Consider the following 134531-nt stretch of genomic DNA (forward strand, 5'->3'; position numbering starts at 1 on the left):
CAACTCGGGCGCCTCGGTCCTCCGCGGAGGGGGCGCTCGAGGGGCGAGGCCCGGGCGCCCTCCCGCTAGGTCCTGGGGCCGGAGGGTGGGCCGGGGAGGCGGACCTGCCCCCCCACCCCACCCGGGGAAAGACCCTCATCCCTCCCAGCGGCGGCGCAAAGGGTTCAGGCTGGAGCCGGCCTGGAGAGGGACCCAATGGCGTGAGGGAGGAGAGGACGGAGGACAGAGGAACCATCTTCCTCCCTGGAAGAGCAGCCCAGAAAGGCACTGAAGTGTGCACAGCGTCCTAGGCTAGAGGTCAGGGAGACCGGGCTGGCATTCGCAAGCCGGCCTCCGCCGTGGGTGAGTGGGGTGACCTTGGCGGAGGGCCTCCCCCTCCCCGGCCTCTTAGGTACAGTGAGCAAGTAGGGGTCCCCCTAAGGGCAGGGAGAAAGTTGACCCGACAGCCTCCAAGGCCGGAGGGTGGGGGACAGGCCCCCAGGAAGCGCGTGACTGCAAGCAGCCACCCGGTCAAAGCACCCGTGCACCCCACACTGCTTTGCCATCTATCCAATAGCAGAGACTGGAAGGAAACGGGCATTCATTTGTGCATGCATTTCCGGATGCGTTGGGTCCTGTGCAAGTATTAGGCACCGACTGTGTGCAGAAATAGGACACAAGGGGCTGGGAATATGGCCTAGTGGCAAGAGTGCTTGCCTCCTACATATGAAGCTCTGGGTTCAATTCCCCAGCACCACATATATGGAAAACGGCCAGAAGGGGCGCTGTGGCTCAGGTGGTAGAGTGCTAGCCTTGAGCGGGAAGAAGCCAGGGATGGTGCTCAGGCCCTGAGTCCAAGGCCCAGGACTGGCCAAAAAATAAATAAATAAATAAATAAATAAATAAATAAATAAATAAATAAATAAATAAATAAAATGTTTAAAAAAAAGAAATAGGACACAAAACAGAGTTTAAAGGGAAGGTAAGCAAACCGATAAAGTATAGTAAAGGCCATGAGGGGGTGACTGCCCCCCGGGAAACCCGCTCGATAGTCACAGAGCTGGTTCTAGAACATCTTTCTCATTCAAAAGACCACGAGAAAGCCAGGCTCACGAGGAACCACGGCTCACACGGTAGCTGTATGTAGTGTAGCTGGTAGGAGGCCTGTCACCCTTCCACAAAGGAAGGTTGAGATGGGGAGAATTTTGGTTCTAGGCCAGCCCAGGCCAGAAAAGTCTAAGAGACTTCGTCCCAGCAGAAAGAAGCTAGACAGGGCGATATATAATTGCCATCCTAGCTACCGTAGAAAGGTCTGTGTCTGGGCAGTAAGCAAGACCCTAACTCAAAAATTGCACCAAGAAAGAGCTGGAGGCATAACCCGAGTGGTAGAATGCCTGCCTAGCAAGAGCAAAGTGTTGAGTTCAAATCCCAGTGTTGCCAAAACAGTAAGTCCACTGGGCCCTTTGGGATAAGGAGTCACACACCTCCTGGGAAGAGATTTCCAGTGTCCACACGGTGCCTCCATATGCGTGTGTGCACGCATGTGTGCACCAGTGTGTGTGCCAGGGCTTGCACTCAAGCCCCGGGCACTATCCCTCTGCTCGTGCTCTACCACTTGAGCCACAGTTCTGCTTCCAGCTCTTTGTGGCTAGTTGGAGATAGGAGTCAAGAACTTTCATGCCGGGCCTGGCTTTTAAGTGCACTCTTCAGATCTCAGCCTCTTGAGTAGCTAGGACGCAGGCGTGAGCAGCCAGCCATGGGTGCCCAGTCCCACCCATGTGGGTGGGGGGAAGTCTACCTCACAGCCCAGTTCAGCCCCTCGTTCTGTGTTCAGCACACTCCACGGAGTTCAGTCCTCCCTGAGACTCGAGAGCAGAGGTCCTAGAGGTCCTAACACTGACACGTAGTCCTCCTCCCCACCCCCCTGCACTGGGAAGTTTAGAAGAGCGATAGACCAACTCCTTTGGGCCAACCCCAGAGCTCCCCACAGACAGAGACCATCCACCTTCTCCGTTCCCCCACAGTGCCCCACAGTGCCCTTCCCTAGACGGTCCAGGCAAAGGAGGTTCTTTTCTCTGCCGGGTGGGCAGAGGTGGGGAATCGGGACAGGACAAAGGGAAACGGAACACCCGCAGAGGGAGGGAAGGACCCCAGGAGCTTGCTGAGGGCCCAAGTCAGGACCCGACCAACCATGCTTCAGTCTGAGTTAGACTCCCATGGGGGTCACCTTTCCAGAAAACACCACCACAGTCCCCCTCCACATTCCGGGAGTGAGAGGAAAGCTTCCTGGTGCTGGGGCAGTGGGTGACTCAATGCTGACCTCATGTGGCCAAAGGCTAGGATGCCACACACCTGTTTTGGCCCAGGGGCAAACCCTTGTCTGGGGTCTCCTTAAATTCTGCCTGCGTGTGTGCATCAGAAGAGCAGAGCCCGCGCCCTGCGGAGCTCCGTGTCCTTGGCACAGGGTGCAGACACCTCGCCTACGGGGTTTAGACCTTGATTGGGCAAAGGTTTCATTGAAAAGGCTTGCAAAGCCTTGGATTAGGCCAGGAGAGCCCAGCGCTGCACTTTCTGACCTTGGGCAAGTCGACTCAATCTCTGGGGCCCCCACTCCATCCTGAAGATGGGCGTGATGGTGCTAGATTGCGAACCCAGCGGGCCTGAACCTTAGCTTAAACTCTTTCCTTAAAGCTTAGACTTGTGTCCCAGACTGTGAGAATGGAAGCGGAGAGGGCAGGGGAGGTTGAGAACACCTGAAATCCCACTAACCCTCATGAGAAGCCATGTTGGTGGTTTTTTTTTTAAATTTTTATTTGGGGGTTTGTTATAGCATTGGGAATCAGACCCAAGTTCTTGTACTTGCTAGGCAGTTGGAGTGACGATGCCTCAATTTCCTGGGGCTTTCCTCAATTTCCCCCTATATTTCCTCACTCTTCAAACTCAACACCCCTCTCCTCTAAGGGGATGGAGAGCAAAATGTGAGACTGGACTCTTCTTTCTTCCCTTCCCGTTTCCAGCTCAAATAGAATGTTCCCTGCCCCTTTACCCCCACTGAGTAGTTGGCTGTACCGTGTGTCCCTACAACCCCCCACTTCTCAGAACCACCGTGAGGAGCTGTGATTGCCTTGGGGTTTTTTGTGGGTGGTGATAGTGGATTGTGCTATTTTGGTTTTGCCCCCCAAACAAACAGAACAATGCCAAGCACATAGCAGAAGCCCCGTGCACGTCTGTCAGCGAGTGAAGGGTAAGGAATGAAACAAGGTTCCAGGGAAGAAGGGCAGTGGGGAACTGGTCAGCAGTTTTCACACTCACCCCAGCTTCCTTCCTCTGAAGCTGGGGACAACAGGAAGCGGTTCCCTTGGAGACAGCCCTCTCAGGGCATGGCTGGTCCCAGGTGGACGGTATTCTGAGTCTTGGGGAGGAGCAAGGAAGGAGAGAGCCCTGCGCCACTGGCTGAGAGGTCACTTGCTTTCCCACAGTCTCCCTAGGCCTAGGGAAGGCAGGGACAGGGAAGGACGGTGCGTCAGGGCTGGGGCGGAGACTTCAGGAGTGGGTCTGGGGCCTCCCCATCCCAGCCCCACCATGAGGAACTGAATGTCCCCAAGAGCTGGTGGTAGCCAGATACCGTAACCGTAACCACCCCCCAAGTCCCTGCCTCGCCCCGTGAGGAAGTAGAAACCCCATGACCACTGCTGTGGTCTGCCTGAGAAAATCTACTTTCCCAAAACACATCCTCCTGCTCATTTCTACATGATACAGGAAGCTGACATGGGAGGTTCTCTAGGATGGACCTCTGGGAAGAACTGCTTTTAGATAACGGGTGCCCCCTTTCCTTCCTTTACTCTCGGATACTCAGGAGAAGGTAGATGAATTGGGGAGGGTGTGGGAGGCAATGCTACTTCTGCCATCCCTCCACCCACGTGCTTTCCTCAGAAGACGTGTGCAGACAATGAAATATTCTTCTAAAACAAGAAACAGAAGCGCACCACTTTGACAATAAAATTAAAAGTAATAAAGAATAAACCAAAAGAAAAGAAGTAGAAGTGAAGGAAGGAATCAGGTGTCCGTGGCTCACACCTGTCATCCTAGCAACTCAGGAGTCTTGAGATCTGATGATCATAGTTCAAAACCAGCCTGGGCAGGAAAGTCCGTGAGACTCTTTTATCTCCAGCCGATCAGCAAACCAGGAAAGCCAGAAGCGGAGCTGTGGGTTCAGCGGTGGCGCTTCAGCCTTGAGAGACAAAGCCAAGGGACAGCGCCCAGGCCCCGAGTTGGGGGGGAAAAAAGGAAAAAATGAATTGGTGGAATTACAGAATAGAATGACGAAGGAAGGGGGAAAGGATGAATGAGTGAATGAATGAGTTTCTCAATGGAGGCCCCGAGCTCGCAGCCCCGGCCGCCGAGGGGGATTCCGGAGGGGCGTGGCCCGAGCCCGGAAGCGCCCGGGGGCGTGGCGGGGGCGTGTCCAGCGCCGCGGGGGCGTGTCCAGCGCCGCGGGGCGGGGCGAGGGAGGACCCGAGGGGCCGGCCGGGCGGCCCGGAGTAACCGGCGCGGCGATCCCGGCGGGCGCTCGGCACCGCGCCGCGCCTTCCCCAGCCGCTCGCGCCCGCGGGCCCCGCCGCGCCCCGCGCCCCGCGTCCGCCCCTCGCGTCCGCACCGCGGGTGGAGAGGCCGCCGGCTCTGCGAGGCGGGCGCACCGCCCGGAAAGGCGCCCGAAGCCGCCCGCCCCCCGGGCTGGCGCCGCGGGCATGTCGGAGGCGCGGAAGGGGCCGGACGAGGCGGACGAGGGCCAGTGCGACTCGGGCATCGAGTCCCTGCGCTCCCTGCGCTCCCTGCCCGAGCCCGCCCGGGCCCCGGCCCCCGCGCCCCGGGGCGGCCCGCAGCCCCGGACCCCTCCTCCCGGGACCGACGCCGAGCCACGGGAGAAGGGCGACGCGGACGGGGAGCGGGCCGACTCCACCTACGGCTCCGCCTCGCTCCCCGGGCCCCTGCCTCTGCTGGGGGGGCCCGAGGGCCGGGGCCCGGCCCCCGGCGCGCCGCCGCCCCCCGCGGGGACCCTGAGCCCTCAGCAGCTGGAAGCCCTCACCTACATCTCGGAGGACGGAGACACGTGAGTACGGCGGCCGGGCCGGGTGGGCCCGCACACGCCCCGCACACGCCCCCAGCCCCGGGAGGACCACCCCGCAGAGCGCCCTCCCCCCCCCCCCAACTCCAAACCCAACTCTCAGGGACGCCGACCAGCGCCCGGCCAGAGCGCCCGGCCTCTCCCCTCTGCCCTTCTCCCCTCAGCAGAGCTACCGGGACCCCGCGCCTGGGCCCCTGGAATCCCAGCAAGCATCTTGGAAACCTACCAGTGACCCGCCCCTGGGAAGGGAAAATTCCCCTGACCAGTCCAGCTTTGTTTTTCCCGTGCTGGGGGAAGGGGCATCCTTGCTTGCTCAATCTCTGGGAGTCCTCAGACGGTCCCGTCTCAAGGAACAAGAGTCACCAGGTTACAGGTTGTCAGGTAGACGGTGCTGGGAGCTAGATCCCTGGAGTGACTGAGCTGGTGCACCTTTGCCCCCCAAAACAGAGCTCTGTCTGCCCCAGCTTACTTCCTCCTCTGCTGAGAAAGGGGAAGTGAGGGCTGGAGTCACCTCCCCTCCACCCAGAGCCTGCCAAGTCCTTTGGACTGTCCAGTCGTAGCATACCCCCTCATCTTATCCTTCTCCAGGCCCAGAGGGAGTTTGGCAGGTGGCAGCAGAAATAAGACAGTTGTGTGGGGCCGCCCGTTGAGGACTTACCCACAGGAAGAAGAAAACAACCAGAGAAGGGGGAGTGGCTGAGACTGGGGAGTGAGAAGCAAGATGGGGATGGGGGGGGGGAACTAGAGCCCCAGATCAGGGATGCTAAGGGATAGGAGAGGTAGGAGGTGCTTTTTGGCCATGCAGGGGTCCTTCCTGGGTGGGCATTGGCACTGGTGATGATTTAGTGTGGAGAAGAGGAGAAGAGACCCTAGGCCTGTGTACTTTTTACCTAGATCACCTGCCACCAGGCCCAAACTCCAGGGTTTTGGGGATGCCAAGCAAAGATCCCCCTGGCTGACCTTTGATCCAGTAGAGAGGTGTGACACTACTCTGTTTTGTGGGCCTTTGCCTGTACTAGTTCTAGAGACAGGTGGTGTGTGTGTGTGTGTGTGTGTGTGTGTGCGCGCGCGCGCAGGAGTTTCAGGAATCCCTAGTGGGTCCCCCAGGAAGATGGAGGTGGGGCTACTTTTCATCCCTTGGGGGGTGGCTGAGCTGTGGGAGGTGTGGAAGTGGGAAGAGGAAGTGGGAGGAGGGGAGACTGAGGGAGAGAGGGAGGTGGCTGTAGGAATGTGACCCAGAGAGCAGGCCCTGGCCTAGGGGATTTCCAGAGCAGTTCCTCCCTCCCTCTTCACTCTCTCCTGGGCCTTGCCTGCTGCCTGCTGCTGTGGCCAAGGCAGGCCTGCCCACCTCCTGCCTGAGCAGCCCACTCCCCATCCCAGACAGGCCTTTGAGTGACTCTGCCCCTTACTAGTGCCCCAAGGCCTAGACCCTCTAGCTCCCGTGTGATCCCCACCTGATGTGGGGAAACCCCTGACTGGAACTTCCCCTCTCAGCGGCCCCCTTGCCCCTAGATTAAGACATTTGTCCCCCTCCATCAAACACCTCCAAGGGGCGGTGTATATCCAAAGAGGGCCTCAAGTCAGGCCCCATCTGGCCAGTACCATCTGAGGAGTGGCCTCCCGCCTCCCCTGGGATGGGCAGTAGGGTGGGAGGCTGTGCTGTCTCCTTGTCCCTCTTCCAGGACCTTGTTTCCCTCCCTTGGAATGTGTGACACTGAGTTGCTGGGGGAACCCCACATCTGCCTCCTCCCATCCTCCGTGTTGTGGGGAGCTCAGCCCTGGAAACCCCCTCTGCCCTCCTCCAGCGGTTTTCAGTTTGGCTTTGAGCTGCGGCTGGCCTGGCAGGGCCCTGGGGGCCCAAGGGAGCTGGGTGTGGGCAGGCTGGACAGGAAGGCCTCGTCTCCTCAACACCCTGCCAAGGACCTCATCAAGTCCAGCCACGGGAACTTGGTGCTCTAACCCTCAGAATCCTGCCTTTCCTCACCAACCATCACTTCCTGGTCCAGACTCTCACTTCCTCCACCTACCCTGTCGCTAGCTAAAGGTTGATGCATTCCTCCAAACCTCAAGACCCCAGCCCAAGCCTCTGTGGCCCGCCTGGCCCCTCACCCCAAGCCCTCCTCCCCCCCCCCCCCCCAGGCTGCTCCACCTGGCAGTCATCCATGAGGCCCCAGCTGTGCTGCTCTGTTGCCTGGCTGTGCTGCCCCAGGAGGTCCTGGACATCCAGAACAACCTGTATCAGGTAGGTAGCAAGAGCAAGCGGTGCCCAGGTACCTACCTGCTCATGTCCTGGCAGCCAGCCGTCCCCAGCCTCCATGCCAAGCTCCTTAGGGTGCTCTCTCAGGAGACCATCTGGCAGACTTGGGGCCAGAGACTGAGGATGCAGCGATGAGTAACAGCCTCTGCCACAAGGCACACAGAGCCTGGGTGCGGGGTGCGCCCAGCCTGGTGACAGGAGCTGTGATAAAGACTCCGTGCCAGCTGCTATGGGGTCCAGCGTCTTTGTACAGCAAGCAGGGAAGGCATCGAAGTGGCGCCTAAGAGGAAGAAATTGCCAGGGACCCTGCTTGGCGCCTCTGAGTTTCCCGTTCTGGCCCTCACAACCCAACTCCCTGGGTATAAGTTCAGCCTTCCCAGAAGGTGAGCGTGTCCCCCACATGCCCTATCTCCTGGGGCTGAGGGGCCTACACGAAGAGTAGATGAGGGGCTGGGAAGGTGGCTTAGCGGTAGAGTGCTTGCCTTGCCTGCATGAAGCCCTGGGTTCGATTCCTCAGCACCACATAAACAGAAAAAGCCAGAAGTGGCGCTGTGGCTCAAGTGGTAGAATGCTAGCCTTGAGCAGAAAGAAGCCAGGGACAGTGCTCAGGCCCTGAGTCCAAGCCCCAGGACTGGCCAAAAAAAAGAAAAAGAAAAAGAGTAGATGGGGCCAGGCTGAGCGCTGAGGATTTCAGGAGACTCAGATCTGAGGATCAAAGTTCAAAGCTAGCCTGGGCAGTAAGTCCATAAGACTCTGATAAACCACTCAGAAAAGCCAGAAGTGGTCATGGCTCAAATGGTAGAGCACCATTCTTTTTTTTTTTTTTGCCAGTCCTGGGCCTTGAACTCAGGGCCTGAGCACTGTCCCTGGCTTCTTTTTGCTCAAGGCTAGCACTCTGCCACTTGAGCCACAGCACCACTTCTGGCCGTTTTCTGTATATGTGGTGCTGGGGAATCGAACCCAGGGCCTCATGTATACAAGGCAAGCACTCTTGCCACTAGGCCATATTCCCAGCCACAGAGCACCATTCTTGAATGAAAAGAAGCTCAGGGACAGCGGCCAGGGCCCAAGTTCAAGCCCCAGAACCAACATACACACACACACAAAGATGAGCAGGTAGCCATTTCCCTCTCCCTACTTTGAGACTTGGGGTCCATGAACTTGGTGAGGGGTGACCGAGGGAAGGGCTCTGAGAGAAGGTGCCAGTCACTAGACGGCTGTGCTGAGGTAGGAGTGAGCTGCCGCAGCCCTGCCACTCTGTGTGCCCACAGACAGCACTCCATCTGGCTGTTCATCTGGACCAGCCAGGCGCGGTCCAGGCACTGGTGCTGAAGGGAGCCAGCCGCCTGCTGCAAGACAGACATGGGGACACAGCGCTGCACGTGGCCTGTCAGCGCCAGCATCTGGCCTGCGCTCGCTGCCTGCTGCAGGGGCAGCCAGAACCGGGCCGAGAGCCATCCCACCCCCTGGACCTCCAGCTGCAAAACTGGCAAGGTGAGGGCATCCCCAGGCCTCCCCAGCCGGGGGGGGGGGCATCCCATGGACCCCCAGTGCGTCCGACTGGATGGAGTGAACGGATACGTGAGGGATTCGACACACCTGCTGTGTGCTGAGCGGAAGTCTAAACCTCATCCTTCAAGTATTTAATTTAGCCAGATGTCGTGGTTTGCGTGTGTAATACCATCCACTCGGGAGGGAAACAATTTACAAGCCAGCCAGGACAGAAAGTTAGCAAGACTCTACCCAAGAAAACCCAACAAAGCCAAAGAGGGCCAGAGGAGGCGGGGAAGGCGCGGCTCAAGCGGCACAGTCCCTGCCACGCGAGCGAGAGGTCCCGAGTGCAAACACCAGTCCTGAAAGGGTTTTGTTTTGTTTTGTTTTTTTTTAGTTTAATACGAATTCTTGCATTCATCTAGCAGGAAACTACTGAGGGTCTCCTGTGTGACAGATATTAGCTGAGGAGCGGGGCTTACATTTGAGCAAAACCAAGAAAGACCAGACAGATAATCGCTACACAACGTGAATTATTTAGCACGTTAAGAGGAAGTGAGTGCTATGGTAGAGTGGACCAGGATGGGGAGGGCTGGGATATGGGGGTGGGAGAGCTGGGATTTTTAAGCACGGGGCAGGGGGGCGGTCAGTGAAGGCCTCATGGAGTCAGGGACCCTAAAACAGAGACTTGAGAGGAAGCGTGTAAATTTGAATCTAAATCTCTTATTACAAGCAGGGGCCAGCAGGAGGGAAGTCCAGACCAGAAAGGAGATAGCAAGATGGGGCTGGAAGGCAGGTAACAGTCTAGAGTGGGAGGAGGGGTCTGTGTGTTTTGAGGTTGTTGCTAAGCAGCCTGACCCCTGAAGCATGAAAGTTTCAATAACATGACCCTGAAAAGGTGGAAACTTTGGGTTCCTTTCCCCTTCGACTTTTGAGGGGGATTTTGGGGTTACATTTTAATAGTCCTGTGACTAGAGGCATTGAGTGGGCAGAGCTCCCTTGAGGCTGAGAGGAGCCCTGGGTGCTGATCGCTGGCCCCCACCCACCCCACCCCACCCCAGGCCTGGCCTGTCTCCACATCGCCACTCTACAGAAGAGCCAGCCACTCATGGAGCTGCTGCTCCAGAACGGAGCTGACATCGATGCCCAGGTGAGTACACGGAGGGCACTGCCTCGCCACCTGGCCCCGCCTGGCAACCGCGTTACCTGCCAGCATCCCAAGTGGTGGCACTGGCCAGGCGCCCGTGGCTCCCGCCTGTCATCCTAGCTACTGAGGAGCTGCGATCTGAGGATTGCAGTTCAAAGCCAGCCTGGGCAGTGATGTCTGTAAGACTCTTAGCCCCAATAAACTACCCCAAAAGCCAGAAGTGGAGCTGTGGCTCAAAGTGGTAGAGCCCTAGCCTTGTGCAAAAGCAGCTCAGGGACCGCAGCGCGGCCAGGCCCTGCAAATAATAAAAGAAGTGGTGCTCACCTCCTTCTGAGCCCAGCCCCGGCTCGCTGCCTCTGAGAGCCATGGCGGACTTCCATCTTCTTCTCCAGGAGGGCACCAGTGGGAAGACTGCCCTGCACCTGGCTGTGGAGACGCAGGAGCGCAGCCTGGTGCAGTACTTGCTGCAGGCGGGCGCGCGGGTGGACGCCCGCATGCTCAATGGCTGCACACCTCTGCACCTGGCGGCCGGCCGGGGCCTCAGGGCCATCTCCTCCACGCTGTGCGAGGCTGGCGCCGACTCCCTGCTGCTCAACGTGGAAGATGAGACGCCTCAGGACCTGGCGGATGTAAGACCCGCATGCTCTGCTCCACTCCACTCTGTTCTCTGGGGCCCCTCACCCCCACAGCAGATCGGCACTGCCATCAGCCAGCAGGGGCCAGAAGAGGGCTGTTTTGTGTGTGTGAGTTCCTGACTTTGGCTCCCTAAGCTGACCTGTGCTCCGGCCTGAGCCGCTTTCCTTAGTTGGTCAGGGCCGGGAGGCCCACACATGGACTCAGGCAAGGCTTCCTGCAATTACAGGGGATCAGTGAAGCTGATTCCAGCTGTTGGCAGATGTAAGACAACCAAAAGGTGTTGAGGCTTGTGAGAAGCCAGAGCCACCCCGAGTCCCCACTGAGCTTCGGCAAAGGCTTGCAGGATAGGGGTGCGGGCACAGTGTTGCCAGACCCAGGAAACTTTCAAGAGGTGAAACAGATTTTTCTGTACAGTCTTTCCAGTTTGTAAATGTTCAGTGTTCAATTTTTAAATTTTAATAATAATAATTTAAAAAAAACAACCGTGAGCCTGGGACCTAGGGAGAAAACGTATTTTGTTTTGTTTTGTTTTCTAGTCCTGGGGCTTGGACTCAGGGCCTGAGCACTGTCCCTGGCTTCTTTTTGCTCAAGGCTAGCACTCGGCCACTTGAGCCACAGTACCACGTCCAGCTTTTTCTGTTGATGTGGTGCTGAGGAATTGAACCCAGGGCTTCATGCGAAGATGTTTATAAGTACTTTTCCCCAACACCTGCAATAGTAACAAATAGGCCCATGCGTGGATTGCCTCCAATCTCCCTTCTAGCTCGGTTATTCTGTATTATTTTATTTATTGTGCTGATACTGGAGCTTAAATTCGGGGCCTGGGCACTGTCCTTTAGCTTTTCCACTGAAGGCTAGCATCCTACCACTTGAGCCATAGCTCCACGTCCAGCTTTTTGGTCATTAATTGGAAATCAAGAGTCTCATGGACTTTTCTACCTGGGCTGGAAAGTCCAACCATGATCCTCAGACCTCCGCCTCCTATGTCGCGATTACAGGTGTGAAGAAGGAGAGCTTGAGTAAGGCCTTGGAGCTGTGCCAGGCCCAGCTCAGCCACATCTAGGGAATTCATAAGAAGATACATTTCCCCATGTTTGTCAGCTCGGGTGGGTAGCAGATTTCCCCAGCCTCTCCTGTGACTGACCTTGCTTCTCTTCTTTCTCAGCCCCTGACTCTTCTGCCCTTCGATGACTTGAAGATCTCAGGAAAGCCACTGCTGTGTGTTGACTGAACCCAGGGCCCTGAGGGCTGTGCCTCTCCCGGTCTGGATGCTGCAGTTTAGACAGAAGCAATTCTGGTGTCCTAGGGACTGCTGAGGCCCAATCCTGGGGCCAAGGCCAGGACAGTTGGGAGTTGAGAGCAAGGATTGCAAGTGAGCAAAGGCTGTTGTGGAAGAAGAGCTCCCCGCATGGACTGGATTGATATGTTTGGAAGACCCCCTAAAGCCCTAGCTATCCACAGGGAAGCCCAGTAGTCTCTGTTGAAGATGGCAGGGTGGGTCCCCTCTTTCTACCCATGTTGGATCAGACTGAAACTGCCAGGCAGCAGGAAAACATGGATTCCTCTGAATAAGAAGAGACTGCAGGAGGATTAAGGGATGGACCCAAGGGACTTACCTAAAACACTGATGTCTGAAGACTTCTTACACAAAGCCCTGAACTTTGGGAAGAGATAGTTCAGTAACATGACACTAAAATGGTAGACTTTCACAATGTTTTTCTTCTAGAGCTGTTTCTATAGGTAGGCCTTCCCTGAGACCTTGTGGCAGAGATAGGTGCAAGGGAGGAAACTGTCCCCTGAGCAAGGCTGCGTCTTGCTAGCCAGGTAGGGATCTGGGAAATCTCTGGTCTGTCAGGGACCAGCACAGCTTGTGTCCTGGCTGTGGTAATACAGAGGGATGGAGAGGGGGGAGGACTGGGAGGATACACGCCCTGGGGACTGCCATCGGAGGAGCTTGGGGAAGTGGGCAGAGAGGTGCCACTCTCCAGTTCCATTCCGCGCGCCATGCATGAAGGACATGGCGCCCCAGAGGCCTGGTCTAGTAAGACTGACACCCATTAACGCCCTCAGCACCCATGTTAGTCTTCACAAGTGGAGGTGGGAACTGGGAAGGGAGGGTCCGTGAGGTGGGTGGGAGACCAGGACGAATGTGGTGGCCGGGGACACCTCGGAGGGGTGTCCTGTAGGGACGCGTGGCCAGGACGGGGGAGGAGCACTGGGGAGCCAGCCCTTGGTGGCTTGGAGGACCCGCGGGCAGCGGCCGAGCTCTGCGGGTGGAGAGCGGGCGGGGCGGGGACAGCAAGAACGGGGAGCGCAGGCAGGTCCCCCTGCTGGGAAGCGGGAGCACCGAGCCGGGCGTGCCGGGGGGCGCAGGGCCTGGGGAGGCGGGGTGGTTCGCCCCGGTGCCCGCGGGGACCTGGGACCCGGCCGGGCCGGGCTCCCTGCGGGCGGCGGGCGCCTCCGGGCCGCACGGGGGCGCTGCGGGGCGGCGGCCCGGCGGGGCGGAGGGCGGGCGGGCGGGAGGCGGGCCGAGCGCGGCACTTCCGCTGCCCTCGGAGCGCTCGCTGGCAGCGGGAGCCGGCGGCGGAGGGAGCGCGCGGCCCGGGGACTCGCCTTCCCCGGCCCCCTCCGCCCCACGCGGCCCGGCGATGGACGCCAGGTGCGGGCTCGGGCGGCGGCGGCGGCGGCCACGTGGCCCCGGGTCACGTGACCGCCGGGGTCCGGGCGGGGGTCCGGGCGGGGGTCCCGGGCGCCGCGCGGCCCGTCCGCGCCCGACGTGGCGCTGCCCGTGCCCGGAGCCGGCGGGGCGCAGGGGCGGGGGGGGGGGCGCGGCGTGGCCCCGCGTGCGTCCGGGGAGCTCCGGGCGGGCGGGCCCGGGAGCCCGGCTCCGGCGGCGGGGGAGGGGCGCGCGGCCCGGCGGGAGGGAACAGAGGGGCCTGTGTGGCCCGTGGGTGGGTCCGCCCGGGAGGGAGGCCCGCGAACCCCCGACGGGGAGAAGAGAGGCCCTTTGTCCGGCCGGGCTGCGGCGGAGGGGGCGGGGAGGAGGCCGGGCGCCGCTCCCGGGCGGCCCCGACCCGACCCGGCCCGCGTCCCCGCAGGTGGTGGGCCCTGCTGCTGCTGGCCGCGCTCCCCTGCCCGGGCGCCGGCGGGGAGACGCCCGAAGCCCCCCCGGAGGCGTGGACCCAGCTGTGGCTCTTCCGCTTTCTGGTGAACGCGGCCGGCTACGGCAGCATCATGGTGCCCGGCTACCTCCTGGTGCAGTACTTCAGGCGGAAGAACTACCTGGAGACCGGTGTGTGGGGACGGGTCGGCCTTCGGGCCGGGCCGACGTGGGCCGGGAGGGAGGGAGGGTGCGGCGGGGGCGCGGGCCGAGCCCGGGAGCCGGCCGTGGCGTGGGGCCTGATCTTGTGTGCCTTCTTCAGGCAGAGGTCTCTGCTTCCCCCTGGTGAAGGCCTGTGTGTTTGGCAATGAGCCCAAGGCCTCGGATGAGGTTCCCCTGGCTCCCCGGGCTGAGGCCGTGGAGACCACCCCTTCGTGGCAGGCCCTGAAGCTGCTCTTCTGTGCCTCCGGGCTCCAGGTAGGCAGGTGGACTCTGTCTGCTTCTCTTCCTGGGTTGGGTACTCGGCGTTTTCAACCCCGTTCATCCCAAAGGTTTGCCCTCTGCCTCGTCTCTCCTCCAGCACTGGTCTTGAAAGTTAGGGTACACTGTTGCTTCATACTTGGGTGCAGAAGAACACCCATCTTCATCCGCTTTCTGATGATTTCCACTTTGCTGTTACACTTCCCCCTGCGCTGCTCTATCTCATGGGCCTTGTAAACTCACTGACAAAAGCTGGGGGAGCGCATTCAGTCCTACAGGTGAGAGGTGCCAGTGTGTGTGGCATTTCACACGGGTTGTCTCATCCTGTGTTCACCTTGAGGTGTCCACCCCGCCCTGATAAGACAACTTTGAATGGAGCCAGCTCTAAAATGCCGACTACAGAAAGAGCCAGGGTTCCCCACACTTGGCCCCCTACTAGTGAATCCAGCCTTGGGAGGGAGAGGAAGAGCTGCAGAGCAGTGGATCATACGCATTGTCCATGAAATCACTGGGGATCTTCCAGAAGAGGGAAGCAGTTGAGAGCTTTTCCTTCTCTTTGTTTACTGTGCCTGGTCTCCACCCTCCCTTCCCCCAGGTGTCCTACCTGACTTGGGGCGTGTTGCAGGAAAGAGTGATGACCCGCAGCTACGGGGCCACCGCCACGTCACCGGGTGAACGCTTCACAGACTCGCAGTTCCTGGTGCTAATGAACCGCGTGCTGGCGCTGGTGGTGGCTGGCCTCTACTGTGTCCTCTGCAAGCAGCCCCGCCACGGGGCACCCATGTACCGCTACTCCTTTGCCAGCCTGACCAACGTGCTTAGCAGCTGGTGCCAATACGAAGCCCTCAAGTTCATCAGCTTCCCCACCCAGGTGCTGGCCAAAGCCTCCAAGGTGATTCCCGTCATGCTGATGGGGAAGCTGGTGTCGCGGCGCAGCTACGAGCACTGGGAGTACCTGACGGCCGGCCTCATCTCCGTCGGGGTCAGCATGTTCCTGCTGTCCAGCGGGCCAGAGCCCCGCAGCTCCCGCGCCACCACGCTGTCAGGCCTCATTTTACTGGCCGGCTACATCGCTTTCGACAGCTTCACCTCAAACTGGCAGGATGCCCTGTTTGCCTACAAGATGTCCTCAGTGCAGATGATGTTTGGCGTCAATTTCTTCTCCTGCCTCTTCACGGTCGTCTCCCTGCTCCAACAGGGCGCCCTGCTAGAGGGGACCCGCTTCATGGGGCGGCACAGCGAGTTTGCTGCCCACGCCCTTCTGCTCTCCGTCTGCTCTGCGTGTGGCCAGCTCTTCATCTTCTACACCATAGGGCAGTTCGGGGCTGCTGTCTTCACCATCATCATGACCCTCCGCCAGGCCATTGCCATCCTGCTCTCCTGCCTGCTCTATGGGCACACCATCACTGTGGTGGGGGGACTGGGGGTGGCCGTGGTCTTTGCTGCCCTCCTACTCAGAGTGTATGCCCGGGGCCGGCTAAAACAGCGGGGGAAGAAGGCTGTACCGGCCGAGCCTCCTGTGCAAGTCTGAGGGGCACAGTGCCTGAGGAAGCCAAGGACCTCGCCGCCCCAGTGTTCCCTGCCCCTGGGCTCTGGCAGTGTGCATTGCTCTTCACAGCTGGGGTGGGAGCCCAGGAGGCAGCCTTCCTCTTGCCTTAAGACCCCATCTGTTCCCTGGTAGTGCCGCCTGGAGAGGATTTGGGGGCTGGGGAAGTGTGCCATTAGGGGGCCCAAGGTACCCCATCCTAGTTCCCTGGCTGACTGCTATCAGCCACTCGGGCCCCTCCTCCTCCGCGGAAGGGAAGGGGGGGCCAGGACAGTGGAGATGGCACTGGGCAGTCCTTCCCCTGGCATTGCTGGGGGCCTGGGCTCAGCTCCACTTGGAAGTGTTACTTCTTTTAATTAAAAGTGCTGCAATGGAAGTGGTCTGGTGTTTTGGCTGGCCTAGTTCAGGGGCACATGCCTATGCTTGCACTCTCTTGCTGGGATCTAGAGGACCAGAATCCCAAGCAAGCCTGAGCTGGGAGCCGTGGTTTAAAAGCCCAAGCTGGGGGCGTTGCTGTTCTTGTGTGTATGTGTGTCCCACCTGGGCTTGTATTGTAGTAGGGGAGGCAGCGAGATCCACTTTACAAGGGAGAAAATTGTATAAAACTCCATCTTTTATTTTGCATACTTTTAATTTCATAACACAAAAAACCACAATACACAACACCCAACCCTGCTGGCAGAGGGGGAGAGGGGGTCAGGGCTTGAATCCCTTGCTTCCTGCTGTGGACAGGGGACTGGAGGTGGCAGCAGAGGGGGCGAGGTGGGACGGGGCCAGTCGAGGCTGCTTGGGGACACTATACAGGAGGATGCTGGCTTCCTTCCCGGTGGGGAACTCTTATCTAATCCACCTCCTCCATGCGAGAGGCATCTTCATCGCCCTCAAGTGGGGGGATCTCATCGGGAACAGCGGCGCTGGGCTCCTCTGCTGCCACTTCATCCTCATCAATGCCTAAAATTAAAGAGAGATCTTAAGTCTTCTTCAAGGAACAAGGTTAGAAACAGAAGTCTCACAACTGGCGGGTAACAAGGTTCCAGCTTACCCAGGCCTAGCTTGATCATGCGGTAGATGCGGTTGGAGTGGGTCTGGGGGTCTTCAAGGGAGAAGCCAGAAGAAAGCAGTGCGGTTTCAAACAGCAGCACGACCAGGTCCTTGACAGCCTTGTCGTTTTTGTCCGCCTCGGCCTTCTGCCGCAGTGTTTCCACGATGGGGTGGTCAGGGTTGATCTCCAGATGCTTTTTGGCCATCATGTAGCCCATGGTGGAGTTGTCTCGAAGTGCCTGGGCCTTCATGATCCTTTCCATGTTGGCGGTCCAGCCGTATGTGCTGGTCACGATGCAGCAGGGGGAAGACACAAGCCTATTGGAGATTGTCACCTGTGGACAGTAAGGGACAGAATAGCTCAGCAGGGCAGGGTGCCAACACCCGTAGTCAGGAGCTCACTCATGGCTAGACGAGGTCAGTCAAGAGACATGAGAAACAAGCCAGGAGCAAAAGCCCAGCCAGGGATAGCACCCAGGCCACAAGTTCAAAGCCCAGGACTGACACACATTAAAAAAAGCCACTGTCTAGGAAGAGTTGAAGGTCCAGTAGTGGCACAGACAAAAGTTCCTACTCTGATAATGCACACCAAATTCTCAAATGTGACTAAGAAAGCAAGACAAAATGATTTTAACAGTGAACTCCCTGGGGTGCCAGCTGTGTAGCAGGCATGTGACCCGCTAGTGCCAAGTTACATCCTGCCCCCAAATGGCTCACCTTCTCCACCTTTTTGTCCAAGATTTCTTTCATGAGCTTGCAGAGGTTCTCAAACTTGGCCTTGCTCTCCTCCATCTTCTTCTTCTCCTCTTCATCCTCTGGTAGCTCAAGACCCTCCTTGGTCACAGAGACCAGGCTCTTCCCATCAAACTCCTTGAGTTGCTGCACGCAGTACTCGTCAATGGGCTCCGTCATGTACACCACCTCAAAGCCCCGCTTCCGCACCCGCTCCACAAAGGCAGAGTTAGCGACCTGCTCTTTGCTCTCACCTGTAAGTGGAGTTTTAAACATGACTCTCCCAGCTAGCACCAGTTCCCAGGTGCAGGGGTGTGTCCCCCTACCTCCCCTCTCATACACCACGGCTTTCAAGACCCAGGCCCAACACACCAGTGATGTAGTAGATGGACTTCTGCGTCTCCTTCATGCGCGACACATACTCTGACAGAGAAGTCATCTCATCTCCAGACTGAGAAGTATGGTAGCGCAGCAGCTCAGAGAGGCGCCGCCGGTTAGTAGAGTCTTCATGGATGCCAAGCTTTGGAACAGGAACAAGAATAATCAATCCAAGTGATACCTGGTACTCTGAATGGGGAAGCACCCTAACTGCTAAGTGCAGTATAAGTAGTTGAGCTTTATCCTTACCTTTAAGTTCTTTGAGAATGCCTCATAGAATTTCTTGTAGTTCTCTTTGTCTTCTGCCAGTTCAGAAAAGAGCTCAAGGCACTTCTTCACAATATTTTTACGGATGACTTTCAAGATTTTGCTCTGCTGAAGCATTTCTCGGGAGATGTTCAGGGGCAGGTCCTCAGAATCAACCACACCACGGATAAAGTCTGCACACAGAGCAGAAAAAAAAGCTCAGAACACCTGGATCAGACCTGGCCACCCACAAAGCAGAGACCGCTCTTGCTATCCCCACAAACCTTTCTTTGCTTAGGTAGCTGGGTTGTAAAGGACCACTGGAGATCTGATGACAGTCCTCTACCCAAGTAGCCTATAAAGATACTCCCAGATAACACTCAGATACTCACTGAGATATTCAGGTATTAACTCGTCACAGCTGTCCATGATGAACACACGACGAACATAGAGTTTGATGTTGTTCTTCTTCTTCTTGTTCTCAAAGAGGTCAAAGGGGGCCCGGCGAGGGATGAAGAGCAATGCTCTGAACTCCAACTGACCTTCTACAGAGAAGTGCTGGAATAACACATAACTATGAGCCGGCAGTAACCTCAACTAGCCTTTCAGTCACACTAAAGCATTTAAATCAAACTACGATGGTGCTACAGTTAGATACAACCCTTTCAGAATGCTATCTCGCGGGGTACATCTGAACCAAGGGTCAATTTCTCCAATGTGGCAGAATCACTGGTGTAAATCCCGACATTACCAGTTAGGCCAGTTCTGAGCCACTACCTGTCTACAGTTTGTACCTGCTCCTCTCCTGCTGAGCCCACAAGGCAAATGTGATTACAAGTCTTCTCACCTTAACTGCCAGATGATCTTCCCAGTCATTGGTAAGGCTCTTGTAGAATTCTCCATATTCCTCCTGAGTGATGTCATCAGGATTTCTGGTCCAAATGGGCTTGGTCTTGTTCAGTTCTTCCTGATCAATGTATTTCTCCTTAATCTTCTTGGTTTTCTTTTTCTTCTCCTTACCACTGTCATCTTCCTCATCCGAGCCCACATCTTCAATCTTAGGCTTTTCCTCCTCATCTTTTTCTTCTTCTTTCTCGCCTTTCTCTTCCTCTGCCTCATCATCACTGATTTCCTTCTCTCGTTCCTTCTCCAACTGAAATAACAGATTCAACAGTAAAAATCTGGAGAGACTCAAAACACCAGGAAAGCAAATTCAGAGGCCATGAACATACAGGACAGCAGACGGGTACCAGCCCACTTACATAGAGGGTGATGGGATAGCCTATGAACTGGGAATGCTTCTTCACGACTTCCTTGACCCGTCTCTCCTCTAAATACTCTGTCTGATCTTCTTTGAGATGGAGGATCACTTTGGTACCCCGGCCAATGGGCTCACCTATAAAGAGTTGAAATCAACTAGATGTGATGCCAAACACTGACTAGATAAGCTTTACAAATACAATGCTGAGACTGCTACTGAAGACCAGTGGCTTATACCTGTAACCTAAGTTACTCTTCGGGAGACCTTAAGACTGTCATTCACAGCCACCCCAGACAGACAAGTATGCAGGATTCTCAATTACCAGCAAAAAAGGAATGGAAGTGGGCTGGGAATATGGCCTAATGGCAGGAGTGCTTGCCTCATATACATGAAGCCCTGGGTTGGATTCCTCAGTACCACATATACAGGAAACGGCCAGAAGGGGCGCTGTGGCTCAAGTGGTAGAGTGCTAGCCTTGAGCAAAAAGAAGCCAAGGACAGTGCTCAGGCCCTGAGTCCAAGCCCCAGGACTGGCAAAAAAAAGAAAGGAAGTATGCCTCAAGTGGTCAACCACAGCCTAGAGGTAAAAACCTAAGAGCCCAGCATGCCCTGAACCCGGGTCCAAGCCCCACATTGTTGGCACATGAGGGCACATAGAAAGTGCTATTTGTTCACCTAGAGAACTCTGCCCACCAGAGCCACCTCCCCAGGGGCAGCCAACTCACCGTGGTCTGCTCTGACTGTGAAGGATCCCCCAGCAGAAGACTCCCAGGCATACTGCTCATCATCATTGTGCTTCGTGATCACCACGACTTTCTCTGCTACCAGATAGGCGGAGTAAAATCCAACACCAAACTGCCCAATCATGGAGATGTCTGCACCAGCCTACACCAAAGATTCCAAGCCAAACACAAGCTTAGACAAAACAGCAGGCGACAACACTGCTGAGTGATGATGTGCAGATGAGGCAAGGCCTACCTGAAGAGCCTCCATAAATGCCTTGGTACCAGACTTGGCAATGGTTCCCAAGTTATTTATGAGGTCGGCCTTGGTCATGCCAATTCCAGTGTCCACCAAGGTCAGGGTCCGTTCCTGAGGGTTTGGGATGATGTCAATTTTCAGCTCTTTACCGCTGTCCAACTTGGAAGGGTCTGTCAGGCTCTCATAGCGAATCTTGTCCAAGGCCTGCAAATACAAACAATTTGATTCCTCCCAGCTCTTTTATGTTTATTGTCCCTGCCTTTGTCGAATATAATCTTGCTACTGAAGTGTTATACATGAGCTGAAAATGTGGCTTGGTGATAAAAGAGGTGCTTTCCTAGCATGCACAAAGCCCTGGGTTCAATTCCTCAGCACCACATAAACCAAAAAAGCTGGAAGTGGCACTGTGGTTCAAGTGGTAAAAGCTCAGGGGCAGTGCCTAAGCCAAGTTCAAGCCCCAGAACTGGCAAAAAAGGATACAGAGTGATTACCATAGCATGTCATGAGTATTAATTCCTCTTGGACAATGTCAGCCCTTCCTTAACTTTCCCCTAATTTTCACCTCAAGCCCCTGACTACAAATTGCATAGCTCATTTCATAGTACATACAGACTATGACAACTCCACTTACTTACCCTTCCTCTATTTCTACACCCCCCTCCACACAGTAAACCCCCCCCAAAGGAGAGGAATGAATGCCACCAGTCCACCCCCATACTCCCATCTCCTAAAATTCAATAAACTGGGTTATGCCTCTGGATAGCCTCAAGTCTTACTGGCCTTTAAGTATCAACTTACATTAACTATCTCTGCAACCCAGGAAACCTTCAAGGACAAATCTTTTTGACCAGTGATGGCTCTAACAGACCCCAAGTACACTACCCTTGCCTCTTCTGTATTTTAAACACTACCCTTGCCTCTTCTGTATTTTAAAACCATACGGCAAGTACTCACATCAGAAGCATTGGAGATCAACTCCCGAAGGAAAATCTCCTTGTTGGAGTAGAAGGTATTGATGATGAGAGACATAAGCTGGGCAATTTCTGCCTGAAAGGCAAAAGTCTCCACCTCCTCCTCTCCATGGTGCACTTCCTCAGGCATCTACAAGTAAGAGCAACCACCATTACTCTAAAACTCAAGAACACGCTGATCCCATTATCTACTCAAGAACTGAATCTTCTATTCCCTCAAGTTTTTTTTTGGTGACCTCTCCACTTGCTCACTGCCCAGGAACCGGATTCGGAGCAGAAATGTGACGCGTTCCTGCATCAAATGCAAAGCTAGACTCTTTGAACGGTATCTACTGCGGCCAAGGTTTTCAGCATGGCCTGGTTTGCACGTCGATCCCACCCAGGTCACCCCTCCTCCGCACGTGGAGCGGTCCGAGTCAGCATCTACTATGTCTCCTTTAGTCTGGGGGAGGACCAAGTGTTACAATTAGGGCGCTCACTTCTCAATGGCAACCTCCCCCCGTATCTGCCTGGCCTGTTGAACCAAATGTGTGGTTCCTCCGGCCGGGAAAGGGAACCGGGCCGACCCGGTGACACAGCACCTAGGCGACAATCGAGTCGGGACAAAGGGGCGAGAAGCCAGGGCCTCGGCGGAGGACAGCTGAGGACCCAGCCCAGAAAAGATGGTGGCGAGGCTGTCGGCGGGCCACGCGAGGAGGGGGCGCCACTGTGCACCTCCCTACCGCCCTAGCATCCGGGCACTGGGGCGGGGCGCCAGGCTCCAGAAGCTTCCAGAACAATCTCGGCTCTCAGGGAGGGGCGGGGGAGAGAGAGCCCACGGATCTCCCCAGGCCTGCCCTCCCCAGCTCCGCGCCCCCCCCCCCGGCCTCGGCAGGAAGGATCTCGAAGCGGAGCCGGCCGGAAGCGTCCCTCCCCACGCCGCGAGCCCCACGGAAACAAAGCGCGGCGCGGACGCGCGGGGCCGGGGGCCGAGCGCGCTGAGTCACTGCGGCCTGGGCGCCCCCGGAAGTGGGAGGCCAAGATGGCAGCGCCCCACGCCGCCGGGGCCGCCACGTGCGGCCGCCCCCCGCCCCGGGCCCCGGCCGCCGGGCCGCCGCTCCGCCCCGAGGCCCAGGAACGCGGCGCCCCCCGCCCCGAGCCCGCCCCGCGCCCGCCCCGCGCCCGCCGCCGCCGCCCCGGGGAAGCGCGACCGCGCCGGCCCGGCGAGGGCAGCCGAGGGCGGCCCGGCTTGCGCAAGGCCGGGCGGCCAGGACACCGCCCGCGAAGCCGCCGAGGGAGACGCCGGGGACGGGGCGCGCGGCCTTACCGTGCAGGCAACGAGCGGCGGGTGCTGGACGGCGAGGCGAGGCGAGGCGGCCCGGACGGCGTCGGACACTGGCGAGCGAGGAGCGCGGCGCGGGGCTGACTCGAGAGAGCGGCCGGCGCCCCCCGACCGCCCTATATAAGGCGGAGCACACCCCCGGGCCCCGCCCCGGATCCCTCCGCCTTAAAGGAGCGTGCGCGCCGGCGCCCGCGCCGCACCTGCCGCCGCCCGCGCGTGACGTCACCGGGGAGGGCGGGGCGGGGGGGCGGGGGGAGCCCGGCCCGGCCGCCCGGCCTCCGGGATGGACGTCTCCGTTCGCCCCGCAGCCCCGGGCCGCGCGTCGGGACGTGACCGCGTCCAAACCCGGGGGCCGGGGCGCTACGGGGTGTGCCCGCTGGGCTGCCGGGCGCGCGGCCCTATTGTTCCCCCCGACACCGCCGCACCCTGGAGGCCGGCCCTCCGGGGACCCCTCGGGAGCCGAGGCGGCCAGCCCTCCCCCACCCCCCCCCACCGCTGCGCCCGGACCCGGCTCCCCGAGGTCGGCCCCGCGCCCCCCGCAGCCTCCCCCCGACGGGCTCGGGGGTCCCCCCGCTCCGCAGCCCGGACCCGGGGCCGCGGGGGGGCGGGGGACGGGGCGGGGGAGGGGCGCGGCCGGCGCTGGCGGGGACTCTTTGCCGGCGTGCGCGGAGGGAGCTGCCGCGGAGGCACTGCGGCCTTCCAGCAGTTTCCAGGCCGGTCTCGGCGCCCCACCCCGCTCCGCCCCTCCGCCCGCCCGCGAGGCCCCGCCCCGCCCTCTGCGGCCCCGCGGTGCCCGCGCCCGAGCCCGCCCGGCCCCCACCTGCGACGCCCCGGCCGCCCGGCCCCGCGGGCTGAAGGGCGGATGACAAAGGCCCCGCGGCGCCCCGGTCCTCGCCCCCCGCCCGTCCCCACGCGCCCTCCTCCGCGGCGGCCTGGGCGGGGGGTGGGGGGGGGGACCTGGGCGCCGACCCCGGGAGGGCCCCGGGCAGCCGGACGGGGGGGTGGGGGGGGGGACCTGGGCGCCGACCCCGGGAGGGCCCCGGGCAGCCGGACGGGGGGGGGGGGGGGACCTGGGCGCCGACCCCGGGAGGGCCCCGGGCAGCCGGACGGGGGGGGAGGGGGGACCTGGGCGCCGACCCCGGGAGGGCCCCGCGCAGCCGGACGGTGGGGGGGGGAGCGAGACCCCCGCCGCCCGGATCCCCTCCGCCCGGCCCAGCCCAGGCCCCCGACCGTGGGCCGGGCGCTCGCGCGGGCAGCCGGCCTGCTCCTGGGTCTGGTTTATTTTTCCAGTCCCGGGGCTTGAACTCAGGGCCCGCCGGCCGTCCTGGGCTCTTTGTGCTCAAGGCTGGCGCCCCGCCCGCCGCTCGAGCCGCAGCGCCCCTTCCAGCTTTTCCCGGTAGATCATTGGGAACGAGAGTCTCAACGAGAGTCTCAGGCCCGGGCTGGCCTCGAACCACCGTCCTCAGAACTCCTGGGGAGCTGGGATTATAGGCACGTGACGGGCGCCCAGCTGCTGTTGGGCATTTTTGACATAGCCCAGCTAGGTGAAGTCAGGTGGCCCATGCGCTTAGGTCTATTTCCACTTGCTGCTAGGACAGAAGAAAAATCACAACTTGGGCTCACTTGAGTACAGTCTTGGCTCTTTAAAAGTTATTATAAAAGTAGAGGGGTTTCCATTTCATCAGCCAGGTAAATTACATTTTTTTTCCAGACAGCCTCCTGTCTGGCTAATCAAAGATGGAGCCTCACAGCCTTTTCTTGCTGATCCTCTAGGTCTCAGTCTCCTGTCTGATATGAGCTACTGGCACGCAGTGAAATGCAGCTTTTGATTTTGGAGCTGGTTTTAGGAACAGCGTCTGGCAATATAGCCTAGTCTAGCCTTGAACTTGCTTTTCAGTCCAGGCTGGCTGATTCACTATGCAGACCAAACACCAGTATGAAACTCAAAATCCTTGTACCAGCCAGGTGCTGGTGGTTCACACCTGTCATCCTAGCTACTCAGGAGGCTGAGATCTGAGGATCATGGTTCAAAGCCAGCCCAGGCTGGAAAGGCTGTGAGACTCTTGTCTCCATATTAACCACCAGAAAACTGCAAGGCAAGTTATATCTCAGAGTGGTAGAGCACTAGCCTTGAGCACGAAAGCTCAGGGAAAGTACCCAGGCCCTGAGTTCAAACCCCACATATGACAAAATAATAATAATAACAACAACAATAAATACTCCAAGTGTGCTTAAGAAAAAAATATCTAATTGTTGGTTTAAATTATTAGGACTGTAAGTTGTGTTGTTAAAAATACCACACACACAAAATCTCCAGCCCCTGGGGGCGGAGGGTGGGGTGGGAATAACAAAGAAAAAAGTGATTTGAAGGATGTGCCGGACATGGCCCCTGCTGGGAATGGAGAGGCAGACCCCTGTAAAGCCAGCCCTCCAAGGCAGAAACAGGATCACAAGTTCCAGGACAATCTGCGCTACATAGTGAGGCCGGCTAAGAAAACGAAAGCAGGGCCTGAGGGAGGGGGAAAGCTGGGCACACCTCCTTCTGCATGGAGGGGTAGGCAGGCTGGGGGCACCCCCAGGCCTGTGGCGGAGAGGCCGGGGTGAGTGCTGGATCTGAAGGCTGACAGACCCCGGGGGGGGGGGGAGGGGGCGCACACCTGTAATGCCAGCTACCCAGGAGGCTGAGATGTGAGGATTGTCCTTCAAAGTCAAAACCAGGGCCAGCAAATCCAAGAGACTCCCAACTCCAGTTAACAAGCAGAAAGCTGGGGCTCGAGCAGTAGAGTATCAGCCTTCAGTGGAAAAAGTGAGAGTGTGAGGCCCTGAGTTCAAGCCCCAACACACACACACACACACACACACACACACAGAGGAAAGAGAAGGAAGGAATGCAGGCGGGCGAGCTGACAGCTGAGTCATTGGATCTTTGGCAAGAACAAAGCCCCAGGCTGTGTGGAGGAGAGGGCCAGGACTTGTGATCTAAGTCATTCTCGGTTTATAAGGTGGCATCTTTGGTAATCTGCTCTATTAATACGCATGTCAAGTGACTGGCCTTCCTGAGGGTGTCCCATCAGTGATAAGTCCCGCCGGCTTGTCACTGCTCAGTCCCTAATGTCTGTTCTCCTCGGCCCTTCGCCTCCCAGGTCAGGTCTTTCGTCGTGCTCCAGGTCCCTTTGAGTACGCAGGTGGAATTGTTCATCCCAGAGCCGATGCCGGGCCGGCGGGGGTGGGCGACAGAACCCCTAACCCGATCTCCCTCGTGTTGTGCTTCTCCCCGCCCCTGCCCCTGTCCAGCGTAGGAACCGTAGCCCACCTCCACCCAGGTAAGGACCAGTGAGGCCTGTGGCCCGTGCCGTCACCCTCAGCCGCTCAGGAGACTGAGATCTGAAGATGGCAGTCTAAAGCCAGCCTTCGCAAGAAAGTCAGGACAATCTGGAAGCAAAGCTGTGGCTCAAGTGACAGGAGGACCGGCAGGCTGGGGCCCCTGGGGTCCCGGTGTTTGGAGTTGGGTTGAAGCCGGCGGCTCCTGCCCTAAGGGGCTTGGTGACGCCCTGCCTCTTTCTGTCCCTTCCCTGCCTGCGAACGCTTCGTGGCTGGGTGAGTTCAGGTTATCTTTTTCCACCCCGTAGCCTCTGGGCCTGAGTTTTCTGGAGTCCCCTGGGCAGCTGGCACCGCGGATGGAGGGGGAGACGGAGGTGCTGGGGACGGAGTCCCAAACGTCACGGCCCCTGCTTTACAAAGTGGCTCTGCGGGAAGCGGGGGACCCCGGGCTGCGAGGATAAGTGTGCCTAGGGGGTGCAGGGCTAGGGGACCTCACCCCCCACCCCCTCCCAGGTCCTTGCCCCTCCCCCCCCACCTCCCTTCCCGGCTGCGGAATGAGGTGGAAGTGGGGTCTCGCTGGAGATGGCTGGGCTTGGTTGGGGACAAGGACTTCAGTTGGATGAGAGAGGTGGCCTTGCTTGTCCTGGTGACCGGGCGCCGCCTACCCTGCACCCAGGTTCTACAAAGATGTCCTTCATTCCCTCAGCCAGCCCGAGCCCCCGCGGCCCTCCCGTTCCTTCGTGGTGGCACCAGGCTTCGAACCGAGGGCCTCATGTTTGTGAAGCAGGCTCTCTACGACTTGAGCAAGCCCTCAGCCCTTTCACGTGGTTTGCTTTTGCTTTTGAGTCAGGTGTTTTGTCCAGACTGGCCTGGGTGTGACCCTGTTTATACCTCCGGCCCAGGCATGCCCTGTGCCCGGCTTACTGAGATAGTGGGTCGCCTTGAACCCTTTTTGGGGGGTGGGAGCTGGGCTGGCCTCAAGCCTTGACCTTCTCAGTCTTGGCTAGAGGTGTAGGTCTGGGCCTCCACATCCTGCTTTGCCACCCCCCCTTAAAGGAGCCAGGGCTGCACCCCGACTTCCGGCTCAGGAACAGCAGGTGCATCCATCGCCAGCCCTAGAAGGACTGGAAGGCTGTCCCCAGCAAAGCCCGGCAGAGCAGCTGTCCTGGGCAGGGGCTTCCGTGGGGTCCTGATGGCCCCCCTCCTCCGTTTGCGGGGAGCACCGGGCCAGCCCTGGCTGCAGAGAGAGCGGGGGCTGAGCCAGCCAGGCTCAGACACGGGACCCCCGATGGGCAGCAGGGGTTGGGGCACTGCCAGCTCCAGTGCCAACTTGTCCAGGACGGAGATGGGCCTCGAAGGACCGACGTGGCCCCTGCCAAGCTGGCCTCCTGCCCATGGGCTGTCTTTCCGGCGTGTAGACTCGGGTTTCAGGCAGGCCTGGCTGGCCAGCAGTGCTGCTACCTCTTTAACGTGACTCTGCACTTCCCTGCTCACATCCATTTCCAGTCACCGTGGGTGTGTGAGCCTGAGAAGCATTTAGGCCGTCTTTCTTCTTAGAACCGGGGTCCTCTGCCACCCTGTGTGTTACTCCTGACACCACCGAGCTCTGATATTCCCTTCAAATCACACACCCCCCCCCAGCCCATAGAGTCACACCGAGGCTGCATTTGAACGTGCCTGGAAAGCGGCTGAGTCTCCGAGGAGGAGGGGCCTTCAGTTTCTGGGTGTTCAAGGGCTGGACGTGTCACCTTATGATTAAAAAGATGGGCATTTCGGTGGCAGTGGCGGCCAGCAGGGGACAGCAGTGAACAGGCTGTTTTGAGCGGAGCTGTCAGGAGAGTTCAGCGTCGAGTCAACACTGGCCGGGGCACCTGCAGATTTTTTTTATTTTTTATTTTTATTTTTTTTGCCGGTTGCGGGCGCAGGTGCAGGTCCTGAGCTCCTTCCCCATTTGAGCCACGGCGCCGCTTCTCGTTTTCTGGTAGTTAATTGGAGATGAGAGTCCCATGGACCTTCAGACTTTCCCACCTGGGCTGGCTTTGAACTGCAACCCTCAGAGTAGCCGAGGTGACAGGCTTAAGCCACCACCGGCCCCTGGCTTGGCAGAGGGGGGGCCTCCTCCCCTTTCTAGCCAACAGTGCTGCTGACAGGGCGCCCACTTGTGGACAGGACCCATCACTGCAGTTAGACCGGAGATGGCCAGTTGGGGGCACCTACCTGCATTAGAAGACTTTGGGGAAACACATTCCAGTGAATTTCTCCCACATCGACTTAAGTACAGAAGAGAAGACAGTTGGCTGTATCCCAAGTTTGCTTTTTCCCCCTTTGAGTCACTGCCGGGGTGGACAGGAACAGCCCGGGGCACCGTGAGCGTTACCGTCCACCAGGGGGGGCCTGTGTGTGGCCGGGTGGCGTCGCCTATGTTCTGAGGGTTCCTGAGAGGCGTAGCGCAAGGACTGGGTAAAATGTAGATCCTAGCCTTGCCCCATAGCTGGGCAAAGATAAAGAGGCTTGGGAGAAGGCAGGTAACCTTCCAGAAGTTCTGGGCAGAAGAGGAAGAAACGGCATGAAATGAAACGAAGAAATGGCCGGGGGTGGCGGAGCCTCAGGAAACGTTCAGGGAGACAGAACTATATTCTAGGAAGATGGAGTGACATACTCTAAATTGGTTTCCAGATTATTCTGTGGCCGTGTGTGGGATGGACTGGAGACCTGGAAGTTAGTCCTCCAGGTGAAGGCAGGAGGTAGTGACAGGGCCTGGAGAAGACAGAACCGCCCACTGGGGGCTGCGGCCGGAGATGCCAGTGTTTGTGCATAATGGAGGAGCCAGGGAAGATGAGGCAGGAAGAGGAGAAGGAACTCTGGTTTGTACGCATCTTGCCTCGGGCCACACACAGGCTCCAGAGATGGCTCAGGGACCCACAGGGATTCTGATTTGCTAATACCATGGTTTGAACTCAGGGCCTTGAGCTTATTCTGCCTGCTTGGCAAGCTGGAACTCTACCTCTGGAGCCACGCCTCCGGCCCGACCTTCCACCGGTCATTTTGGAGGTGGTGTCGTGTGGACTTTTCCACCCAGCCTAGCTTCACACCATGGTCCTGCCGACCTCGGTGTCTTGGGTAGTCATGATTACGGGCATGAGCCGGTGGCCCCTGGCTATCCGCGGCTTTCGAAGCTGAGAGGAACAGAGGGCTACTCCCACCAGCGCGGATGTGGAGTCTGTTGATGGACCAGCATGGATTCCGTGCCCAGCACCATGGTACACTCAACTCTCCCAAGCACTTGACTTCCTTGGAGAGACTTGAAAAGCTAAGTCAAGCATAGTGGCTCACACCTAGAATCTAGCACTCGGGAGCAGGAGGCAGGATTATCGTGTGTTTGAGGCTAACCCATACGCAGTGAGACTGTGTCTCAAAAGAAGGAACAAATAAATGCCAACAGGACTGAGATCTAACTCCATCAATGAAAGAATTTCCCGTGTGTCTGCTGGTCAGGTCAGGGCCCAGGGAGTGAGCAGCAGGCCGGGGCCGCAGTACCTGCCATCCTGGGAAGAACCTGAGCTCCACACCCAAGGCCTGGTTCCCGGGAGCACTGTGGGCGGAGCTCTGCCTTCACACACACACACACACACACACACACACACACACACACACACACACACACGTCAAGTAGTACCCGCAGGAGGGGGGAGAGGTGTCCTCAGGGTTCCATACCAAACCACCCCTGCGCAGGCCAGAGTCTGGGAAGAGAAAGGGGAGGTCCCGCTCCAGGAGGACGCCCGGGCCCCTTGCCCCGGAAGCCTGGCGGCTGGACTCTGTGTCAGGGACGGGGGCGAACCCGTGGCCCAGCCTCTTCCTGCCCCGGCGTGGGGGCGTCCAGCCAGGAGCTAGGGGAGGAGCTGGCCGGTTCTGCCGAGCTCCTTCTAGGGACTGAGGGGGGGGGGGGCAGATGCTGGTCCTCTGAACAAAGGAACGCGCGGTGAAGAAATGCTTGGCCTTTCTTGGTCTGGTCTGGGCTGTGCTCTGGCGTCCTGGCTCCAGGCCGGTCCTCCCACACCGCTCCAGCAGGGGGCACCGGAGCCCTCTGCAGCCACGGGCCACGCCCTCCCCCCACCCCAGCCCCGGCCGGCCTGGCTGGGCTTGCTCACCTGGCTGCCCACCGCCCACAATGGCTGACCAGGCGACTCTCCATCCCCGCTAGCAAACGCAGGGAGCCGTGAAAGGGAAAAAAAAAAAAAAAAAGTTTTATTTGCTCAGCCTCAGAAGGCACCTGGTTTCTGTGAGTATAAAAAAGGCAGTAAAATGGCAACTGTACAAGGCGCGTGACAGTGAGGACAAGGCACGGGGAGCCGGGGCGGGGGCCGCGGGAGGGGAGGGGAGGGGAGGGCAGGGGCGCGCACCGGCCAGCCCGGCCCCCTCCGCACGGGCAGGGACACGCAGAACCCAGCGCCTCTCTCAGTCTCAGTCTCTCTCTCTGTGCCCAGGAGTCTCTCCAGCCATTAGGCAGAGACCCAGTGTCCCCTCCCAGCCCTGCCCCTCAGGCCACCAATGAGCTCCCTCCCCCGGCCGCGCGGCCCGCCGGCACAGGCCTTCAGAAAGCAGAAGCCGCTGGAGGAGCGAAGCTCCGGGGCAGCCCCGCGCGCCCCCGCGGGGGCAGGACGCGGGCGTGAGGGTGGGCCGGGCGGTCCTTCTGTCCCCCACGGTCACACGATGGCCCGGAACAGGAAGGAGACGATGGCCCCCAGGGCCAGGCCCAGACAGAGGAAGAAGGCCATGACGGTCCCTGCCGTCCCCGCCTCGGAGGGCTTGACCTTCCTACGGGAGAGCGGGCGGGGCTGTGGCTCGCGTCCCCGGCCGGGGTCCCGGGGGCCCAGGGACGAGGGGCTCCCCCCCCCGCCCCCTCTCTGCCAAGGGTCCCCTCGGGGCCCCGCTGGCTCACTTGGGCCCGAAGCACATGCAGAGGCTGGCGAGGTAGCCGTTGGAGAAGGCGAAGGCGGCCATGAAGAGGATGAACCAGGCGTCGTGCCGGAAGACCACGGCCAGGTGGCGGCGGGGCCTGACGTTGCACAGCAGCAGCAGGGGCACGAACACCAGGCGCGCCACCGCCAGGCTGGGCAGCCAGCGGCTGTCCTTCCCGGGCTGCGGGACCGCGGGGGAGGCTCAGCGCGGCCCCGCCGGAGCCTGGACCCAGCCAGGGGAGGGGGGCCGGGGAGGGGGGAGCCTTGCGGGGTGCCGGAACGTTCTGTCTCCTAATCTGGGTGGGTACGCGGCACCTTCCCTTGCGGGATGAAGACTTTCATACCTAGCTCCACGTGAGTGATACCTGCACTTAGAAGACGCTCCCTAAGCGGGGTGCCGAGACGCAGGCCTGCCGTCTGAGCTACGCAGGCGGCTGAGAGCTGAGAGCTCATTTGAAGGCAGCCAGGCCAAAAAAAAAAAAAAAAAAAGCCTGAGATTCTCGGCTCAGACTAACCAGCAAAAACAAAAGCTGGAAGTGGAGGTGTGGTTCAAGCGGTAGAGTGTGAGCCTTGAGTGGAAAAATCCAAGCAAGAGCTCAAGGTCCTGAGTTCGAGTCCCGGTACCAGCACAAAAACCAAACCATGAGTTAGAATAACCACGGCCCTTCACACAGTGCGGTCTGGGGGTTTCCTTTCTGGATCTCCTCCGTACCTCCCCTCCCTCCCTGCGCGGGCCCTGTGCCCTTCTTCCACGTACCCACGTGAAAACAGCTGTGAGACTCCGGCCCAACCAGTCAAAGACATTGAAAGTCAAGAAACAGGACACGGGAGTGAAGTACTTTTCTGGAAGAGGAAGAGGGGAGGGGAGAGATAGAGGCACTACTCCCCATCCCTCTGCCCCCCCCCCAACAAGGGGGACAATGCTTTCAGTGCAGGGAAAGGGGAAGGGGGGCTGGGCAGAAGGAAACCCCTGCCCCCCGTGGCTCACAGACCTGCCCGGGACCCTGTGCCCCCCTCCTGGGAAGCGTGCCTCCTCACCCCAGTCACCGCTGCCCGCGATGCTGGACTGGACCTCGGAGGTCACGGCGGGGAACAAGCCGATGGTGACGGTGAAGACGAAGCAGACGGAGAAGGCCAGGCCTGAGATCTGGAGAGGGGAGGGGATTCACCCACAGAGGCTGGCAGGGTGCGCACACATACGTACGTACGTACACACACACACACACACACACACACACACACCCTGGAGGGGCCCGTCTCAAGTCAGAAGGGGAGACGGGGAGGGGCAGAGAGAGGGCGGACCCCATCTCACGTTCTTGAGGATGGCTTTGACCGAGTGGCTGGTGGGCTGGGCGGTGGGGGCCGGCACCCTGGGCTCCTCTCTGATGGCTCTCGGCTCCTCTCCCGGGGGCTGACGGGCTGCGGAAGGGTCTTCACCGCGGGGAGAGGACGGAGCAACAGGTGGGCCTCATTGGAGGTAGACACCCCTTAACTGGTCCACGCTGTACCCCGACACTCTGCCCAGATCTCCCCGCTACGTCCCTCTAGCCTGAGCCTCCGGTCATAGTGCTCTGGGCCCTAAGCCTCCCCCAGGGCCCGAGGCGCCCAGCACCAGCCGGGACCCCGACCCTGCCTCCTGCTGGCCCCTCCGCCCCCCCGGCTTCCTGGGGCTCCCTAGACCTTTACTGATGAGGTCCAGCTTGGTCTCTTGCTCCCCGGGCCCCTCCAGCTTGAGCTGCTGGTAGTAGCGGTAGAATTCCTGTCGAGTGGGGGACAGAGTGGTGAGAAACCTGTCTCCCCCCCACCCCCGGTTCCGCCCCACAGACGCCCCAAGCTTTCTCCAGTCCCTCACCAGCCGGGGCAGGCCCAGGTAGCAGATGATGGCCAAAACCACGACCACGCAGGCCGTGATGAAGTACCCGAAGGCGCTGTCCGACAGCTCCGACTTGCCTGGGGGGGGCGGCACGGTGAGGAGCGGCGTGGGGGACCCCCACCCCACCCCACCCCCACCCACGGCAGCAGGCCGGTGCCGGCGACTCACTGGCAATGGCGCAGATCATGGCCACTGAGGCGAAGAAGCCGGCCAGGCCCTGGCCGCTCATGATGGGGGTGGTGTAGCTGGCGGGCAGGAGCCCGGCCAGCCCAAACAGGCTGCCCTGGAGGATGGCGCCGAATGCTGGGGGACAGAGCGGGCGTCAGCGGGGGAGGGCGGGCGGGGGGGCAGGGGAAGGCAGGTCCTGTGACTCCTAGAGCTGCCCCTCTCTCTCTGCCCCCCTCCCAACCAGAGGCCCCCCGCCCCCCCCCCGCCCCCACTCACAATTAATGAGCACTATCTTGACCATGGTGATGACGAAGAAGGGGAGAGCGTCCATCTGCACCTTGACCAGGACGGCCGTGGCCAAGAACACCAGCAGGATGGCCACCAGGCTGCCCAGGATCCGCACGGACTGGGGGATCCTACGGGGAAGGTGGGGGGGGGGATTGCAGGTGGAGGGGGGCAGGGAGGCGCAGGCGGGGGGAGGGGAGGGGGCAGAAGGCAGCGGGGCTCACTTCTGGTGCAGGAAGGAGTTGAGGCAGGCGAAGAGCAGCAGCGGCAGCATGGCACACAAGGTCATGACGTTGTTGAAGATGGCACTGAGGGACGTCCTCTCCGTCCTCTCGGGCGAGGGCGGTGCGGGGGTGGCCGGGGCCGGGGTGGCCTTGCTCAGCTGAGCGGCGACCGAGGACGCGTTGCCGGTGTCGGTGACGTTCAGGCGGGTTGTGAAGTACTGCAGGGGACAGGGGAGGGGACGGGGGAGGGAGGGACGCAGACCGGAGGGCTGGGACTTGTGTTTTCTCCTGTGCCCCCCACCGCAGGTCCCGGGGAACAGCCCCCCTCCCAGTTCTTCCCCAGACTCACCCCAGTGGCCGTCATGAAGAAATTCCAGGGGAGCAGCGTCCCCAGGCCCAGCATGAAGAAGATAAGCCAGACAGCTTTGTATCTGGGAGAAGAGGAAACGGGGATCACAGGACACGACGTCCTGTGCTCCCCTCCACCCCTTCTCCCTGCTGCCCTGGGCACACCCGGGCCCCCTGGGGCGGGGAAGAGCCCCTGTGACCGCTGCCGAGGGGCCGGTGGACAAGCAGCCCCCCACCCCCACCCCACCCGGCCGGCCGGGAGCCGTGCGCTTCTCCGGAGAGGGCTCTGAGGTGGAGAAACTCCAGACCCATCTGGACCTGGAGGGGTGTCGGGGGTGCCCGGGGAGTGAGGGGCGCCAGGCAGAGCTGGCTGTGAAGGTCACCCCACCCGGGGCAGGCCACTGGACGTCACGGGGCCGGCACCCTCTGCCTAGGCCTGGCCCGCCACCTCGATGGTCACCAGATGCCTGCCTCGCGCAGCCAGGCCCCGCGGGCGGGGAGCCCACGGGCCTGGCCAGGCCTCAGGAGCCCGGACCGCCGCAGGCCCCACCCAGGAGGCCTGTGGGAAGAACCCACGCGGCAGTCGGTCCTCCGTGCCCTCCTACGCTACCCTTCTTCTGAGGGAGGGGAGGGTGGTGGTTCCGGGGCTTCCTCCAGCCTGGTGCTCTAGCACTTGAGCCCCACCTCCACTTCTTCTTTTCGTTTTTCTTTCTTTTTTTTGGGGGGGGGTAGTTAATTGGAGGTAAGAGTCTCAAGAACGTTCCTGCCCTGGCTGGCTTCAAATCCTGATCCTCAGATCTCAGACTCTTGAGTAGCTAGGCTGCCAGGCGTGTTAACCACCCACGCCCTGCTCCTTCTCTGCTACCTTTAAAGCAAACACACCAGAGGCCTGGCTCGGAGGCCCGGAGGCGGGGCGAGACTCCAAGGCAGGGGTCACACAGGGCAGAGGGACAGAAGGGGCCGGGAAACCAGGGCGGCGCAGCCCGGTGGGTGGAGTGGGGCCAGGGCTGGGAGGGCTTTGGGGAACTGCCGGGGAGGGGGCTGGACTAGGCTACCACACCTGGCGGCCAAGGGGAAGGCCGGCACAGCCCAGGTCTGTCCATACACGTCCTCCCTCCCCTGTCGAGTCGATAAATAGCCTCGCCTCTATTTTACAAGTGGGGGAATGGGGGCACAGAGAGGGAGCTAGGTGTTCAAAACCCAGAAGGGGCTGTCCATCCATAGCCTGAGGCCTAGGAGGAGCCGGTGGGGGGGGGGGACGGGGGTGGGTGGGGGTGGTGAGGGGCCTGGGCAAAGGATGGGCCTGACACCCAGAAGGAAGGGCGGCATGGCTTTGTCATCTTTCTATGCCAGTACAGCGGCTCGAACTCAGGGCCTGGGCACTGTCCCTTGCTTTTCCACCCGAGGCTGGTACTATTCCACCACAGGAGCTGCAGCTCCACTTCCCGATTTTTTGGCAGTTAACTGGAACCGCGTCTCGCAGACTTCCCTGCCTGGACTGGCGTTCTCAAGCCATGCTATTCTGGGGTAGCTGGCGTTACAGGTGTGAGCCGCCAGCGCCCAGCAGCCTTCTGCACCCCTCGAGGTGGGGCGGCGGGCTCCGTGGAGCCTCTTCCTGAGCCCGGCTCCAGAGGCAGGAAGGGCAGAGGAAGGGGGGCAGAGCCCAAGGCAGGGTGGGCCGAGGGCGTTGGAGGCGAAGGTCCCGGGGCCGCCCCCAGGGACGGGACGGCTGGGCCAGATGTGCTGTGGAATGAGGGAGGCGGCCAGGCGGCTCCCCACAGCGGTGGTGGGAGGAACCCGAGGCTGCGGCGAGGCCGGGGAGCAGCCGTGGAAACACTGACGGCTCGATGGGGCCGGGCGGGACCGCGGCCCACGCGGCCCCCTAGCGCGGCCAGGCGGGCTGGGTCTGCGCCCCGTGCAGATCTGACTCAGAGTTACCTGGGTGGAAGCCAGTCCGGAGAAGCAACCTAAACGCCCACCACCAATAGCATGGGCCCCCGGGAGCCCCACCAGGCCCGCTCTGGATGCCGGGCCCAGCGCCCCCCCCCCGCCTCCTCGCCCCCCCCCCCCCCCGTACCTGTCCTGAGGCTGCTGGCTGGTCGTCATGCTGCCGGGGTGCGCGGAGGTGCCCGGCTGGCAGCTCTCTCCCTCTGGCGCTAGCTGGGGGTCAGAGGCGGCGTGAGGCCGCGCCTTGGCAGGCAGCACGGGGCAGCCCCGGGTCCCCACAGCGGGACCCCTCCACGGGGGCCCCAGGCACCCCGGAGCCCGGCAGGCCCGGCCTGGCCCCCTCCCCCGTTGCCTGTTCGGGCTCCACCTGGCTCACAGCCTGACTGCTGCTGCCACCGCTATTTTTATCCAGAAGCCAAGGCAGTTTATAAGCTGAGGAGCAGGAGGGTGGAGGGCAGGGAAAGGCGGAGGAAACAGGATGGCGAGGCAGGAAGAGACAGTCGAGAAGACAGGGAAGAGAAGGGTCAGACAGCGAGGCCACTCGAGGACAGACAGGAAGACAAAGGACAGAAATCGGGAGGGAGGTGCCTGGGGCGGGGGGGGGGGGGTCACAGGACGGAGAGCTCAGATCTGCAGGCCAAGGCCTCCCGGGACCCGCTGCTAGCTAGTCCTTGGACCTTGCCACGGCCCCAGATTCAAGGCCAGGCAGCGGTTTGGAGTGCCAGGCCCTTCTTCAGGAAACCCTCCCTGACACCAGTGCGACTGACTTCTTTCCAGCCACTGCCTAGGGGCGTTCTAGTTCCCAACCAGTTTTCCAGGAACGTATTCCATAATGGGTACAGAGCCACAGCCCCTGGCGTAGCCCAGCCCAGCCCTGCCTCTGACCCCCAATCCTGGCCTCAGGTCCTCCCTTCCCTCCGCAGGTCCTCTCAGGCCCGGGCACTGTCCTCTTACCCTTCCTTAGAGTGGCTTTCAAGGGAATGGCGGAAGAGGGGAGGCTCAGGCGCAAACTGGGTACTCCCAGAGCTCCAGGCACCCCGTCGGGTCCCTCTCTGCACCCCTCTTGTGCAGGGACGGGGAGCACCCCAGCTCCAGCAGATCTAAGGGCTGTGAGCTTCCTCACTGGACAGCAGGAGGGCCAGGCCAGCACGCACCTGGCCCATCCCCATGCTGGCCCAGCTCCCGGCCAGGGCTGCTGTCCAAAGAGGCCAGGCTTCCCCAGTACCCCGTCCCTGAACTCACCGGACGTTCAGAGTCAACAGAAGGAGGGGAGCCGAGAGAGCCTGGCGGGTCCCTAGGAAGGGGTCCTATCTCAGGCCCGGGCAGGAGGCCGGGGCCATGGGGTCCCGCGTGGGGGTCCAGAGTGCAGAAAGGTAGCACAGGGCACATCAGGAGGGGAGGCTCGCAAGCCAAGCACTGAGAAGCAGAAGGAGATAAAGCGGCTTGGTAGCAGGGAGATAAGACAGCCAGGAGGCTCAGCAGGAGAGCAGGGGGCAGGGCAGATGGGCTGCAAGGTGCAGCCCAGTGACAGCAGCTAGTGGCCCTTCCGTGGGCTTTTCCACCGCTCCCCGTAGCCCTCCCTTTGTCTTCCTCGGCCCCCAGCACACACCAGGGATGCAGAGGGGAGGGCTGACCACACACCTCCGGACAGAGCACCCCTTCCAATCAACAGGTCCTCGATAAGCACTTCTGCATGCCAGTGGGCGGTGTCTGCTCTAGGCTCTGGGGGACACAGTGGTTGAACAACAGCTATTGACATTGTCTAGAGGACCTGAGGGCTTTGCTGCGGAGTGGAGAAGACCACTCAGGACTGAGGTTTCTACTAGAGTACAGAGGGGGCCCCACCACACACACACACACACACACACACACACACACACACACACACACACACCACAGCCTGTGCCCCAGCCCCTCCCAAGGCAAAGTTAGACCAGAGGAGAGAAGGGTGGAGCAAAGAGCTGCCTTCCCTTGGGATTAGCACAGCCCTCCGTCTACCTCTGCTCTCAGTCGTGGGCACCTCGGTCCCCGGAACCCTTTAGACAGCCTACAGCTCCTGCCCTCCAGCTAGCATTCCACCCTGTGTGTTCTTGTCCGTGTGTGTGTGGCTTGAACTTGGCCTGGGCACTGTCCCTGAGCTTTTTGGCTCAAGGCTAGTACTACCACTCGAGCCATAGCTCCACTTGCGGCTTTTTGGTGGTTAATTGGAGACCAGAGTCTTATAGACTTTTTTTTGCCTGAGATTCTCAGATGTTGGCCTCCTGAGTAACTAGGATCACAGGCATGAGCAACGGGTGCCCGGCTTTCTTGTCTGTCTTGGACCAGCGGCAAGCCAGAAAGTGGTATCATCTCCGAGCATCTGGTGACCAACCCTTCAGCCAGAGATGAAGCAGCCACCAAACGGGGCCCCTCCCTGCACTCAGGCCCTCCACACTTCTCAAGCACCCCAACTTCTGTATACACCCTGGTGTTACGTCTATCTCCATTCCCCAGGATCCTATCTGTTACCTGTGTATCCCGGCCCTCCCTCCCCACCACCCCAAGGACCCACTTGTCTCCTAAGTACCCAGCTGTTTTCACAGAACAAAAGCTGTTAGCAGAGGCTCAGAGGGGTTGAGTCACTTGCCTAATGCCACAGAGCTATTATGGATTCAAACTCCATACAGAGCTTATTCAAGGTTCCCCGTGTGTGTGTGTGGGGGGGGAGGGTGGCAGGGGAGGGAGGTATGGAGACTGCTAGCCCGGGAGACTCGGAAGGTGGAGGGACCCTCCGCTCCCATTAAAGGGGAAAACGAGGGTGGAGGGTCCGGTCGTTCTCCGTTCGGGACCCTCGCCCACATCCCATCCAGGGCAAGACCGGGGGTCTGGCGGTGTCCGAGAGGAAGGAGGGGAGGGGCGGTGGGGAAGGGGCCCCGGGCGGGGTGCGGGCCGGGTGGAGCCGGGCTCGGGTGGGAAGCCTGGAGTGTGCGTTCGCGCCCCGGCACCCCTGGATTGACTCTCCCGGGAGTTGGCGCGCAGCGCCCCGCGAGGCGGGCCCGGAGAGGAGGGGAGGCTCGGGTGCCCCCATCCCCGCCCGCGCCGGCGCGGCCCCTCCCCTGCACGGACCGGCCGAGCGGGCCTTAACCGTCCACGCGCCGGCCTCTTGCAGAGGCCAGCGTGGCCACAACCGTTTTCGGGCCCAGGAGCTACCAGGCTGCCCGCGCCCGGGCTCCCCCGCGCCCCGGCCGAGTGCGCCACGTGCGGCGCGCCTCCGCCCCGCACGCGCCACGCGGGGGCTCCACCGCCTCCCGGGCCGGGCCTCCCGGCCAGCGTGGCAAGCAAAGCCCAACAGCCGCCTCCGGCCCACCCGGGGCCCGCCCTCACCCGGCCCCAGCCCGGCCCCAGCCCGGCCCCGGAGCACCTGCTGGAGAAGGGCCGCTCCCACGCGCGCGGAGGTCGGCGCGCTCTCCCACCGGCGTCCCGCGCCCGCTCGGGCGTATTCAAACCCGCCCTCCGCCCGCCCCGCCCCCGGCCACGCCCACGCTCGCGCCACGCCCCCGACAGGCCCGCCTCCCCTTCGGCCCCGCCCCCGTCGGCCCTGACCACGCCCCCGACAGGCCCGCCTCGCCTTTGGCCCCGCCCCTGCCGGGCCTAGCCTCGCCCCTCCGCCCGCAGGGCCCCGCCTCCCCAGCCCCCTCTCCGAGACCCCGCGCCCCAAGGCCGCGCGACCGCGTCCTTCCCAGGCTGGGGCCCACCGTGGCGCGCGCGGGCCTGGGGGACGCCTGGAGCAGATCAGCCGTCTGCTCGCCCCCGGCCCGACGCCCCCACGGCCAAGGCCACCGCAAGTGTTCCGTCCGCCCTCCCCTCCCCGTCCTCTCCGTCGCCACCCTCCTTCCCAGCCCTCGCCCCCACCGTAGCCGGGCCCAGTGACGCAGTCCTTCCCCCCTTCCCCCGCCCCCGGTGGGATTCCTCACGACCTGCGGCCGTGGGTCTACCCACCCCTGACTCAGACCACAATCACAACACCCACAAGTCACCTTGAAGTGGGGGGGGGGGGAAATAGAGGCACAGCCCCGACGCCCCTTTTTATTTTTAATTTATTTTGTGCGGGTACTGGGGCTTGAACTCAGGTCCTCCTGATCTTACTTGGCTTTTTCACTCAAGGCTGGGGCTCTACCACTTGAGCTACGGCTCTATTTCCAGCTTTTTGCTGGTTAACTGGAAATCATAGTCTCTCCAATTTTTCTGCCCAGTCTGGCTCTGAGCCTCCATCCTCAGATCTCAGCTTCCTGGGTAACTTGGATTACAGGTGTGAGCCACCGGTGCCCACCTGGGCTGATTCACCTTCTGTTAAGTCCAACGGCTGAGAACACAAGCCAGAAAGAGCCTTACAGTGTCCTCGATTGAGATGGTACCTCTCAGAGACGGAGGCCTCCCCAGAGCTGGGGAGGAGAGGGGTGACCCTCCTAGGGAAGACGAAGCTTACTTTATTTTGTTGGGCAGTAAATTGGAGAGGGGTCTTCATGAAAGAAAGGAAAATCCCACACAAGATGCCCATCCCACCCTCCCGTCCCACTCAAGGGGCCTGTTCCCCGGAGAAACCACGCACACTAATTAACAATTAGCCCCGCTAACGTCCCAGGGACAAGGTGACATTGCGCCCTCTCCCCTGAGAATGACTGGGCCCTGAAGAGAGTGGGTGGGGAGTCTTCTTAGCAGAGCGGGCTCTCCCTAAGCTACTCCCATTGGGGGTGTCTTTGGTGTTCTGCCTTCTTTCCGGAGGAGATGACAAACCTCTTCCCCCAAGCCCTAAACAAACAGGGCAGGAAGAGGGCTCGGGTGGTATTTTTCTAGACACTGCCCCATGGTTTGGAAGTGGCTTCATGTCTGTCCACAAGCCCCAGCTTCCCACCCTCATGTTTGTCTAGTCTCTCTGTCTTCCTCTCCTGGCCCTGGCCTCCCCTCTCCCTTGGCCTCCTGCCTCTCTCCTGCTTTCCCAGCTCTGACTCTGTGGGCGTGGCTGGCACCGTGGTCATCAAGATCCACCGAGGGGGCGGGCCAGTTGGTCACAGTTGTGTACAGCCACAGCCGGAGCTGGAAGTGGAAGCAAAGGGGAGGGAAAGGGCGAGAATCCCTGCCAGCCTGGGGAAGGCTGGTTCCTCTTTCCACTCCCACGGGGGCCTGGCGGTCTGTCTCAGTGGAGGGCAACAGCCAGGGCTCTTGTTGGAGAGCAGCCAGCCCGTTTGGCTTGCTCCTGGCTTGGGCCGCAGCCAGCACCCACGCCCTGGCGGTGTCCTCCGCGGAGCCCTCTGCTGGACAGCCCCAGCAGCCACATGCACACAGGCTGGGGCCTGGAGTTTTCTAGCCAAGTCCTATCCCCCCTCTGTGCAATCTTCTCCCCTCTCCCGGGAGTGCCAGGGTGGCTGACCCAGCGGTGGGGTGGGAAGGGCTGGGCCCGCTGACCACGGCTCCGGTGCTTGCCCCAGACTCCAGCACCCCCCACCCCTGGCCCGGGAGGCTTGTCCTATCACACACCGCTCCTAGCTGTCACCGTCTGTGTTTGCTCGGCCTGGGAAGGGAGGGCGTCGTGATGACATCGCTGCAGCCCGCGGTGGACCCGGGAGGCTCTGGCCTGAGGTGCCAAATGCAGGGAGACCCCCCCCCCCCAAAAAAAATGCAGTAACCAGGAGACATTTTAATGCAATGCAGGTTTCCGCTCGGCTTTGTTTCTTTATCGGAGCTGAGGATCAAACGCAGGGTCTTGCACAAGCCACAGGCGGACAGAGGTTCAAAGCCGGAGTGACCCACGAGGAGCGCAGCGCGGGCCTCTCGAGGGGTGAGCGCGTGTCAGCCGCGTTAGGTCAGGTCCGAGCTTGCTCTTCCCGCCTCGGCGAGGGTCCGGCCTCCGCCCCGCGGCCAGGGGGGCCTGCAGGTCCCTAGGGTGGTCCGCGCCGTCCAGCAAGGCCGCCGGGCCCCCTGAGGCCCGGCCCGGGCCCCTCCCCCTGGCACCCGCGGCGTCTGCGTCCTCCCCGACCTCCGGACTTGGGGGCCGGACGCCCTCCCTCCCCGCTCCCGGCCGGGGCGGTCCGGTCCCTGCCGCCCGCGCCGGCCCGGGGACGCGGCGGGAAGGGCAAAGGCCCCGGTGCCTGGGCCCGCGGTGAAGGCGGGACCGGCCCGGGGGCGTCCGCGGGGCTGGGGGCGCGGGGCGCGGGGCGCGGGCGGGGAGCCGGGGAACCAGAGCAACACCTACCCGCCCGCCCCCCCCCCCCACATGGCACCTCACCTCGGTCTCTCCAGCCCCGCACCCCGTCCGGAGTGGGGCGCCCCGCGAGGACCCCGCGAGTCCGCCCCCCCCCCCGGGCCGCAGGGCCCCATCTCAGGGCCGCCCCCTCCAGCCGCCAGGTTCCCGCCGTGCCCGGCTCGTCCCGAGCCCTGGGGTCCCGGCGGTGCCATCTTGTTTCTCGTGAGAGGGAAGACTCTGGAAAGGCCGGCTGGTGAGGGCGGAGAGGGGGCGTGGGGGGGGTCCCGGCCCCGCACGCGGCCCGGCCAGGCGCGGGGGGGGGTGCCCCGAGGCATGCGCATTGCGCAACTTGTTTAGTGAGCCGTCCGCCGGGTCCGATCGCTCCGACGGGGGGTGCTGCGGGGCGGGGGGGGGGGGGAACCCGCGCGTCTCCCGGCGGGCCGGCCGCGTTTCCTCCCCAGCCCTGCGGGCCCGCGGGTCCGGAAGGCCGGCCCCCTCCCCCAGGCCTAGCCGACGGGCCGGGGCGGAGGGCGGAGGCCTCGCAGGTGCCGGCGGCGGGGGCGGGCCGGCCACACCCGGCCCGGCCGGCGGAGCGAGCGGGGTCCCGCCTGGCGCGCGCGCGGGCGCCCCGACGGTCGGCGGCCCGGGCGCGGGGGGGGGGGGGGCGAGGCCGCGGCACGAGGCGAGGCCTCACTTGGGGGCGCCCAGCCCCGCGCCCCGCTCCCGCCGGCCGGCCGGGGACGGCTCCGCGGCCTCGGGCGGCTGCGGCTGGCTGAGGACGAGGAGCAGGCAGCCCAGCAGGGCCTCGCGCGCGGCCCGGGAGCGCAGGCGCTGGGCCAGGCGGCGCAGCAGCGGCCGCGGCGGCCGGAGGCGCCGGCGGGCGGCGCGCGCCAGGGGCGGCAGCAGGCGGGACAGCAGCGCCCGGAGCAGCAGCGGGAGCAGCGGGGCCGGCATGGCGGGGTCGGCGCGGGCGAGCCGGGCTCCGGGCTTCGGCACCTGCGGAGGCAGCGCGGGGCGAGCCGGGCTCCAGGCCGGTGCTTCCCGCCCCGATTCCCCCTGGCGAAGCCTCCGGGGCGGGGCGGGGGCCGGGACCCCCCGCTGGCCATTCCCAGCCTCCAGAGCTCCACCTGGGAGCGGGGGGGGGGGGGCGCCCTCCTCCTCTAATCACCCCCCTCCTTTGGCATAGCCTCCATCCGGCGAGGCTCGTTCCCAGGCAATTCTTTTGTGTGTGTGCCAGTGCTGGGGCTTGAACTCAGGGCCTGGGTGCTGTCCCTGAACTTTCTCAGCTCAAGACCGTGTCCCTCTAGCATACCTCAACTTCCAGCTTCCTGCTGGTCTCGTTGACTTTCCTGCCTGGGCTGGAAACTCAAACCACCATCCTCAGATCTCAGCCTCCTGAGTAGCTAGGATGACAGGCGGGAGCCACCAGGCCCCTGGCTTTTCCCCTTTTCCTTTTGGAAGTTCTTGATCCACCCATACCTGCCCTCCACGGCCTCCCCACCGCCAACCCCACCGTTCCGCGGCTGCTCTCACCGGTCACAACAGATCTCAGCACCAGTCTCTGGCTCGATTTGCCTCCGGAGGAGACCACATAGCCGAACCCAGCTCTGGGTAGCCCCACCCAGCTCAGCCTGCTGAGGGGGGGGGGTGACAACAAGAGACAGCTGGGGTCCCGCACCTGGTCCGCTGAGGGGGGAGGGGCCCACCAAGCTGGACTTCCCTGGAGTCTGGGAGGAGAAGGGGAAGGAATGTGGGGGCATTCCAGTAGTCTGAGCACCGGGCCTCTCATCTGCTACCTCAGTTACTGGGAGGAACTGGGCGGGTGTCCGAGCGGATAGCTGCACAGGAACTTAGACACTGCTTCTGCTGAAAAACACTGACGCTTCCTGGGGGTCTGCAGATGTGCAAAGGGCACCTGGCAGCCCGGCATCCCTGGCTCCATCCTAGCTGCGTCCACTGCCCTGAGCCATTCCCTCCTGCAGTCCATCTAGCAGCTACCTTGCAAGCCAGGAGGACAGGACTGACGGATCAATGTCCAAACTGCCTCCTCACAGGCAATACTGCCTCCTCTGGTAACAAGGCCCTGCCGGGCCAACCCTGAGGTCACCAGCATCTGGAGGGCCAGTGATGGCGTGGCGGGGACAGTCACGCATACCTCTCACCTCCATTCAGTTGTGTGTGTGTGTGTGTGTGTGCGTGCACGTGTGTGCACATGTCCTTGGGCCCAGACTCAGGAGCTAGGCATCGTCCCGGAGCTCTTTCTTTCAAGGCTGGTGCTCTACCACTTGAGCCACAGCTCATTGGAGAGAAGTCTCACGGCTTTCCTTCCCAGTCTGGCTTCACCCTCCCAAGGAGCTAGGGTTACGGGCATGAGCCCCCCGGTGCCTGGCCAGGGCCTCAAACTTGCTCTCTGCTTTAGTTCTTGCTCAGATAAGGTCTTGAACTTTTCGCCCACTTGGACCTTGGATCGTCATCTTCCTTCTGCATAGACAGTTTGCACCACTCTGCCTGGCTTTATCTGTTGATATGGGGTCTTGTTCACTTTGTTGTTCTTTTTCCCCCTCAGCTAGCTTCAAACCTCAGTCTCCCTACTCTACCTCTGGACCAGCTGGGATTACAGGTGTGAGACTATTGAAGCGCGAGGCTCCTGTCTGCATGGTGATGACGGACTGACATGCTTGCTTTGCCTTTTCCTGTGGTATGCCATTCCACACAGATCTCCTTTCTCTGCCCTGCACCACTTGCTTCTTTATTTGGCGGATTAAGATGAGTGGCTGGACCTGACTTGTTGGACCTCTGGCTAGAAATCTGACTACGCCCTGTGTAAGACCCACTGGGCCAATCCTCAGTGAGCCGGTGGTTCACGCCTCTCCTCCTAGCTACTCGGGAGGCTGAGATCTGAGGATCATGGTTTGAAGCCAGTCTGGGTGGGAAAGTCTGTGAGACCCTTATCTCCAGTTAATCACCAGAAAACCACAAGTAGCGCCGTGGCTCAAAGTGGTAGAGCTCTAGCCTTGAGCAAAAAAGCTCAGGGACAGCATCCAGGTCCTAAGTTCAAGTCCCATGACCACCACCACCACCACCAACAACAACAAAAACCCCACCCAAACTAGCCACACTTCCCAACCCCAGGCTACTGCGGTAAGACTAGGGCCAGGAGAAGAGGAGCCAGACGGGCACTCTGGAGCCCTCCCTGGGGGCAGAGGAGGGAGGGCACAAGGCCTCCCCCAGTGGGGCACAGCAGAAGGGCAGAGCGGGCAGGGAGAAGGAGACGGGTTCACCATCTCCACCCACTCCCTCGCCCTCCCATGCTGGAGGCGGCTCGAGCCGGCTGGATTTCTACCTCCTGTTCCTATGCAGATGAGACTAATTTCTGCCTTGCGGGACTCCGATGAGGTAGTGGCCCTGACGTTGACCTTGTAAACGTCAAGGCCTTGGAATAGAAATCGTTGGTCACCACTGAACGCTGAACCAACGTCTCCCAGATCAGTCAGACACCAGTGGCGCAGGTCTAGAATCCAGGCTGTCAAGAGGCTGAAACCTGCCGACCCAAGCTTAAAGACAACTTACGCGGGAAAATCCGCAAGTCTCCCTCTCCAGAATAACAGCAAAAAGACAGGCTAGAGATGTGGTTCATGTGGAGTACGCAAGCTGAGCAGGAGTGAAGTCCAAAGTTGAAACCCTGGTACCAACAATAAACAAACAACTAGCTTGAAATAACCAACAAATACAAATTTGGGATGGTGTATTCTGGTCTCCTAAGATTTAATTTTTAGGTTGTTGTGTCTTGAGCTCTGACACTCCCGCTTTACCTGATACTCTCCCCCAAAGTTTCACATTCTATAATCTGGGCTGGCAGTTTGTCTTAGAACCCGATGAAATGAAAGAAAAACAAAAGCTAATGACTGGAGGAGATGATCAGCCGGTTTCTGAGTGTGAACTGCAGCCAATTGCATCGTTTTTGTTTTGTTTTGTGCCAGTCCTGGGACTTGAATTCAGGGCCTGGGTGCTGTCCCTGGGCTTTTTTTTGCTCAAGGCTAGCACTCTAGTACTTGAGCCACAGCTTTACTTTCAGCTTTTTGGTGGTTCATTGGCGCTAAGAGTCTCACAGACTTCCTTGTCTGGGCTGGCTTGAACCGCGAGCCTCAGATCTCAGGTTCTTGGGTAGCTGGGATGACAGGCGTGAGCCACCAGCCCCTGGCCTGAGAGCTTTGTTTTGTTTTTGTTTTTGTGCTGTCCTAAGGCTTGAACTCAGGGCCTGGGAGCTGTTGGAATGTGTCTGGTGGAACCTCCTTGCCTCGCAGTCCCAGAGCAGGAAGGCTGCCTTCGCTCGTGCTGTTCTGCTGATTTCTCAAGAGTTCCTAAGAATCCGTCAGCGTTGGCTCAGTGCCTCCGGGGATGTGACGCTGCGGAGCCCAAAAGGCATGAGGAATTAGCAATGTCGCTCACGGTGTCACAGTCAGCTATTGGAGGAGACTAGAGTCCAGCATCTAGTCCAATGCACAGGTAGATAAAGGGACAGCTCTAGGCTCGAATAACAGCTCATTATAGTTTTCTGTTGAAGGATAATAGTCTCTCTACCTGCATCCACATTTCTACATAAGATAATTATGGCAAGACTAATTTGTTTGCAATATGTCTAGTCTTATTAAACTGGCTAGACTGATTACATAAGTGCAGCATTAACTGTGATTATACATTGTCAATGACTGGAGGGTTGGTTTGCGTGTGCACGCGCGTGCTTGAACTTGGGGCCTTCTGCTCTCTTTCATGGCTGGTGCTTTAACCGCTGAGCCCCACCTCCACTTTCAGCTTTTTGCTGGTTAATTGGAGATGGGAGTCTCTTGGATGTGTCTGTCGGGGCTGGCTTCACACCAGGATCCTCAGATGTCAGCGTCCTGAGCAGCCAGGAGTATCGGTGTGAGACGGTGGTACCTGGCTTTCTTAGTCTTTGTTGTTTTGGGCACTGAGGATCAAACCCAGGGCTTTGTGCATGCTAAACAAGTGTTCTTTGTCCCTGAAGTACAACCCCAGCTCTAGCTGGTTGTGTGTGTGTGTGTGTGTGTGTGTGTGTGTGTGTGTGTGTGTGAATCCTGGGGCTTGAACTCAGGGCCTGGGTGCTGTCTCTGAACTTTTGTGCTCAAGGCTACCACTCTACCACTTGAGCCACAGCACCACTTCTGGCTTTTTTGGTGGTTAATTGGAGATGAGAGTTTCATGGGCTTTCTTACCTGGGCTGGCTTTGAACTATGATCCTCAGATCTCAGTCTCTGGAGAAGCTAGAATTATAGGCATGATCCACCCGCACCTGGCTAGATGGTACTTTTTTGTTTGTTTGTTTGTTTTTTGCCAGTCCTGGGCCTTGGACTCAGGGCCTGAGCACTGTCCCTGGCTTCTTTTTGCTCGAGGCTAGCACTCTGCGGCTTGAGCCACAGCGCCCCTTCTGGCCGTTTTCTCTCTATGTGGTGCTGGGGTATTGAACCCAGTGGCACTCTTGCCACTAGGCCATATTCCCAGCCCTAGATGGTACTTTTAATTAAGAAAAACAAATTCATTTTTTTTGTTATTTGTTTTGGCAGTACCCAGGGCTAAGCCGGTACTCCACTGCTCAAACTCCTCAGCCCTCTCCTACTAGAGTTTAAATATTGTGTATGTGTGTGTGTGTGTGTGTGTGTGTGTGTGTGTGCACAACTAAGCCATAAAACATGAGACCCTGGGTTTGATCCTCAGCATTGAGGGGAGCACTATGGAGAGGGGAGGCTTATTTATTAGTTTCACATCTCTGTTTTTACGAGGACTTAGGGCAATTGATTTTGAGATATTCCAGAAGTCCATCTGGGACGTCTCAGTTCATTTGAGGTTTTATGTGTTGTTGTTTAAAGACAATTTAGAATTTGAGTTTGAAAACAGTCGGGAGATTTGGAACACTTGAAGAAATCAGACAGATCTTGACGAAAGAATGCCAACAGAGGCCAGGACGAAAGACCAACCCAGAGGTTACATGACTGTCGAAGACCTTCCCGTGTTTGTGACTTTACGGTTTTGTTGGGTGGTGGGCTGAATCCGGGACTGTGCCTGTGTGAAACAAACCATTTGTCCTGAGCTTTCTTAAGTAATAAAAAACAATGAGATCAACATGGAGCACAGGAAATTATTTTGATAAAACACAGAAGTTCCTTCTAGACAGACACATAAAAGCACTTTCGCAGTCCTTTATCAAGAACAAACAGAAGCGTTCCAAATGCAAAGTAATAATGAGGAGACGGGAATATTGACCATCCTGACTGGAGCCAGACACAGGGTATCTAGGTATTCATCTGTTACATTCCACCCCCTAAAACACATACAATGAAAATAATATGGGGAAAAAAATGAGAAAGCCAGCCACTAATGGCTCACACCTGTGATCTTTGCCACTAAGGAGGCTGAGATCCAGAGCATCACAGTTTGGACAGAAAAGCTACCTCCATCTCCGAAATAACCAGCCAACCAGGTGTCCGTGGCTCACCCCTGTCACCCTAGCTCTTCAAGAGGCTGAGATCTGAGGATCAAGGTTCAAAGCCAGCTCCAGGCAGGAAAGCCCGTGACAGTCATATCTTCAACTACCGAATAAGCTGGAAGTGGAGCTGTAGCTCAAGTGGCAGAGCACTAGCCTTGAGCACAAAACCAACACTCGGACAGTGAATGCCCTGGCCCTGCGTTCAGGCTTCATTATCACCAACCAAAACAGCAGGGGAGAGCTTCTGCCTCCAGTGGTGGAGGATCTGCCACGCGCCGAAGCAGGGCCAGCACGAGACCCCGAGCTCCGACCTCAGTCCCACCTAAGAAACAAACATCAGTAACGAATGCTCCAAGGCAGCCTTAGCATTTTATTCTGTTTTTTGTACTGGTCCTAGGGTCTGAACTCAGGGCACTGTCCCTGAGCTATTGTGCTCAAGGTTTAGCACTCTGTCAGTTGAGCCACAGCTCCACTTCTGGCTTTTGTGGTTGATTGGGGATAAGAGTCTCGTGGACTTTGCTACCAGGGCTGGCTTTGAACCACAATCCTCAGATCCTCAGGATTTACAGGCATGAGCCACCAGAACCCAGCTGTAACCCTAGTTCTTGAGAGGTATATATATTATGAGATTCCTTCTACGCCTTGCATATAGCATTGTTATCCTTACCAAACCCAGGGCTTCATGCATCCTAAGCAAGCGCTCTACGGCTAAGGCACATTAGTTTTGATTACATGTATTAATTAGAGTTCTGTGTGTCTGTGTGTGTGTGCTGGTTCTGGAGTTTGATCTCAGGGCCTGGGTGCTGTCCTTTAGCTTTTTCACTTAGAGCTAGCACTCGAACCACAGCTCCGTTTCTAGGTTGTTGGTTTTTTTTTTTTGCCAGTCCTGGGGCTTGAACTCAGGGTCTGAGCACTGTCCCTGGCTTCTTTTTGCTCAAGGCTCTACCACTTGAGCCACAGTACTACTTTTGGCTTTTTCTATGTATGTGGTGCTGAGGAAACGAACCCAGGGCTTCATGCATGCAAGGCAAGCACTCTACCACTAGGCCATATTCCCAGCCCCTCACTTCTGTTTTTTTGCTGGTTAATTGGACTTTCCTCTCCGAGCTGTCTTTGAACCAGAATCCTCAGATCTCAGCCTTCTATGTAGTTAGGTCACTCATTTCTGTCTAAGTCACTGATCTTAATTAGGTTTGGATTTCTCAGGAAAGTCTGGCCCATTAGACAAAGCTAGCCATGAGGGAGCTATTGCCTTGTTAATTATTTTTCCTGGCACATTGCATATAAGGTATCATGAAAAGGATAACTTAGGAGTTGCCGCCACAGGGTTTGTGTTGCTTCACTGCCGGGCAGATGGGGGCGGCACCGGCGCGCATTTGTTCTTTGAACTCTGAGTTGGACCCAAGGCTATGATTGTAAACATCTAGTCGGGATAACAAGCTTGGGCTCTTCCCTTTGGCACCCTGTCAAGGATTCTGGTAACCCCACCGGGTGCCGGCCTGCCCGGTGAGGTCAGTATTGGAAGCACCAGCCGCCCTCCGGCCCTCCTCCTCACCGAGATGTCCCTGATGCCAACATTGGCGTCTTTGACCTAGAGCGGAAGAAGGCGAAAGGAGAGGGATTCCCACTCGGTGGCCACGTGACGTGGACGCCCCTGCAGATGGGCCACTGCCTTGCCCAGTCCTGACAAGCTCGCTGCCTGTCTTCATGGTAACAAATACAGGGTAAAAAGCTGTGGCAGCAGCCAGTAGGAAGAAGAAAATAATGTCACGTGCAGGGAAATGGATGGAGCTAGAACAAGTAATGCTACGGGAGGTAAGCCAAGCTCAGAGGGACAGACAGCGCATGCTCTCCCTGGTATGTGGACGTTCGATCTACAAAGCACTGGCATGTGAGAAGTTACACAGGGTTCAAGATACACACAGGGAGGCCAGAGCGGATCCTCTTAGGAGGGAAACACACAGGCACCGTGACTGAATGCCCCCTCGTATTTACAGCAATGAGCACACTGAAATGAACGCCAAGACATGGCAACAAAAGACTTTTTAGAAACCGTTTTGGATGATTCTGTATTTTTACCTTAGCGTCTTCATATGGATATCTTTGGGCGGGTGGGGGGCACAGAACTTAGGGACCGAGGATGAGAAGGGGCGGGGTGGGGGGGGCGAGGGACCGTCACCCGACACCTGTCATTGTAACCCCTCGGTACGTCACCTCGATAATAACACGAGTGAATTAATTTTTTTTTAAGTTGTGGCAAAGATGGCTCCCCGATTCCGCCCACACCCACGGTGCCCCGGGCTGGGGTGGATGGGCTCCAGTCAGGTGTGTGGTGAAACTGGGAGGAGCTCGGGCACCGCGGCCAGGGTGAACCGTGCCCGGCTCCTCAGGGCAGAAACAACGCGTGGTCCAGGGCACGCTTCCCATGCCCTTCGGGTGGGTCTTGTTGTTTTTTGTTTTGCAATCTACGCCTGTCCCGGGGCTTGAACTCAAGGCCTGGGCCCTGTCCCTTAGCCTGTTCTGTCTAAGTGGGTACTCCACCAGTTGGGCTACACCTTCACTTCCAGCTTTTTTGCTGGTTCATCGGAGATAGGGAGCCTCATGGAGTTTCCTGCCTGGGCTGGCGTCAAACTCTCAGATCTCAGTTGCTAGGATTAGAGGCATGAGCCACTTGAGCCTTGTAAGTCCACCCCCGGGAGGGCTCCGTGCAGATGCCCCCACCTGTTTAAGTCTGCACCCAGTACCTGCGTCACCTAGGTCACTGGCACACCTGGAGGCCGTGACCTCCCCCTTCTCTGAGCTCACCTCCAATCCACCTGGCCATCCCTTCCGCCTTCCTCTGGTTCACTGTCTGCCTCCACACTAGAATGCACGCCCCCCCGCCCCGAGAGTAGGGACCTGCCTATTTCCTGTCCTGAGAAGGCCCCGGGCTTGGCCACACGCTTGTCATGGCCAGCATGGTAGCTCCTGCCTAGAATCCTAGCTGCCCGGGAGCTTGAGATCTGACCAGGGAGGTTTGAAGACAGCTGGGACAGAAACATCCTATCCTTAAGACTCCATGGCCAATTAACCAGCAAACAAAACAACATCCCCGCCCCCCCAAAGGAAAAATCCTAACAGGACCGAGACAGGGCTGGAGTGACAGCACCAGTTGAGGTTGGGGAAAGCTGAGGGATTGTTTATACCACTCTGGGACCTTTGGACTGGCGCCCGGGGCCATCTGTTTGACCTGCCAGGCCTCTGATAAGAAGTCAGAATGAGTAGTTCCAGGGCTCCCAGGCTGGAGAGGCAGGGAAAGCAAACAGGCTATTTAGTCAATGCTTACTACGAAAGCCCTGGGCAGGGGTGAAGTCTAGTTTGCTCTCGCTTCCCTCCCTCCCTCCCTCCTTCCCAGGATCAGCTCTCCTGTCCACCTTCCTGTCCCCCCACCGGGACTGGCCCCACCCCTCCTTGGCCTGCCCCACTTTCTCCAAGACAGAGGAGCAGGAGGTGAGCTACACTTTCCTGGAAAGATAACCATCCTGGCTGGCCACAGAGCTGCCAGGGGCAGTTTCTTCCAGTTCCTGGCAAACCTTACGCAATGCTCGGGCCAGACTTCCTCTCCCGCCGCCCCCCCCCCCCCCCGCCATGCACTGCGGTGTAAAATCAGAGGCAGGACAGAAACACTGTATATCAGAAACGGGGGGAAATATTCAAGGCAGAAGCCCTCAGTGAGAAAACTCCAGAGATCGCTCTTAGGAGGAGTCCTCGAGCCAGCCCGGCCGCTGTGAAACCCAGCTTGCTGGGCAAGGATCTGGGCCGTGGCTTGGTCAGCAGCAGTAAGTCCCATTTGGCCAACAGGAATAAATCTCCAGTGTGGGAACTATATAAGATATGGAAGAGTCCAAAAACGTGAACCCGCTGGGATGTCCCTTCGTAGCAACTGGCTTTAGTGTTGTCTTGACAACTTGTTTATGGCTTCTAGCAATTAGCTTTAATGCAGTTTTGACAGCTTATTGTTTAGTGCTTCCTAGCCACTAGCTTTGATGTCGTTGGTTTGAGGACTGCTCTCTGTCACCGCCCATTGCCAGTTTTGCTTCTGCAAGTCCGCTTGTGGTCACAGCTCATACACGGCCACCTGCCTACGGCCTGTCCCTTTAAAAAACCTCACTGCACAAAGGCTCGCTGCTGCGCTGTCCTATGCAAATAGTGAGGTGCAGACACTTTATCTGAGTGGGAGGTGGTGGCTGTGGGTACTGGGATATAATGCTGAGGGCAGAAAGGAAATGGACGGAACCTCCAAGTTTTGTCAAGGTCGGTTTAAAAAAGTGAGCCAGGCACCTTTAATCAGGTCTGTAATCCTAGCTACTCAGGAGACGAAGACCTGAGGATCTCAGTTCAAAGCCACCCCGGGCAGGAAAGTCCCTAAGACTCTTATCTCCAGTGAACTATCCAAAAGCCAAAAGTGTAGCTGTGTCTCAAGTGGTAGAGTGCTAGACTTGAGTAGAAAAGCTCAGGGACAGTGTCTAGGCCCTGAGTCCAAGCCCCAGTTCCAGCGTTTGGGGGGGGGGGGGTTGTTAACCAGTTGGTATTTAATAAAGGAAAGGACAGTGCACAAACATGAGTGGAAAAAGGCAGCAGGTATTCTACCATAATGGGTATTTTTTCTTGCTTGTTTTTCCAGTCCTGGGGCTTGAACTCAGGGCCTGAGCAGTGTCCCTGGCTTTGTTTTGCTCCAGGCTAGCACTCTACCACATGAGCCACAGTGCCACTTCTGGCTTTTTCTGTGTATGTGGTGCTGAGGAATCGAACCCAGGGCTTCTTGTATATGGGGCAAGGCCATATTCCCAGACCCCATAATGGATAGTTATATTGGGAAATTAGAACAGAACATTTAGTTTAAGCATTCCTTTAGATAAGTATCTTCTTTGATCACAACCTGCTATGTTTTGATCGTTCCCGTGGCTGTGGTATTTTGACATTGTCGGTTGGGCACGGAGCTATTGAGTCGGGTCTGTGTGTTAATGGGAGTTGTTCTCCTTCATCATCCCTTCGAGCAAAGGCTGGGCCGGGAGCTGCTGGCTCACAGCCGTCACCCCAGCTACTCAGGAGGGGGGATCTGAGCTCTGCCAGCCTGGGCTGACAAATCCAAGAGACTCATCTCCAATTAACCAGCAAAGAAAGAGGAGTGGAGTTACAGGTCAAGTGGTGGAGCATTAGCCTGAGTGAAAAATTAAATACATGAGGCCTTGAGTTCAAGCCCTGGTGTATGCTCTTGCTTGCGTGCGCATGCGCGCGCGCACACACACACACACACACACACACACACGTGCACGCAGCTTTACCAATGCTTTCTGAGACAAGTCCTTTCCTTAAGGTAAATATTTTTATTTGGCAAGCATTTCTGTGATCAAAGGAGTTATTTCGTCACCCATTCCCCCTCGGGACAGGCGTCTTTCCTGGCCATGTGCTCTGGGCTCCCAGGCCCTGTAAACAAGGTGGGCGGCACTGTCATTGTGCTTCATTGCTTTGCCATGGCCCGGTGGAGAAAGAGAAAAGCAAAACAATAATGCCCTGCGCATTTAAACAAGGATTCACGCCCCGATGGCCCGATGGCCTGGGTGTGCTTCACACACCTGGCTTTCCCTATCTGGCCTCAGCCCCTGAGCCCTTCCGGTCCATTCTCAACATCCTTGGAGCCATCCGGAAAGTTCTAGAAAGCCACCCACCAGCACCTTCCATAATTCCAGGAACTATGAACCACGGCAAGAAGATGGCAACGGGGCACCCGTTCTCTGTGCTTGTGGAACATGGGGGCCGGGGGCAGGGGGGCTGGGGGCGGGGGGGGGGCCGGGGCAGGGGGAGGTGTCCAGCATGGACAGGTGGAGCCTGGCTCTGCCCGCCCGCCGGGGCAGCTGCTCCCCGCAGCCCCACAGAGGCGGCTGTGGAGGGCGCGGCCCACTCTCCCCAGCCCAGCAGCTGTCGCCCACCCGGGACTTAAATGACAGCCCCACAACCTGGGGCCGGGCCGGGCTCCCACTGCCAGCTGTTGTGCCCCGACAGCTGCTCCCCGACAACAGGCCGGAGGGGGGCACAGGAAGGCCGGGCTGCACACGCTGCACGTGGCTACGGAGAGCCGCACAAACCACAGGGCCCCAGAAACAAAAGTCAAGAGGGAGCAAGACCCCAAGGGAAGAAAGCAAGTGTGTTATTTTCACCCCCTCCAGACCCGGGGGGCGGGGGGCGAAAGAGAGAGAGAGAGACAGACAGACAGACACTGCACATGTGGGTCGATCTTCCAGGGAAAGTATCAGATGGTGAAAGTTGTAAACATGTTTGTTCACCAGATGAATCTAGAAATCCCATGTGATTCCCAGGGGGTGGGGGGGGGTCGGGGGGAGCTGGCAGGGCCTCGGGGGGCAGAGCCCATCCTGCTGGAGACTTGCTCCCCCGGCAGAGGCCCCGAGTTCAAACTCCCCTGCCCCTGACAGAAGGGCCCCCGGCCGATCGCCTTTGGGGCAGGGAGGCCCGCGGTGTCCTCCGCCTTCCAGAGTGGGGCCACCCGGCGGCAGGGGTCAGGGTGGGACCCTGGAGGCCCTGCGGCGGCCCCCGAGCTGTGCCAGCCTGGGGCAGACCTGGCGGTGGGGGGTGCGAGTGGGGGGTGGGGAGCAGCGCCCTCCCCCGCCCCGCCCCCTTGTGCCCTGTCCTTCAGTGCAGGGTGCCAGTCCTGACCTGTGGGACAGGAGACTGCGCCAGCGCCTGCAGCGCCCCCTGGTGCCCGGGACGGGCAGAGCCTCCAATGCTCCCGGGATCTGGGTGCCGGCAGCGCCCCCTGGTGCCCGGGACGGGCAGAGCCTCCAATGCTCCCGGGATCTGGGTGCCGGCAGCGCCCCCTGGTGCACGAGACGGGCAGAGCCTCCAATGCTCCCGGGATCTGGGTGCCGGCAGCGCCCCCTGGTGCCCGGGATGGGCAGGGCCTCCAGATGCTCCCGGGAACTGGGAACCGGCAGCGCCCCCTGGTGCCCGGGACGGGCAGGGCCTCCAATGCTCCCGAGAGCTGGATGCTGACAGCGCCCCATGGTGCCCAGGACAGGTAGAACCTCCAACGCTCCCGGCAGCGCCCCCTGGTGTACGGGACAGGCAGGGCCTCCAGATGCTCCCAGTAGCTGGGTGATGACAGTGCCCCCTGGTGCCTGGGACAGGCAGAGTCTCCAATGCCCCTGGAGCGCCCCCCCCCTGGTGCCCGGGACAGGCAGAGTCTCCAATGCCCCTGGAGCTGGGTGTCCACAGCGCCCCCTGGTGCCCGGGACAGGCAGAGCCTCCAATGCCCCTGGAGCTGGGTGTCCACAGCGCCCCCTGGTGCCCGGGACAGGCAGAGCCTCCAATGCTCCCTGGAGCTGGGTGCCTATAGCGCCCCCTGGTGCCCGGGACGGGCAGGGCCTCCAATGCTCCCGGGAGCTGGGTGGACTCCGTGTGGGTGCACTGGGAGCGATCTGTACCCCGCCGGCTTTCCCTGGCACAGGAACCCAGAGCGGGGCAGCCAGTGGTGTGTCCTGTTTATTACAATCATGTCCACGGGAGAGGGACGGGGGAGGGGAGGGGAGGCTGCTTAGCAACAGTGGACCCGACCCCTTCCCTCCCGGCCCCAGCCAGAGAAACACAGGAACGTAAGTCACTTCTTTCGGTAAGCAAAACAAAACACTCTCAGCGAGAGCATGGGGCCGCTGGGAGAGAGGCGCCCCTGGGTCGGGGGAGGGGCATCTGGGGCTGGGACTCCACCACGCGGTCCCACCCACCTGCCGAGACAGCCAGGTCAGCCAGGGGCATCGCGGGCCCGGGCGGAAGGTGGAGGGGAGAGAGCCAGCCAGGCCGCAGCATCGCCTACCCCCACATGGTTGCCTGCAGCCACTAGGAGAGAGGAGGGAGGGAGGGGAAAAGCGGGTGGGTGGGGCCAGTGGTGAGGCTGGGGGCGGGGCTGGAGCAGGGGGCGGAGTCAGTGGTGAGGCTGGGGGTGGGGCTGGAGCAGGGGCGGAGCCAGTGGTGAGGCTGGGGGCGGGCTAGAGCAGGGGGCGGAGTCAGTGGTGAAGCTGGGGTGGGGCTGGAGCAGGGGGCGGAGCCAGTGGTGAGGCTGGGGGCGGGGCTGGAGCAGGGGGTGGAGCTAGTGGTGAAGCTCAGGGGTAGGGCTGGAGTAGGGGCGGAGCCAGTGGTGAGGCTGGGGGCGGGGCTGGAGCAGGGGCGGAGCTGGAGTAGGGGCGGAGCCAGTGGTGAGGCTCAGAGGCGGGGCTGGAGATCTGGGGCAAGGCCACTGGTGAGAAGGGGCCTTCTTGGGGGCGGGGCCACCTCGGGCCCCTTCCGCTTCCCTCCCCTCCCTGCTTTCCCCACCAACCTGCTGCAGGTTCAGCTGGATGTAGCCTGTGTTCTTGGGGTCCATGGTCAGAAAGAACGCTGGTTTGGGAAGGGGGCCGGGAAGAGGGGTTCAGAGCCAGACCTGGTCTGAGCACTTCCTACAGACCTACAGAGTACTTCCTACAGAGTACTGGTGTACTCTGAATCTCAGTCCTAAAATAGGATCTGTTTTTTCATAGCTTTTTTTTTGCCAGTCCTGGGGCTTGAACTCAGGGCCTGAGCACTGTCCCTGGCTTCTTTTTGCTCAAGGCCAGCACTCTGCCACGTGAGCCACAGCGCCACTTCTGGCTTTTTCTATGTATGTGGTGCTGAGGAATCAAACCCAGGGCTTCATGCATGCAAGGAAAGCGCTCTACTGCTAGGTCATATTCCCAGCCCCCCCCCTTTTTTTTAATGAGGCAAGAACTCCCTATATCCCTCCCTATCCTCTTGCCTCAGCCTCCCGAGTCCTGGGATTACAGGTGTGTGCCCCTTGCCATCGCTGAGGCAGTTACTACCCACGCCGTCATCACTAGCTTCCCAGCAATGGAGACCCAGACCAGGATGTGAGCTACTCTGGGCCCACACTCCTCAGGGCGGGTATGGGGGGAGGGCCAGCATCCCTGGGAAGGGGCAGAAGTCTCCAACTCACTGAACATGGCCTTCAGCCGTAGGAAGCAGTTAATGAAGCTGTCGAAGCCCACGGTCATGTCGTCATCTGTGTACCTAGCCACCAGCACCTGAAGCACCTTGTTGTTAACCTTAATGCCTGGGGGTGGGGGGCAGAAGAGCCAGGAGAGGCGGAGTCCAGGCCTCCGGGTGGGGGGTGCCTTCCCCCTGCCTGGCCCCAGCCCTCTCCTGCCCTCTGGCCACCTGCTTTCTCGATGGCCAAGCGCATCTCGTAGGAGTTCAAGGCGCCCGAGCGGTCCTCGTCGCATTCCTGGAAGATGTTCTGAGGCCCCGCGGGCCCGGTCACTCACCGCAGCCGCCTCCCCCCACCGACCCATCCCTGAGCCCCCAGAGCCGCCCCGCGGGGTTCAGGCACGGCACGCAGGGCTTTCTGCGGGCCTCCCGGGGGGCCGAGCGGGCAGTCCACCCGCAGGCCCGTTCCGTGCAGTTCACACGCCATCCTTGCTAGTGTGCACCCCACGAGGACCCCCTATTCCGGTCCCCACACACGGCCCCCCTTTACCGTCCATTTCTTGAGTTTTTTCCACAGGACCTGGAACTCCAGAAACCCCATCTTGCCTGAGTTGTCTTTCTGGGGGAGGGTCAAGGATAGCAGGGCCGGCAGTGAAGGGGTGTTGGCCGGCGAGAGAAGCGGCCATATCTGGGTGAGGCTGGGGGAGGGGGAGGGAAGGCGGGGGACGGGTGGGCAAGCACTGGACGGGAAGATACGTCCAAGAGGTTGATCATGCGGCGACAAGCATCCAGTCCGAAGCCCTGGGTCTTGAAGGCCTTGACTGTGGGGGAAGGAAGGGGTGGGGAGAAGACGCTGGATGAACGGGGTGTCGTCGAAGGAGCCAGATCCACCCGAGAAGGCTGTGGGGATGGGAGGGAGCGCTCACGTCGGTCCAGCAGTTTGCTGAGCAAGCACTGCAGCTCATGCGCGTCGATTTCGTTGTCCTGGGAAGGAGACCCGCCAGCCCTTGCTCTGGCCTCTCGAGCCTGAAGCCGCCCCCAGCCCCCCTCCAGCCCCAGCCCACAATCCTCTCTCACCTCGCCTGCCACTACCTTAAACAATTCAATGATGTCCGGATCCACGTCCTGGTCGAAGGGCAACTCCTGGGGTGCAGGGGCGGGCGAGGGGCCCAGTCCAAACTCTTCTTCAGGCCCATTCCTTCCCAGCCTCCTGGCCCCGTCCCCCTTACCTCCTGGAGCTGCTGCAGGTAGTTGACCTCATCCAGTTCCCTGTGCAGAAGGGGGAGGCTTACAAGTCCCCAAGGTTAGGGGGGATGGCTGCTTTGGGGGTGATTGGTAGGAGTGATGGGGTCAGGGGCCGTGTCAAACAGCTTCATAGAATCTCGGTTATGGGATGGACAGACTGCCTTCCTCTACTTCTCTCTTCCCTCCATCCCTCCCTTCCTAACTTCTTTCCTCCTGCCCTCCTTCCCTCTCTCCCTCCTTCCTTCTTTTGTGCCAGTACTACTGGGCCTTGAACTTACGTCCTGGACACTAGTGGCCTTTAGCTTTTTCTCTCAAGATTGGCACTTGTACACTTGAGCTTCTCTGACTGGTAAGTCCCTGTCTGTCTCACATGCTCTTGGGCTGTTTCAGGTCTTGTCTGTCCCTTAGGCACTAGGGGTGTGTGTGTGTGTGTGTGTGTGTGTGTGTGTGTGTGTGTGTGTGTGTGTGTGTGTGTGTTCAAGCTCCATAAGCTTGAACTCAGTGCCTTGTGCCTCTTGTTTTTTCCACTCAGGCTGCTACCACCTGAGCCACAGCTCCACTTCCAGCTTTTTGCTGGTTAAGTGGAGGGAAGATTCTCAGGCTGGCTTTGAACCGCTATCCTCAGCTCACAGCCTCCTCTCCAGGAGCTAGGATGGCAGCCAGGAGCCACCAACACCTGGCTTCTCCGATTTCTGGCTCTGACTTTACTACTAACTGGGCTTTGGGCTCCTGCTGCCTCCCTGGTCCTGGGTGTGGGGAGGGAGGGCGCCCGTGGGGATGGGTGGGGGGGACCTGAGGGCTCGCGTGTGGGGGTGGGTGGGGGTGGACCCGAGGGCTCGCCCGTGGGGGTGGGGGTGGAGGGGTGGACCCGAGGGCTCGCGCGTGGGGGTGGTGGGGGGTGGACCCGAGGGCTCGCGCGTGGGGGTGGGGGGGGACCCGAGGGCTCGCGCGTGGGGGTGGAGGGGTGGACCCCAGGGCTCGCGCGTGGGGGTGGGGGGGACCCGAGGGCTCGCGCGTGGGGGTGGGTGGGGGTGGGTGGGGGTGGACCCGAGGACTCGCGCGTGGGGACCCCGGGGGCCGGCCGTCAGTCACTCACCGGGACTCACTGTGCTTCTCCGTGAACACCCGGAGCAGGAAGTCGGAGTCCTGGTGGGGCTCGAAGGTGGAGGGCACGATGACGTACTCGCCCGGGGGCAGCCGGAACTGGTTGCTCACCTCCCGCGAGTTGGTGAAGGTCTCCGACAAGCCGTTGTGGGGATGCTTCTGGAAGAATTCTTTCTTCAAGCGGCTTTCCTGCACGTTCTGAAACTGCATGTGCCTGGAGGTGGGTCCAGGGCTGGCACGGGGGGGGGGGGGGAGGAGGGGTCCCCCGGGGGAGCTGCCCTGGCGGGACACCTGCACCCACGTGACCGGCAACCCTGCTGCGGTCCTTGCCTTCCCCACTCGGCTGGGGCTGAATCCGGCGCCCCCAGCGGGGTTCGGTTGTTGTTGCTGGTGCTCACCGACTGAGCTTTCCCCTGAGCCACGCCCCGGCCTCTCAGGCCCCGCCCCCCGCCAATCACACGCCCCTGTCCCCTCAGGCCCCGCCCCCCGTCAATCACACGCCCGGCCTCTCAGGCCCCGCCCCGTCAATCACACGCCCCTGTCCCCTCAGGCCCCGCCCCCCGTCAATCACACGCCCGGCCTCTCAGGCCCGTCCCCCGTCAATCACACGCCCCTGTCCCCTCAGGTCCCGGCCCCCGTCAATCACACGCCCCGGCCTCTCAGGCCCCGCCCCCCCGTCAATCACACGCCCGGCCTTTCAGGCCCCGCCCCCGTCAATCACACGCCCCTGTCCCCTCAGGCCCCGCCCCCCGTCAATCACACGCCCGGCCTCTCAGGCCCGTCCCCCGTCAATCACACGCCCCTGTCCCCTCAGGTCCCGGCCCCCGTCAATCACACGCCCCGGCCTCTCAGGCCTCACCCCCCGTCAATCACACGCCCCGGCCCCTCAGGCACCGCCCCCCGTCAGTCACATGACCCCCCCCTCCGGTCCCGCCCTTCGTCAATCACTCGCCCCAGCCTCTCAGGTCCCGCCCCCCCGTCAATCACACGCCCCGGCCTCTCAGGCCCCGCCCCCGTCAATCACACACCCCGGCCTCTCAGGTCCCTCCCCTCCGTCAATCACACGCCCCGGCCTCTCAGGTCCCGTCCCCCGTTAATCACACGAACCCCCTTCTCAGGTCCCGCCCTTCGTCAATCATACGCCCCCGCTCCCCCCCCCTCCCCCCCCGTCCCCTCAGGTCCCGGGCCCCCGTCAAACACATGCCCCTGTCCCCTCAGGTCCCACCCCTCGTCAATCACAAGCCCCCGCTCCCCCCCTCAGGCCCCGCCCCTCTCCAATCACGCGCCCCGCCTCTCAGGTCCCGCTCATCAATCACACGTTTGGCCGCCGCCCTCCCCTCTCCCCCCCCCCCTTCTCAGGTCCTGCCCCTTGTCAATCACACGCCCTGGCCGCCGCCCTCTCCCCCCCCCCCCCCCCCGCCTTCACAGGTCCTGCCCCTTGTCAATCACACGCCCTGCCCCCCCTCAGGTCCCGCCCCCCCTCCCCATCACACGCAGCCAGGGGAGGGGTCGGTGCCCGCCAGGGAGGGAGACCCATGGCTCCTTGTCAGTACCTCCTTTGGGACCTGGGAAGAGGAGAGAGGGTGGTGGTGAGGACTCGGGTTTGCAGGAGCTGGGGCAAGTGTGCACAGTGCGTATGCTAGTGTATGTGTGTCTGTGTGTGTCCATGCGTGCGCATGTGTGTGCTTGCACACGTGTGTGTGCTGGGGTGTGTCAAGGCGTCCTTGAAGGGCGGGGTGTAGACTCTGATAACATTAACTCTCCGTGGGCTTTGGGTAGCAAAGCACTGTGTGCAGCAAGTGTTGTCAAGGAGTAGCTCAGTCTCCCCAGGTTAACACAGGAACTGGAACCCCACGCCGGGGCGGCGCCTCACGTGTGGGATCCCGGCTCCTGAGCAGATCTGAGGATCAGGTTTGAGGCTAACCTAGGCACACAGCTCCCTGAGGATTCATATCCGAGTGACTAGCAAGAGGCTGGGAATGGAGGTGTGGCTCAAATGGCAGAGCTCTAGCCTTGACAAGCAAAAAAGCCCCGCGTTCAAGGCCCGCAGTTCAAGTCCCAGTACTGGCAAAAAAAAGTACGAGAATTCAGCAGGTGGGGACTTGGAAAGCACCAGGCACTGACACGGAGAGCAGAGGACCTGGGGAAGATGAGCTATTGGTGGTGTTCTTTCTTGGTGTTGTTATTTCTTGGTGCCAGTACTGGGGCTTGAACTCAGGGCCTGGGCGCCATCTCTTAGCTTTTTCACTCAAGGCAAATGCTCCATCACTTGAGTCACTGTTCCACTTCCCACTTTATGGTGGTTGATTACGGTAGAGTCTTTTTCTTTTTCTTGTTTTTCTTTTTTTTTTTTTTTTGGCCAGTCCTAGGGGCTTGAACTCAGGGCCTGAGCGCTGTCCCTGAGCTTCTCTTGCTCAAGGCTAGCGCTCCGCCACGTGAGCCACAGCGCCACTCCTGGCCTTTTCCGTGTATGTGGCACCGAGGAATCGAACCCAGGGCTTCATGCACGTGGGGCGAGCGCTCCACCGCTAAGCCACCTCCCCAGCTTCGAACCACAATCCTCAGCCCTCAGCCCCCTCCTGAGCAGTTAGGACGGCAGGTGTGGGGCAGGCGTGGTGAGCCCCAGTGCCCGGCGGGGAAGAGGCGTCTTCCAGGGGTCAGGGGGGCTGGGGGGCCCACCGGGAAGATGACAAAGCCGATGGTCAGCAGCTGGGCGCCCAGGGGGCGCGCGCGCCTCCAGGTCTTCTGCATGAGGGCCACCAGGCAGGTGCAGACCACCTCGTCGGCCTCGTCGTCGTCCTGGTGGTCATCCTCCTCCGGGAGGGAGATCTTGAACTGGGGGTTGGTCCAGAAGGTGCCTGCGGAGGAAGCAGGTGGGCACAAGGTGTGCCCTGTGCTCGCAGGGGGAGTCCTCTGCCCCTCCCTCCCTCCCTCCCTCCTGCCCAAGTGCCACCACCCACCGGGGTGGTTCCTGCAGCCCCCGGCCGTGCTGCCTCTCCGCCAGCTGCCCTCGTAGTGGGTGGTGTGCCAGGCGCCCTTGGGCTCCCCGGAGAGCGCGTCGGGAGTGAGGTTGCAGACCTCCAGGAGGGTGAAGTGGCTCTGGAAGTCCTGGTAGGACATCCTGGGGGGGGGGGGGAGGGCATGTGGGGCAGGAGGGGGGGGATGGCGCGTCTGGGCAGGCCCCACCTGGCAGCCCACCCTGTCCGTGGCCCAGAGGGGCACAGGCGAGGAGATGATGGATGGTCATGGTGGGGGGGAGTACTTCTAGCTCCCCCCCATGGTGGGGGGGAGGGAGCTAGAAGTACTCCCCCCCACCACAAAAACCCCTCACTGACCAGAATTCCCCATCTTCTTTCTTATGCATTAGTTGTAACTGGGTCCTGGGATCAACTTCCTCCCATTCTCTGGCACTGGGGGGGGGGGGGGGAAGGGCTGAAGGAGGGGCAGGTGGGGGGGCAGCCAACACACCTCCTTTCTCCCCCAAGGATCTCCTGAGGTCCTGGGTCCCTGGTAGGACCAGCCCCGGCCTGGGCGGGAGCCTCATCCTGGGGTGTGCCGTGTCCTCGGCCCCTCCCCGGGCTCGGGGACCTACTTGTCACTCCAGGCCCCGTTCCACTCAATTCGGCCCCAGGGATTCTGGACCCGGATCAGTGTTTGTGTCTTGCCTCTGTACAGGACCTGGACGAGTCAGAAAAGGGAGGCCGTGGGCTCCGGGACCGGGAGACAGCAGCCCTCCTCCTCCTCCTCCCCCCCCTCCGCCTCCTCCTCCCCCTCCTCCCCCTCCCCCAGCCGCACTCACGTCCTCCACGCCCGTCACCGCGTAGGCGTGTCCTCTCACCAGCATGTGGTCCGTCGTGGACTCCAAGTCGCTGCTACTGCTGATCTGAGGGACGGAGAGGGAGGAGCAGCAGTCGCGGTCAGGCCTGGGCTCCCCCACAAGGCTGAGAACTCTCCAGGGGCTGTGTTTGTCACTCCTGGGGCTTGCACGCAGGTCCTGGGCGGGCGTCACCCCTGTCCTTCGTCACTCAAGGCTAGCTCCTTGACCATTGGAGCCACAGCTCTGCTTTTGGCTTTTTCGTGGTTCATTAGAGAGGAGAGTCCCATCGACTTTCCCCAGGCTGGATTTGAACTGTGATCCTCAGATGTCTGCCTCCTGAGTAGTTAGGATTACAGGTGTGAGCCCCGCCTCCCCCCCCCCCCCCCAGCCCTTGTTATTTTTCCAACAGCATCTTGAGGTTTTTTCCAGGAGCTCAGTCCTCCCACTGATCTTTTGATCACAGGGATTCACCGCCAACACCCAGTTCTCATTGAGATGCGATCTCGACATCTACCCCAACCTCAGTCTTCCACATAGCTGGGATTGCAGGCGTGAAGCACCGTGTTCAGCTTATTCATGTCGTTTCTGCCACCACCGTCAAGGTCTACAATGGATGTCTCTCGTCTGGTCCTTTTATAATCATGTGTTCCTCTTTTCAACTATTCTACCGTCCTGGCCCCGTACAATCACTAGTGTGTCCCCCCCCCTCTACTGTTTTGTCATTGTTTAACCATTCCTCTGTGGAAGGACATCTAGACAGTTTGCCATTTTTACTGTTAGGGAGAAAGTTGTAAGCATTGTGTAAACGCTGTATGGGGACACTTGTCTTCATTTGTCTACGATAGTGATCGCAGAGATTACATCCTCACAATGCTTGGTGGTAGGGTGGCACTCTGTGTTTATTTACTCAAACATGTGTGGTGGCCTCTTGCATCTAGGCCTTGTCCAAGGTCCCAGGGAAAATAAGGTCTCTGTACTTACAGAACCTTCTCTCTTCTATCTAGTGAAGATAGGCAGAAGATTTCAGGTCAGCTGGGAGCTGGTGGCTCACGCCTGAAATCCTAGCTACTCAGGAAGGTGAGATCTGAGGGTCCTGGTTCAAAGCCAGCTTGGGCAGGAAAGTCCCTGAGACACATACACTCTCTGTCTCTCTGTCTCTCTGTCTCTCTGTCTCTCTGTCTCTGTCTCTCTCTCTCTCTCTCTCTCGTCAGTTGTGGGGCGCTGTCCTTGAGCCTCTTTGTGTTCAAGGTCAGCGCTCTACCACTTGAGCCACAGTACCACCTGTGGGTTTTGAGTGGTTAATTGGAGATGAGTCTCACAGGGACTTTTCCGGCCTGGGCTGGCTTTGAACTGCGATCCTCAGATCTCAGCCACCTGAGTAGCTAGGATTAGACGCGAGAGCCACTGGTTCCTGGCCCTGAGACTCTTATCTTCAATTAGCTACCAGAAAACTGAATATGACACTGTGCCTCAAAGTGGTAGAGCACTAGCCTCGAGCGAAAAAGCCCTGAGTTCAAGCCCCCATGACCATTCCCCGCCCCCCAAGAAAAATTCAGGTCTCAATAAACGTAAAGCAGAAAATCAAAACAAAACATACAGTATACCAGATGGAGGGAGACCAGCACCGGCGATGAGGAGATGGGTCTGAGAGAGAGAGGTGGCGGGATTGAAAGGAGAATGACAGGAGCTGGCCATGGAGCTAGGACGTGGGGGTGGGCGGGAGAGCCTTCCAGGCAACGCTTAGCAGGTGCAACCCCCCCCCCCCCCCAGGAGACCCAGGCGTGGCTTACCTCGATGGAGCAGCCCATGAGGGAAGATCGCTCCACCGCCTTGCGCAGGAGCCTCAGCAGGTTCTGAGGGGGGCTCTGTAGCTGAAGCCTCTGGGCCACGCCTCCGGTGAAGTCCTCCAAGCCCTCGGTGGTGCTGCCTCCCACCAGGGCCTCATAAGATCCGTTCAGCCTGGGGGCGCAAACAAGGCACTGCTGGGCTGGGGCGGGGGGGGGGGGGGGAGGGAGGAAGGGAGGGAGCGAGCTCGGGCACCCCTTGGCCTGTTCCAGCCCCGGGCACTCACTTGGCATACGCCTTCTCCAGCAGCGCGCTCCAGAACTCTGTGCGCTGGGATGAGTGCACAAACACCAGCTTGTCATTCTTGGTGGGCAGACGGTCGTCCACCACCACGTCCACCCACTGCCCAAACTGCCAGATCTGTGGGGGGGGGGGCAAGGTGGTCTCAGCAGCAGGCAGGAGGCTCTGCCTCCCAGAGTGCCACACACGCGTGCGCACACACACACACACACACACACACACACACACACGCCCCAAAGCATCACCTGAAAATGGAAGATCCCGGCGTAGTTTTTCTTGAAGCTCTGGCCCCGGGGCACCACGCGGTACAGCAGCTTGGGGCAGGTGGCCAGGGAGCCGATGGCAGCCAGCAGCCAGCAGTCTCCTGAAAGGTAGGTGGGGCTCCGCCCCCTTGAGCACCCCCGTGTGGGTGGCCCCCAAGTCCAAGCCCTACCGGAGCAGGAGCCTCCCCCAACACCAATGGCTTCTTGCGGAAGCACTGGGGAAGGAGCTGGAGGGAGGCGGGGGGGGGGGGGGGGGAGTGGCAGCCAGGGAGGGGAGGCCCCTGACCCAGGGCCGGTCATAAAGGGGAGAGTCACAAATCACAGCTGTTCGCTTGAGTTCAAGGGATTTGGGAGAACTCTGGCCTAAGGTCCTTGCTTCTCTCTTTGGAACTAACCTTCCTTCCTTCCTTCCCTCCCTCCCTCCCTCCCCTTTCCCCCTCCCCTTCCTCTCTCTGAGACTTGGCTTCTTCACTCAAGGCTGGCACTCTACGACTCAAACTGCTTCTGGCTTTTTGCTGACTGATGGGAGATAATCTCCTGGACTTTTCTGCTCTGGCTGACTGAACCATGACCCTCGGGTTTCAGTTTCCTGAATCGCCCGTATGACAGGTGTGAGCCCGGAGACTGCTGGGACCTGCTTCCCCTGGCCTGTTATTTTTTTTAAGTTACGCAGTCTTGGGCGATCTCTTGTGCATCAATAGATAACTAATGCATTGCTGACGCTCAGCCAGGGAGGACAAATCATGATAGTTCCACTCCCATCTCCTGGAAGGGGAGGGACAGGGGCACAGAACCAGGTGGTTGAACCCAGGGGTCCCCTTTCCAGCCTCCAATGACCCCACCTTCCCCACCCCCCCCAATGGCCACCAGCCCCTCGCTTAGGACTCACCCAGGACCCCCTGACAAATGTCTGTGGGAGTCAGCCCATTCAGGATGAATTGGGGGTTGCTTGTGATTTCCTGTGGCGAAGGAATAAAGATGTCAGGGAGCCAGGACGCCCCCCCCTCCCCTGCCTGGCCTCCCCTTCCCTGTGGGGGAAGAGATGAGGAGAGGGGTAAGGGGCGTGGGGCCAGCTAGACATGGCTTAGAGGGTGAAGGCAAAGCAGTGCTGAGCCCCCCCCCCCCCCCCAGTTCTCATGGTGGAGGTAGGGCCTAGTTTCAGGCCAGGACAGAGTGGTGGGCTGGAGATTCTATAAGCCCCCCTTGTCCAGAGCTCACCTTGGGCCGCTGCCAACAGATGTTTTGCACTTGTTTGGAGTGGGGGCCCAGGTCCTTGAAGCCAATAGAACTGGGCTCTGCAGGGAAGAGGGGGTCCTCAAACAGCTCCCCATTTCTCAGACAGGCTGCTTGTAGCTCCTCAAAGCTCTGGTTCCTGTGGTTGCGGGCATTGCTGTGCTGGCCTACCCCACTAGCCTGGAGTCGACTTTGGTTTATTGACGCCACCATTCCCTTGTCCATAAAAATGGGATCTGCTCAAGAATAGACAGATAACCTAGTTAAAATGGAAGCTCATGCCGGTAACCCTAGCTACTCAGGAGGCTGAGCACTGAGGACTGTAGCTAGAAGCTAGCCTAGGCAGGGCAAAGTCTGTGAGACTTTTATCCCTAACGAGCAAAAAGCCTTAAGTGAAGGTGTGCGGCTCAAGTGGTAGAATGTCAGCCATGAGCATAAAAGGCTGGGCCCTAGTATTGACACACATAATAAAACCAAACAACAGGGCTGGGAATATGGCTAGCAGTAGAGTGCCTGCTTCGTATGCACGAAGCCCTGGGTTCGATTCCCCAGCACCACATACACAGAAAAAAGCGAGAAGTGGCGCTGTGGCTCAAGTGGTAGAGTGCTAGCCTTGAGCAAAAAGAAGCCAGGGACAGTGCTCAGGCCTGAGTTCAAGCCCCAGGACTGGCCAAAATAATAAATAAATGAACAAATACAAACCAAACAACAATAACAAAGACCCAGATAACTGGTGAACATATGAGAGAAAGGTCGACATCATTAAGACATTGGGGAGATGCAAGTCAAATACCACTTCACCCTCCCGAGGATGGCTGTAATAAAAACAGGGAATGCCAAGAGTTGGTGAGGAAGTGTGGAAACAAATGGAATGGAAACGTGGTAGCCACTGGGAAAACAGCCTGGCAGTTTCTCCAGTGGTGAAACAGAGGGTCACCAGTGGACACAGCAATTTCACTTCTAGTAAATGCCCAAGAGAAATGCAAATAGACACCCACACTAACACATATGCAAATGTACATGGCTGCAGTATTTCCAGTAGATATGAAGGAGGAGAAAGTCTCATAGGACCGTCAGATGGTGAGTAGACTAACAGTGGGATAATATCCAACAATAGAAAATGAAGGAGGGGGGGCTGGGCCTAGTGGCAAGAGAGCTTGCCTCCTATACATGAAGCCCTGGGTTCGATTCCCCAGCACCACATATGTAGAAAATGGCCAGAAGTGGCGCTGTGGCTCAAGTGGCAGAGTGCTAGCCTTGAGCAAAGAGAAGCCAGGGACAGGGCTCAGGCCCCGAGTCCAAGCCCCAAGAAAATGAAGGAGGGGTGGGTGCTGGTGGCTCTGTATGCTCCTAGCTAATCAGGAGGCTGCGGTCTGGGGATCCGGTTTGAAGCCAGCCCAGGCAGACAAGTTCTAGCGACTATGTTCTCAGCTCCAACCCCGGTGGAAGGAAGGAGGAACGACCCCTCCGCTGCCTTACTGGCTCCTCTGGCCTTCCACGGCCTATTCTCTCCCAAACAGAGGTGTGGGCAGCCCCCACCCGTGCCTACCTGATGAGTTCAGCATGCCAACGGCTGGTAGGCACCTGGCGAGGGCCTGGCAGTTAAGGATTCTGGGGGCAGTGGGCGTCGAGACCCCCTCCCCCGCCCTGGAACTCCCTGCTCCCAGTGGGATTTCCGGGTTGGGGCACTTTTCAACTGCTGGCGTCGCCTTCTCTCCTGCTTCCCCCTTAGTGCCTCTACCCTGCGATGCCCACCCCCCCCCATCCAGAAGACGGCGGCCACCCACCCCCACCCAGTGGGGACAAGGGCCACTCCGATTAGGCAAAGTCCATCTGAACCCCTTTCTTTCAGTCCCAGGCCTCTAGCAAGGTGTGTCCCCCAACTTGTGCTTTTAGTTGTTGTTGGTCATGGGGCTTGACTATGAGGCTTGGGCATTATCTCTGAGCTCTTTGGTTCAAGGCTAGCACTCTACCACTTTGAGCCACAGTGCTGCTTCTGGTTTTGTGGGGGTTACTACCCGGCCAGAGCTTCTTATTTTGTGTTGGTTACTAGGGCTTGAACTCAGGGCCTCACCTTCTTGCTTAGCTTTTTCCACTCAAGATTTATGCACAACTACTTCTGGCTTTTTGCCGGTTAATTGGAGATAAGTCTCATGCTTTCCTGCCTGGGCTAGCTCCTACCATCCTCTGACCTCAGCCTCCTGAGTAGCTGGGACTGTATGTAAGTGGGAGCTGGTATTTGAACCTAAGCTTGCTCCTTAGCTTCCGCTGCCCCAGGTATAGAAACGAGGGAGTGGACTCAGGCTGTGCGGCCTCCTGTGCTTTCATCATGGAGCCTTGAAGTGCCGGGCTAAAGCTGGGCAAGGTTCCTGCTGGGTAACTCTCTGCTAAGCGATCCCGCTGTGATTCTAGCTTCTACCCTGAGCTGCGTGTGCCTTCTCTACCAGGCCTCCCCGCCGGGCTCGGCCTCCTCAGTGCCTTTGCTCTGTGTGGTGCTGGGTGTCCTCTGGCATTTCACATCCCCAAACACTTGAACGTGGTTCTGAACTCCATAGGCCCTGCTGTGGGGTGCTCCCTGGCGGGTAGGGAGATGGATAGAGGTTGGAGACCAAGGGGCTCTCGGCTGAGCAGAGGCCAGGCCTGAGATCTGTCTAGGGCCACATGCACTGGGTCTAGCCAGACAACACTGGTACCTGCAGGCCCAGACACAAAACAAGCTCTGGGAGCACTGGAGCCTTTGCACAATAAAAGCACCTTTCACCAACTGGCACTGTCCCCTCGTGCTCAGCCTGGCCATCTCCCCACTGGCCCCAGGACCTTGGGAATTCCACGGGGAGTTGGTGTCCTAAAGCTGCAGCTCTGACAGGATGGCTGAGACTAAGACTAAGGCCCCAACATCCATCTCCGTACCCATTGGCCCATGCAGTCTAGTTCCTGGGCCTGGTCTGTGGGTGGGGACGGGCCAGGCCACTGTTGGCGTCTGCCCCCGGCCGGTGCCCGGGCAATCTTCATTCCTCAGGGGTGCAGAGCGGGGCGCGTGGCAGAGCCGCTGCTGGAATGCGGGCTTGCTACATCTGACACAGGCTGCATGGTGCGCGTGGGCAAGTGCATTGCGCATGGAGCAGCGCTGTGGCTCTGGTGTGGGCTGGAGGCGCCCAGGAAACCTCCTGGAGGTGAGCTGGAGCTGGGTCCCGAGGGCGCTTTGGGGAGGGGCCGGGGCACTCCTGGGGACACATGGGGACAGGTGGCTGAGCCTCGTGTTGTTCGTGGGGTTTCTGGGGACCACAGAGGGCGGGGCTGGAGTGGGACAACCTGGGCAGAGGCCCCTTCCACCTTGAGACATGGGGGGTGGGAGTGGGGCCTGGGGAGGGGGGGTCAGAGCGTGAGGTGAGGGGCCCCGGCCTGGGCCCAGGCAGAAGCACAAACTGGACATCAGCCCCAAAGCTTTTCTGTTTTTATTTTAAAGGAAAAAAAAAAACCAACAGTGCAAAAACCCATTTTTCCAGTGTCAGCCATTCCCCCCGGAGCCCCCTCCCCGAGGCTGGGGCCCAACGGCCTCCCACTCCGCCCCCGCCCCTCATGCAGCTTGGGAGGGCTGGGGACTCCAGGTCCTGGGGGAAGGAAGGGGAGGAACTGGGGGAACGACCCCCGTCTGCCCACCCACCCCCCAGGTCTCCAGCCATGGCACCAGGTGCCCCGCTCGGCTCTCATGAACCCTTTCTTGGATGCTACTGGGAGGGGGGCTGATCTGGGGGAACTCCCTCCACACCCTTTGCCCCGGGGCCGGCTCGGGGCTCTCCTCACTGAGGTTGGGGGGCTCCCTCGCTCTCTCCGAGGTGGGGGAGAGCGGTGGAATCCCCACGTTTAAATACCTTAATGAAAGCAGGGGCTGGGGAAGGAAGGGGCTTTAGATCTAATAAATTATTAGCGTTTTAGTGTCCGTGGGGGCGGGGCGAGGGGGCGGGGCGGGGCCTCCAGGGCCCCGCCCTGCCCTTACTGGTGGATCTCGTTCTCTATGAGACTGTCCTCACAAGACTGGAAGTCCGTGTCCGTGAGCCCATCCGGAGGCATCAGCAGCTCCTCATCTTGGGATGAGGAGGATGGGGGCTCGTCCCCTGAGCTCGTGGGAGCCCCGTCCCCATCTCCATCCCCCTCTGAATCCTGCAGCACCTGAGCGATGTATTTCTGGAGGGGAGAGGAGGGGGGTGAGGTGCGGCTGCCCCTCGTGAGTGGGCCTTGCCAGGCAGCAGGTGGGCGGGCCCTGGGGCACCTCCAGTAAATCAGGTCTCCTACCCGGCTCCCCCTGCCCAGCCTTGGGGTTGGGAGGCCTCCCCTGCCATGGGGTGGGTCACTCACCGCAGACTTGGGGACAGCGGCAGCAGTGGGGGGCTGTCCATTGCTTCTGGGACCCGCGGCATCTGTCTCGGTGTGCTCAATCTTGAGAGGCCCAAAACGAGTCAGGGACTAGAGTGTGTCTCCACCGCCGGCTCCGATCGCAGCCAGCCCTCCCGCCACCCCCCCCCCCCCCCAGCCCATCCCCAGGCCCGCACCTTGTAGTTGTGGGCACTGAGGTATTTGAAGTGTCCAAAGCAGACGTGGCAGAGACAGATGACGATGGTGATGACCAGGACAACAAATGTGAACATGGACGTGGGGGCCAGGAACCCTGGGGTGGAGGAACAAGTGACAGGGATGTTGCCCCTCCTTTGGGCCTGCCCGGGGCTCCCTGGAACCTTCGGAACGCACGCTCACAAGCCTACGTGCCATGGCCTGACCAAGACCTCTCCCAGGGCCTTGGCCGCGTGGCCCTCCCGTGGCCTGCTTTACCGTGGCTCTGGAGGAGTGCGTGGCCCCCGGACCCCCAGAGCAGCGGCAGTGGGCCTCACCTGTGCGCATGGTGGAGAAGAAGAGCAGCCAGAAGAGGCAGAGAATGGGTGCGGCCACCACTTGGTTCACGGCCCCTGAGTGGATCTTCTTGTCCAGCTTGGCCGGCAGGTAGGCGTAGTAGAGATTGTACCTGTCTACCAGGTGTTTCAGCAGCATGTACATGAGCCCTGGAGGAAGCCACACGGGCCCTGACCTCGGAACCAGAGCTCAGGGCCTGGGTGCCGGCCTCGGGTGTCCCGGCCTTCTGAGATGGCTGAAGGGCGCTGCCTGCCTCAGGACAGGATGCCACTCTGACCCACTTCCTCGGCCCTGAACCTTCCTCCTGAACCCTCGCCTCTAATCCTACAGCAGAGACCCGCTCCTGTGGAGCAGCAAGACCCCTCCTGAACCTGGCCCACCGCTTGCTAGCCCTGTCTCCACGCAGCGGAGTGCAAGTGAGGGGGGTAGGTTCTACAAGGGCAAGGAGGTTAGTCTGGGAGTCTGGGATCTTAACAGAGAGGGTGGTGAAGGGGTTAGAATGTTCTTGAGAGTAAGTGGAGGCTACTGATGGAGTCATGGTTAAAAGAAAACCTTTTGTGAGCCATTTTCCAAAAGGAAGGCAGACCTGCCCAAGTGACAAGGCTCCTCTACCATGGGACAAACCCCACGGGGCACAGAGCCCGCCCCGCCCGGGAGTCAGAGGTCTTTCGGGGTTTGGAGGCTGTGTCGGGGCGGCGTGTGAGCCGTGCCAGCGGGGCTGTACTGCATCCGGGCACTTCTGGTTGTGCAAGGGCGTCAGTGTGGGTGGTGAGGGCTGGGCGGGTGACTCTGCCCGAGGCCCTGTGCACCAGGCGGGTCCAGCCTGAGTGGAAATGTTTTTCTTCCCCTCGTCCCCTAGGCCGGGCCCCAGACTGAGCCAGGGACCAGGCGGGAGGCCCGAGGGGCCGGTCTCCCAGCCGGGGCCCTGTCCACTCGGGGTGGCCTGCCTTACTAGAGTGGAGCGGGTGAGGCCCTGGGTCCCCCCGAGCAGGGCCCAGGTCCCGGCGCGGCGGTGCCTACCGAAGGGCACGATGATGGGGCAGGTGATACTGTAGGTCATGACCACCGTGAAGACGCACATCATCCAGGCGTAGGCTGCGCCAAACTGGAACTCGTAGGCCTGATGCTGGGGGGGACATGGGCAGGAGGGTGGCTCAGAGGGAAGGGGGCGGGCTGCAGGGGCACAGGGCGGGTGGCGGGTGGCGGCCAGGAGCGCTGGGGCTGGGAATGAGGCTGTGGGCCAAGGATCTGTGTCTGGGGAAGGGGGCGGGGGCAAGCAGGTAGAAGAGAGGGGCTATGGCTGAGAGGTCCGTCAGGCTGACAGGGCACGGGGGGGGGGGCGCTTCTAGGGGTCAGGGCTGGTAGGAGGGGCTAGAGTTGGGAGGATGTGGGGGACTAGATGCCCAGGGCCTTCTTGTGGAGTTAGGGTAGAGGGACCCTAAATCTAGCTAGACTTCTCCAACTCCCAGCACAGAACACTACACTGCCTGAACTCAGGGACCTCCTGGGTCACCTGGGTCAACCCATGGCTATACATCTGAGCACCCTGCCCCCCCCCCAGCTTAATTGCCGCTGCTTCTGGCTGGGCCACCAGGGGCGCTATGCGGACCGCTGCTGCCCCGGGTGGCCGTACCCGCTTCACGTTGCGCCTCTCAGCAGCAGAGCGGGCTAGGCAGAGCCGGATCATGTACATGAGCAGGCCGGGGATGCGCAGCAGGTCCATGGCGTTGCCGATAAAGGCGGAGGCAATGACGTAGTTCACGAAGAAGGCGCCGTTGTCCGGCAGGAACACACACCTGCGGGCACCAGGTGCTCCAGCACTGCACCCCTGGGGTGACCTGGTGGCTGCCCGCTCAGTGCCAGCACCACGGCCCGCCATGCTCTCCCCTTCCACGTTTCCTTCACACGGCTCATCTCCCCAACACCCACGCCCCAGGCCCCACGCATGAACCCAGAGACACATGTCCGTGCTCAAGCACAGCACGTCTCATTGATCCTCAGAGCGTAGACATGGCTGGAGACCGAACCCAGAGGCAGCCCTGGGCCTTGTGTCTCAGAAGGACTCAAGGGGACAGTGCTTAATTAAGCTCACCACAATATCCGGGGTTCAACTGCCTGAGACCTCAGTGGGCCCCTCAGACTCTAAGTTTGTGAGTACAGGAACACCCAGAAGGTTCCTAGACCTTAACATAGCCTGGAGTTATCCACACCCCAAAAACGGGCATCAGATGGTGCTCAGGCCGGCTTCAGAACTCCTTGCTCAGATAGCTCCGAGGGCGGCGGGGCGGGCAAGAACCTTTGCCAATGCGAGACTGGCCTCCGGTGAGCTCAAGGTCCATGCGGACTACAGCGAGCCCACAATCACAGTGGTGCTGTGCCCCAAGTGGCCTCACAGATTCCCCGAGGTGCCCAGGGAACCACAGCTGCACCTTGAAGGAAAGCTAGCGACTTCATGGAGGCGCCCAGAGCTCGTGAGAGCTGCCCCTCCCTCCCAGTGTGAGCCCCCGAGCCACCCCACCCTCCCGAAGCTTTCCGTAGACGCAAAGGCGTCTGGGACTCCAGTACCCCGGGGGGTTCCTGGATCTCTCCCAGAATATGCCTAAGATCTCATTGTTGATATTCCCCCAGTCTCCCAGGTCAACTTCAAGACTACCACAGCGCACCCCAGAAAGTGAGCCCAAGACATGGGTCTGCCGAGCCCTGAATCCACCTTGGGGGGGCTCAGCCTCCACGTGGGTTCCTGAGCGTGAGCTCCAGCATGCCCTGGGGATCTCTCCCAGGTACAGGGCCCCAGCATGGTGGGTGTGATCCCGCAGACCCACGATGTCAGCCCCTTCTTTTCCTCCCCCGCTGGTGGAAGTTTGGTCGCAGTCCCCGTGGCGTGGCAGTGTCTCTCAGGGGCCCCACTCACTCACTCAAACCGAATGGTAGCCTCAGCCAAGAACTTCTTGTCAAAGAGCCAGCGGAAGAAGAGGTCCAGGCTGGAGGGGAGCAGAGGGGAGCCGGTCAGAACGGGGCGGAAGGTCAGGGAAGCCAGGCCTCTGATCTCAAGTCCTTGTGCAAGCAAGCGCCTGGTCTCCAGGTCCCCATCCCCGGCCTGGGGTCCGGCACTCACCTGCTCAGTCCCAGTGAGGGCAGGAGCAGCACCATGAAGATGAGGAAGGTGTAGCACTTGTGCATGGTGGTCCTGTTCTCCCCGGAGCTGGGAGGGCGTGTGGGCACAAGTGAGGGGAGCCCGCCCTGGGCCTGCTCTCCCAGCCAGGACAGCAGGCCCCAACGTCCCCCGGGGAGGGGGCCTCCCAAGCGGGCCCTGCCCCTTCCATGCACAGGGTAAGGGGAGGTCGCGTGGGGCCAGCGGGCACCGGGAGCAGACTCGGGCACAGCGTGTGCGTCTCACCGAGTCCAGTGGGCCTCAAAGAAGGCAGAGTAGTAGACGATGGTGGGAAGCAGGGCCGAGAAGCACCACAGCAGCAGGGTGGGGAAGAACTGGGTGATGATGGGGTTCTGTGGGAGCAGGGGAGGGGTCAGTCAGAGGCCAAGCGGTCCCATGTCACCAGTCCAGACACACTGTCTGTGGTGGTGGCCAGGGCTGCCTGGCCAAGGTGAAGGACTCCAAGAGTGAGCACTTGCTCAACGACTGTGATGGACCAGGCATGCCTGTATTCCCTGTGCATTAACCGTCACCATGATCCGGCTCATTTCGCAGATGCATAAGCAGAGGAGGAGTCTGCAGGATGGGGATTTGGACCATAGCCTGGGTTTCATCAATCTTACTGGCGATGTCAAACGTCCTCCTCTGGACTAAGCTCCGAGGAGGTGTGCTGTGCAGGGGGAGGGGGGCAGGTGTGCTGTGTGTGTGGGGAGGGGGCCAGGTGTACTGGGCGGGGGTGAGGGGGGCAGGTGTGCTGTGTGTGGGGAGGGGGGCAGGTGTGCTGTGGGGGGAGAGGGCCAGGGGTGCTGGGTGGGGGTGAGGGGGCAGGTGTGCTGTGTGGGGGGGGGCAGGTGTGCTGTGTGTGGGGAGGGGGTCAGGTGTGTTGTGCGGGGGGAGGTCCAGGTGTGCTGGGTGTGTGTGGGGAGGGCCAGGTGTGCTGGCGGGGGGGGGGCCAGGTGTGCTGGTGGGGGGGGGGGAGGGCCAGGTGTGCTGGGTGTGTGTGTGGGGGGCCAGGTGTGCTGGGTGTGTGTGGGGAGGGCCAGGTGTGCTTGGCAGGGGGGGGAGGGCCAGGTGTGCTGGGTATGTGTGGGGAGGTCCAGGTGTGTTGTGCGGGGGGAGGTCCAGGTGTGCTGGGTGTGTGTGGGGAGGGCCAGGTGTGCTGGGTGTGTGTGGGGTGGGCCGGGTGTGCTAGGTGTGTGTGAGGGCCGGGTGTGCTGGGTGGGGGGAGGGGGCCAGGTATGCTGTGTGTGTGGGGGCAGGTGTGCTGTGTGTGGGGAGGGCCAGGTGTGCTGGGCGGGGGGGGGGGGCCAGGTGTGCTGGGTATGTGTGGGGAGGGCCAGGTGTGCTGGGCGGGGGGGGGGGGGGCCAGGTGTGCTGGGTATGTGTGGGGAGGGCCGGGTGTGCTGGGCGGGGGGAGGGCCGGGGGGTGGTGGGCTGCCTGCTGTCACCCGGGCAGCCTTGCCTCCTCCCCTGCGCAGGTTCCATGCTGAAGGCTAAGGGTCTGGTTGTTTCTGTCCAATAGAGGGAGGATGGGGCTTAGTCAAGGTCACGGGGGCCCGGGGGCCGGGGGTGGTCGACCCCAAGGTGGCCTCTTCTGGGGCAGTGTGTGGAGAAGTTGTGGGGGTGACCTGGAGGGCCGGGCTGGGCGGGGGTGGGGCTCACATTGAGGTACTCCACGGGCTTGGTGACGTTGAACTTGTCCATGGTGGTGATGATGATGGCGGGGGTGGTGAGGAAGAAGAGCAGGATGAAGAGGACCACGTTGATGACCAGGCAGCGCAGCCACCAGACGAAGCCCCGGATGGAGAGGTGTTCCCTGCGAGGCGGGGGGGGGGGGGGGGGTCACTCTGGGACCGCAGGCCGCCCCGCCCCTCCCGCCCCCTTGCCCCGGGGCGCGCCGCTCACCAGTAGATGTTCTGGGGGTCGGGCGCGTAGGTCACGGTCCAGTTGGAGATGTGCAGGGCGTCGCTGCAGGAGGAGGCCCGCGGCTCCCCGCGGCAGGCGCAGCCCTGGCACTTGCACACGTTGAAGTCCTTCAGGATGCTGCGGTGCAGAGACACCGCGCTGCCCACTCAGCTGACGGCGGTGAGCGAGGGGCTCGGGGGCGGGGGCGGGGCGGGGACTCACATGGCGGTGATGGTCTCGTTATGGAAGGTGACGAAGGCCATGCCGAGAGGCTTCTCGTTCACCTTCTCCTTCTCCCGCTTGTAGTCCTCCTTCAGCTTCTGCTCCAGCTTCGTGTAGTACTCGATGGCCTCCACCTGCCATGGCCCAGGCCAGGGGTCAGCCACTCTGGCCCCGCCCACCACTCGCCACACCCGCCGCTCCCGCTGCTGCCTGGGTCTCTGGACGCAGGGTCTCACGATGTAGCAGGCCCCAAATGCGAGCCTCTTATCTTGGACTCCCAGATAGAGGGACTGCAGGAATGTCCTAGAGCAACTGTCTTCCCTTGAGGCTTTTTGTGTGTGTGGACTAAATCCTCACGGCCACTCGCCTATTACAGATGAGGAAACTGAGGCAGAAAGCGGTAAAGGGACCTGTTCAAAATCAGTCTTCGTAAGTACAGCACAGTGCTGCTCTCTAGCTGACCTAATCTGTGTTGTCAAAACATGGTCACTGTATGGGTGACTAAACGCCAGCAGGAAACTGGGCTTTGAGGGTGTGGGAAAGGTGGGGACCCCTAAGGGAGAGGTCCGGCCTCATCTCTGCAGTCCGGGGTGAGGGGCTGTGACCCACCCGGCCCGCCCCAGCCCTGCCCGGGGCCCGTGGTCGGCCTGCAGGGCACCTGCTCGCAGCCCCGCACCACGCAGCAGCACAGGTGGCCGCAGGGCTTGGGGTTGATCATGGCAGGCACGTTCTCCTTGCTCTGCAGGTTCGTGAAGTACAGCTTTCCGCGCTCGGCCTTCTTCCTGTGGGACCCAGAGGCCGCTCACACACTACCCCCCCCAAAGCCAGGGCCGCCCTGTGCTTGCGTTAGTTCAGGATGCGTGATCTGGATGTGCCCTTAAGCCCAGGGACTCCAGTCCTTCCCATCGTCTGACGTGAATGTCTCCTACTGTGGCCGTGGATAAGTCTTGCAGGCAGGGTAAGGAGTGGGGGCCCCTTTCCTCCGGGCATACTAACTTTCAGGTCTGGCACTCTCCAGACTGGAAGTAACAGGTGTGCTGGGGGGGTGGAGCTTAAATTTAAATCTCCTATGAAAGGCCAGGTAAGGGTGCCAAGTTCCCACGGGGCAGCAGGCGGGTGCCCCGGCATCGCCCTCCCTGCCCAGCCCCGTACCTCTCAGCATCAAGGAACATAAGGCGCGCCACGTTGTAACAGGGCCGGGCTTCCAGAACCGTGCAGTTGGGGTAGGCCTCCCTGAAACACACAGCGGCTGTCATGCCCTGCGGACGCGCAGCCCGATTCACACACAGCCCCAGTGCAGGCTCCCTCTCTGGAACTTGCCTAAGTGGGGAGTGGGGACAGGGGTGTGTGGGGACAGAGTGAAAACTGGGATGTGTGGGGCCTCTCCTGTGCTGGGGAGGTCAAGGCTGTGACCTGATTGTGTGTGTGTGTGTGTGTGTGTGTGTGTGTGTGCGCACGCTGACAGAGCCTTGCACTTTCCCTTAACTTTTTTACTTGAGGCTGCGCCACTTCTGGCCATTTTCTGTATATGTGGTGCTGGGGAATCGAACCCAGGGCCTCATGTATATGAGGCAGGCACTCTTGCCACTAGGCCATATCCCCAGCCCTGACTTCCAGCTTTTTAACTGGTTATTTGAGGTAAGAGTTGGAGTTAAAGAATGTCTCAGATTTATCTGTTGGGCTGGCTTTGAACCATCTCAGATCTCAGCCTACTGAATGGCTAGGATTACAGGTATGAGAGTATAAGCCATGGCTGTGGTGGTCTTCTTTTTTTTTTTTTTTTGCCAGTCTTGGGGCTTGAACTCAGGGCCTGGGCACTGTTGCTGAGCCTCCTTTTGGTCACAGCTAGCACTCTTAACACTTGAGCCACAGCGCCACTTCTGGCTTTGTCTGAGCAGTTTATTGGAGATAAGAGTCTCATGGACTTTTCTGCCCAGGCTGGCTTTGAACTGTGATCCTCAGATCTCAGCCTCTGGAGTAGCTAGGATGACAGGCGTGAGCCACCGGTGCCCTGCTGTGGTCTAATTCTTGTCCAGGACCCAACATCAGGCCCTGATTCTGGATTGACCCCAAACAACCTGGAAGCCTACAGAAAGACCTCTAACTTTGCCTAAGAGTAACAAGAAAATGATCCTGGACGCGACCTTTAACCCTGGCCATAGATGGAGCCCCTGAGCCCCGAGTCAGGCTCAAGGCCTCCCTGGCCAACATGGGACCCCTGATGGCTTAGAGGAAGCTTGCTGGGCTGGGAGAAGCAACCGTGACTTTTCAAGTCTGATAGCTCACGGTTCCCATTCCAATCTTTACAGGGCGTCCCCATCTTTGTTTTATTAAAAAATTTTAATGACCAACTATTAAAACTGCACAAGATAAAATTCTACAGCATGGATATGGAGCCTGTGAGTTGGAGGGAATTCAGAAATTTCATCTGTGGGTGTGTGTCTTTGAAAACGAGCTCCCCCTGAGGGCCGCTTGCTCGGTTTGCTCACTCACAGCTGCTGTTCACCGCCTCCAGCCTTGTGTTTTGTTGGCTGTTTTGGAGACAGTAGTCTCGAGCCTGGATCCTCCGATCTCAGCTCCCTGAGTTGCTAAGATTACAGGCGTGAGCCACCAGCTCCCAGGATTTCTGTTCACTTTTTGTTTTTTAAGATGGGAGAGAGCCTTTTTTAAAGAAATGTTTAAGGTGCTAGAATCCAGGGCCTCTGCAGGTTAGATCTACTTTCTTCCTCTGAGCTACATTCTGAAACATCTCCTAAAAGGGGTTTAGCACCCAGCCTGATGCTAGGCCACCCCGGCCAGATCTCTGGTTGGTTGTGAGGACGCTATGGGCGGCTTACTCACTCAAAGTGCTTCTTGATCTTTTCCGACTCGGCATATTTGGAGATTCCGTTGATGAAGAGTGTCCGCTTTACCTGGTGAGAAAGGGAGGGTTTGCCTTCCTGCGGGAGGCCGCGAGGGCTGGAGGGTGCACACCTTTTCAGGGATGAGGTAGGGGTGAACAGAGCAGGTAGGGGTGGTGGGAAGAGGCCTCAGGGAGTGCCGGGTACAGGGAGACTGGCACACAGCGCCCTGTGGTGCAGGACTACGGGGTACACTCTTGGGCCCTCGGGGAAGTGGCTGGCTTGGGTTTAGAGTGGGAGTAAAGACAGGGGATCATGGCTACGAGGACTACCAGGCAAGATGGTATCACCCCACATTGCTAGTAGGCATGGGCTAGCACAGGCATGAGCCTTGCCTCATGCTACCTTCCCGACCGCCCAGGTAGGGGTCCCATCAGCTGACTGCACAGGAGAGGAAACTGAGGCTTAAGGAGAATGAAGCCCCTCAGTGACGGAGCCAGGACTAGGGCGGCCCGGGGACAGGGGGGGGGGTGTTGCTGGCACACCAGGTCGTCCTCCTTGTAGCGCATCTTGGAGGTGTGTCTCCGCATGCTGTAGACGGTCAGCAGCAGGTACAGGAAGGCGAAGGAGGTGTGCAGCCAGAGTAGATTGTTCCTGGTGAGGAGCAGGGGGGATCTGTGAGGGCTGCCAGCCAGGACCCTCAGCCAACTCCACCTCCTAGCATGGGGGCCTCTCACGGCCACGGCCCTTCTGTAGCCACCAAGGCTTCCGGCACCCAACTCCTGCAGCCCCTCCATCACTCCGGTCCAGTGGAAACAGCCCTAGGAGGTCGGAGCTTCACGCGATACCCAGGAGCCATGGTAACCCCCAGCACCCTGGGCAGCTTTCCCCGCCTCGAGGCTGCCCCTTCCCTTCCCCATGCTAGAGCCCCACGACTGGCTCCCATCCTCACCCTGTAGTTTTGGGTTTTTTGTTTTTTGTTTTTTTTTTTGGCCAGTCCTGGGCCTTGGACTCAGGGCCTGAGCACTGTCCCTGGCTTCCTTTTGCTCAAGGCTAGCACTCTGCCACTTGAGCCACAGCGCCCCTTCTGGCCATTTTCTGTATATGCCTCACCCTGATTTCAAGTTGGCGATGGTGGTTCTCCCAAAGCTGTAGGCATTGTTCTCTGCAAGGAGAGAAGAGGGAGATGGTGGTGGGGTGAGGGTGTGAACTCTCGTACCCCTCGTCTGTCCGCCCTACCCACAGCCTTCACTGACCCAGCAGGTCCCCTGAGAAGTTGACAGGCAGCACGATGCCCACGGAGAGGACGCCCACGACGACCAGGAGCCCGATGATGTGCCGCTGGAAGGACAGGTAGTGGACGGCATCGCCCCCACACTTGTCTCGGATCTCATCATCCCTGCAGGCCGTGGGGGGGGGGGCACAAGAATTAGCACCGGGGCACAGCGAGGGCCACTGCCCGCCCTGCCCATCTCACCCCACATCTACCCTAACGTGTCCCCGCGGCGGGGCTGAAATGCTTTCCAAGGAGGGGAGGAAGAAAGAGGGAGGGAAAGAGAGGGAGGGGAAGGAGGAATGAACAATAAGAAGAGGGGCTGAGGGCTGCCAGGAAGGAGGGAGTAAGCCAAGGAAGAGCCAGCACCAGGGACTTAGCCCTAAATCCTAGCTACTTGGGAGGCTGAGGACTGTGGTTCGAAACCAGCCCAGGCAGAAACGTCTGTGAGATTCTTATCTCCAGGTAAAGCAGCAAAAAGCCAGAGGTGGAACTGTGGATCAAGTGGTAGAGTGCTAGCCTTGAGTGAGAAAGCCAAATAAGAGCATGAGGCTCTGAGTTCAAGCCTGGCACAGGAAGAGAGAGGGGGAGGAGGAAGGGAAAGATGGAGGATGGAGGGGGAGAGAGTGTGAATAGGAGGAAGCAGAGCGGCACCAGAGGTGGGGATGGTGAAAGCAAGGGGTGGAGTGGGTGGGAGGCCGAGTGACATGATGGGAAGCGAGGGGCTCTGTGCAGCCTTTCCGGTGCTGGCTGAGCTCCCAGGGCACGTGGAGGCCCTAGACACAGACAGTGGCAGTGCTAACCTGTCCAAACACCCTTTCTCCGCGCCCGCTGCTTGCCCGCTGGACCCTGGCTGGCTCCTGCTGAGCCGGTGGGCTGCTACCAGACTACTTAGTGCCCCTACCTGCCAGCTGCAGGAAGGCTGAGGTTGGAGGGCCTTCTGGCCCCTGCTCTCAAGCAGTGGCAGGGGTTGGGGGAATGAGGGCCCAGCTGCCCGTCCCCCCAGGGCAGGAGAAGCAGATGGTGGGAAGCAGCCAGGGACCAAGGCCGGGTCTCCTGGAGCAGGGTTATGAGCCAGGCTGGCTAGAGGCACTGAGGCCCTCAAAGCTGGATTATGTAGGGAGATGACAGGTTCTGAAGTTTCTCCCTCTTTCCGCCCCCCGCCCCCCCCAAGCTTGAGGACTGTCCACTTACTTTATCCTGAAGATAGCCGTCAGCCAAGAGCAGAAGCCCTGTGGGGACAGACGGCTCTCAGAGGGAGGCCCAGCCCACCAGCCCATCGCCCTTCTCAAGACCCACATTCCTACTCTCATCGTTACCCCCAGAACAGTTCACATGGACACAGCTCCCACACCTGCCCCTGCCCTGCCGAAAAACTCCAGAAACAGCACAGCCCCACAGGAGGGAGTGGTGGCGAGAGGGTCTCACCCTGCACAAAGAGCTACCTGGACCCTGGAGTCTGGACTGCCAAGTCCCTGCCAAACCGTGCAGTTGTGTGGGTTTGGATGGGAACAGGTATGGCTCGGGGCTTGGGGGAAGAGCAGCAGGCCTCCAACTTCCAACTAATGAAGACAAACTTGGAACATGGCAACCAAACGCAGAGGGGCCTGCGTGCACCTGCCGACCACGTTGCCTGGTTTGTGCCTATGTCTTCTAAATACAGAGACCAGGACTCAGGGTCACCAGGGCTATCGGATGTCTTTCTTTTCGTCCTAGGCCAGCCTTCAGGCAGAGGGTACGAGCTTGTGGGAGGGCTGGGCAGAAAGAACCCTCTCTAACTCGGCTGTCCTAACCCGGATGGAGACAAGGTAGCTCTCCATCACAGCACAGTGGGACGTTGCTGGTCTGGGGACCATGTGGGCACCTTCGGCTAGCAGGGGAGGGAGTCTGTCTTGCCACTTGCCGATAGGAGTCCACCTTGGGAGACTGACAGCCATCTCCTACTGGAGATGCCATCCTAGTGTCTGGGGATTATTTAGTGTTCTGCCCAGGACTCTCACAACAACAGAGGGCTTGGTGGGTGCTGACATGTGTGTGCTAAGTCTGAGGTGGAAGGGAGCCCGCATCCTATGAACTGTCGTGTCTGAGGGGGCCGCTGTCACTCAGCTCCCAGTAGCTTAGCTGACTTCCACGGCCAGCCGAACCTCTAAGCAGCACAACGATCACTGTACATTTTGCTACACAAACTTGATTTCTAAACCCATGTTGAATGTTTGAGGAAGACGACGACCTTGGGGTTAATCAGGAAAAGAGGTGGGCACAGAATTTCACTGTGGCCAACTAAGTTTGGGGTCCATGGGTATCAGAACTGTGCTGGAGACTGGGGCGCAGAAGAGGACCCGGGAGTTCTAGGCCTGGGTGCTTGGCTTGCTGAGAAGGCACAGCAGCACCCTGGACCCCCCAGCCCTGCAGACTGAGGCTGCCTTGGCCCTCTTCCTCGGAGGGGGTGGGCCAAGACACCTGGGGCCAACACTCACATTGTCCCGTTGGTCAAAGTCGACGGAGCTGGAGACAGAGGTGAGGCGCTCGTACCGGTCGTGACTGTCACCGTGCATAGCCGAAGCCACACTGGGAGTGGGGAAGAGGAGAGGTCAGAGTGGGGTGGGAGGGCAAGTATGAGCCCTAGGGTGGTAGGTGTCAGCACCCTGAGCTCCAGGGTCACAGAAGGCACAGAAAGCGCAGAGGCTGAAGCAGGAGCGCCCCCCCCCCCCGCCCTCAAGCACGCCCCTCCCCTTCAGGGGACACCGATGCTGGGCAGTGGGCCTTAGGGGAGAGGTGTCTTCATCACTGCCCTGACGGAGGCTGAAGGGAGAATGTTAGAGAGCCCTGCAGTTCCACAGTGGGCCAGCAGAGGGCATGGGGGAACAACAGAGCCAACGTTACGCAAAGGGCGATGGGGAGGTGAGGGGAAAAAATGGGGACCAGGAGGACTCAAGGAAATGACAAGGCTGGAAGACGTCTCCTGGGCATGGCACCACCCTCCCTGATCCCCAAGCCAGCAGCTGCCACAGCTCCAACTCCAGTCCTACAGACACAAACTACGAGGCCACGGGGAGGGTCCTGGGACAGCCCCCCTCCCAGGCCTCCAGGAGGAGCGAGCTGGGAACCCTGGAAGATGAAGGACTAGCTGTTAGGGCGTGAGAAGCTGTTGGTGACGCCCAATCTTGTCTCTGCATGATTGCTCTAAGGCCTGGGCTGTCCTGGGGGACGGCCCCTCCCCTGCTGCCAATGGGGCCATGAAGGCAGGGCACACGGGGAGGGCCTTCTCTTAGGCAAGGAGCCAGAGGGGGAGGAGTGAGGCAGAGACAAGTTGGGGAGCCCCTGCTCTGCAAAGCACACCGCCTGCGTTAATCTGAAACAGGAGCCTGCAGAGAAGAAAACTGCAAAAAGAAACCAGCAACTTGGCACGTAGAGAAGAGAAGCGTGAGAAGAGGAAGAAAAAGAAAAAGGAAGGTGGTTTAGTGGGAATCGGGGCATACTATTCCTGTTCCACTCGGTCCCTCTCCTGCCGACGAAGCCTGGGGACAGAGAACACACAGGGTTAGCGGGGGCGGGGGGGCAGGAGAGGGTTTCTGAGGACTGGGACTAGTCCCTCTCATCTCCCACCAAGGAGATGGGAGAGGGCGGGCTTGCCTCTGTTCCTGAGCAGCGTGGAAGGTGTATGTGTGTGGTAGGAGACCCGTACCTGTCTGCATCTGTCACCAAGGCCAGCCGCCCATAGTCCCAGGCCACCTTCCGGAGGATGGAGAATAAGAACAGCAGTGCCTAGGGGAAGAGGGGAAGTGGCAGGTAGAGACCTCGTACCTGACGTCAGGAAGTGTGCGTGTACGTGTGCGTGTGTGTAAGGCTGGGATGATGACGGCTTAGGTGAACGGTAGGTTGGAAGGGCTAGACAGCAGGGACTCGTTACATGGGAGCCTGGGAAGTCGGGGTGGGTAGGAGAGTGGTCAGATCTGGAGGTGTTTGCCAGGGGCGTGCAGGACACAAGTGCCAACGGTGGGGGACAGACGGCACATGGCACTCACAAGGAAACACATGAAGTCGAGAGCCAGCACAGTGGGGACGCCCCCGAAGGGCAGGCCTTGCAGGACTGTGCTGCGGATGCGGGCACTGTAGCAGTAGTCCTTGGGGTTGCTGTTGTTCAGGGCTGTGGTGCCCAGCGTGGCCAGCAGGAAGGGCAGCATGGCTGCTACTGCTGCATGGTCCTCCTGGGAGAGGGCAGAGCAGTCAGTGGGGCTCCCCCCCACCCCCTGACAGCCAGAGCAGGGTGGCTGTTGGGAGGGGAGGGCAGAACACCAGGCAGCCTGGGTGGGTGGCAACTCTGGCCTGCAGAGATAAGGGCCTGAGGAAGTCACATGGATTCACCGTCACTGTTCTCTGGCTGTGACAGCACCCGGAGTCTGGGGCACTCGGTCCAGAGCCAGGCTAGCACTGGAGAGACTGGGTTTCCCAAAGCTGGAAGGTATCTGTGACTTCTACCCCCCCCCCCAAGCTCCCTCTCTGATTCTGTCTCAGGCAAGGGACAGAACAGAGCCTAAGGGAAGGCTAGCCTTTCATTCCTATTAGAAAAGTGGCATAGGAGCCAGGGTGTGGCTCCGTGGTAGAGTGTCTGCCTAGCATATCCGAGGCCCTCCCCCCACCAAAAAAACCCCACAGGAATAAATTAATAATAAGCAAACAAATGAACCTGCATAAATTCATGTGCTTAAGTGCTTTCAACTCTGTATAATTGGCTTCAAAACAGAACTCTATCCTCAGAGCAGGGGTCCAAGGATGGGAGCAGTGGAAGTACAATAAAAAGCAGGACTTGTGGGTTTGTGCAGCCTGGCTGGCCCCAGCCACTCCTGCTCTCCCCATCTTTTTTCCCTGCCATAGAGTAAGAAGGGACTACACCATTCCCTTCCACCTTCCTCCTCTCCAACTCACTGTACAACCACAGGAATGGTAATAGGACTACAACTCCCAGAGTGCTGTGCTCCTGCCTCTGGAGCAGGGCAGGCTGGGAACACAGTGCCTCCCAGCCAGCTTTTCCACTGGCAAAGGAAGGGAGAGTGGGTGGTGGCCTCTAACCCCCCCTAAGCCCCCAGAAAATTGGATACTGCCCTTCAGCTAGGTTCCTGCCATTGCCACAGTGCAGGCAGCTGGGGTTTGCAGGGAACAACTGGGCTATGGAAGTGCTTGGGGCAGAGGTGAGCTGGGGGCCCTGGGGAAGCTCCCAGGGCAGGAACAGCAGCGCTGCCCCTCCCGTCCTATTGGGGGGCCCCTGGGGCCCCTTCTGCTGACAACACTGAACCTCTGCCTAGGGGCAGGGAGGGTCCCCAGGGAAGAAAGACAACCAGACAAAGAGAATAACAGACGGAGAAGAGGTGGCTGCCGTTTGGAGGAAAGTGCCCCTTAGCCCTGGGGTGACTCAGGGTTTCTCCAGCCCACCAAGCCTGAGTTTCGCCCGCCCGCTCCCTAACATGCAACCACAGGGTGAGAGGCAGGAGCTTGCCTAGGGAGCAGGAGGCTGAGGTTGTCTCCCTGGGTTTCAGGGAGTCTCTACAAAGCCTGGCTTAGGAAGGTCCAAGGAAAAACTGCCCTGTGCATGCCATACCTTCTTCCTTCCAGCCCGAGCTGCCTTTAAAAACACATTCATTTAAACCAGCTCACACCTGTAATCCTTACTACCCCAGAGGCTGAGATCTGAGGGTCAGGGGTTGAAGCGCCAGCCTGGGTAAGAAAACTGGAGAGACTCTTACCTCCGATTAACCAGCAAAACGTATGGAAGTAGAGGTGTGAGTCAATGGTAGAGCGACCACCACCAAAACACCATTGATTTAGTAACTACAGCAGGTAGCATTATTTATGAAGTGCTATGGTTTCAAGAGTAACATATACATGACTGCATTAATCCTTGGCCACACAATGGGCTAAGTGTTTCTCTCTCTCTCTCTCTGTGTGTCTATGCATGGGTATGTGTATATGTGCCTGTCCTAAGGCTTGAACTCGGGGCCTGGGCACTGTCCCTGAGCTTTTTTGCTCAAGGCTAGGGCTCTATCACCTGAGAGTCTCATGGACTTTCCTGTCTGGGCTGGCTTTGAATCTCAATCCTTAGATCTCAGCTTCCTGAGTAGCTAGCATTACAGGCGTGAGCCACGGGTGCCCAGCTGTTACTACCTTTTCTGTTTTTTTCAGTTGTGGGGCTTGAGCCTGGGGGGGCCTAGGTGCTGTCCCGGAGCTCTTTTGCTCAAGGCTAGTGCTTTACCGCTTTGAGCTACAGCTCCACTTCTGGTTTCCTGGGAGTTAACTGGAGTCTCACAGACTTTCTTACTTGGGCTGGCTTTGCACCTTGATCCTCAGATCTGACTCCTGAGTAGCTAGGATGACAGGCGTGAGCCACCAGTGCCCAGTTTATTGCCATTTTAAGATGAAGATACAGGGCTCAGAGAGGTTAATTAACTCTACTCTCACTGCTAGTCAAACAATAAGATTCAAACCTGGGTTACCTTCTTTCCAAAGCTAGAAGGCTTTTCAGGGTACTGGATGACGCATAGTACAGGGCTGCAGATTGTGGAAGCTTTGTGCAGACTATGGAAATTGCTCACTGCGTGCTCTCAGGCCAGAGGACACAGGCACTGGGGCGTGTGCTGGTGAGGTGTGCAATCGTGCGCACGGGAGCGAGGTGGCTGCCGGCAGGTGGAAGGAAGGAAGGGAGCTGTTGGCCTCTGAGTGGAGGTGTTATAAGTGGGCCTGTCAGGAGCCTGGCATGCAAACAGGAATGTGAAGAACCTGGGGCATCAGGGCAGGCGTCTGCTAAGAGCCTGGGGCACCAGGGCAGGTTAAAGGGCCAGAATGGAGGGCTCTAACTAGCCCCTTTCTCAATCCCCGACTCCAATTCATACTGGAAATCTCCACAGCTCATTCCCACCCCTGGTGTGTATCTTCAAACTCTAAGGCTCCTCCAGGCCAGAGTGCTCCCTCCCCTCACTCCACTCCCACCCAGTCCCAATCTTCCTGCTCCTGAGGGAGGGTGACCGTTCTGGGAGCACCTACATGAAATGGTGCCAGCCGGGAGGGTGAGGGTCTAGCCGGATGCTTGGTAAGTGAAGTGACCAGCCACCTTCATTGAGTCACGGGGCTATCCCCTCCACCTGACCCCACGCACCGAGGAGGAGGCCGGGGCCTCGGAGGGCGAGCTACTCACATGGCGGTCACCGCGCCGGCAAGGGTGGGGGGGGGCGGGAGTCTCTGCCACCGGACCGGGTTATTTCAAACTCTTCATTGTGGGGGGCGGGGCTGCCAGGCTGCTTTCAGGGCAGCTGTCCTGGAAGCTAGCACTGGGCATTGGAGGGGCAGGATAACAGGGGGCCAGTTCCTCCATCCCATGCACCTAACCCAGCTGAGCCCACACTGAGGCTTGAAGAGAGGTGGATAGGGATGGGATTTCAGTTCAGCTAAATTAAGTTTGTAATTTACCATTAAAAGAGATTCATAAATGTCAAAAATTCTTCTATGGAGTTACTGGGGAAAACTTAATTTAGGCCTCGGGTCATAGGAAGGCAGAGGGTGGAGATGCAGACTAACTTTCTTACTGTGTTACCTGGGCCTCAGTCTTTCAATTGGTAACAGAGATAGATACTAATGTCCTAGCCTGCCCATCTTGATTCCAGAGACAGAGAGAGAGAGAGAAATATATCCACATGTAAGCATAAAAATTATATATACATATATATGTGTATGTGTGTGTATATGTATGTGTGTATACATGTGGGTGTGTGCATATTTGTATTCGTCAGTCATGGGGCTTGAACTCAGGGCCTGGGTGCTGTTCCTGAGCTTTATCACTCAAGGCTAGTGCTTCTATCACTTTGAGGTACAGCGTCACTTCCAGTTTTCTGGAGGCTAATTGGAGATAAGAGTCTCATGGACTTTCCTTGTGTGGGCTGGCTTCAAACCACAATCCTCAGATCTCAGCCTCCTGAGTAGCTAGGATTACAAGTGTGAGCTACCAATGCTTGGCTAAAAGTAAGATTTTAAAAATGCATTTATGGGGCTGGGGATATAGCCTAGTGGCAAGAGTGCCTGCCTCGGATACACGAGGCCCTAGGTTCGATTCCCCAGCACCACATATACAGAAAACGGCCAGAAGTGGCGCTGTGGCTCAAGTGGCAGAGTGCTAGCCTTGAGCGGGAAGAAGCCAGGGACAGTGCTCAGGCCCTGAGTCCAAGGCCCAGGACTGGCAAAAAAAAAAAAAAAAAAAAAATGCATTTATGGGCTGGGAATATGGCCTAGTGGTAGAGTGCTTGCCTCGTACACATGAAGCCCGACGTTCTATTCCTCAGCACCACATATATAGAAAAAGCCAGAAGTGGTGTTACGGCTCAAGTGGTAGAGTGCTAGCCTTGAGCAAACAGAAGCCAGGGACAGTGCTCAGGCCCTGAGTTCAAGCCCCAGGACTGGCAAAAAAAAAATGCACTTATCAAATATTTAATGTGGGGGGGGGCATGTGCATGTTACTGGGGCTTGAACTCAGGGCTCGAGTGCTTTCCCTTAGCATTTTCTCTCAAGTCTGCTACTTTACCACGTGAACCATACCTTCATTTTTGGCTTTCTGGTGGTTAATGGGAGATACAAATTTCCTGCCAGGGCTGGCTTCAAACTGTGATCCTCAGATCTTAGTCTCCTGAGTAAAAATTACAACCATGACCTACTGATGCCTGGCTTGTTTTTTGAGACAGGGTCTTGCTACACAGCCCAAGTTTCACACTTGAAATCTTCCTGTCTCACAAGTATGTACTTTGAAACTAACTCATAGGTCACAAGTACGGAGAAAACAGTGAGGTACAAAGAGGGTATATACATAGCCTGAGGTCATATAGCCTATCTATGGCAGGTCCCCAAATAAGACTCATGAACCCGGCTGGAGTTAAGCAGCTAACCACTACACTTTCCTGCCATTTCCACCAGGGAGCCGAAGGTGGCCAGCCACTGCTCAGGGGAAATGCCACACCCCTTTTATAGCTATTTGCCTTTCTTCTTGCTTAGAGCACCAAGCTCCTGTGCTCAGATGTGGAGTTTGTAATTTCCATTCTGAGGCAGGTGTAACTAACAGGGCAGTGTAATCTGGTGGGCAAGGGCACAGAGGCTCTAAGATGAGACATGCATGTCATTTGTCTTGGGCAAACTAATCACCTAGGGCCTCAGTGCTTCCACCTGTAAAATGTGGACGACAACCCGGTGGTAGGGTTGTTTTAAGGAAAAGATGGAAAGCTCTTAATGTTGTTCAAGACATAATAGATTTTACGAAACAGTATTAGCTACACAGGAGGGTGATGTCTGAGGATCACAGTTTGAAGCCAGCCTGGGAAGGTAAGTCCATGAGATTCTTACCTTCAATTAGCCACCAAAATGCCAGAAGTGAAGCTATGGCTCAAGTGGTTTGAGTACCAGCTTTGAGTGTAAAAGCTAAGGGACAGATTCCAGGCCCTGAGTTCAAGCCCCAGTACTGGCACAAAGCCAACCAAACAAAAACCAAAAACAGTTGTCAATAAGATGTGGAACACAAGGGGCTGATTTAGAGGGGGAAAGCTGGTAAAAACAGAAGTAAAAGAAAACACAGGCTGGGCCCAGGTGGGTGGCTCACGCCTGTCATCCTAGCTACTCAGAAGCCTGAAATCTGAGGACCACAGTTCAAAGCCAGCCCAGGCAGGAAAGTCCAGGAGATTCTTATTGCCAATTAACCCCCAGAAAACTGGAAGTGGCACTGTGGCTTAAGTGGTAGAGCACAAGCTTAGAGTGAAAAAGCTCAGGTACAGTGCCAAGGCCCCGAGTTCGAGCCCCATGACCTACAAACATCATCAATAACAAGAACAACAAAGAAAACACAGACTCTAACATGGCAATAAGATAGGGCAGAACTCTTGTTTAGGCCTAAGAGATTATATTGTGTTAGGGACTATTCTGAAACTCTCCAAAAATATCCCTTCCACCTGCAGCAGGCTGGGAGATGAGGACACCAGGGGGAATGCTATGCCGGCATGGGTCATAAGTTCAGCCAGAGAACCCATTATTGATCAACTACCAGGCAGAGTGCCAGGCTCTTTACCTAGGTAATAATTGTTTGATCTCCATTCTAAACCTTGTAAGCAGTCAAGAATATCCACACTTTTAAATGCAAACAGAGGTTCAGACAGGTTAAGTAACTTGTCAAGGTCACACAGCTAAATCATGGCAGAGCTAGAATTTGAACCCAGGTCTTTATTACTCTGCTATACCTGGAGGAAACTAGTCTGATGTCCCCAAGAGGGTTCTTAGCTACCTACCATTCGCCTTCTGCTTGGTAACCTCCCCACCCACTTGCCATTCACCCAACCAAAACTGCATTGGGGGAACTGACAGCAGGCCCTGGCATGTGCCACCTGGGGCATGCCAGGGCCTGGGCCCTCCGGTGCCCCGAAGGCCAACCCCGCTGCCAGCACACCTTGCCCACCTTGCCCGGGTCTGGCGGGCACTCCCACTCCCCTCCTCCTGCGTGCCGGGGAGGCAGGGCCGCGGGCCCCTCCTGAGGAGGAGCCGGGCTCTGCAGACCCAGGGGAGAGATCAGGGAGTAGTAAGTAGTGCGGGGTGGGGAGGCTCCAGTCCCCTAGGTCGCTCGAGTCAGGTGTGACCCGAGCGGGACCCGGGCGGGACCCGGGCGGGACGCGGCACCGAGCCCCAAGGGCAGCCGGCCCCTCTGACCTCTCCTTCCCGCTTCCCAGGCGTCCTTTTCTCGCCGGGGAACACGGCGGCGGCAGGCTCCGGGACCGTCCGTCCGCCCGAGGCGGTCAGGAGCGGCGGGAGGGACAAAGCGCGCCCCCTCCCCGGCGGGGCCTGAGCTCCCGGGGGTCGGCGCCGGCCCCCGGCCCCTCCGCGCCCCCCGCCGCAGGCCCCGCGGCGGGAACCCGCGGCCCCGTGCGCGGCGCAGGCAGCGGCGCGGCGGAGGGAGGACCGGCTCCCGGGGCCGCCGCCGCCGCTCCGGCCCGAACGCTCCGGCGGGGGGCAGCGGCGGCCCCGGCCCCGCACCCCGCGGCCCCTGCCCGGGCCCCAACCTTATCCCGGCCCCGGAACCTGAGACACAGAGACCCGGGGCCCCGGACTCGACGGCCCGGGGTCCCCCCCCCTCGGGGGCGGGGGCGGCGGCGGCGCGGGCGGGGGCGCAGCGGGACCGCGGGCGCCGAGGACCCGTGCACCGGGACGGACGGCCCCGGCGGGGAAGCCGAGCGGCACCCGGGGGCCGGGCCGGGGGTCCCGCCCCGGGCGGCCTCCGGGAGCCGGGGGCGGAGGCCGGCGCATCCCCGCTCCGCCGGAGGTGGGGGTCGCGGGCCCCCGCGGGGCTGGGGAACCGCTCCGCGCGGGAACAGCGCGCGGCGGCCGCGTCCCGTGGGCCCGGGCGCCGGCGGGTCCCGCGGGACGCTGAAGGGAGGCGACGCGCCGCCGAGCCCGGGTCCCCCCGCGGCGGGCGGCGGCGGGGACCCCCCGCCCGGCGGGGCGAGGGGCTGGGGAGGGGTCGCGTACTCACCCCCAGCGCAGACTCGGCTCCGGCTCGGAGCCCCGGCTCGGGGCGGGGCGGGGCGGGGGGAGGGGAGGGGGAGTCGCCGGGCGGCTCGAGCTCGGGGCTCCTGCGGCGGCCGCGGCCGTGTGTGTGGGGGAGGGGGAGCGGGCGGAGGGAGGGCGGAGGGAGGGGCGGGGCGCCGCAGGCCGCGCCCCCCGCGCCAGCTCACGTCAGGTGCGCGCGCACTCGCCGGCCGCCGCCCGCCCGGTGGGGCCGCGCGCGCAGGCGCAGTGGGTGGACGGCCGCGTGGGGGAAGGCGGCGCTCGTCCCGGGGGGCTCGCGGCGGGATATTCCAGGGCGGCGAGAGCGGTACGGAGTGGATGGCGGGGCGCGGGGGGCGCGGGGGCGCGTGGAGCCCCCTCTGGTTTGCTGCTTCTGCTCTCTCTTCCCTGCAGTGGGGAAGCAGGCGCACTCCCCCCGGGGACGGAGTGGAGACGCCTGGGTGGGGAGGGCGGGGGTGAGTGGGAGGGGTCCCGGCCTGAGGGGTCCCCGGCCTGAAGGGTCCCGGGCCTGAGGGGTCCCCGGACTGGAGGAGTCCCCGGGCCTGGAGGGGTCCCCGGCCTGGAGGGGTCCCCGGGCCTGGAGGGGTCCCCGGCCTGGAGGGGTCCCCGGGCCTGGAGGGGTCCCGGCTTGAGGGGTCCCCGGCCTGGAGGGCAGCCCCCTCCCGCTGTCCTCGAAGCTCACCTGGCTTTCCTGGGGCGTGGAGCCCAGCTGGGGGCCAGCCCGGGCGCGGTGGCGCGTCTCCTGGCGTCCCGTCTTCGTTCCTACTTGGTGTGGAGATGAGTTTTCTGTGGTGTGGGGAGCGAGGTCTTGCCCGCGGTCCTGCCCTGCACCCGGTGCCCCTCCCCCCGGGCCGGGGGTTTCCCTGGCTCCCCGCTGCCCCAGCCTCCACCTAGCTGAAGGACGGCGGATGGGCCAGCCCACGCCCACCACGGAGTCGCGACCCACACCTGCCTGGTAACTTTGGGATGCCTGCAAAGAAAGGGCCAAAAGGGAAGCATTGCTTTCTGCGGTGGGCAGCGCGTGAACTTTGCCGACCTGAGGAATCCAGTGGACTGAATTTATAAAGAAATTGCTGAGGCTTGGCAGAGTCTCACTGGGTTCCCTGGGGAGTGATGGCACTATGGAAGGGCCTTGAACCCTGACCTGGCAGTCACTGCTAAGCAGAAGAGCGCTGTTTGTCTTGGGGGGACTCCTTGTAGTTGGTCAGTAAGTATCTCTGCTGCCTATTGGCTTTTCACTCACCAGTAGCTTGTGGAACACAACTGGATAGTTTGGTTTATGGCAGGTTTTTTTTTTTCTTTTTTCTAAACTGAGTCTTAACTGGTGAGTTGGAAAGCACCATCACAGGTATTTTGAGGCAGGGCCTGGCTATATATCGTAGGCCAGTCTTGAACTCCTAATCTTCTCCCTTGTGCTGGAATTGCAAGCATGAACCACTATGCTCAGCTATGGACATCTTAAAAACAAAAAGAAATAGAAACCCTCAGAGGAAGTTGCACCTAGAGTAAGTACACTCCCTTTGATGGTGCTGGCGTTTGAACTCAGGGCATCACACTTGCTTAGCAGGTTCTCTGAAGCCACAACTACTTTTTATTTTTGATGCTTCTCAGATAGAGACTTGCTTTTTGCTGGGGCAAGCCTGGACTTCAGTCCTTCCTTTTATTTATGCTTTTCATGTAGCTGATATAGCAGGCCTATGTAACAGTGCCCAGCTTTGTTGTTGTTGTTGTTGAGATGGGGGCACTCACACTGCCTCTATTCTCCAAACATGATTCTCCTGACCTCAGCATCCCAAGTAGCTAGGACTACAGATGTGAGCCACTGTACCAATCTAAATGTTTCTTGACACATGTGAGTGTCTTGGGAAGAGCACAATGCATGTCTGCACATCACAGAAGTTTGAAAAGCCCTGTTCTTTTGTACCTTTTTTTTTTCCCCCTTGCCCCAAGCCCATGTTTTTGGTCAGTTCAAGTTGTCTGCAAAGATGCATTTAGGATGACAGGAATCCACACTAAAGAAGAGAGTGTGTAAAATGAAGCAGTTTTGTATAATTGCTAAAACTAACAGTAGAAAATGTGGGGAGAAAAGGAGAGCAGGATGGGTGTGTCTTCTGGAAGGTTACTGTCTCACAAACAATTCACTCTTCACTCACTGCAAGTATTAAAAGCAGGGATGGGGCTGGGAATGTGGCTTTGTGGTAGAGTGCTAGTCTTGAGCAAAAGAAGCTCAGGGACAGTACACAAGCCCTGAGTTCAAGCACCAGGACTGGAAAAAAATAAATAAAAACAAGCATCTCACTGAGGGTAAGGAGTAGTTTGGATTTTTCAGGCAAGGCGTCTTTGGGTGTTTATTTCTTGAGGAACTTTTTTTTTTTTTTTGGCCAGTCCTGGGCCTTGGACTCAGGGCCTGAGCACTGTCCCTGGCTTCTTCCGGCTCAAGGCTAGCACTCTGCCACTTGAGCCACAGCGCCGCTTCTGGCCGTTTTCTGTATATGTGGTGCTGGGGAATCGAACCTAGGGCCTCGTGTATCCGAGGCAGGCACTCTTGCCACTAGGCTATATCCCCAGCCCTGAGGAACTTTTTATACAGTGATTTTGTGGTTGTAAAACTAGTTTGTTCCATGGCTTACATCGAATAATAAGACCAACTTTGAGGCCACATAATACTAGTGGTGGATATCTGGAAAATGGAAAAGGAAAGGCATTGGTTACCTGGAGTTTGGGTCTCTGAAGATGACTGGAAGTTTTTTTTTTTGTTTTTTTTTTTTCCGGTCCTGGGACTTGAACTTGGCCTTGCCACTGTCCCTGAGCTTCTTTTGCTCAAAGCTAGCATTCTACCACTTGAGCTACAGCCCCACTTCCGGCTTCTTCTGTACTGAGGAATTGGAACCCAGGGTTCATGCGTGCTAGGCAAGCACTCTGTCACTAAGCCACATTCCCAGCTCTGGAAGGCTTTTCTTAACTAATTAGTTTTTAAGTGATGTTGTTGTGAGTCTCAACACTGGTGGCTGCGGTGTTTCTGCCTATGTGGGCTCACCACCTACTCGCAGCCTTCCTTGACAAGTCGTGGACCACGGAGACTTCCCAGACAGAGGAGAGGGAGCATGTCAGCAAGCCGACGGTGAAAACTGAATCAAGTGCACTGTGGAATCGAAGGTTCTGTGGGAAGAACAGAGGCTAGCATGTGCTTTCGCTGTCCGTGTATCAGGTGTAACCCCCCAGCTGGAGTCCTCTCTCAGGTCCTGTGTCAGGCTCCGAACATGGATTCACTCAGCTCTTGGAATCTTTAGATGGTCCAGAGTCCTTTAAAACTGATTTTTAAAAAAATTATTATTATTATTTTTTGTGCTGATCCTGGGGCCTGAACTCAGGCTGGCGCCATACCACTTGAACCATAGCTCCACTTCTGGCTTTTTTGGGTGTTTAATTGGAGATAGGAGTATCACAGGTTTTCCTGTGCAGGCTGGCTTCAAACTATGGTCCTTACATCCCAGCCTCCTGCATAGCCAGGATTACAGGTGTGAGCTACCGATGACCTGCCTCACTTCTGGCTTTTTTTTTGGCCAGTCCTGGGCCTTGGACTCAGGGCCTGAGCACTGTCCCTGGCTTCTTCCCGCTCAAGGCTAGCACTCTGCCACCTGAGCTACAGCGCCGCTTCTGGCCGTTTTCTGTATATGTGGTGCTGGGGAATCGAACCTAGGGCCTCGTGTATCCGAGGCAGGCACTCTTGCCACTAGGCTGTATCCCCAGCCCACTTCTGGCTTTTTTGATGGTTAGTGAAGATAGGTCTCCTGGGCAGCCTTGTCCCAGCTGACTTTGAACTGCGATCCTCAGATCTCAGCCTCCTGAGTAGCTAGGATCACAGTCATGAACACCAGTGCCCGGCTTGTTCTGGTCATTCTTTTTATTTCATTTTATTTTGTTGTTTTTTGCCTGTCCTGGGGCCTAGGTGCTCTCTCTGAGCTCCTTTTTCTCAAGGCTAGCACTCTACCACTTGAACCACGGCACTACTTCCGGCTTTTCCTGTCATTCATTGGAGATGAGTCTCGTGAACTTTTCTGCCTGAGCTGGCTTCAAACCGTGATCCTTAGATTTCAGTCTCCTGACTAGCTAGGATTACAGGCCTGAGCCATCAGTGCCCAGCCAGAACCACTGTTTTAAGTACTTTCATAAGAAGGTGGAAGATTGATTTAAACCCAATACAAGATAGAAGCCCTGGCTATGTTCTTGCTTTGTGGGCTGAGTTGGGAAAATAGGTTTGTTTTTTTAAATTTTGCCATGGGTTCATTATGTAGCTCAGGCTGACCTTGAATTTGTGATCCTCCTGCCTCTATCTGAGTTCTGGGGTTATAGGTGTTCACCACTGTGCCAGGATGAGGCAGCTTTTTTTTTAAAGTTTCTGGAGCTTTTAAAGATGGCGTAGCAGCCTGGATCGGGAGAGAGTACCCACACTGTGCAGTGGCTGCATTGCTTCAATGAAGGTGTGAGTGAGTGGAGCTGCATCTTAGCTGAGCTGGTGTTATACCTTGGGACCTTGGGACAGCCCTGGGACAAGTCTGCGAAGTCCTCACGTTGTGGTGTAGATGAAGTATCTCGAAAAGGCTGGAGGCAAGCCTTGGTCCCTAGGGAGCGGTGCTCTTTGGGAAGTTGTGGAAACTTTAGCAGGTGCGACTTCACTGGAGGAAGTAGTTCCATGGGAGCAGGTCCTTGGGGGAGTTTTGCTGCTGGCCTCTTCCTGTCTGTCTGTGTCTCTCTACTTCTGTCTGCTGAGAAGTGGAGACGTCCTCTGCACAAACCCCAGCTGCCACGATGCTTTGCCCAAGTGCATGGGGCATGGATGGAATGTGCCAGAACAAATCCTCCAAGTGGTTGGTTGGTTCAGGTGTTTTGCTAGAGACAGAGGTGCTGTCTGGTTTCTCCATCTGTAACACCCTACTTCCTGTACTCTGTTCTTAGCACTGTTCTGCTCTCAGCACAAGTCCTTAGTAGATCTCATACACAGTTACTTTGTCTCCATTGGCAGCTCAGGAATGAAACCACCAAAGAAAGTGTGAGGATACTTTTTAAAAATTTATTTATTTTGTCCATCATGGGGCTTGAACTCAGGCCTGGGTGCTGTCCTCGAGGCTAGCACTCTACCACTTTGAGCCATAGTACCACTTCTAGCTTTCTGGTGGCTAATTGTAGATAAGGGTCTCATGGACTTTCCTGCCCAGCCTGGCTTTGAACCATGATCCTCAGATCTCAGCCTCCTGAGTAGCTAGGGTTATAGATGTGAGCCACCAGCGCCCAGCTTTAAGGATACTTTTGGAATTGCAATATATTACACTTGCCTGGGATTAAAACTCACCAATGGGCAGGGCACCAGTGGCTCACACCTGTCATCCTAGCTACTCAGGAGGCTGAGTTTTGAGGAAAGTAGTTTGAAGTCAGCCCAGGCAGGGAAGTCCGTGAGGCTCTTACCACCAGCTAACCAACAAAAGCTAAGGGGCAGTGTCCAGGCTCTTGAGTTCAAGCACCAGAATCAGCACCAAAACAAATAAACAAAAAAAAATCACTTATCGACAGAATAAACTTATTGAAAAGGAATTGTACAGCAAAACAATAAGGAGTCTTTAGTCAATGAACAAGTGTTTGTGGGTCCAGGATGATTGGGTGAACCCTGCCAGAAGATAGACAGAGTTGAATATACATAGTGTTATTTTTTTTTTTTAATGTGTGTATGTACATGCTTATGTGCTGGTCTTCAGGATTGAAGTCCAGGTCTGGGTGCTATTCCTGAGCTGTTTTGTTGAAGGCTAGTGCTCTGCTGCTTAGGCCACAGCTCGACTTTTGGCCTGTTAGTGGTTAATTGGAGAGAGAAGAGTCTTGTGGAGTTTGTTGCCAGGGATGACTTTGAATCACTATCCTTAGATCTCAGCCTTTTAATTACCTAGGCTTACAGATGTGAGCCACCAGTGCCCAGCTAGGGTTGGAGGGTGTTTTTTTTTAAATTAATTTTGTATTATTAGTATAACGTTATATACAGAGGAGGAGTTATAGAGTTCCATAGGTCAGGTAATGACTACATTTCTTATAAGTACTGCGCGCTAACTGATTGCACCACTGCAGCTCCATGACTGCATTTCTTTTTGGACAATATCACCCCTTCCCTCGGGTTGGGGTTTTGATTTCTTCAAAGTGCCAGGCCTAGGCTTTTCCCTCTTTTATGAAGAACTTCCAGGCTCTCACTAGCTGTCATTTCAGGGGCTGGCTTTGCATTTGATTTGTGTGTGTGTGTGTGTGTGTGTGTTTTCCCTCCTGTTACGGCCCAATAGAATGTCCTTTGAGCACTTGTGATAGTGCTTATTATCTCCCGGCCACACACACACCTTTTCTGTCACACTCATTCCACTTTAAAAGGCCTTTAAAGCATCTGTAAGATCTCAGGCACCTGGCTGGATAGCAGACAATGTATAGATGTGTTATATTAAGTATACTCTAGTGATAATGCTGTAGATCCTTGGTATCCAGTGGCTCCAAGGAGACCACTGTTGAGGAAAAGCACAGATGTTGAGGATGCCTTGTGTAAACACAGCAGAAGGTAATGCAGGCCTTACAGCTTTCCTGTGTCAGCTGAGCGGCAGAATAAATTCAGGGATAAGGCGGCTTACTGTATAGATTTTTGATACTAAATACATCCATTGATCTTAAAAATTCAACCAGTTGCACTTGCTAGCTCTCCACAAAGCATCCAAGGTGTAGGTTTTTGTTTGCGTTTCCAATTCAGCTCCTGTGTGAAAATTAGCAAACAACAAGCTCCCTTAAATACTGAGAACCTGAGGGGAAGAACATAAAGAAGAGCCCCGGCCCGGCGTGTGGAACTGGAGGCTTGGCTGTGAGCCACGTGTGTCCACTTGACAGATTGTCACTGGTGTCTAGTAGTTTGCTGCACGCTCTGGACCCTGGAGCCTGGCGCACAGGAGCCGGCCCTGCCCCCACACAGCGAGCGCTTCCGTGGCCTCTGCAGGCTGAAGAGCCAGGTGAACCACTCACCAGTGTCTCTCGGAAATCCAGCCCTCTGGGCCTCAACCCTGACGGAGATTGTAGAGTTAAAACCAGGGAGGGACATGAGCGTGACTTTCTCTCCCATCCCCCTTTAAGGGCACGGTGATTCATACTCTCAAAGTGGGAGGGTAAGTTGCAGAATGGACCAGGAAGTGGCATGAAAAGCCATCCCTGGCCCAGCAGTCTTCCAGGTACATGACCTCGGCTGAGTGAGAGTGTGGTACAGGAGGAAATACTGAAGCGGGTCTCCTGGGAAACAAAGACTTGCGGGCAGTGCTTCAGGCCCCGTGTCCCAGGATGGCTTTATGCTAGCAACCAGGCCAGCAGGGTTGCTTTGAGGTAGATTGTGGTCTCCACGTCTCCCGGTCCTGAATGGCGGAGTGAGGGCTTTCCACAGTGGGCAGTTGAGGTGCCAGGCTCACGGACAGTTCCAAGGGCCAGCAGCAAAGCCTGGGCTGCTTCCCCAGCGCTGGGGAAGCGCATTGGCCTGCGGGACTGCCGCGTTGGGCCTCTGCGTGAAGTCATGGTGGGCCTGGGGGCCTGACCTCTGGGCTGCCCCGAGTATCTTAGATATTGATTACATTCTTAGTGTTTATCAGGACGATGGTCTACGGATATTGATTACATTCTTGGTGTTTATCAGGATGACGTTTGGGGTTTGGAGGATAAGGAGCATGCACACCATAGGTGAAAGGCCCTGGCTAGGTGGCCTGGGGCTGGAGATCAGTATCAGATCCTTTAACGAGTGACAGTCGTGACTGCTGGCCTCTGGAGGAATGGAAGTGCTCCCTGGAGACATGGCCGTCCTCCCCGGGCTCCGAGGCTGAGTGTGCCAAGCCACCTCCTGAATGACAGTAGCCCTTCAGATGCCATAGTGTGGGGTCCTCTGTGGTTTCTGAGTTTGGAGTAGCATGCAGCGGGGAGTAGAATATTTAGGGACTGCATGCAGGTACACAGGGCTGTGGATCTGGCTCCGTGGTGCGGAGCTTGCCTAACATGTGCAGGTCCCTGGCATCTGTTCCAAGTCTGCCCAGTGCCTGCGTCACGAGAGTGAACATCCTGCCTGCATGGTTCCACCAGCACAGGACACATGGATGTCCTCTGTGTGCAGGAGGGGTGGCAGCTGATGCAGGGAGGGGCCCAGGCTGGGGAGAGGCTGGGAGGAGGCGGGGGGGGGGCACCCTTGGGTTTGTGCAGTGACTGCCCTGAAGAGAGCTGGGAGTCATGGTGATACCCACGCGAGGTCATTCTGGGGAACTCCTGGAGGAAGCCGTGTGGAGAAGGGAGGAGGGAAGGGGAGAGGCCATTCTGTGCAGGCAAGGGTGTTGCCGTCCCTGGAGATTGGACGTGGGTGGTGGTGGGCTCATGGGGAGGGACTGGGGAGAAGCCCAGGAGTCTTTTCCGGGGAGTGAGACTAGGAAGGGCCTGCCAGCGTCAGATGGCAAGGCTTGGCTGGGGTTTGAGGGAGCTGCTGCCTGGACCAGACAGCCTGCTTGGAGAGCGGTGGTGGTTTGTGCCCATTTTTAGCTATGGCTTGGAGTGGGGAGCTCTTCTTGCCACCTACACCACAGATTGTACTCAGAACTTAGGTGGGGTTCGAGTGAGTAGCTCTCACCTGGCAGTCGTGTGTGTTTGTGTTGATTGAGCTTGCGTGGAGCTGGCAGGTAAATGAACATGGCATGTCAGTGTTGTGGAGGGCACCCGGTGAACACTTGGGAAGGCATTCCTATTTAGATGGCGTTGCCGTGTTTACTCCCTGTTGAGTCAGCACAGGTTCTGCCTTGTCACTCCCAGCTGTGCTGCCTTGGTCAGGTTATTTACCTCTCTCCGCCTGGTTTCCATGCTTACCAGTGAGGCTAATAATAGTATTACTAGGGGAGTTTTATGAGCCTTGAGTGAGTTGGCGACATAAAGTACTCAGCCAGAGACCCCGAGGCCGAGGCCGTGTTTTGGGGGCCTGGGTGAGGGGAGCTTTGGACCAAGAACGAGGCTGCGGGGTGGAGGGGACACCCTTGGCTCGTCAGTCTCCTTCTGGTTGTGTCCTTGGCTACTGTGGGGGACGACGTCTGTGCTGTGATGAAGAAAGGCAGCAGGAGCAGCTCGTGGGCACCGAGTACCAGGCTTCGGGCTGGGCTCTGCGTGGCCACTCCTGCCGGCTCTCCCGACGGAACCGGAGCTCAGCAGCGTGGTGACTTGTCATCTAGCAGGAACAGAAAAGCTGGCCTTGTCTGACAGTCTGCGTCTCTGTGTCATGTTCACAGTTGCTAAGTTAGCTGCTTTAGCTTTTTGATGATAATGTGGTCAGTGCTTCGTGGGTTGTTTTGAGGATAACACTTGGAGAATTCCTGGGATTTGAGGTTAAGTTCCGGTGCACAGGCATTTTGGGGATTGTCTGGTTGTTCCGGTGGCAGTGACTCTGGAGACCCCCTTCCTTGATTCAGTAGTCTTGTCTGAACTTAAAGGCAAGGCCTTGTGTAAATACTACAGTGCACTGGCCTGACCTGGCCGAGTTCCTGAGCCTGGGCCTTGGGTGGGGAGAGGCATACTTTGCAGCTGCAGTCACCAGCCACTGCAGGTTCTTCTCAGCCGTGCCTCGTGCCCCGAGGATGCTCAGGCTCTGGGCTGTGGCCTGCTTTCCTGAGGTCCCCCTTCAGCTGCAGTTCCCCCGGGTTACAGTGTCATTTGGGAGACTGGCCTTGCATGTGAAGGGCAGCCTTTGGCTCTGCTTTGCTGGCTGGAGCTGCACAGCTGCTCCTGCTTTCCTGTCGGCAGAGGTGATGAGGAGAAAACAGTTTGGGTAGTGCGTAGGGTCCGCAGAGGGCACAGCGGTCGCCGTGGACAGGGACTCCTCTGTCCTGCTGCCTGGGAAGAGCGAGGAGGGGCCATCCCCCATCCCCACTTCCCCACCCCAGAGGCGGAGCACGGGTAGCATGTTGGAACCGGGGTTCTGCTATCTATCATGCACCTTTTAACCACTGAGAAACCTTTATGTTTCGTGCCGAACGATCGGTGCTACAAGTGCCATCTCCCACACAAGTCCCCAAAGACAACTGCTCTGAGTAAGGTCTCTGACTTAGAGATGATCTTTTTCTCCCCCGTTCCAGCAGGACTTGCCATCTGGGACCCCATGGCCGTCTTTTCCGGGCCCTTGGGCCTCTTCACCCAGGCAGGCCGGGCGCTCAGCCAGCGCTCCTTCAGGTAACTTCACATTACGTTCCTAATCCCCACTCTGAGTTGGCCTCCCCTCGGGTCGGGCTCCTGGGGGGACTGGGATGGGAGTGGGGACTGAGGAAAGCGCGCGTGGAGGGAGGGGTGTATCCTGTGCCCTTTGAGAGGGGGATGGGTAAAGAGATGACAACTCTGCCTGGATTGTAATGTGCTGGAAGTTGCAACTTTCCTGTCCGTACAAAATTCTTACGGTGATTTGACTGCTCTTGACCCTGTCGTTCCTCCAGGACATTACAACCCTCACAGTTGTTGTCTGGCCAGTTTGGAACATTGTCCTCCTATTTACACTTCCTGCATAGCTGGGATTACAGGTATAGGCAACCATAGTCACCAGCAACACAGGGGAAAAACAAGTAGGAGGATTGCAGCCTGGGCTGACCTGGCCATGAAGCAAGACCCTACCTTGAAAATAACCAAGGCAAAAAGGGGCTGAAGGCATGGTAGAGTGGTAGAGTGTCTGTTTAGCAAGTACAAGGCCCTGAGTTCAAGCCCCATTACTGCCAGAAACAACAAACCAAAACCCTTGACTACTACGGAAACAAAGGATTGTTACCTTGGCTTGTTTCTGGTTTCTGCTGCCTTGTGTCAGTCTGCTCCCCCACGTTTTTGGGCTCCCAGTTGGGAAGGGAAGGAGCGCAGCTGGGGGAGCAGGTTTTGCAGGATAGGCAGTGGGTGAGGCCTGGCGCGCCAGGATTTCTTCAGTTCCCAGAGTGCTTTGGGGAACCTTGGACTTTATAGCTGCTGCAGGGTTTGTGGTTAGCAGAAGAATTGAGCCCTCTTTAAAACCATCTAAATTGAGGTCTTGACAGGCAGCAGGAGCTCTCGACTGTAAGGAAACAACGACGCTGCCTGCCTGTGTGTGCGTGCGTGCGTGCCTCTGTGTGCGTGCCTGCAGGTGTCAGCATGCGCTCGCTTGCCCTGGCTGAGGCCTGTGCGCGTGGCCCGGAGAGACCGAGCTCACCGATGCCTTTTCTCCCTCGCCAGCACCACCGGGAGCCTCGGTGCCATTCAGAAGATGACGCGGGTGCGCGTGGTGGACAACAGTGCCCTGGGGAACACCCCCTACCACCGCCCTCCTCGGTGCATCCACGTCTACAACAAGAGCGGGGTGGGCAAGGTGGGCGACCGCATCCTCCTGGCCATCAGGGGGCAGAAGAAGAAGGCGCTCATCGTCGGACATCGCATGCCCGGCCCCCGGATGACCCCCAGGTTCGACTCCAACAACGTGGTCCTCATTGAGGACAACGGGAACCCCGTGGGCACGCGGATTAAGATCCCCATCCCCGCCGGCCTGCGCCGGCGGGAGGGCGAGTACTCCAAGGTGCTGGCCATCGCTCAGAACTTGGTGTGAGCGGCACCCAGGCCTCCCCAGCTGCGGGACCCGGGCCTGAACACGTCCCCGCGGGGACCGCACGGCTGCTCCCTTCCCACGGGGGATAGTGTCCATGACAGAATAAACATTTCCATGTAGGTTTTCTTCCTTTGCTCTCGGGTGTGGTGGTGAGCGGATGATGCTGAAGCATGTGAGTGGTGCCAGCCCAGCTGCCATGTAGCAGCCACGTGGAACACATCTGGACGGAGCAGCCATGGCGTGGGGCTCTGGGGTCCTCGCTGCTGCTGGACCCTGTAATCCGAGGTCATAAAGGACTGTCAGGCTCTGGGAAATGGGAGTCCGAATCATGTGCAATTTATAAGTGTACTGCCACGGTGTTTCACTTCCTAACCAAAAGACTGCTTTCCCTGTCCCGGTGTTTTATCACCCTGGGCCTCCTGCTGTATCAGCTTGGGCTGTTGAGGGTAGTGACAAGTGCTGGTTTGCACGGATTAGGAGTAGCCATTCCCTAGATGCTGCCGCACGACCAGCCCGCGTGCCTGGGAATGTTCTCCAGGACACTCCTGTGCCCGCCCCGTGCTCAGCCTCCTGCGCTCCTGGAGGCTCGGCCAAGTCCTTCTGTGTACAGATGACGTCTTGGGCCCCTGTGGGCGACTGATGGCTTCCATTCACTGGCTGGTGTCCCTGGGGACACCTGGGGAGCTGCGCTCCCTTAGCTGAAGTCTCTCGGCCTCTGAGAGGCAGAGTGGTGCCGTGGTTAAGACCTCGCCTGCTGGCGTTTGAACCAACTTCACCACTTACCCTTCATGGCTTCCTTGCCTGTGAACTGGAGACTAGTAATGGCACCATACGCTAGTTCCGGGACATGTGCAGAACAGTTCTGGGCAGTAGGGAGAGGCTCTTTGCTCCGTCATGGCTGTGCATGTTCTGTATCTTAGTGTCCCAGCAGGGGCTGACACGCACCAAATGGTACCTCGAGCGGTGCAAAGCTCCCAGTGCAACGAGGGCTTACTTGTGATAAAGGGATAGACTTTCCCAGCGAAGGAGCCGCTTCAGCTGCCGTCTGAGTTGGCATTGTGACAGGGGTCAAAATGAGGGCGGTCTTGAGGGAGGTAGACGGGAAAGGGCAAGAGGACTGTCCCGGTGTCGGCAGTGCTGGAGATGCGTGGGAGTTCCATGAGTGGATGTGTCTGTAAATAATTAATTAGCCATACGCTCCAGTGCACTTTCTGTCCTCTGTGCCTTAGTGAAAGTGAAATAGTAGGCATGGGGGTGTGGTGTGGTGGCGTAGGCCGAGGGAAGAAGAGCGCGTTCCCAAAGCCATGGGGAGCAGCGCTGTTGGAAGAGGCCAGTGCTGGGGAGAGGGTGGGGCATGCCGAGGGATGAGCTGGTGTGGTCAGCCTCCTGTTGCTGCAACCATCACCAGAGGCCGTCAGCTTAGGAAGAGGACAGGTTGATTCTAGTTCCAGGTCTGGGGGCTCAGTCCGTTGCTTTGGGGCTGGATGTGCTGAGCACATGGTGGAGGAGATATGGAGAGATGGGGTTCCACTCTGCTCCCCAAGGGCACGCCCCCAATGGCCTAATGTCCTCCCACTAGGCCCCACCTCTGCAGGTCCACCACCTCCCAGTGGCACCCCAGGCGGAGGTCTACGCCCTTCCCACGTGGGCCTTTTGGGGGAAGGAAGGGGAGCAGGCCAGGGGAGGAGCAGGGCCTCATGAGCCCTGGAAGGTCTTTATCCCACAGGCATTGGGGAAATTTGTTTTGTTTTGCGTGGGGCTTGAACTCAGTGCCTGGGCACTGTCCCTGAGCTCTTTTGCCCAATGTTAGCCACAGCGCCTCTTCCGGTTTTCTGGTGGTTAATTGGAGATAGAAGTCTCACAGCCTTTCCTGCCCAGGCCGGCTTTGAACTGTGATCCTCAGAGCTCAGCCTCCTGAGTAGCTAGGATAGTGTTGTGAGCCGCAGGTGTCTGGCTGTGCTGGGATAGTCTTGGTGGGGATACAAGCGGCTGGCTATGGCAGGGGCGCGAGGTTAGATTTGCTCTGAGGAGAGGGGGTTGAGAGGGGTACTGGGGGGGGGGGGCTGTCCCTAAGATGCTAGTGTGGGCTGGCTGGGCTGGCAGCTCCGAGGTACAGTGGACCGAGAGGGTGGGGGATGGCCAAGGACTTTGAGGTTGGACCTCCACGGTTGGGTGGTTGGTTGTGCTGAACACAGCTGGGCCTTGAGGATGAAGGAAGGAAAGAAGCGGCCAGCAGACCGTGGATGTGCCTTTGAAACACCAGGGGATGTGGAAGGTGGCTGGGTGTAATTAGGGAACGTTCTAGTACATTGACCTTCTTGGTGTTCCTCGCAGTCCTTGGTTCCATTTTCCAGGTGAGGACGCAGAGGTGCAGAGGCACCGTCACTTCTTAGGGCCCTCCATGACCAGGGGTAAAGCTGGTCCTGCGACTGGACGGACTCGGGGTCTTCGCCCAGCACCCTTTAATCCTCTCTGTCTTGACTTGAGTCTTGCCCGCTGTGACCCTACTGGCAGCCATTCGGAATCTCCCAAGTCCTGAGTGCACAGCTTGTCACCTGCCATGCCCGGAGGCGTGGGGCTTTGTGCTTCCCGCCAGGAGCGCCCTGCTCCCTAGGGCTCCTCTGACTCCGTGTGCCTCTGGGATGGAGTGCCTCCTCCCTCTGGTGCTCACGGGGGAGGGCTGATGGAGTATGGCCACCTGCTGTGTGGTGGACACCGCCTGGAGGATCCCAGTGCTGGGGGTCCTCGCTGCTCTGCCAGTGTGTGTGTGTGCGTGTGTGTCTGTGTGTCTGTGCAGCTGCAGCAGCTGGGACGCAGTGGGCTTTCTGTGCTGTTCCCCAAGGGCTTGGGGCAAAGGACAGATGGACTTGTTATTCTCAGCATCCTGATTCACGCTGCCCTCCAGCGTCTCTGCTCACACGGCTCTTTGGGGTCCCGCCCTTTTCCGGCCTCTGCCCCCAGGGCTCTGCGTGCCGTGTTGCGCCCCTCTCCCGCCTCCTGGAGCCGCTCTGTCCTTGCGATCCTCTCCGCTCCTCCAAGGTGTCCTGTGCTGACCACTGGCAGGCTGTGGTTTCAGCTCGGCCGGGTGGCCAGGTCCTGTGACGCAGGACCTCACGACACGCCTCCCAGAATAGCCCCAGAATAGCCCCAGCCTCGCCGCTCCTCCGGCTGCCCTGCCGCTTGGTGAGCTGGGATCTCATTTGCTGTCTTCCCCCCACCCACTCGCTCAGCCAGGGCTGCTTTCTTTGCCCATGAAATATTTATAATCACAGATTAGGTTTCCCTGTGAGGATACGCTTGCCTTTGTTTATCTCCCCTTCCGTGCCCTTAAGGAGCTGTCTGTCAGGCCAGAGGGCCTCATCTTCATCGCTCTGGGTTCAAGGCTTCGGCTACAGCATCTCTGCCGGTGCCCGGCCTCACCCGCAGTGCCACCACGCTGCCACGCCACTGTGGAGGGGAAGAGCCCCCATCAGCTCCTAAAGCCAGCCGTGGTGGGGGTGTCGGGCCCCCATCCTAGCTGCTTTCCCCAGGGCAGCGGCCGGGCCGGGCCCCCGGCGGCCTCCCTGGCTTCCTCAGCCCTCTCCTCGCCTTTCTTCTCGTCTCCTGTTCTCTGGTGGTCCCTGGAAACTCTTTGGTGAAAATTGCACCAGACGGGATTCGAACGCTTAGCTGGAACCCAGCTCGATCTCACCCGTGCAGCCCTTGCCTTCCTCTGCTTCTGTCATTCAGTCTTTAAACTCATGGGATTTTGTTCTCTGCTTTCCCTCCTGGTGGACGGTTATGGAGGTTCATGATTCCGTTCTCGGCATTTGGCAGCGAATCTGTTTTTGCCAGGTATCACTCGTTTTGCAGTGCATTTGGCATTGCGGGCCGAGGGGTGGCGAGAGTGGTCGCGTCCAACATCAGGCGAGCCAGGTTCCCGGGGTCGGGACGGTGACAGCCTGTGGCCTTTGCCTAATGTCACGGCCTGCCACCTCCCGATACATGCCACAGGCGTTTTTAAAGTGAAAAGTTTGGAATTTCACAAGAGCTCTTGCGTAACCAGGACACACTTGGGTATTTTGAAAGCTCGTTGAGTGTTTGAGGCTGAGTGTTTACACGCCAAGTAGAGGCTGCCATTGTACTTGGCTTGAGGGTCCAGCCGGTGACTGTGGCTGCCCGCCACCTGCCGCTCTGAACCGGAAGAGGAGGGAAAGAGAACCCTTCCTCTCAGGTGCCGGCCCTTCTCAAGGCCTGCCACACCTGGTCTCTGGTGGGTCTGTGGGGCTTACATCTTAGCCTCAGAATGGCTTAGGTGTGAACCACCAGTGCCCAACCACTACCATTATTTTGGACCTTCACTCTGACTATGGAGACTTGGGGTGGGGACGACGACGACAAAATCTCCCTGAATTTTACATGTAAAAGTAGCCCTTCTGGGCTGGGGATGTGGCTTACTTAGCAGTAGAGTGCTTGGCTAGCATGCATGAAGCCCTGGGTTTGATTCCTCAGTACCACACAAACAGAAAAGGCCAGAAATGGTGGTGTGGCTCAAGTGGTAGAGTGCTAGCCTTGAGCAAAAGAAGCCAGGGACAGTGCCCAGGCCCTGAGTCCAAGCCCCAGACTGGCCAAAAAAAAAAAAAAAAAAGTAGCCCTTCTGGACAAGAGCTCCGAGTGGTTGGATCTCAGTCCAGCTCTTTCCCCGAGTTACTTCTTTTCGCTGGGGAGCTTAGCAGTCGCATGGACTTTCTGGAAGCTACTTTTGGATGGGTCACACCTATGCTGCCTCACAGTTGCACATGAAGGGTTGGAGCATGTCAGTGGCCCTAGCGGTGACTTCCAAGGCACGGTCGCTGGCCGTTGGGGGCAGGTGACAGGCCAGGCATTGGTGATGCTGGGTCTGAGCCCCCGGCTCCTGCCCTTCACTCCCCACGGGCCTGAGAGCCTGGAAGGTCATGTGGTAGTAGTCAGTACTGGTCGTGTGATTCCTGAGGCAGCTACTGCTGACTCTACTTCCCCAGGGGGCCATCTGCTTTGCAGACTGCTTTTGCCTCCTCTACACCTGCTAAAGTTTCTCGTTTCTCCCAGCCTTGAAGGTCTGGGGCTCCAGACTCTGAAACAATTCTGGGTGACCAGTAAGGCTGATGTCCCTGAAAACTGAGTAGGATGCATGGCACTGGTGGCTCACGCCTGTCATCCTCGCTCCTCAGGGGGCTGAGATCTGGAAATCATGGGTTGAGGCCAACCTGGGCAAATACTAGACACTCTTACCTCCAGTTAACCAGCAAAGGGCCAGAAGTAGAGGTGGGGCTCTGGTGGTAGAGCCCCAGCCTTGAGCGAAAGAACTGCTGAGTAGGTAAGTGGAGGTGGCGGCTCTGTGTCCTGTGCCTTCCTCTGGGGCCCCTGTGCCTGGTCTAGTCTCTGACACAACATTTTCACACCCCTGTGGAATCAGGCAAGCCCCTGGGCACAGAAGTAGCCTCTTGCCCTCACTCAACCTCACGGTCTATCAGTAGATGTGACACACACACACACACACACACACACACACACGTGTCCTCAAGGGTTAAAAGTTAGATTCCTGACTTCAGAGTCTGTTTCAGAGGTGCAGTGTGGAGTTGGTTAAAAAGTCAGACGTTTGCCAAGAGTTAGCACGCACCTGCGCTGCACAGGGCTGCACCCCTGCGCTGCCCCCTGGCCTGATGCCCGGGCCGTCCTCCCCCTGGCGTGGCTCCTCCTGCCAAGTCTAGACTGATAGCCCAGTTAAACGGGAGCTGGCATTTATGTGCAAAGAATCAATGCATGCTTTCTTGGAGAGAACGTACGGTGCCGGGTGGCTTTACCGTTCTAACTTTGGCGTCTCTCCCTAGGGTGATGGAAAAGGGAGTGTCCCTCTTTTCTTCAGTATGGGGGTTTGAACTTAGGGTGTTGCACTTGCTGGACAGGCGCTCTACCCCTGAGCCACTCTGCTAGCTCTTCTTTGCACTGATTATTTTCAAGGTAGGCTCTTGCTCTATGCTGTTGGCAACCTGGGCTGTGCCGCTGGGGAATTATAGGTATGCATTACTGTACCCACGAGACAGTCTCCTGAACTTTTATTTCTCCTGCCTGGGCTGTTCTTGAACTTTCCCTCCCCAATAAATGCCTCCCAAGTTACTAGGGTTACAGCCAGGCTTGAGCCTCCAGGCCTGCTGTACAATCTTAACAACTTTGAGTCACTTTGGGTCTTAACCCTGTTTTATTCCTTTCTGATTTTGGTCTTCATAAAGGGCTGCCTGTCCTCTTCTCCTTCCTTCTAGAACTCTGCAGATCTGCTCCTCCTCCATCAACCCCGAGCTCTCACCCAGTCTTGGCATGCTGCCACCATACCACCAGTTTCTGTGGGGACCTAGCTAACACCAAGGCAGCTGGCGGGGGAGGGGGGAACGACACACGTCTCTTTCAGATGGGTCTGCAGCACAGGCCTGCGGGAGCAGAGGACAAGGTAGTCGATCGGGGATCCCTGTTGTACCTGTGCCAGGCACGTTATGTTTTCTCCAAGTAGCCCTCACAGTGGCTGCTCAGTCACCTGCTGCCTGCCTTTCAAGCAAGGAACCCAGGCTGAGGAGAGCTAAGGGGCTTGTGGCAGGTGGAGGGCTGGGACATGAAATCAGGATCCTCTGACCTCAGAGCGCCTGCTCTTCACGCCGCCCTGACTTGTGCTGGAAATACTTCTTGGTGACGTGCCCTTCCTCAGCTATTAAAGTTGTTTTCCGGAAGCCTCTGTTGGATGCCCACGGTGACATTGGCAGTTGTATGCTCTGCTGGAGGCCGGCTCCCTGCCTTGTTGAACAGCACTGCTTCCTGTCACTCCACCACTTGGCCGTCCACTGCGGCTCGGGAATGAGATCTTCCCCTTCCTGGATCCCCTGCTTTCTCTCGGCTCACCACGGACCCCTGGGCACCCAGCCACGAGCAGGTTCTTGATGTGTGCTGGATGAGTTACCAAATGCAGAGTGTGGGGCCTGCTGCTTCCCTGCTTCCCGGCGCCCAGTTCCGCTCCCGGGATTCCAGGCCAGAGACTCCTCTGGAGACAGGAGCAGCACCGAGGGCCACCTCTCGTTCGCTGCTCCTGGCGGCTCCATGCAGCTGATTGCTGTCTTTCCACCCAGCAGGAGCTCTGAAGGGCCCACGGGTGAGCAGGGGCGGGGAGTGTCCTTTCCTCTGGAGAGCTGGCCACTCAGCCTGTGGAACATCCCGGACATCTCATCAACAAGATTCTGTTCATCTCACGGCTGTGGGTTGGGCACAGTGACTCACACTTGTGATGCCAGCTGCCTGGAAGGTGGAGTTCAGGAGTACGGAGGCTGGAGGCCAATCTAGGCAAAAACAAACAAGCGAGTCATCTCAACCAAGAAGGTAGACATTGTGGTGCTTGTCCACCATGGCAGCTTCCCGGGGGGCTGTAGGTAAGATCCGTCCAGGCAGCCTCAGGTGAAAACACCTGTTTTGTTTGTTTTTTTTTTTAAAAAGCCCTGGGGCTCCCACCTGTAATCCTAGCTACTCCGGAGGCTGAGAGCTGAAGATTGTGGTTTGAAGCCGGCGTGGGCAGGAAAGTCTGTGAGACTCTCATCTCCAATGTAGCCACTCAGAAAAAGCCAGAAGTGGCGCTGTGGCTCCAGTGGTAGAGTGCTAACCGTGAGCACAAAGACGCTCAGGGACAGTGCCTAGGTCCTGAGTTCAAGCCCCAGGACTGGTTAAAAAAAACAAACAAACCCAAAAGACAAAAGTAAAAATGGCGGAGGACTGGCTCAAGTGGTGTAGCACCTGCCTAGCCAGCTGGAGGCTCTTGAGTTTGGAGCCGTCCTGGCTCTGCTCCGCCCCTGGGAGGATGAGCCATGTAGGCGGGCGGGGGGGGGGGGGCAGTGCAGAGGGGCGGCAGCAGGAGCTGGAGGCCCCCATGCACTGAGCACCACTCGGGGCTTCTCACCACTCAGCCCTGGCCTGGGACGCTGCAGGGTTTCTGCCAGCATTTGTGGGGAGTGGCCCTTGTCACAGACTCTGACCTTGCCTTGGTTCCTGTCCCAGAAGCTCCTGGGAGGAGACCGACAGCTCCAGGGACAATTCCATCCTACTACAGCACGAGTTAGCACACCTGCGCCACGCAGCTGTCAGTCTGGCAGAGCAAAAGCCACTGCCAGCGATGCCAGGGTGCCAGGTGCCAGCGGGAATGACCTCTGCCCTGCCCAGTTTGGGACACCTGCAGGGGAGGGGTGAGACGGGGTGGAGGCCCACTCAGGAAGGACCAAGCAAGAGGGCTGGGACTTGAAGTTTGTCACTGCCCTGCTGGCGGCAACCCCTTGCCCAGATGTGCATTTATGAAGCCGCTGTGCCGAGGGCCCTTGAGATAGCATGGGGACCAGGCCTGAGGGTGGCATCTGGTAAGCTCACGGGGTAACGAGCTCAAGCTGGGCATGGTGGCACAAATCTATAATCCTGGTACTAGAGAGGCTAAGACAGGAGGATTGTGAGTTGGAGGCCAGCCCGGACTGCACTGCAAAAAACTGAAAGACAAAGAGAAGTCAGGTGTGGTACACCTGTAGGCCCAGATGGAAGGAGCTCGAATCCAGGAGTTCAAGGCCAGCCTGGACATCATAGCAAGACTCCCATCTCAAAGAGTAAAAGCCAAAGCAAACCATGCCTGGTGGCTCACACCTGTAATCCTCGCTACTACCCAGGACCTTGAGATCTGAGGATCGCAACTCAAAGCCAGACAGGGCAGGGAAGTCCTTGACACTCTTATCTCCAGGTAACCACCAAAAGGCCAGTGGAGTAGAGCACCAGCCTTGAGCACCAAGGCTAAGGGGGACAGCGCCCAGGCTCCGAGTTAGCTGTGTGCCCTAGGACTGCCACGCGAAAAACTCCAAAGAGAAAACAGGTGAGGCGGGGCGGGAGTGGGAGGGGGGGGGTCCAAGACCAGGGAGGGAGGGAGGGAGGGCGGGCTGGCGGCCGAGCCTTGACCACATTTCTGTGTGCTTTGCGCCATCTAGTGGACGGGAGAGCTTCTGCATCCGGGTCCTGGGCTGGAGTCGGGGGAACCTGGGAACCCGGCTGGGTCCTGGAGCAGGGGTGAGGAGTGAGGGCCGCTGGTGTTGGCTGGGGGCCAGGTCGGTCTGCGGTGGCCTGACCGTCACCGCCACAGCCCTGTCCCCCAGGGGCCCCCTCCTCCCACTGCCACAGGGAGCAGAGGCGGGGCTCCCGTGCCAGGTCCCGGCCGGGTCTCCTGGATCGTAGCAGGGAATGGAGCCCGGGGCAGGCAGCACCTTCGTGGAGAAGGGAGGAGAGGACTCGAGACACTGTGTCCAGAGGAGCAAGGGCTGATTTGAGTGTAGCGTCAGCCATGGACACACCACAGGTTCCAGAGCCTTCAGGCAAATCCTCCATGCCTCAGTCTCCCCTTGTTGGCAGGCAGGAGTACCTGCCTTGTGAGAGAGGGGGCTGCTGGGGGGCTGGCTGCAGTGGTATCTGACAGTCTCCAACCTCTAGGAAGCCCCCACTTTGCCTTTCTGCCTCCCCAGAGCGGGGCTCCGGGCCCTGGGGAAGACAAGGAACATGGCCTGGCCAGGGTGCCCGCAGGACCCCTGTCCTCCCACCCAGCGTGGGAGGCCAAGCTTAGTCCCAGGCAGAAGAGGGAGAGGAGACTTTTCACATGTGAGGATTTTTTTTTTTTTTTTTTTGCCAGTCCTGGGGCTTGGACTCAGGGCCTGAGCGCTGTCCCTGGCTTCCTTTTGCTCAAGGCTAGCATTCTGCCACTTGAGCCACGGCGCCACTTCTGGCCTTTTCTGTATATGTGGTGCTGGGGAATCGAACCCAGGGCTTCATGTATACCAGGCAAGCACTCTTGCCACTAGGCCACATTCCCAGCCCCAAGGGGATTTTTTTTTTTAATGCCATCCTGGGGCTTGAACTCAGGGCCTGGGCCCTGTCCCTGAGCTTTTGTGTTCTACCACTGAAGCCACAGCTCCACCTTCAGCTTTTTGGTGTTTAATTAGAGATAAGACTCATGGACTTTCCTGCCCAGGATGGCTTCATGCTGTGGTCCTCAGATCTCAGCCTCCGGAGTAGCTAGGACTATAGGCGTGAGCCACTGGCGCCCGGCATACAAGGGAGGGTTTATTTCATGACACCCCGTCAAGTCATTTTGGGAAGGGATAGAGGGTTCATGACACCTTATTTTATTAAGTCTTTTTTTTTCTTTTTGCCATTCCTGTGCTTGAACCCGGGACCTGGGCACTATCCCTGAGCTTTTTTTTTTTTTTTTCCTCAAGGCTAGCACTCATCACTTAAACCACAACACCACTTCCAGCTTTTTCTTTACATGTGGTGCCGAGAGATCGAACCCAGGATTTCCTGCATGCTAGGCAAACACTCTACCACTAAGCCACCTTCCCAGCTCTACTTTACTAAGTAAAGATGTCCAGATAACTTTAAAAATTACTTTTCTACCATGAATCCTAAAAAAAAACAAACCAGTCACCCCTTTAATAATACAGGAGGACAAGAGACCTGTGAGTCCTTGCTGAAGAAGGCTGTTGGCATTCTCTGCTGACGTTTTGAGATGGGGGACACAGGCCAGCTTGAGGATTGCTGAGGTGGGGGTGCAGATGGGTGTATGTGTCATGCATGGAGGTACCCAAGCAGGTAGGCAGCCTCCTGAATAGCTAGGAATACAGGTGGGAGCCACCAGCACTCGGTTGACATTTCCTTTAAAAAAAAAAAAAACCCTTACTCTGGAAACGTCAGTATAGGATTAAGTAAGGAATACAATGCAGTGAAGTCGGGCGCCAGTGGCTCCTGCCTGTAATCCTAGCTACTCAAGACTGTTCAAAGCCAGCCAGGGCAGGAAAGTCCATGAGGCTCTTACCTCCAATAAACTAAAAAAAAAATCCAGAAGTAGCACTGTGTTTCAGGTGGTAGAGCGCTAGCCTTGAGCACAAAGAGGCTCAGGGACAGCACTCGGGCTCTGAGTTCAAGCCCCAGGACCAGCAAAAACAAGTAAGTGAATAAAATACACGGAACCTCATGAAATCTACACTTTCCAACTCGGCAGCTCTTTATTTTCCTGTCGTAACAGGTGCTTGAAAGCTGTTTTGTGTGTGCGTGCGTGTGTGTGCGTGCGTGTGTGTGCGTGTGTGCGTGTGCGTGTGTGTGCTCACGCGCGCGTGCACCAGCACTGCTTCCCTACTTGGCCTGGAAGTTAACTGAACGCAAGCTAAGAGCTCGGCAGCCGCGTCTTGTGCCTGTGTCGCCCGCATGGAGCCGCTCTCTCCTCGGGTCACTTGACCGCCATCTTGCAGCCAGGGGACAGGACAGGTTCGTGACTGACCGTCTGTCAGGCGCCAGTGACTCAACTGTCCGGTAACAAGTTCCCACCGAATCTGTCCTGAGAAGTGGACAACTGGACACCATCTGATCACCGCTGCCTAACTTGTGACGGGGCCTACGCACCCCTCCCCCCGGTTCTTCGTCCGGTTAAACCGATAGCTTATGTCTGAGCTAGAGGGCAGCGTTCGGCTCCCCGCGGGCGGCTGAACATGGGCGGCAGTGCCGTCTTCCCGTGGCTGTGCCGTATCGTCAGTCTCCCGCTTCTGCCCTTGACCACTTCTTTATTTTTTGGGGGGTGGTAGTGGTGGTGCTTGGGTTTGAACTCAGGGCCTTTCCCGAAGCAGGCATGCATTCTTCCTGCTGAGCTACGTCTCCAGCCTGGCTTTTGTTGCTCATTATTTTGGAGATAAGCGTCTCACAGATTTCCGTGCCTGGGCTGGCCTCCACGTAGAATGCTCCAGATCGCAGCCTCCTGAGTGGCTGGGATGACAGGCGTGGCCGCTGGTGGCCCGGCCCACCTCTTGGTACCCGAAGCCTTGCGGTTCTGCTCTCTACACCTGAGTTCTTTCTTTTTTCATTTTGATGCATGGCATCGTGTTACGTGCCTCACTTAGCACAGTTTGTGAGATTCAGCTTTGTGGCTTCACACTTCTTTTTGCAACCCCCAGTTTCCTGCCCGCCCCGACATCTTCCTGCCCGTTCCACCATGAAGGAGTTACCCAGACAACGCTTGCTGTGGGTGCCCAGGGCTTAGTGGTGGGCCGGGAGCTGGGTCAGGGTGCACTTGGGGACTTGATCTGCGTGTACACCGGCGCCCAGGGCCAGCGTGTGTGGACAGCCCGTTGCACTGGGTGCGTTTGTGCCGTCTGGTGGGGGCGGCGCGGTGCGGGGAGCTGGTGCGTTTGTTCTTGTGCTCACTACTTGGTGTCCCGGCTGTCTCTCTCTGGTTCACCTTCGGGTAGGGCGGCTCTGCCCCGGCGGCCCGCCTTGATGTCCTCCAGGGTGGCGCTCCTTCGCCACACCTGCCGTCCTTCTCTCCTTTCTCGGCACTTTGAAATCTGACTCCCGTCTTCCCGCGGTGAGGCCGCTCTCCCGCCTCTGCCCTTTCGGAAAGTGCCAGGTGTCAGGGACAAGATTCCCCCACGGCACCAGGGAGGCCGGGCCCTCCAGCCCCGTCCCGGGGCTTTGGGGTCCCTTGCCTCGTGTTACAGATAGCTCTTCTGGGCTAGGTTGGGGTGTCAAACTTGAAGAAGACTCGGCCTCTGGCTGCAAAATAAGAATAATAAAAATTCTCCCAGTGGCGCTTTAGCCTGGGAAGCAGCAGGGCCGTGAGGCAGGTGGGCGGTGGGCTGGCCGGGGCGGTCAGGGTGGGCTTCCCCGGGGAGGCGTCCAGCTCCCAAAGAGGTCCTGGTCCAAGCCCTGGGTGGGGCGGAGGGGACTTTCCACCTCCCCAGCCGGAGAAGGTGGTTTCTAGACTCTTCTTGGCGCCTCTCGGGGTCTTTGCCTCTGGCGTCTCTGTCTGGGCCGGGCAGGGAGGCACGGGCGTGAGGCTAGCGGCTGTGTCTCTCCTCCCGATGGCGACCGGGGGCCTCTCCCTTCCCCGCTGGGACTTCAGGGCCTCACGGGGAAGGCGTCGTGGGCGTGGTTTCGAGAGCGCCCCAGGGAGCCTCAGGGCCCCCCCCCCCCCGCAGAACACACCAGCGTGCCACCAGTGCCCCCCTTCAAGGACAGGGCGTCAAGCTCGGCGGCCGCGGCCCCTCCCCAGAATCCCGAGCGCCTTCCTGAGCGCCGGGTGCGAGTGCAGCACCTGACCGGGAGCACCGCCCTGCGAGCCGGGTCCTCCCCCCTGGGCCGCCCGCCCAGCCCGGGTCACCCAGCCCAGGCTGGCGCCCACAGCAGCCTGTCCTGCCGGAACCGAAGGCCGAGGACGCGTGCATTCGTGCGTGCGTGTGTGAGTGTGAGCTTGTGTGAGCTCTGAACTTGTGCCAGGGCTTGAGTGCTATCCCTCAGCGTTTCCCCTCCACCCCCACCCCGGGCTGGTGCTCTCTCCCTTGCGCCATACCTCCACTTCTGGCTTTGGGGTGGTTAACTGGTGATAAAAAGTCTCCCTGATTTTCCTGCCCTGGCTGGTTTTGAACCCCGAGTCTCAGCGCTCAGGGACGCGAGTAGCAGGGCTTACAGGCACGAGCCAGCTGGCTCCCGGCCCCTGGGTGGCGGGGAAAGAGCCTGTGCCTTTGGAAATCGACCACTGTCACCAGCCCGCGAGGGGGAAGAGGCGTGCCGGTTGAGTGACCGAACCTCGGAACGCACCAGAACATTCTGGCTTCTTCACGGCGAGGCGAAGCCCCGGTGGAGGCGGTGGGTGTCGAGGCTGCCCAGATGGCCTTTGAGGGACCCTGGCCTGACCATCCTCTCCATGTTCGTGGTAGCCCAGCTCCTCCCCCTCTCCCAACCCCTCCTCACTCGGGGGGGGGGGGTCAGGTGTGGCCCCTCGGGCTCACAAGGCCCTGCCCACAGGGGTTCACAGCCAGCAGAACCGATGGCTGGGGAGCAGTGAGGGTGGGGAGAGGGCGTCCTCTGTGTGTGTGTGTGTGCGTGTGTGTGTGTGTGTGCGCACGTGCACACGCCTGGCCCTGGGCCTCGGGGTGAGCCCAGGTGGCAGGCGCGGGAGTGCGGGGCGTGCTGCCCTCTCCTGGGGGGACTTTCGGGGGTTGGGAAGTACCCTCCTCAAGGTCCCCTCTTTCCCTGACCTCCGTCCCCTCCCGGCCTCCTTCCGCACGCACCCTGGGCGCCGCACTCCGCGGGGGACGCGGCGGGATTACAGGCGCGGAGCGGGCGGCCTGGGTCGCCCGGGGTCGCCCTGGGAACGCTCAGGCTGGCCTTTCCCACCGGCGTTCTCGGCTTGGGCGATCTGGGTGCACCCCAGTCTGGAGGAAGCTTGGGAGGGGTGTCTCGGAGAGGGGAGCTGGGCTGCCCTTCCCCCTTTCCGTGGGGCTTAGCGTCTAGGATGGGGGGGGGGGGGCTGTGCGGCCTGGCCTCGGTGGAATTCCCTAGTGGTGGCTGGGGCCTGGGTTGGGGGGTCTCCATGTGGCTGCTGCCCTGACCCCTCTCCCAGGCTGCAGCCCCTCCCCATCCTTGCTAAGCTGGGGATTTCCGCAGGCTGAGCCAACCGCATGACCCTAATTATGGCGCCTTCATCCCGCTGGGGTTAAGCTCCCAGTGGCCTTCTCCGCCCGCCCCCAGTCCCCCCCCCCCCCGCCCCAGGCCTGGGGTCAGAGGCTCAGAAGGCTCCAGCCACTGAGGTTCCCCTGAGGGCCCTGGGGGGGGCGGGGGGAGCTTGCTTTGGGGGTCTGGAGCATCTTCGGGGTGTGGAGGAGTGCTGGGAGTTGGTCTCTCGGAGGGAAGGAGTCTAAGGACTGGACACCTCCCGAGGACCCTTTCTTATCCTTGGCTGCAGATTAGAATGACCTGGACAGATTCTGAGGAGCGCGGGTCCCACCCCACCGCATCCATTGTGATGTGCTCAGTGGGTCAGGGCTGGGTCGGTGGGGGCAGTTAGGAAAGGCTCCGTAGGCGATGCTCGGGTGCGGCGGAGGGCGTGGCTCAGCCGGCGGGAGAGCCCTGGGCAGAGGTCACCCCGCCGGCCGGCCAAGGCTGTATTGGAACACGAGGCTTGGAACATAGTGGCAGGCCACCTCCTCCTGCCTCTCCCGGGAGACATTTCCAGTGTCCTGCGTCACCTGGAGCCATTTCATCATTTAGCCACGGAGGCAATCATTTTTGCCCCCGGATAAATTGCTTATCTCGTTCTCTTGTGTCTAGGTTTCCTCTTGGTGCTGATACCTGGCTGAGGTAACAAGAACTGAATATGGAGATTCCTATAAGGCAGTGCCAGGTCTGGGATGGCAAGGGTGGGCAAAAGCTTCCTTATCACCCCCATCAGCAGGTGCAGTCCCAAGAGGTGTGGGGGTGGGGACTGGTTTCCCTGGGGAAACTGGGGTTCACTGGGCCCCAGCTGGGATTTGCAAGGCCTCAGGGAAGTGTGCTTTGCAGACTGGACTTTCCTAGAGGAGCCCGTTTCCGCTCCTCGCTGCAGTCACGGGAATGGCCACCAGGTGTCGCTCTCGGCCCGTGCTTGAAGTAACTGTTCAGGAGGAGCCGCTTGGTGGACTGCTGGGGCAGGATGGGCCGTGGGAATGGATAACTTCAGAGAGAGCCAGGGCCGCGGGGGGGGGGGGGTGGGGTGGGTGGGTGGGTGATGGTGCAGCTTCTTCAGGAAGGGGCGTGTTTGCCTGCAGCGGGATTCTCCTCGTGCCACAGTCCAGGTGATCTGGAGAGGCTGCTGCCTGCCAGACCCTCCCTGCGCACACAGAGGGCAAGGCGGTACCAAAACCACCTGGCAGAGTGGCCGCCATCATTAGACCCTACGGCAGATGGGGAAAACCAAGGCTCACGCCTTGCTGTGGGGCGTTCCCCCGACACTCAACTGGAAGACAACTGGGGCCCTTCTGGAGCCTAGATTCTTTCTCCACACCAGTTGGGTTACTGAATGCTTCCAGGGTATCCAGCCAGCGGCGGCAGATTGGGACGGATGTGGGTAGCAACCAGATCTGGCCTCACTCCTCAGGCCCCTGTAACGGGCCCCACGGTCAGGCTGGACTCACGGGTGTGGGTTCAAGGAGGGTCTGGGAGGAGCTGGGTTCTGGGTGCTCTTGGCAGGGACCAGGGCAGGTGCAGACGCAGCTCCTCTGGGTTATTCCGCGAGTCCGTGTCCTGCTGGGAGTGACTTTTCCTTTCTTCACCTGTCACTGCTGTGGTGAACTTTGTCTCTGACCCCTGCTCCTTCCCAGGCTCTGAGCTCATTGTGTTTCAGGCTAGGAGCTGAGGGCCCTGCTCTGCCCCACCTGCAGTGCAGATCAGTGACCACCCGGGGTAGTTCTGATCATGTGTTGCTAGCAATAAAAACCATGTCGCGTACACACCTTTAACAGTAGTCTATTATTTTATACTGTTTATCTTGTGAAATACACTCTGCTAAATGAAAGAAGGAATGAGTTGAAGAAGGGATAGATTTTCTGGAACTTTCTTCCAGTACCCCTGTCTCATGCATACAGCTTTCAAATCCCAGTTGCTCCTGGAGCTGGGAGGGCTGAGGTCATCCAGTGCCCCTCTTGGCTGGACAGCCCTGTGGTTGGTGTTCCAGAACTCTCCTACTCTTTATGCCCTAGCAACAGGAGGGAGAAACATTGGGTACCACTGGAAGGAGAAAGGGCAAACAGGAAGCAGGTGCTGTGTCTGAGAAGGACTCTGATGACCCAGATAAGAAAAGTCTGGTTTTTTACTTTAGACTCTGATGCCGAAAGGTTTGGATTTTATGATCTGTTTCCCACCCTCCCATGTTCTATAGCAGCAGCAGGTTATGTCCCAGGCTGAGGGGGGGGGGGGGCTGGACTCAGGGCCTAGTGCTCTTACTTGACCATTTTGCTCAAGGCTGGTACCCTCCCTCCATTTCTCTCTTTGGCGATTCATTGGAGATAAGAATCTCACAAACTTTTCTGTTTGGGCTGGCTTTGAACCCTGCTCATTAGCTCTTGGCCTCCTGAGTAGCTAGGATGGCAGGTTTGAGCCTCTGCCGGGCCTGCCAGGGTTCTGTTAGATTTCTGTTCCCTTTCCAACAGTCTGTGAGGCGGGCAAGCCCGGGAACCTGGTGACACATCACCCCCCCCCCCAGGGCCCCTCCACCACAGCCCCGGGGGCGGCCGGAGGTTCCCCTGCTCTCCTGCCGGGGCAGATCTCCTGGCTGGGGCCAAGTGTGTGGGGGCTCCGCAAATGGGAGTTAGAGAGAGGAAGCGTCAGGGGAGCTCCTGCTCCCCCCAACTCTGGCGCCCCCCAGGAGCCGGACAAGATGGCTTGTGAAGGCATCTGTCTGCTCTTGAGGGTGGCTGCCAGCGCGGTGGCCCGGTGGCTGGGCCAGTGTGGGTGCCTTTGTGTGCCGTGACAGGCTGTCTGTGTCTGCAGTCACTGAGGGTTTGTTCTGCGGGGTGTGGGGGGGATGGGGGCACAGACTGTAGCAGGGCAGTACGTGAGCCTGGGCACGAACTGTCTCACCCACCAGCACGCCTGCTGCCAGGTACAACCAGCTGCTGCAGACCAATGCCTACCGCCTCCTCCCTCCCCGGGGCTTGGCCAGGCCCCCGGGGGTGGGGTGGGGGGGCACCTCCCTGGGTGGATCCGGTGAGGGTAGAACCAGCTCACCTGGGGCGCGGGCAGGCAGGGCGGGCGTCAACCCCTCTTCCCAACTTTCAATAGGGGTAGAGAAAGTGGGGTGCTGTCCTGAGGCGGAGCCTTTTCTCCAAGATGACGATGGGCAGCACAGGGCATAGGATGGGAGGTGTGTGTGTGTGTGTGTGTGTGTGCAATGCGCGCGCATTCTCTGTGTAGGGCCAGGAAATCATTTCCATGCAAATGAGATGCAAACTCCTTAATAAGTTTGCAATTAGGCGTCCGGGGCTGCCAGGCCCGGGCAGCGCCTGCAGGTTTTATGAATGGGCCTGTGTGGGGAGGGAGGAGGCCGACGCCCCGCCCCCACGCTTCCCGGCCTCTCAGCCCGCGACATGCCCAGCCGCACGTTGCTGCCTCCCGGCCCGGCCCGGCCCGCCGCAACCTGGCCGGCCGCCAGCGGGTCAGCTGCTCGCGACAGCGGCGCGAGGCTGCCGGCCAGAGTCCCCGCCACGCCGCCCGCCCGCCCGCCCGCGTGGGGCCCTCCAGGCCCGTGTCCTCCCGCGCCCCTCTCCCGGGGACCCTTCAGATCCTGTGTGGCCTTGGGGGGTGGGGACAGACCGGAGACCGCACTGCCCCGGGAGGGGATGGGCTTCGAACTTGGGGAGCGGTGACCTTGGGAGGGACAGAGGACAAGGTAGCAGGAAGAGGGACCCCTTCCCACCCCAGAGCCCCCTCTGCCTCCCAATGGCTTCCTCCTGCCGGTGTGCACCTGCCCAGCTTCCAGAGACTTTGTCCTGCTACCTCAGGGCGCCCGTTTTAATCCATTAATTAATATTACCGTGCGTGTGCGTGTGCGTGTGCGTGTGCGCGTGTCAGCCAGCCACTCCTGGGGCTTGAAATCAAGGACGGGGCGCTGTCCCCTAACCTTTTCCATCCAAAGCTAGCGCTCCAGCACTCGAGCCACGGCTCCAGTCCTGACTTTGGGCCGGGTGAGGGGAGGTCAGCGTCTCGCCGCCTTTCCTGGCCGTGGCTGCTTCTTCTTGGTGAAGATCGCACTCGGATCCCAGCCTCCTGAGTCGCCCCTGTCATTGTGTTTGGAGAAAGTGGGCGTCCGGGGCGGGCTCCGGTCAGAAAGACACCACCGGGGGAGAGTGTTGAGGGCCGAGCTCGCTCTCTCCTCCCCTCCCCCGTGGCTTCCAGAGTAAATTATCTAATTACCTCCAATTAAAGTGCCTGGCTCTCTGCTCTCTCCTAGGCTTCCACCCCCCCCCCCCCCAGTCCTCTTCACCCTGGCTGGGTCAGGAAGGGGGCCTGGCTGTCAGTGAATCAGTAATAGGGGCCCCGAGGCACCCAGGTTGCAGGAGGCCAGGGTGCCATTTGCTTGGGGGAAGTGAGTGGTCCTGGCGGCCCCGCCTTCTGGCTTTGCAGGCCGCACAGCCGTGGCACGGTGGTCCAGGGACACAGGCCCCGGTGGCCCGGTCAGATCGCAAGCCTTTGCAGGTAAGACGCGGGTGAGGGGCCCGTGCACATGCTGAGGGCCACCCCAGGACGCCCTTCTCAGGAGGTCCTAGCAGAGTCCAGTCCTTGGGGTCACCTGTGGCCTGCTTCATCCAGCACACAGGGGCAGTTTCCAGATGCAGGGGAAACCCCGTCCGTCCCTCCCACAGCAGTGAGAACTCCTGGGTTCTCTTCCTCCTGCCCTGCCTCCCGGCGGCCCGAGGCACAGACCTGCGTGCTAGCCCCGCCCTGGCCCCGCGTGTGGGACGTGCAAGGGAGGACACCTGGTGAGGAGACAGCCAAGGGTTGTTGACCCAGCTCTCACCTCTGGCCAGGCCGGCTCAGGCAGGGCTGCCACACTGGTCTCGACCTCCTGAGCCCCGCCGTGCTAGGGACCTGGACTGGGGATCCTGCGTGTGTGTGTGTGTGGGGGGGGTGTGGGGGGGTGGTGTGGGGTGGGCCAGGGAGTCATCGGGTGCCCACTCTGCCGGTCCCGCACAGCTCCTGGGCTCTGGTGGAAGGTGACAGGCAGGGCCCCCTGGCAGCCAGAGCTGCCTTGGCCACCACAGGGAGACCAGAAGCCCCCCAGGACAGGAAGGGCTGTTCCAGGGCCTCATTTGCCATCGTGACTTGCTCCCCAGAACCAGGTAGAGCCCGGGAAAACTCCCCACTTCCAGGAAGGTTTTAACCTCCTGCGGGTCTGTGTGTGGCCGTCGAGGTTGCTACTGGCAACCTGGGATGAATGGAGCCCTTCCTGCGCGCGGTCCCCTCCCGCAGACCCCTCCGGAGGACAGACATCCATCCATCCGCACGACTCGGCTCCTCGCCGCGCTCCCCGATGGCCGGCAGAGGGCGCCGCCCCAGGCCCGCGGCCGCCGGGGAGGAGACGCGGGAACGGCCCGGCCTCGGTGCCCGGGCGCGTGGGTCGTGGGTGCGTGTGTGCCATGCAACCGACCCGGGAAGGACGCCTTCCTTCCTGACGACCGCGGCCGAGCCCGCCCGCCCGCCCGCCGAGGCCTCCAGGGGAGCCCGCGGGGGGGACCTGCGCGGTGGCCTGGGGTGCGCGCCCCGGCGGCTCCGGTCGGGAGCCGGAGGGCGAGGGATCCGTCCCCGTCCCGCAGCCCGGTGGGGAAGGGGCGCCGGAGGCCGCCGGCTCGCCGCTCCCGACCCCGGAGGAAGGGCCGCGAGGGGCGGCAGTAAGCAGCGGGGAGGGCCGCTGCGGACATCTGGGCCGCCTCTGTCCCGGCGGGACGGGCCTGGTCTGCCCGGGGGTCCGGGAGGGCCACGGCGGCCCGTCGGTGGGCGCCCGCCTTCCCGGGAGCGCGTGGGATCGGGCATGCACCTGTCACGGGGCCGCGTGCCGGCCCGGGGTCCCGCCGCGCCCGTGGGCCGGGCCCGGGGCCGGGCTGCCCGCCCCCCCCCCCCCGCGCTCCGCTCCGGCGCGCGCCCGGGGGCCGCCCTCCTCCGGGACCCGGGGGTCCCCCCGCCCCGGCCTCCCCGGCCCTCCGCCCGGCAGCCTAGGCGAGCGCCGGGGGCGCGGCGGCGGCTCCGGGGACCCCGCCGCCCCGGGCCGAGCGGGTGGGGGGGGGAGGCGGCCCCACACAAAAGCCTGGGGGCGCGGTGGGGACCCCGCGGGGACGAGGCGGCCCGGGCGGCTCTGCCCGGGGTCCCGGGGTCCGGGGGGGCCCGCGGAGGAAGCCCCTCGAGGTCAGGTCGCTCCCAGGACCCCCGACGGGAGGGGGCGCAGGGCCGCGGTGGCCCGGCCGCGGGGAGGTGCGGGGAGGCCGGCGGCGGGGGCTGAGCCCGCCCGCACCCCCCACCCGGCCGCCCCGCCCCGCTCCGGGGGACCCGGCCCCGCCCCCCTCCCCCGGCCGGCGCGCCGCGGCCCCTCCCCCGGCCCGGGCGCCGCCTCCCCTCCTCCCCCTCCTCCCCGCCGCCTCCTCCCCCTCCCACCCGGCGCCGCAGCTGCTGCCGACGGACCATTCTGCACGTAGCGAATGGAGGAGATGCACGAGGGAGGGCGCCAGTGCGCGCGCGCGGGAGCCGGCGCCGCGCGGGCGGGGGCGCGGCGGCGTGCGCGCGCATGCGCGGGGGGGGGGCGCGGCGCCGGGCCCGCGGAGCGCGTGCGCGGGGGCGTGCGGCGCCGGGCCCGCGGAGCGCGTGCGCGGCGGCCGCGACGCGCGGCCGGGGCCCCGAGCCGCCGGGAGGCCCGGCTCCCGGCCTCTCCCCGCCGCCCGCTCCGCCGCGCTGCCCTCCCGGCCGGCCCCACCTCCGCCCCGCCAGCCGGGGCTCCCAGCCGTGGGGTGCTGGAGTGACCCGGTCCCTTCGCGTCCCTCCCCGGCTGCCCTAGGCGGGCCGGGGGTCCCGGGCCAGGTCCTGACCCCACGGGAGGCTCCGGCCCGGACCTCGCCCGCGCCCCGGGGCACCCGGCCCCGCGACGCCCCCGCGGGCTCTGGGGAGGGAAGCCGGGTGGGCTGCGACCTCTGGTTCCTGCGGGCGGCGGCTCCCCGGGGCGCCTGCCCCGGCCGCCGACCCGGGGACGGCAGGACAGGTGCGCTCGGCCGGCGTCCCCGCCCCGCCGGGCGCCCCCCCTCCCGGGCGGGCAGGCGGGCAGCCCGAGGCCGTCCCCGTCCTTCCACAGGGGCTCGGGTGGGCATCGCTCCGCACCTTTCCGAGGGAACGGCAGTGAGGACCCGGGTGGGAACTGCTCGGGCTGTGGGTGCCGCTGGCCCGGGCGGGGAGAGGGGCCCGGGGGTCCTGCGGCCCGGGCGGGGAGAGGGGCCCGGGGGTCCTGCGGCCCGGGCGGGGAGAGGGGCCCGGGGGTCCTGCGGCCCGGGCGGGGAGAGGGGCCCGGGGGTCCTGCGGCCCGGGCGGGGAGAGGGGCCCGGGGGTCCTGCGGCCCGGGCGGGGAGAGGGGCCCGGGGGTCCTGCGGCCCGGGCGGGGAGAGGGGCCCGGGGGTCCTGGGGCCCGGGGGTCCTGCGGCCCGGGCGGGGAGAGGGCCCCGGGGGTCCTGCGGCCCGGGCGGGAGAGGGGCCCGGGGGTCCTGCGGCCTCTGGGACTCCTGGAGGCTTGCACTGCCGGACCCGGGGCCGGCGGAGGTGAAGGTGGCTGGGGGCTTTGTATGTGCACTGGAACCCGAACCTGCCCGGGCTGGTTGACACCTCCGAGCCTCGAACCTGAGCAGATGTGCCGAGAGAGGGAAACCTCTTTCCTCGATCACTTGGGACGGCGGCCGAGGCCGAGGCCGGGCACATTTCCCCCAGCGCTTCCCCGTGGGTCGAGGGAGTCCCCAGCCCAGTGCTGGCGGCTTCCTGGAATTGGGAGGTGGGTTTTAGAAAGCTAGAAAGAACCAGCCACACACACACACACACACACACACACACACACACACACACACACACGTCGTGCTGATGTCATCGCTCAAGAATGAGCAGTTTGACGTTAGTGTCCAGACATTAATATCCGAGACCTTCACACCCCGCCCCTCGGGGTAGGACTCACTAGTGAGTATAGCACACTCGGGGTAGGACTCAGCTTTATAGCTTCATCAGCAGCTACAGGACCAGGGTCTCCCATGACTCAGGGCCATGGTTACGAGTGCCCAGAGTGGAAACTCCACGTACTCGCTTGGTCCTGCTAAATCTCTGGACTCAGGGTCTGGGTGCTGGCCCTTAGCTTTTTTTTGCCCAAGGTTGACACTCTCCCTACCTTGAGCCACACCCCCATTTCCTATGTTTTGCTGGTTAATTGAGATAAGCATTTCATAGATTTTTCCTTGATTGGACTGGCTTTGAATCCCAATCCTCAGATCTCAGCCTCCTGAGTAGCTAGGATGACAGGTGAGCCACGGGTGCCCGGCTTGTTCTTGAGCACTTCACCAACTCCCTCCCTGTTGTGCCTGCTGCTGCCTCTAGTCTCAGAGCCTCTGGCGTTCTCTAAGCTTGTTTCTGTTTAGCTGCAGGAAAATAAATCAGAAAATGACATGGGTTAGAAGATGTAAAAAGCAGCCAGATCTTTTGAACCTGGCAAACTATTAAAGTTCATCGGGAGAAATGAACATGTAGAAAGAACTGGGAGAAATCTGAAATAAAGAAATCTGAAATAAAGAGCGACAAGTGCTATGAGAATGTTGTATATAACTCCAATAATAAAAGAGTTAGGACTGCATGAGACCAGGCAGAGAGATCAAAGCAACAGAGTAGAGTCCAGACACACACTCACAGACAAATTCAAATTTGATATATGATAAAATGACATTTTAGATCAGAAGAGAAAGGATGAATGAGTCAATCAAACTTGGTAACTGGCGAGCTGTTTAGGAAAAAAAAAATAAAAGTGGGTTTCCCGTTTCTGAAATAAATCCCAGATGGAGCAGAGATATAAAAGTAAAAAGGAAACCATAAAATTACTAGAAGAAAATGTTAGCAAAAAACTTTTTTTTAAAAAAGCTTCTATGACCAGCCTGGGGAATGTATGACTGAACATAGAAGTCACATAGAGTAAGATTTTCTTTTAAACTTGGCTACATTTAAATATAAGGTCTGAAATCTAAAGGGAAGTAACAGAAAAATACTTTCAACATGAATGACAGATGAAATCTTATAATGAGGAAAGAAAAGAAAAACAAATAGAAAAATTGGAGAGCACAGGAACAGAAAAACGTTTACTAATAATGGCTAACTGGTAAAAACGTACAACTTCAGTGCAAGTAGAAGAAATTAAAATGAACTAACAATAGTCTGCCTCTGTTGGCTCACCCCTGTGATTCTAGCTACGCAGGAGGCTAAGATCTGAGGATTATGGTTCAAAACCAGCCCCAGCAGGAAAGTCTGTGAGACTCTTATCTTCAGTCAATCACCAGAAAGCTAGAAGTAGAGCTGTGGCTCAAGTGGTAGAGTAATAACCTAGAGCACAAAAGTCCAGGCCCTGAGTGTAAGCGCCAGGACTGTCATTCATAAGCATACGTGTGTACACACACACACGTGTAACTCAACTGGAGAAATAAAATGTGATACATCCACGTAATGGAATATTAGTTAGCCCTTAAAAGAGAAATTTTGATACAGGCTACACATGAATGAAACTTGAGGACATTATGTTAAATGAAGCCAATTACAAAGGGAGGAATATTTTATGATTCCACATCTATTTATACATATATGTATGTGTGTATATATAGGTGTTTTGTTTTTTTTAGGGTTTTGAACTTGCTAAGCAAGTGCTCTACCGATTGACCTGTGCCCCTCGTTCTCATTGCCTTTTTGACGAGATCTCATACTTTCACCTGGGCTGGCCTCATGTCATACTTCTTCCTCCAGAGAAGCTGAGGTTATAAGCCATGTCACCGTGCCCAGCCCTTCATGTGGCCTGTGGAATAATCAGAGTCATGGAGACAGAAAGTAGACTAGAGGTTGCCAGGGGCCGGGGGACCAGAGTTTAATGGATAAAGTATCTGTTGGAGCATGTGTTTCACATCAGAGCTAGACATTTACAAAGGGGTAAGTTGCGAATTTCCACTGTTTGTATTTTATCCCCCCTCTCCCTTTTTAAGAACAGCGACAGGACTGAAAGGTGTGCTAAGTAGGGCAAGTGGACGGAGCTGCGGGCTCTCCGTGAACTTCCTCCTCATTACAGTGTGAACTTGGGGCCTGGGCTTGATGACAACTCTGTCTCTTGCTGAGCCACGGAGCCAGTTGCAGCCAGCCTTGGCATCTGGTAGGAGAGCTGAGAGAGGCCACGTCCTCCATCCGCAAGGGGAAGCTGGCCTAAGAACGCGCTGCCTTCCAGGACGGCCCAGCCTGACAGTAGAGGCAGCATGGTTTGGGGACTTCCTGGAAGCCAGAGGCATGCTGGGAAGCTGGCTCACGGCCCTGCTCTGCGGCCTGGGTGAGACCCTTCCAGCAATCCCGGCAGGGTCGGCGCACCCTGTGTGTGTGGGGAAGGGTGCGGACCAGCCCAGCCTGGTGGGGAAGGGCAGGCGTTTCTGGGGGACAAGGCCTCTGGCTGGGGCGGAGACTTGGAGAGGGATGGTGGGGAAGGGGGAGGAGGAAGGGAGCCCTGGATCTGGGAGGCCTTGGCTAGGTGGAATCTAGAACAGCTTCAGCTGGATGGGGTCCAGGGGAAGGGGACAGAGGGGGCCCGCCCTCGGCCAGCCGGGGGAGCGAGCCTTCTCCAGGTGACCTGTTCTGGCCTGTGGACACAGTTTGTTTTTCTGTGTCACCCTAGACCCTCCCTGTCCAGGCACTGGGAGTTTGGGGCTGCCAGGGGAGGGGATTTGTGGCCAAGGAGGAGCCAGCTCAAGGATTCAGGGTCAGGGGCTGCAGAATCTCACCCGGGACTTTTCTGGTCTCCGGTCAATCCAGACTCCTCCCCGGTCCCAGGGCTCTGTGGATCTGTGGATCTGGCCGGGCCACCCTGACTCAGGCAGCGTGTGTGTTCGCCACAAGTCTGCCTGGGTCACTCCAGGCCGGCATCTGTCACGATGCCGCAGGAGTCTCACGCCTCGGTAGAGTCGGCTCAACATCTGGATGGGCCCTCGGACATGGGGAAGCTCGGGGTGCGGAGACAGGGGCGCTGACCCCAAGCATGGAAATGAGCTGGTCAGTAGGGCCAAGAGCGTCTAGAAGTGTTTCCTTCTGAGCCCGGGGTGTAGCGCAGTGGCAGAGTGCTTTCCTGGTGAGACCAAGGATCTGGGTTCAAGTCCCAGCCCTGTAAAAGCCAAACATAGAACAAAAAGGCCTTTTTTTTTTTTTTTCTCCTGTGTGGCTATACCAGCCCCAGTTTCAGCACAGCCCGGGCATGTTTCAGCTCTCTGAAAGAGGTGCAGGTGAGGAGCCAGGAGGAGCCGAGGAGCCCCCGACCCCCGGGGTCGCGACAGAATTAAGGAGAGGAGGAGATTCGTGGGCCTGTCCCGTTGCTTCTGGATCCCGTCTCTGCCAGGCACATCCCCCTCCTCCTATCCCAGGGGATGGAACACGGGGGAAGATGAAGGCGGGTGGGACCCCTTCCTGTGCCCATTTGGGGTCTCAGACTTAGGAGCCTACCTTGCCCGGCTTCCCGGGCCTGCGCGCCTGTCTCGGTGCCCGACGGTCCTGCAGGGCTCTCGGTGGCCGAGGGCGGGGGGGGGGCGGGAGCGCGGGGAGCTGCGATGCGCCAGCCCGGCTCAGTGCACATCTTGAGGTCCACCTTGCTCCGGTGCTTATGGGCTGCACGGGGGGGGGGGGGGGGAGGGGGATCACCCAGAAGGATGAGGTGAAGAATGGGGAGCAGGTTGTTGACTGAGAGAGCCCCCCCAGGCAGAGAGCATGACCCCATGACCCCCCCCCTCCTCAGGGAGGTGGTTTGTTAGGAAGCAGATTTCCCCACCCACCATCTAAAAGTCCCCGTGTGATGTAGTTGATGGAGATGAGGTGGTCATTTGCTTGAGAAGCCGAGGGAGAACCAAATTCCAGGCCAGTTTGATGAAGAGACGTAGCGATGTCCTTGTACACCTCCCAGTCGGAACGGGGACACAGCGCTGTCCCCAAGGAGCCCCCGTCTGAGGCTGACGCAGCCTGTCTTCGGGGAGCCCCAGTCCGAATGGGGAAAGCGCCAAGCTCTGTCCCCTTGGGAGAAATCGGCAGGGGCTTCGTTCTCCTGCCTGCTGACTCCTAGCTAGCTCACTGAACCTGCACGAAGACTGAGTTTCCAGAGGGGAGACTGAGTCATGGTGACTCAGGACTGGACTGGGCAATCCCCCACCCCACCCCCAGTGGCTGCAGGAGAGGCAGACAGGAGGAGTGGGGGTGGGTGAGGGAAGGGGCTCTCGCTAACCCGGGGCTCCAGGACGCTCACCACGTGTTCCGTGGAGCCATGTAGAGTGCGCAGCCCATCCGGACACCCATGCCAGGCCTCTTGGCAGATGTGTGAGGCCGTGGTGAATCACAGACCAGGAGGTGGGTGTCTGCGAGCCAGATGCAGCCCAGCTGTGGGGCTGTGAACCCAACCACCCCACCACCAGATGTGGAGCCATTTTGCCTCTGTGTCCCATCCTGTGTGTCCCAGATTCCCCAAACACTTTGGAAGACCGCCCCCCCCCCCAATATCTGGTTTAACCAAGAATGTTTTCTTGTCAGGTCAGATGGGGTGTGGACCCTGAGAGCCCCCAAATCCAGCCATGCATTTACACATGCATGCACATTTGGTGGCTTCCTGATGCCACCTCTGTCCATCCGTCTGTCTGTCTGTCTATTTCTCTCTATATATTGCCAGTCCTGGGGCTTGAATTCAGAGCCCGTGCACTGTCCTGAACTCTTTTGCTCAAGGCTAGCACTCTACCGTTTGACGCACAGCTCCACTTCCATCTTTTGTCTAGTTAATTGGAGATAAGAGTCTCATGGACCTTCCTGTCTGGGCTGGCTTTGAACTGTGATCCTCAGATCTCAGCCTGCTGAGTAGCGAGGACTCCAGGTGTGAGCCACTGGTGCCCAGCTGGAGTCAGGGAGCTTCCAGGGAGTGAGCGGACCGTCTCTGGGGCTGGGCCCGAGGGAGTGGAGGCTTCGGTAGACCACAAAGACAGCATTCTACTCTGTGGGCTGGAGGATGAGGTGAGGCCTGCTGGGGGAGGCATGGGGGGGACTCAGGGAACCCCTTCTGGGGTGACACGCACTCGGTCTTCCTCGCTTCACCCCTGTGCCCATTTCACTGACTGATTGCTACTGGAGATTGAACTCAGGGCTCCACACTTGCTAAGCAGGTGCTCCGTCATCTGTGCCACGCCTCTAGTCCCTCTTTGCGTTATTTTCAAGGTAGAATCTCAATTCATGCCCGGGCTGTGATCCTCCTCCCTGTGCCTCCCCAACAGGGCTGGGGACAACAGGTGTGGAGCAGAGTGCCCAGCCATTGTGCTTCCCCTGTAGCTGGACTAGCAAGAGTGTGCCACCATGCCCAGTCATTGACTGAGAAGGAGTGTGTGTGTGTGTGTGTGTGTGTGTGCGCGTGTGTGCGCGCGTGCGTGCGCTGGTCCTGGGGCTTGAACTCAGGGCCCTGGTCCCTGAGCTTTATTGCTCAAGGCTAGTGTTCTACTTGAGCTACAGCTCTACTTCCAGCATTTTTTTTTTGGCCAGTCCTGGGCCTTGGACTCAGGGCCTGAGCACTGTCCCTGGCTTCTTCCCGCTCAACGCTAGCACTCTGCCACCTGAGCCACAGCGCCCCTTCTGGCCGTTTTCCATATATGTGGTGCTGGGGAATCGAACTGAGAGCTTCATGTGTAGGAGGCAAGCACTCTTGCCACTAGGTCATATTCCCAGCCCCTACTTCCAGTATTTTGGGTGCTAAATTGAAAGCAAGAGTCTTGTGGACTTTCTTGCCTGGGCTGGCTTTGAACCACTGTACTCAGATCTCAGCCTTCTAAATAGGATTACAGGCCTGAGCCACCAGCTCCTAGCTGTATCATATATATATATATATATACACACACACACATATATACATATATGTACACACATACATATATATATGCATACACACAGACACACAGGCGTGGTCACTGTTTCTGAGCTCCTTTTGCTCAAGGCTAGAGCTCTACCACTCAAGCCACGACACTACTTCTGGCTTTTTCTGTGATTAACTGGAGATAAGAGTCTTACAGACTTTCCTGCCCAGGCTGGCTTTGAATCACGATCCTCAGATCTTAGCCTCCTGACTAGCTAAAATTAAAGGTGTGAGCTACCACTCCCTGGCCAATTTTTATGCCCTGGCTAGCCTGGAAGCAGAATCTCCCCATCTCTGCCTCCCAGGTAGCTAGAATTACAGGCTTGGTCCACAGTGCTTGGCTAATCACGTGCATTGTACAGTCATTATATAGGAATGCATAGAAACACTGGGCGGGAGAAGCACTGGATTGCTCTGGAGCACGCTGTTCTGGGCTTTGAGCGGTGTCTGGAACCTGAAAGCCGTCGTTTTGTAGGGAGCAGGCCCGCTGTTGCTGCCGTGTTCTGCTTGGGGAGAGGCTGGGCGCTGCAGTCAGCCTGCCTGGGTTCGAATCCCGACCGTCTGTCTACCAGCCGCGTGGCTTATCAGCACTCTGGGCCTCAAGTCTCCCCGTTAGGTAATGGGTCTAATGGAAGAATACTCATTCTAGCCTTGCTATGAGGAGCCATTGGCACGGCGGGGGGGGGGGGGGACCATTTGGTGACCGGGAGTTTCATTGGAGAACACGGGCTTCTTCTTTCTTCTCCCCATCCCTTCTCCTCACTAGAGGACAGCTGGGAACTTCCAGAAGGGGCCCCGGTCTCCGAGGATAAGAGGCTCTGAGGAGGGGTGGGGTGCGGGGGGCTTCCTCAGTCCCAGCCTGGGGTGTCGGGGAGGATGAGAAGCCTGGTTTCCCAGTGATCTCACCCCTCTGAGCCCCCGGTGCCCTCTCCAGGGCTGGGCATGTGGGCTCCGGGCACGTATGGGTGATAAGGCCACCGGGCAGGCAGAACGTGGACTACGTGAGGGGCCAGGGGAGGCGGCTGCCCGCCCAGCTCCCGAGGGCCAAGGCCAGGAGTCAGGGCTGCGGGGTCCATTGTCTGCCCGTACCCCCTCTGGCGATCGCAGGCTCCTCTGCAGTCAGCACCAGGCCCTTGGCAGAGGCTGGGTCCTGTTCCCCCCACGCAGGCACGCCGGGGCCCGCACGTCCTCACTGGGCCTCCAGCCATGGTGGT

At 59.1% G+C, this 134531-nt stretch overlaps 8 protein-coding genes and 1 long non-coding RNA gene across 12 annotated transcripts; 4 read left to right on the forward strand and 5 right to left on the reverse strand.

The window, feature by feature from the left end:
- Positions 1-4613: 4613 nt before the first annotated feature.
- On the forward strand, positions 4614-12349 carry Nfkbie (NFKB inhibitor epsilon). Its single transcript, XM_048347689.1, has 6 exons — positions 4614-5089; positions 7244-7346; positions 8633-8855; positions 9914-10002; positions 10392-10628; positions 11801-12349. Exons 1-6 carry the CDS (start codon positions 4728-4730, stop codon positions 11864-11866), a joined length of 1080 nt encoding a protein of 359 aa, XP_048203646.1. The 5' UTR covers positions 4614-4727; the 3' UTR covers positions 11867-12349.
- An 832-nt stretch (positions 12350-13181) lies between these two features.
- Positions 13182-16133, forward strand: Slc35b2 (solute carrier family 35 member B2). The gene is made up of 4 exons (XM_048347688.1): positions 13182-13294; positions 13734-13927; positions 14058-14212; positions 14811-16133. The coding sequence occupies exons 1-4, from the start codon at positions 13284-13286 to the stop codon at positions 15744-15746; spliced, it is 1296 nt and encodes a 431-aa protein (XP_048203645.1). The 5' UTR covers positions 13182-13283; the 3' UTR covers positions 15747-16133.
- Positions 16134-16328: 195 nt separating this feature from the next.
- On the forward strand, positions 16329-33385 carry LOC125352542. Its single transcript, XR_007211180.1, has 3 exons — positions 16329-16503; positions 25503-25505; positions 33374-33385. It is a non-coding gene; the product is annotated as an uncharacterized LOC125352542 (long non-coding RNA).
- Hsp90ab1 (heat shock protein 90 alpha family class B member 1) lies at positions 16357-22828 on the reverse strand. Its single transcript, XM_048347691.1, has 12 exons — positions 22677-22828; positions 21354-21500; positions 20397-20603; positions 20144-20303; positions 19421-19554; positions 19006-19311; positions 18551-18716; positions 18162-18352; positions 17907-18054; positions 17520-17788; positions 16804-17137; positions 16357-16712 (listed from the first exon to the last, which is right to left on the reverse strand). Exons 2-12 carry the CDS (start codon positions 21498-21500, stop codon positions 16603-16605), a joined length of 2172 nt encoding a protein of 723 aa, XP_048203648.1. The 5' UTR covers positions 22677-22828; the 3' UTR covers positions 16357-16602.
- Slc29a1 (solute carrier family 29 member 1 (Augustine blood group)) lies at positions 30241-39304 on the reverse strand. Of its 3 annotated transcripts, XM_048347693.1 has the most exons (15): positions 39216-39304; positions 37457-37537; positions 37058-37231; positions 35946-36028; positions 33870-33951; positions 33521-33738; positions 33288-33427; positions 33012-33146; positions 32823-32920; positions 32651-32729; positions 32283-32401; positions 32009-32117; positions 31728-31813; positions 30952-31151; positions 30241-30827 (listed from the first exon to the last, which is right to left on the reverse strand). In XM_048347693.1, the coding sequence occupies exons 3-15, from the start codon at positions 37202-37204 to the stop codon at positions 30716-30718; spliced, it is 1608 nt and encodes a 535-aa protein (XP_048203650.1). In that variant the 5' UTR covers positions 37205-37231; positions 37457-37537; positions 39216-39304; the 3' UTR covers positions 30241-30715. The 3 variants fall into 3 exon arrangements, with proteins under 3 accessions (XP_048203650.1, XP_048203651.1, XP_048203652.1); XM_048347694.1 differs by lacking the exon at positions 37058-37231; XM_048347695.1 differs by lacking the exon at positions 39216-39304 and having other exon boundaries at positions 37058-37109; positions 37457-37529.
- Positions 39305-42725: 3421 nt separating this feature from the next.
- Positions 42726-42989, reverse strand: Mymx (myomixer, myoblast fusion factor). The gene has a single exon (XM_048347544.1). The coding sequence runs from the start codon at positions 42987-42989 to the stop codon at positions 42726-42728; it is 264 nt and encodes an 87-aa protein (XP_048203501.1).
- Positions 42990-56335: 13346 nt separating this feature from the next.
- Positions 56336-67563, reverse strand: Capn11 (calpain 11). The gene is made up of 21 exons (XM_048347692.1): positions 67273-67563; positions 66944-67013; positions 66037-66155; positions 65778-65911; positions 65497-65665; positions 63689-63772; positions 63482-63567; positions 63225-63299; positions 62850-63010; positions 62569-62747; positions 61443-61454; positions 59882-60093; positions 58770-58809; positions 58618-58683; positions 58467-58524; positions 58297-58361; positions 58091-58159; positions 57772-57850; positions 57551-57667; positions 56900-56958; positions 56336-56421 (listed from the first exon to the last, which is right to left on the reverse strand). Exons 1-21 carry the CDS (start codon positions 67510-67512, stop codon positions 56395-56397), a joined length of 2121 nt encoding a protein of 706 aa, XP_048203649.1. The 5' UTR covers positions 67513-67563; the 3' UTR covers positions 56336-56394.
- A 3160-nt stretch (positions 67564-70723) lies between these two features.
- Positions 70724-93255, reverse strand: Tmem63b (transmembrane protein 63B). Its single transcript, XM_048347690.1, has 24 exons — positions 93123-93255; positions 85609-85791; positions 85269-85348; positions 85063-85101; positions 84061-84151; positions 82778-82815; positions 81567-81709; positions 81424-81475; positions 80856-80964; positions 80312-80382; positions 78623-78703; positions 78129-78252; positions 77471-77604; positions 77249-77386; positions 77006-77159; positions 75590-75696; positions 75308-75394; positions 75108-75173; positions 73826-73988; positions 73213-73318; positions 72174-72341; positions 71838-71953; positions 71644-71724; positions 70724-71472 (listed from the first exon to the last, which is right to left on the reverse strand). Exons 2-24 carry the CDS (start codon positions 85765-85767, stop codon positions 71281-71283), a joined length of 2499 nt encoding a protein of 832 aa, XP_048203647.1. The 5' UTR covers positions 85768-85791; positions 93123-93255; the 3' UTR covers positions 70724-71280.
- A 102-nt stretch (positions 93256-93357) lies between these two features.
- On the forward strand, positions 93358-104913 carry Mrpl14 (mitochondrial ribosomal protein L14). 2 transcript variants are annotated; one of them, XM_048347696.1, is made up of 3 exons: positions 93358-93464; positions 103309-103402; positions 104417-104913. In XM_048347696.1, the coding sequence occupies exons 2-3, from the start codon at positions 103332-103334 to the stop codon at positions 104781-104783; spliced, it is 438 nt and encodes a 145-aa protein (XP_048203653.1). In that variant the 5' UTR covers positions 93358-93464; positions 103309-103331; the 3' UTR covers positions 104784-104913. The 2 variants fall into 2 exon arrangements, with proteins under 2 accessions (XP_048203653.1, XP_048203654.1); XM_048347697.1 differs by having other exon boundaries at positions 103312-103402.
- Positions 104914-134531: the final 29618 nt, after the last annotated feature.

This window comes from Perognathus longimembris, chromosome 6 (assembly GCF_023159225.1).
Source record: "Perognathus longimembris pacificus isolate PPM17 chromosome 6, ASM2315922v1, whole genome shotgun sequence".
Taxonomy (NCBI): domain Eukaryota; kingdom Metazoa; phylum Chordata; class Mammalia; order Rodentia; family Heteromyidae; genus Perognathus; species Perognathus longimembris.

Coding starts and splice junctions, on each gene's coding strand:
- Nfkbie (XM_048347689.1), top strand. CDS start 4,728: ATGTCGGAGGCGCGGAAGGGGCCGGACGAGGCGGACGAGGGCCAGTGC. Junction 8,856..9,913: donor CCAGCTGCAAAACTGGCAAG/GTGAGGGCATCC, acceptor ACCCCACCCCAG/GCCTGGCCTGTCTCCACATC. Junction 10,629..11,800: donor CGCCTCAGGACCTGGCGGAT/GTAAGACCCGCA, acceptor CTTCTTTCTCAG/CCCCTGACTCTTCTGCCCTT.
- Mymx (XM_048347544.1), bottom strand. CDS start 42,989: ATGCCGGCCCCGCTGCTCCCGCTGCTGCTCCGGGCGCTGCTGTCCCGC.
- Slc29a1 (XM_048347693.1), bottom strand. CDS start 37,204: ATGTGCCCTGTGCTACCTTTCTGCACTCTGGACCCCCACGCGGGACCC. Junction 32,730..32,822: donor ACCTGGGCCTGCCCCGGCTG/GTGAGGGACTGG, acceptor CCCACTCGACAG/GAATTCTACCGCTACTACCA. Junction 32,402..32,650: donor GCTGGACCTCATCAGTAAAG/GTCTAGGGAGCC, acceptor CCCGCGGTGAAG/ACCCTTCCGCAGCCCGTCAG.
- Capn11 (XM_048347692.1), bottom strand. CDS start 67,512: ATGGACAAGGGAATGGTGGCGTCAATAAACCAAAGTCGACTCCAGGCT. Junction 62,748..62,849: donor GGGCTGCAGGAACCACCCCG/GTGGGTGGTGGC, acceptor CTTCCTCCGCAG/GCACCTTCTGGACCAACCCC. Junction 57,851..58,090: donor AAAAACTCAAGAAATGGACG/GTAAAGGGGGGC, acceptor GCGGGGCCTCAG/AACATCTTCCAGGAATGCGA.
- Mrpl14 (XM_048347696.1), top strand. CDS start 103,332: ATGGCCGTCTTTTCCGGGCCCTTGGGCCTCTTCACCCAGGCAGGCCGG. Junction 103,403..104,416: donor CTCAGCCAGCGCTCCTTCAG/GTAACTTCACAT, acceptor CTCCCTCGCCAG/CACCACCGGGAGCCTCGGTG.
- Tmem63b (XM_048347690.1), bottom strand. CDS start 85,767: ATGCTGCCCTTCCTGCTGGCCACGCTGGGCACCACAGCCCTGAACAAC. Junction 85,349..85,608: donor TCGACTTCATGTGTTTCCTT/GTGAGTGCCATG, acceptor CTCTTCCCCTAG/GCACTGCTGTTCTTATTCTC. Junction 80,383..80,855: donor GCTACAAGGAGGACGACCTG/GTGTGCCAGCAA, acceptor CTTTCTCACCAG/GTAAAGCGGACACTCTTCAT.
- Hsp90ab1 (XM_048347691.1), bottom strand. CDS start 21,500: ATGCCTGAGGAAGTGCACCATGGAGAGGAGGAGGTGGAGACTTTTGCC. Junction 20,604..21,353: donor TGATCTCCAATGCTTCTGAT/GTGAGTACTTGC, acceptor TTGTATTTGCAG/GCCTTGGACAAGATTCGCTA. Junction 19,312..19,420: donor GCTATCCCATCACCCTCTAT/GTAAGTGGGCTG, acceptor CTGTTATTTCAG/TTGGAGAAGGAACGAGAGAA.
- Slc35b2 (XM_048347688.1), top strand. Junction 13,928..14,057: donor GAAGAACTACCTGGAGACCG/GTGTGTGGGGAC, acceptor TGCCTTCTTCAG/GCAGAGGTCTCTGCTTCCCC. Junction 14,213..14,810: donor TCTGTGCCTCCGGGCTCCAG/GTAGGCAGGTGG, acceptor CCCTTCCCCCAG/GTGTCCTACCTGACTTGGGG.